The sequence below is a fragment of the Dromaius novaehollandiae genome, unplaced genomic scaffold (assembly GCF_036370855.1).
Source record: "Dromaius novaehollandiae isolate bDroNov1 unplaced genomic scaffold, bDroNov1.hap1 HAP1_SCAFFOLD_111, whole genome shotgun sequence".
NCBI lineage: Eukaryota > Metazoa > Chordata > Aves > Casuariiformes > Dromaiidae > Dromaius > Dromaius novaehollandiae.
Window position 1 is genome coordinate 22,914 of NW_026991466.1, and position 129,696 is coordinate 152,609.

General features: G+C 71.7%; 16 protein-coding genes and 1 long non-coding RNA gene across 29 annotated transcripts in view; 9 read left to right on the forward strand and 8 right to left on the reverse strand.

Annotated features, from left to right (window-relative positions):
- The window catches only part of CADM4 (cell adhesion molecule 4), an 11,694-nt gene extending 11,239 nt beyond the window's left edge, over window positions 1-455 (forward strand). Inside the window, exon 10 of the mRNA XM_064504495.1 lies at window positions 316-455. Within this exon, the coding sequence (XP_064360565.1) occupies window positions 316-425 (110 nt within the window). The 3' untranslated portion in view covers window positions 426-455. The remainder of the gene's footprint in view (window positions 1-315) is intronic.
- Window positions 456-2,313: 1,858 nt separating this feature from the next.
- Window positions 2,314-5,827, forward strand: LOC135326683 (zinc finger protein 576-like). The gene is made up of 3 exons (XM_064504502.1): window positions 2,314-2,437; window positions 3,079-3,219; window positions 4,186-5,827. Exons 2-3 carry the CDS (start codon window positions 3,087-3,089, stop codon window positions 4,575-4,577), a joined length of 525 nt encoding a protein of 174 aa, XP_064360572.1. The 5' UTR covers window positions 2,314-2,437; window positions 3,079-3,086; the 3' UTR covers window positions 4,578-5,827.
- A 440-nt stretch (window positions 5,828-6,267) lies between these two features.
- Window positions 6,268-9,289, reverse strand: LOC135326682 (zinc finger protein 48-like). The gene is made up of 4 exons (XM_064504501.1): window positions 9,146-9,289; window positions 8,236-8,318; window positions 7,661-7,759; window positions 6,268-6,974 (listed from the first exon to the last, which is right to left on the reverse strand). Exons 1-4 carry the CDS (start codon window positions 9,205-9,207, stop codon window positions 6,424-6,426), a joined length of 795 nt encoding a protein of 264 aa, XP_064360571.1. The 5' UTR covers window positions 9,208-9,289; the 3' UTR covers window positions 6,268-6,423.
- LOC135326681 (collagen alpha-1(I) chain-like) lies at window positions 9,234-12,712 on the forward strand. 2 transcript variants are annotated; one of them, XM_064504499.1, is made up of 2 exons: window positions 9,234-9,945; window positions 10,823-12,712. In XM_064504499.1, exons 1-2 carry the CDS (start codon window positions 9,423-9,425, stop codon window positions 12,517-12,519), a joined length of 2,220 nt encoding a protein of 739 aa, XP_064360569.1. In that variant the 5' UTR covers window positions 9,234-9,422; the 3' UTR covers window positions 12,520-12,712. The 2 variants fall into 2 exon arrangements, with proteins under 2 accessions (XP_064360569.1, XP_064360570.1); XM_064504500.1 differs by having other exon boundaries at window positions 9,858-10,300.
- Window positions 12,713-13,254: 542 nt separating this feature from the next.
- PLAUR (plasminogen activator, urokinase receptor) lies at window positions 13,255-18,654 on the forward strand. Its single transcript, XM_064504503.1, has 7 exons — window positions 13,255-13,374; window positions 14,365-14,469; window positions 14,587-14,763; window positions 15,422-15,583; window positions 16,406-16,600; window positions 17,433-17,561; window positions 18,284-18,654. Exons 1-7 carry the CDS (start codon window positions 13,326-13,328, stop codon window positions 18,508-18,510), a joined length of 1,044 nt encoding a protein of 347 aa, XP_064360573.1. The 5' UTR covers window positions 13,255-13,325; the 3' UTR covers window positions 18,511-18,654.
- A 664-nt stretch (window positions 18,655-19,318) lies between these two features.
- Window positions 19,319-25,297, forward strand: LOC135326673 (ly6/PLAUR domain-containing protein 3-like). Its single transcript, XM_064504487.1, has 5 exons — window positions 19,319-19,433; window positions 20,847-20,978; window positions 21,962-22,138; window positions 23,058-23,201; window positions 24,464-25,297. The coding sequence occupies exons 1-5, from the start codon at window positions 19,364-19,366 to the stop codon at window positions 25,006-25,008; spliced, it is 1,068 nt and encodes a 355-aa protein (XP_064360557.1). The 5' UTR covers window positions 19,319-19,363; the 3' UTR covers window positions 25,009-25,297.
- A 1,331-nt stretch (window positions 25,298-26,628) lies between these two features.
- Window positions 26,629-36,669, reverse strand: PHLDB3 (pleckstrin homology like domain family B member 3). 7 transcript variants are annotated; one of them, XR_010386951.1, is made up of 12 exons: window positions 36,429-36,669; window positions 36,258-36,323; window positions 35,779-35,850; window positions 34,601-34,819; window positions 34,304-34,389; window positions 33,577-33,672; window positions 32,621-32,726; window positions 31,978-32,032; window positions 30,905-30,983; window positions 30,135-30,206; window positions 28,961-29,144; window positions 27,993-28,078 (listed from the first exon to the last, which is right to left on the reverse strand). XR_010386951.1 is itself a non-coding variant. In XM_064504489.1 (11 exons), the coding sequence occupies exons 1-11, from the start codon at window positions 36,477-36,479 to the stop codon at window positions 26,769-26,771; spliced, it is 969 nt and encodes a 322-aa protein (XP_064360559.1). In that variant the 5' UTR covers window positions 36,480-36,669; the 3' UTR covers window positions 26,629-26,768. The 7 variants fall into 7 exon arrangements, 3 of the variants coding, with proteins under 3 accessions (XP_064360559.1, XP_064360558.1, XP_064360560.1); XM_064504489.1 differs by lacking the exons at window positions 34,304-34,389; window positions 34,601-34,819 and adding an exon at window positions 26,629-26,870; XM_064504488.1 differs by lacking the exons at window positions 34,304-34,389; window positions 34,601-34,819 and adding an exon at window positions 26,629-26,903.
- A 489-nt stretch (window positions 36,670-37,158) lies between these two features.
- Window positions 37,159-42,682, reverse strand: ETHE1 (ETHE1 persulfide dioxygenase). The gene is made up of 7 exons (XM_064504492.1): window positions 42,475-42,682; window positions 41,599-41,743; window positions 40,751-40,899; window positions 39,926-40,055; window positions 38,813-38,902; window positions 38,105-38,221; window positions 37,159-37,354 (listed from the first exon to the last, which is right to left on the reverse strand). The coding sequence occupies exons 1-7, from the start codon at window positions 42,559-42,561 to the stop codon at window positions 37,302-37,304; spliced, it is 771 nt and encodes a 256-aa protein (XP_064360562.1). The 5' UTR covers window positions 42,562-42,682; the 3' UTR covers window positions 37,159-37,301.
- Window positions 42,683-43,225: 543 nt separating this feature from the next.
- Window positions 43,226-51,814, reverse strand: XRCC1 (X-ray repair cross complementing 1). 2 transcript variants are annotated; one of them, XM_064504484.1, is made up of 16 exons: window positions 51,658-51,814; window positions 51,037-51,129; window positions 49,941-50,048; window positions 49,704-49,862; window positions 48,803-48,874; window positions 47,891-47,990; window positions 47,176-47,270; window positions 46,839-47,068; window positions 45,552-45,668; window positions 44,854-44,950; window positions 44,681-44,741; window positions 44,533-44,578; window positions 44,357-44,448; window positions 43,975-44,065; window positions 43,786-43,861; window positions 43,226-43,467 (listed from the first exon to the last, which is right to left on the reverse strand). In XM_064504484.1, exons 1-16 carry the CDS (start codon window positions 51,706-51,708, stop codon window positions 43,354-43,356), a joined length of 1,602 nt encoding a protein of 533 aa, XP_064360554.1. In that variant the 5' UTR covers window positions 51,709-51,814; the 3' UTR covers window positions 43,226-43,353. The 2 variants fall into 2 exon arrangements, with proteins under 2 accessions (XP_064360554.1, XP_064360553.1); XM_064504483.1 differs by lacking the exon at window positions 44,357-44,448.
- A 900-nt stretch (window positions 51,815-52,714) lies between these two features.
- SMG9 (SMG9 nonsense mediated mRNA decay factor) lies at window positions 52,715-65,892 on the reverse strand. The gene is made up of 14 exons (XM_064504485.1): window positions 65,765-65,892; window positions 64,404-64,621; window positions 63,840-63,914; window positions 63,254-63,467; window positions 62,479-62,576; window positions 61,627-61,739; window positions 60,345-60,456; window positions 60,171-60,266; window positions 57,633-57,718; window positions 56,145-56,251; window positions 55,104-55,211; window positions 54,381-54,506; window positions 53,668-53,812; window positions 52,715-52,941 (listed from the first exon to the last, which is right to left on the reverse strand). The coding sequence occupies exons 2-14, from the start codon at window positions 64,605-64,607 to the stop codon at window positions 52,863-52,865; spliced, it is 1,563 nt and encodes a 520-aa protein (XP_064360555.1). The 5' UTR covers window positions 64,608-64,621; window positions 65,765-65,892; the 3' UTR covers window positions 52,715-52,862.
- On the forward strand, window positions 56,678-58,003 carry LOC135326676 (uncharacterized). The gene is made up of 2 exons (XR_010386956.1): window positions 56,678-56,902; window positions 57,674-58,003. It is a non-coding gene; the product is annotated as an uncharacterized LOC135326676 (long non-coding RNA).
- Window positions 65,893-65,933: 41 nt separating the features above from the next.
- On the forward strand, window positions 65,934-68,175 carry LOC135326675 (transcription initiation factor TFIID subunit 4-like). Its single transcript, XM_064504493.1, has 3 exons — window positions 65,934-66,021; window positions 66,380-66,466; window positions 67,057-68,175. The coding sequence occupies exons 1-3, from the start codon at window positions 65,934-65,936 to the stop codon at window positions 68,157-68,159; spliced, it is 1,278 nt and encodes a 425-aa protein (XP_064360563.1). The 3' UTR covers window positions 68,160-68,175.
- Window positions 68,176-68,394: 219 nt separating this feature from the next.
- LOC135326672 (intermediate conductance calcium-activated potassium channel protein 4-like) lies at window positions 68,395-74,171 on the reverse strand. The gene is made up of 6 exons (XM_064504486.1): window positions 73,859-74,171; window positions 71,717-71,852; window positions 70,443-70,553; window positions 69,800-69,912; window positions 69,221-69,290; window positions 68,395-69,125 (listed from the first exon to the last, which is right to left on the reverse strand). Exons 1-6 carry the CDS (start codon window positions 74,104-74,106, stop codon window positions 68,718-68,720), a joined length of 1,086 nt encoding a protein of 361 aa, XP_064360556.1. The 5' UTR covers window positions 74,107-74,171; the 3' UTR covers window positions 68,395-68,717.
- Window positions 74,172-74,452: 281 nt separating this feature from the next.
- Window positions 74,453-75,043, forward strand: LOC135326685 (collagen alpha-1(I) chain-like; the record flags this gene model as incomplete). Its single annotated transcript, XM_064504504.1, has 1 exon — window positions 74,453-75,043. A coding segment is annotated over one exon (591 nt), but the record flags the coding sequence as incomplete, so codon positions are not given.
- A 2,679-nt stretch (window positions 75,044-77,722) lies between these two features.
- Window positions 77,723-98,876, reverse strand: PPP2R1A (protein phosphatase 2 scaffold subunit Aalpha). Of its 4 annotated transcripts, XM_064504479.1 has the most exons (15): window positions 98,724-98,875; window positions 97,198-97,288; window positions 96,163-96,263; window positions 94,249-94,481; window positions 93,342-93,489; window positions 92,140-92,295; window positions 90,399-90,513; window positions 89,733-89,803; window positions 88,226-88,360; window positions 86,487-86,660; window positions 83,234-83,294; window positions 81,973-82,127; window positions 80,676-80,818; window positions 79,513-79,604; window positions 77,723-78,199 (listed from the first exon to the last, which is right to left on the reverse strand). In XM_064504479.1, the coding sequence occupies exons 1-15, from the start codon at window positions 98,799-98,801 to the stop codon at window positions 78,183-78,185; spliced, it is 1,770 nt and encodes a 589-aa protein (XP_064360549.1). In that variant the 5' UTR covers window positions 98,802-98,875; the 3' UTR covers window positions 77,723-78,182. The 4 variants fall into 4 exon arrangements, with proteins under 4 accessions (XP_064360549.1, XP_064360552.1, XP_064360550.1 ...); XM_064504482.1 differs by lacking the exons at window positions 97,198-97,288; window positions 98,724-98,875 and adding an exon at window positions 97,098-97,151; XM_064504480.1 differs by lacking the exons at window positions 77,723-78,199; window positions 79,513-79,604; window positions 80,676-80,818; window positions 81,973-82,127 and adding an exon at window positions 82,135-82,284 and having other exon boundaries at window positions 98,724-98,876.
- Window positions 98,877-99,771: 895 nt separating this feature from the next.
- Window positions 99,772-113,250, forward strand: IGLON5 (IgLON family member 5). The gene is made up of 8 exons (XM_064504494.1): window positions 99,772-99,919; window positions 102,288-102,360; window positions 104,022-104,254; window positions 105,660-105,779; window positions 108,085-108,216; window positions 110,070-110,190; window positions 111,167-111,318; window positions 112,440-113,250. The coding sequence occupies exons 1-8, from the start codon at window positions 99,859-99,861 to the stop codon at window positions 112,535-112,537; spliced, it is 990 nt and encodes a 329-aa protein (XP_064360564.1). The 5' UTR covers window positions 99,772-99,858; the 3' UTR covers window positions 112,538-113,250.
- Window positions 113,251-114,121: 871 nt separating this feature from the next.
- Window positions 114,122-121,609, reverse strand: ETFB (electron transfer flavoprotein subunit beta). 2 transcript variants are annotated; one of them, XR_010386950.1, is made up of 7 exons: window positions 121,479-121,609; window positions 120,733-120,891; window positions 119,833-119,991; window positions 116,771-116,833; window positions 115,081-115,239; window positions 114,207-114,533; window positions 114,122-114,168 (listed from the first exon to the last, which is right to left on the reverse strand). XR_010386950.1 is itself a non-coding variant. In XM_064504477.1 (6 exons), the coding sequence occupies exons 1-6, from the start codon at window positions 121,533-121,535 to the stop codon at window positions 114,363-114,365; spliced, it is 768 nt and encodes a 255-aa protein (XP_064360547.1). In that variant the 5' UTR covers window positions 121,536-121,609; the 3' UTR covers window positions 114,122-114,362. The 2 variants fall into 2 exon arrangements, 1 of the variants encoding a protein (XP_064360547.1); XM_064504477.1 differs by having other exon boundaries at window positions 114,122-114,533.
- Between the last annotated feature and the right edge of the window lie 8,087 nt (window positions 121,610-129,696).

The following is a 129,696-nucleotide window of genomic DNA, read 5'->3' on the forward strand; positions in this document are numbered from 1 at the left end:
GTGGAGGGGGCGTGTCCCTGGCTGTGCCAGGAGGGAGGGGATAGAACAGGGTTCAGCCAGGGACATGGGGGTGGGGGGGTTCCCAGAGGGGGCGTGGCCACCGGGTGGGGGCGCGTCCTCGGGCGATCAGGGGGCGTGGCCACATGGAGGGGCATCCCCGGCTGCGCCAGGGAGCAGAGGGCAGCAGCAGGCCCCGGTGGGGGGGGGGGATGCTGAAGGGGGGGGCGTGTCCTCGCTGGGGGGCGTGTCCTGGGGGGCGTGTCCTCGCAGGGGGCGTGTCCGGGGGCGTGGCGGTGACGGGGGGGGGGTCGGCAGGCTCGTACCTGACGCACGAGGCGAGCGGGCTGGACGAGCACGGGGAGGCGCGCGAGGCCTTCCTCAACGGCGCCGACGGCCACAAGCGCAAGGAGGAGTTCTTCATCTAGGGGGGCGCGGGGGGGGCGCCGGGACAGCGGGGGGGGCGCCGGGACGGGGGGGGCACCGGGACGGGGGGAAATGCGGGGAAATGGGGGGAAAATGGGGGGAGGACATGGGGAAATGGGGGGGGCATGAGGATATGGGGGGGCTCAGGGAGATGGGGGGGCTCAGGGATGTGGGAGGGGGAACGTGGGGGGGCCCAGGGACAAGGGGGGGGACATGAGGACTTGGGGGGGGGACATGGGGGGGCTCAGGGACATGGGGGTCACATAGGGGGGACATGGTGATTTGGGGGGGGGGGACATGACCCAGGCCAGGGCTTGGGGGGGGCAGGGGGAGGGAAACAAGCCCCGCCCCCACCCCAAGCCCCGGCTCTGCAGAGGCCACGCCCCCCACCATAAGCCCCTCCCACTGCACCTCCCATGGGAGGGGGGGAGTTGGGGGGCAGCACCGGGTGCCTGGGTCCCTCCCCCCCCAGCATGGGGGAGGGGGCAGTGTGGGGGGAAGGGGGCCCGGACGCCTGGGCCCCCCTGCAGTGGGGGGAGGGTTTGGAGGGGGGGCCCGGATGCCTGGGCCCCACAGTGGGGGGGTTGGGGGGGGGCCTGGACGCCTGGGACCCCTCTGCAGGGGGTTTGGGGGGGCCCGGACGCCTGGGCCCCGTGGGGGGGGTTGGGGGGGCCCCAATGCCTGGGCCCCGTGAGGGGGTTTTGGGGGGGCCTGGACGCCTGGGCCCCACAGTGGGGGGGTTGGGGGGGGCCTGGACGCCTGGGCCCCACGGGAGGGGGGGGTCGGGGAGGGGGGGCCTGGCCCCGCAGCCGGAAGCCATGAGGGGCCGCGCCGGCCCGCGTCCGTCCGTCCGTCCGTGTCCGCGTCGCCGCCCGCGGGGGGGGGGCCGGGGGGGCAATTAAATGATTAATATATAAGGGGGGGCGGGGCCGGGGCAGCCCCCCCCGCCGTGTCTGTAAATACGTCGCCTTTTAACCACCTTTGATACTCAATAAACCCCCAGATTCGTACGCCCGCGCCGCCCCCGGGGGGGGCAACGGGGGGGCAGGTGGGGGGCTCCGGGGGGGGCAGTTATGGGGCTCTGGGGCAGGTTGGGGCACATGGGGGGCCCGGGGGGGCAGTTAGCGGGCTCTGGGGCAGCTGGGGGGGTGTCAAGGACACTCAGGGGGCAGCTGGGGGGCGTCGGGGGCAGTTGGGGGGTGCCGGGGGGGCACTTGGGGGGCAGTGGGGGGAGGTTGGGGAGTAGTTGGGGGATCCCAGGGGGCTCTGGGGCACTTGGGGGGCACTTGGGGGGGTCCTGGGGGGGTCCCAGGGGCAGTTGGGGGTCCCGAGGGGTCTCTGGGGCACTTGGGGGGCACTTGAGGGGGATCCTGGGGGCAGTTGGGGGTCCCGGGGGGGTCTCTAGGGCAGTTGGGGGGGTCCCGGGGGCACTTGGGGGGATCCTGGGGGGGTCCCGGGGACAGTTGGGGGTCCCGGGGGGTCCCGGGGGCAGTTGGGGGGGTCCTGGGGGTTGCGGGGGGCACTTGGGGGTCCCGGGGGCACTTGGGGGTCCCGGGGGGCAGCACCGGGGCGGGGCGGTGCCGGTGGGGGGCGCCATGGCGCTCTCCTCCCTCCTGCCGCCATCACCGCCCTCGGGCCACGCCCCCGTCAGCTGACACGCTCCTCGCCCGCTGATTGGCGGAGTGCATCCCCGCCCCCTCCCGGGTCGCCGCGGGGGGGCGACGCTGTCGTCCCCTGCCGGCGGCGGCTTCGGAGCGCGGCACTGCGCATGTGCGGGGGAGCCAGGCCCTCCCACCTCGCGCGCATGCGCCCTGCGGCGCTGGGGTCCTCGCGGCGGCGCCGGGACGGTGAGGCTGCCCGCGCACGCGCCTGACCGCGAGGGAGGGAGCGGAGGGGGCTGCGCAGGCGCGCGCTCGGGCAGCCCCGGGCGGAAGCGCGCCGGGGTCCTGCGGGGGCCGCGCCGGAAGCCGGAAGGAGGCAACGGGGGGGGCGCGGAGAGCGGGAGCGAGAGCGAGTGAGTGCGGCGGGGGCCGCGGGGGCTTGTGGGAACGGGCTGGGGGCCTACGGGCACCGGGGGGGGTCCTGGGGGGGGGCCTACGGGGTCTCTATGGGGACTGTGAGGGGGCTATAGAGGCTCGAGGTGGAGTTATGGGGGGTCCTGGGGGCTATTGGGGGTCTGGGAGGGGTTGGGGGGGTTATTGGGGGCTTTGGGGGGTTATTGGGGGATTATCAGGGGTTTTGGGGGGGTTATTGGGGGGCTGGGAGGGGCTATTGGGAGCCTGGGGGGGTTATGAGGTCCCCTGGGGGGATATAGGGGCTCTGGGGGGGTCGTGGGGGCTGCTGGGAGGCGATTGTGGGTCTGGGGAGGATTAATGGCAGTCTGGGGAGGGCATTAAGGGCTCCCTATGGGGCCTGGGGGGTTACTGGGGGCTCGTGAGGCCTTAATGGGGGGTTGGGGGGGGCGAGGGGTCCCGGGGGGGGCTAATGGGGGTCTGAGGGGTTTTACTGGGGGTCTCTGGGGCCTGGGGGGGGCTGTTGGGGGGGTCCATGGGGGTGCTGGGGGGGTTATGGGGGTCCGGGGGGGTTATGGGGGGCTGGCGGGGGGGTTCTTGGGGGGCCTCGGGGGGCCCCAGCCCTGGCTGACGGCGGCCCCAGGCCCCGCCATGTCGCAGCCGCCGCCCTCGGAGCCGCCCGCGCCCCCCCCGGCCCCCCGGGCCCCCCCGGGGCCCCCAGCGCCCCCCTGTGGCCCCGCCCGGCCTGAGGCCCCCCCCGCACCCCGCTCCAAGGGCCCCGTCTGTGAGTGGGGCTGGGGGCGGGAGGGCTGGGGGTCGCGCCGGGGGTCAGGGGACTCTCTATGGGGAGCCTCGGGGGGGGGGGATGGCTGGGGGGCCCCGTGGGGTGGCGCTGAGGGGGGCGGGGGGCCTCGGGGGGGCCCTGGGGAGGGTGCTGGGTCCCCGTGGGGCGGCCGTGGGGCGATCTGTGGGTCCCTGCACGTTCCCAGGGGTCGATGGGGGGCTGGTGGGTCCCCGGGGGTGTCTGGGGGGCGTCGGTAGGTGGCTGTGGGTCCCTGTGGGTGGTCCTGGGGGGGTTGGTGGGTCCCTGTGGGTGGCCGTGGGTCCCCATTGGGGGTCCTGGGATGGTCAGTGGGTCCCTGGGGTGGCCGTGGGGTGGTCAGTGGGTCCCTGAGGTGGCCGTGGGTCCCCGTTGGGGGTCCTAGGGTGGCTATGGGTCCCCGTGGTGGCCATGGGGTGCTTCGTGGGTCCCCATTGGGGTCCTGGGGGGGTCGGTGGGTCCCCGAGGTGGCTGTGGGGTGGTCAGTGGGTCCCTGTGGTGGCCATGGGTGGTTGGTGGGTCCCTGACGTGGCCGTGGGTCCCCATTTGGGGGTCCCGGGGTGGTCAGTGGGTCCCCGAGGTGGCCGTGGGGTGGTCAGTGGGTCCCTGAAGTGGCCGTGGGTCCCCATGGGGGTCCTGGGGGGGTTGGAAGGTCCCTGAGATGGTGGGTGGGTCCCCGAGGTGGCTGTGGGTCCCCATTGCGGGTCCCGGGGTGGTCAGTGGGTCCCTGAAGTGGCCGTGGGTCCCCATGGGGGTCCTGGGGGGGTCGGAGGGTCCCCATGGGGGGTCCCGCGGTGGCCGTGGGGCGGTGGGCGGGTGGCTGCGGGCGCGCGGGGTCCCCCGGGGGGGCGGGGGCGGGGTGACGCTGCCGGTGCTGCCGCGGTGACGACGGTGCTGCCGCGGTGACGACGGTGCCGGTGTTGCCGGCAGACCGGGTGGGCTCGCGGCGGTGCCGGCGCTGCCTCATCACCTTCGCGGACGCGGGCTTCGCGGCGCGGCACGCCAAGCGCCAGCACCCGCGCGACTTCGCGGCGGCCGCCCTGCGCGGGGCCCTCTTCGTCTGCTTCGTCTGCGCCCGCCCCTTCGCCTCCTCCCCCGCCCTGCTGCGCCACCAGCGTGGCCACGCCCCCCGCCCCGCCCCGCCCCGCCGCCCCCCGGCCCCGCCCCGGCCCCGCCCCCCGCCCGCCCCGCCCCGCCGCCGCCCCGCCGCCGCCCCCGCCGGCCCCGCCCCCGCCTACGCCTGCACCGAGTGCGGCCGGGCCTTCGCCCGCGAGGGCGCCCTGCACCGCCACTACATCCGCCACGCCCGCGGCGAGCTCTGACGTCACCGCCGCCGCCTCTGACGTCAGCCCGGCGAGCTCTGGCGTCGCCGGGGCGAGGCCCGACGTCACCGTGACACCCGCGGCGAGCTCCCATTTCACCCCGGCGAGCTCTGGTGTCACCGCGGGGAGCTCTGGCGTCACCCCAGTGAGCTCCGATGTCACCGTGACACCCGCGGCGAGCTCCCATTTCACCCCGGCGAGCTCTGGTGTCACCGCGGGGAGCTCTGGCGTCACCCCAGTGAGCTCCGATGTCACCGTGACACCCGCGGCGAGCTCCGACTTCACCCCGGCGAGCTCTGGTGTCACCGCGGGGAGCTCTGATGTCACCCCAGTGAGCTCCGATGTCACCGTGACACCCGCGGCGAGCTCCCATTTCACCCCGGAGAGCTCTGGTGTCACCGCGGGGAGCTCTGGCGTCACCCCAGTGAGCTCCGATGTCACCGTGACACCCGCGGCGAGCTCCGACTTCACCCCGGCGAGCTCTGGTGTCACCGCGGGGAGCTCTGATGTCACCGCGATGCCCATGGTGAGCTCTGGCATCGTTATGGCAAGCCCTGATGTCACCCCAGCGAGCTCTGACATCACCGTGACACCCACGCTGAGCTCTGACATCACCGCGGCAAGCTCTGATGTCATCATGACACCTGCGACAAGCTCTGACATCTCTGCAGTGACCTTTGATATCATTGTGGCGAGCTCTGACATCACCATGGCAAGCTCTGATGTCGTCCTGGTGAACTCTGACATCACCATGACACCCATGGCAAGCTCTGATGTCACCACCATGAGCTCTGACACTGTCATGACATCGACCACGCTCGCAGCAAGCTCTGGCGTCGTGGTGACATCAGCACAACATCCACGATGAACCATGATGTCACGGTGACATCGTTGACACATCCACTACACCCACGGCGAGCTCAGCTGTGACGTGGCGACTGCTGTGACATCACAGTGACATCATGGCAACCACCATGATGTCACAACTGCTATGACGTCATGGTGACGGACACTACATTTGTGGGAGCTCCAACAGGTGACGGTGACCACCGTGGCGACCACTGCAACGTCACGGCAACGTCACGGCAACCGCCGCAACATCCGCCTGGCCCCGCCCCCCTCCATGGCTGGGGCCACTCAGGGGCGGGGCTAAGGGGGCGGGGCCAAGGGGCTCGGGGGCGGGGCCAAGGGAGGGGGCGGGGCCAAGGGGCTCCCTTGTGGGTCTGGAATAAACAAGCTGGAGCCTCTGAGCAGCTGTGATTGGTTCTTGGGGGGGGGGCGGGAGCTGACATGTCACTTCCTGTCCCAGCTCCTGCCCCGGGGCATTCTGGGAGCTGTAGTCCCTGCTCATGGGCAGGGCTGGGCTTGACATCACAGCTGCTAGCTCTGACGTCATCAGTCAAGGACACACACCCCACCCCCCCAGTTACAGCAAGCCTGGAGAATGTGACATCACCACTGATGTACAAGTGACGTCAGAGCTGTGAGCAATGATGTCACGATGACATCATGGCTGCAGGGAAGAGCCCCGTCCCGTCCCGTCCCACCCTCCCCAGCCCTGGGCAGTGACATCACAGTGACATCACACCCGCTTGGGGCGGGGGGAGAGGGGAGCAGCCCCTCCCGCCCCCTCCGTGACGTCACGGCCGGCCCCGATGACATCAGCGCGGCGCAAGCAGAGCCGGGACCCGGCGGGGCCGAAGGGCGTTTATTGGGCGGCCCCGGCGCCGCCTCTCGCGACACGGCCCAGCGTCACGGCGCCTCGTCACGTGTCGCCGCGCGTCCCGGCGTGTCGCGGCGTGTCGCGGCGTGTCGCGACGCGTCGTCGCGCGGGGCGGGGGCGGGGTCAGAGCTCGCCGCGGGCGTGCAGCATGTAGTGCTCGTGGAGGTCTGCGACGAGGCCGAAGGCGCCGGGGCACTCGGTGCACTGGTAGGGGGGCCGGGGGGGCGCGGGGGGGCGGCGGGGGCGCCCGGGGGGGCTGCGGCGGCGGCCGTGCTCGCAGCGGTGGGCGCCCAGGGCCGCCGGCGCCCCGAAGCCCAGCCCGCACTCGGCGCAGATGTAGTGGAAGGGCCCCCGCGGCGCGGGGGGGGCGGCGGGGGGGGCCGGGGGGGGCGCGCGGGGGGGCCCCGGGGGGCGCCCGGGCCCCGGCGGCCGCTTGCGGCCCACGTGGTAGCTGCGATGCACCTTGAGCGCCCGCGAGGTGCCGAAGCCCCGGCCGCACTCGGGGCACTCGTGCCACTCCGCCGCCCCCCCCCGCGCCCCCCCGCCGCCGCCCCCGCCCCCCCCGCCGCCCCCCCCCTCGGCGCCGCCCCCCGGCCCCCGGCCCGGCCCCGGCGACGACGACGACGACGACGCTGCTGCCGCCGCTGCCGCTCGCTCCCGGCTCCGCGGGGTCCCTGCCGGCACCGCAGCGCGTCACCGCGGCACCCAGGGGCCCAGGCGTCCGGGGGTGGCTACACCCCCCCCCCCCCCAACCGCCGAGGGGCCCAGGCGTCCGGGAATGGCACCCACCAGGGGCCCAGGCGTCCGGGGGTGGCTACACCCCTCCCCAATGAGGGGCCCAGGCGTCCGGGAATGGCACCCACCAGGGGCCCAGGCGTCCGGGAATGGCACCCACCAGGGGCCCAGGCGTCCGGGGGTGGCTACACCCCCCCCCCCCAACCGCCGAGGGGCCCAGGCGTCCGGGAATGGCACCCGCCAGGGGCCCAGGCGTCCGGCAGCAGCACCTCCCCCCCAACCACCGAGGGGCCCAGGCGTCCGGGAGCCAATCCCCCACCCCCCGGGGGCCCAGGCGTCCGGGAATGGCACCCTCCCCCCCCCCCCCCCCAAAAAAGGGACCCAGGCGTCCAGGAGCGTCACTGCCCCCCTCCCCCAAGGGGCCCAAGCGTCCGGGTGCAGCACCCACAGAGGGGCCCAGGCGTCCGGACCTGGCACCCGCCAAGGGGCCCTGGTGTCCCCCCCCCCGCCCCACGGAGGGGCCCTGGCGTCCGGGCTCCCCCTCCCCCACCCTGAGGGGCCCCGGTGTCCCCCCCCGCCTCACAGAGGGCCCCCCCCCCTGAGGGGCCCCGGCGTCCGGGCGCACCTGCGTAGCCGTTGGCGGAGGGCGTGGGGGGGCCGCTGTCCCCCGACGACACCGACGTCGCCTCCGACTCGTCCTCGTCCTCCGGCAGCTCCGGCAGCCCTGGGGGGGGGGGGGGGGTTAGTGTGGGGGGGCCCTGGAACGCCCCGGAACACCCCGGAATGCCCCAAAAAGCCGCAAAATGCCCCCAAACCACCCAAAATGCCCTGAATCACCCCAAAACACCCCAAAATGCCCCAAAACGCCCCAAACCTTCCCCATAATGTCCCAAACTGCCCCAAAGCCACCTCAAAGAACCCCAAATCTGCCCCAAAATGCCGCCAAAACACCCTGAAACCATCCCAAAACACCCTGAACTGCCCCAAAACGTCCCCAAAACGGCCTGAAACTGCCCCGAAACGCCCTGAGCTGCCCCGAAATGCCCTCAAATGCCCCAAAACACCCTGCACCAGCCCGAACTGCCCCGAAAGGCCCCGAACGGCCCCCAAGTGCCCCAGATCCACCCGAAATCACCCCGAATCACCCCAAATGCCCCGAACGGCCCCGAACGGCCCCAACCGCCGCCGCCCCCCGCTCACCGGCGCCGCCTCCCTCGTCGTCCTCGAAGGCGCCGTCGCCCCCGGCCTCCCCCGGCTGCGGCCCCTCCGCCATCGTCGCTGCTCTGCGGCACCGGGGGGGGGGGGGGTTACCCACAATGCACCGGGGCCAGGGACACCCACAATGCACTGGGGCGACCCATGATGCACCAGTGCCGGGGGGGGGCGCCAGGGACCCAGGATGCACCAGGGTGGCGGGGGGGGGGGTGTTACCCACCATGCACCGGGGTGACCCACAATGCACCGGGGCTGTGGGGCACCGGGCTGGGGCACTACCCATGATGCACCGGGGCAGGAGTTGCCCATGATGCACTAGGGCAGTGCGACCCACAATGCACCGGGGTGGCGGTTACCCAGGATGCACTGGGGCGGGGGGGGCCCCACAGCGCACAGGGGTGGCCCACAATGCACTGGGGTGGGGGGGCAGGCTGGGGGGGGTGACCCACAATGCACTGGGATGGGGTGGGGGGGCTGGGGGGTGACCCACAATGCACTGGGGCAGGGGTTACCCATGGTGCACCGGGGCAGGGTCATGGGGGGCCCCACAATGCACCGCGGGGGGGGGGGGTAAAGCAGCTGGGGGGGTGGCAGGGGGTTACCCAGGATGCACCGCGGTGGGGGCCCCACAATGCACCGGGGTGACTGGGGGGGGCCCACAATGCACCGCGGTGGGGCCGTAGGGCCCGGGGGGGGGGGTCGGTCGGGCGCGGCCCCACAATGCAGCGGGGCCGTAGGGCCCGGGGGGGCGGGGCCTGCCCAGCATGCACCGGGGCCGGGGCAATATGGGCCGGGCGGGGGGGGGGTTGCGGGGGGGGGGGGAGGGAGGAGGGGGCCCGGCCCCACAATGCCCCGCGCGCCCCCACAATGCCCCGCGCGCCGCCGCCCCACTCACCGCCGCGGCGGGGCCTGTCGGGGGTGCCGGTCCCGTCCCGCCGCCGCCGCCGCGCTGCGCATGCGCGCACGGGGGGGCGGGGCCCGGCGCCGCCCCGCCCCTCCCCGCCCCCTGCGCCTGCGCGGCGCCGCGACGCGCTGCGCCTGCGCGGGAGGCACCAACCCCCCCCCCCCCCCCCCCCGCGCCGTGGGGCCGCCCCGCCCGGCAGGGGGCGCCGGACGCCTGGGCCCCTGGTGGGGGGGGGGATCGGGGGGGTCCCGGACGCCTGGGCCCCTGAATGGGGGGTGAAATGGGGGTCCCGGACGCCTGGGCCCCCCCCGGGGGTGGGTCCCGGACGCCTGGGCCCCCTGGCAAGGGGGTAAATGGGGGTCCCGGACACCTGGGCCCCTCGGACGCCTGGGCCCCCCAATGGGGGGGTAAATGGGGGTCCCGGACGCCTGGGCCCCTCGGACGCCTGGGCCCCCTGCGGCTCGGCGCTCCGGCTCCCCATGGCGGCAGGGTCAGGCAGCGGCCGGCGGGACCCAGGCGTCCGAGGGGCCCAGGTGTCCGAGCCCACGCAGGCAGCGGTTTCGGCGGAGGCGGCGGCAGCTCCCGGACACCTGGGCCCCCGGCACGTGGCCGCCCTCGGGCCTCAGGTGCGGCCGTCGCCGCCCGGAGCCGAGACAAACAACCGCCCACGGGGCTGAAAGTGGGGCAGCCCCGGACGCCGGGGCCCCCCGGACGCCTGGGCCCCCCCCCCGGACGCCTGGGCCCCCCCAGTCCCCTGACCCCCCCCCCCCGGACGCCTGGGCCCCTCTCAGGTGAGGAGGCACCGAGAGCGATGGGGGTCAGGTGGGAGGAAGCAGCGGGGGCGGCAGCTCCCGGACGCCTGGGCCCCGTGGCCGGGGCGCCCCGGATGCCTGGGCCCGTCGGGGCGGAGGTGACGGGGGCCCAGGCGTCCGGGGGCGGCGGCCCGGCCGCATTCCTGGGCCCCGCCAGCCGCCGCCCCCCCCCCCCCGCTAATTGCCGCTAATGAGGGGCCGGGAGCCCATAAAGGGGGCCCGGACGCCTGGGCCCCCCCGGCGGCGGCGGCGACGACGATGCAGCGAGTCCTGGGGCTGCTGGTGCTGGGCGCCCTCCTGACGGGCGGCGCGCCCGGACGCCTGGGCCCGCGGGGTGAGGGGGCTCGGACGCCTGGGCCCCTTGGGGTGGGGGAGGGAGGGGGGCCTGGACGCCTGGGCCCCTTGGGGAGGGGGAGGGAGGGGGCTCGGACGCCTGGGCCCCTCAGGGTGGGGGTAGCCCGGACGCCTGGGCCCCTTGGGGAGAGGGAGGGGGGCCCGGACGGCTGGGCCCGTGGGGTGAGGGGGCTCGGACGCCTGGGCCCCTTGGGGGGAAGGGAGGGGGGGCCCGGACGCCTGGGCCCCTTGGGGAGGGGGAGGGAGGGGGCTCGGACGCCTGGGCCCCTCAGGGTGGGGGTAGCCTGGACGCCTGGGCCCCTCGGGATGAGGGGGGGGCCCGGACACCTGGGCCCCTTTTGGGGGGGGGGGGCAGAACCTGGGCCCCCTGAGTGGGGGGAGTGGGGCAGGACGCCTGGGCCCCTGGGTGGGGGGGTAGTGGGGGCACCCGGACGCCTGGGCCCCTGATGGGGGGGTGTCCGGGGGGGGGGGCGGTGGCAGCCGGTGACCCTCCTCTCCGCAGGTTCCCGCGGGGCCGGCGCCCCCCCGGCCCCCCCCCGGCCCCCCCCCGGCTGCCCCACGCAGGGGACGCGGGGACCCGGCGCCACCGCGGCGCTTGGGGACACCGGGACCGTCACCGCGGCCCATGGAGGTGACAAGACGGTGGCCGGACACGGGGACGTCTTCATGGAGGGGACACCGGGACCCGGTGCCGCCGCGGTGGCCGGGGACACGGGGACCGTCACCGCGGCCTACGGAGGGGACGTGACCGCGGCAGGACACGTCACCGCGTCCCAGGTTGGGGACAGCGGCGCGGTGGCCTGTGACAACGGTGTCCTCATGGAGGGACCCGGTGTCACCACGGCCCGGGGAGGGGACACGGAGGCGGCGGCCGGAGGCGGCGGCGTCCCCACGCAGGGACCCGGTGCCACCGCCGCGGTGACAGGGGACGCGGGGACCCCCGTCACCACGGTCTGCGGCCGGGACGTGGCGGTGGGACGTGTCACCGCGGCCCGGGGAGGGGACACGGACGCGGTGGCCAACGATGGTGACGTCGTCATGGAGGGGACAGAGGAACCTGGTGCCACCACGGTGGTTGGGGACACGGTGGGACACGTCACCGCATCCCAGGGAGGGGACACGGATGCGGTGGCCAACGATGGTGACGTCTTTGTGGAGGGGACACAGGGACCCGGTGCCACCACGGCGGTTGGGGACACGGTGGGACACGTCACCGCGTCCCAGGGAGGGGACACGGATGCGGTGGCCAACGATGGTGATGTCGTCATGGAGGGGACAGAGGAACCTGGTGCCACCACGGCGGTTGGGGACACGGTGGGACACGTCACCGCGGCCCAGGGAGGGGACACGGAGGCGGTGGCCAACGATGGTGACGTCTTTGTGGAGGGGACGCAGGGACCCGGTGCCACCACGGTGCCAGGGGACATTGGGACCGCTGTCACCGCGGTCCAGGCCATGGACATGGTGGCACACGTCACCACGTCCCAGGGAGGGGACAGGGTCGCAGCGGCCACCAACGGTGACGTCCCCATGGAGGGGACGCAGGGACCCGGTGCCACCGCGGCGGTTGGGGACACCGTGACCCCCGTCACCCAGATCCACCCCCTGGACACGGTGGGACGTGTCACCGCGGCCCAGGGAGGGGACACGGACGCGGGGGCCAACGACGGTGGCATCTTTGCGGAGGGACCCGGTGCCACCACGGTGCCAGGGGACACCGCGACCCCCGTCACCACGTCCCAGGGAGGGGACACGAACACGGCGGCCACCAACGGTGACGTCCCCGCGGAGGGGACGCAGCGACCGGGTGCCACCGCGGCGGTTGGGGACACCGGGACCCCCGTCACCGCGTGCCAAGGGGGGGACACGGAGGCGGTGGCCGATGCCACCTTCGCGGAGGGGACGCGGGGACCCGGTGCCGCCACCGCGGCCCCCCCCGTCCCCGCGACCCCCCCCGTCCCCACGTCCCCCAGGGGCCTCAGGGAGGCGGCGGGGCCCGGGGACGCCTGGGCCCCCCTGGTCACCCTCCCGCCCCCCCCCGGGGCCCCCCCCGGCCGCTTCCCCGTGACGCTGCCCCGGCGCCCCCCCGCCTCGCCCCCCCCCGCCGCCACCGCCGGCGCCTTCGGCCTCGGGGCCCCCCTCTCCCCCCCCCTCCTCCTCCTCCTCCTCGGGCCCCTCCTGGCCGCCCTCCTCCACTGACCCCCCCCCCAGGGGCCCAGGCGTCCGGGAAGGGCCCAGGCGTCCGGGAGGGGCCCAGGCGTCCGGGCCCCCCCCCCCAATATTTATTGCCGCCCCGCCGCTCCCCGCGTGCTTCGCGTGTTCTTCACGTGTCCTTAGCGTGTTCCTGGCGTGTCCGAGCCGTGTCGCGGCCCAATAAAGCCCTGCGAAGGGACCGGCTGCCTCCGCCTCCTTTATTTGGGGGGGGGGAGAGGGGTGCCCGGACGCCTGGGTCCCTCAGCCCCACCCCCCCCCCCCAGGGGCCCAGGCGTCCGGCTCCCCCCCCCCCCAGCCCCATTTTGTAACTTCTTTCTGCAGAAACAGGATCTGCCGGGAAGAGAAAGGGGAACCGGGGGCCCAGGCGTCCGGGGGCTCCCCCCCCCCCCGGGGGGCCCAGGCGTCTGGGATCACCACACACCAGAGGGGCCCAGGCGTCCGGGGGCTCCTGCTCATGAGGGGCCCAGGTGTCCGGGGACTCCCCCTCCCCCCCCAAGGGGCCCAGGCGTCTGGGTGCCCTCGCCCCCCCCCCCGCCACCTGCAAGGGGCCCAGGCGTCCGGGGGCTCCCCACACCAGCGGGCCCAGGCGTCCGGCTGCCCCTCTCCCCCCCCATGGCGGGAACGCAGGCGTCCAGAGCGGGGGGGGGCCCGGTGCCAGGACGCCTGGGCCCGTCCACCCCGTCGGGGGGGGGGGGGGGGGGAGCGGGGGGGCTGGGCGGTCTCCCGGACGCCTGGGCCCGTTTCCGGCCAGCGGCTATAAGGCGGCAGCGGGGGCGGGGGCGGCTGCGGCCATGGGGCCGGCGCGGGGCTGGGCGCTGCTGGCGGTGCTGCTGCTGCCAGGTACCGGACGCCGGGGCCCCTCGGACGCCGGGGCCCCCCGGGGCGGGGGGGGGGGGGGGGGAGCTGGGCAGGGGCCACTCGGACGCCTGGGTCCCCCGGGGGGGGAGTGGGAGCTGGGCTGGGGGGGCACCGGGACGCCTGGGCCCCTCGGACACCTGGGCCCCTCGGACGCCTGGGCCCCTTGGGGCAGGACAGGGCTGCCCGGACGCCTGGGCCCCTTGGACGCCTGGGCCCCTTGGACGCCTGGGCCCCTTGGGGCAGGACAGGGCTGCCCGGACGCCTGGGCCCCTCGGACACCTGGGCCCCCTGGGGCAGGACAGGGCTGCCCGGATGCCTGGGCCCCCCCGGACACCTGGGCCCCCCCCGGACTCCTGGGCCCCTCAGGACGCCTGGGCCCTTCCCGGGGGGGGGGGGGCAAGTGCTGCCCAGCAGGAGGCGCTCGGACGCCTGGGCCCCCCCAAGGGGAAGTGTGCTGGCCGGGGGGGGGGGGGGGGAGACACGTCCCGGACGCCTGGGCCCCTTGCGGTGGGGGGGGGGGGCTGAGTCAGGCAGGATGTGGCCGGGGGGGGGGGGGGTGAATCACGTCCCGCAGGTGGGGGGGGGCGGGGGGGGCGCTTCCTCCCCGTGAGTCACCCCGGACGCCTGGGCCCCTCTGCGGCTGCGGGGGGGGGGGGGAAGAGCAGGAGTCCCCGGACGCCTGGGCCCTCCTTGTGGGGGGGGAATCCCCGGACGCCTGGGCCCCTCGGGGAGGTGTGAAGAGACTCACCCGGGTCCCCCGGGACGCCTGGGCCCCCCCTGTTTCCCCGGGACGCCTGGGCACCCCCCCCGGACGCCTGGGCCCCTCGGGACGCCTGGGCCCCTCCCCGGACGCCTGGGCCCCCCCTGCTTCCCCGGGACGCCTGGGCACCTCGGGACGCCTGGGCCCCCCCCCTTTCTCCCCGGGCCCCCCCCCGGACGCCTGGGCCCCCCCGGACGCCTGGGCCCCCGCAGGGAGCTGCCTGCGCTGCCTGCAGTGCGCGGACGAGGCCTGCGCGCCGGTGACGTGCGCGGCGCACGAGAGCCGCTGCCGCGCGACGCTGCTGACGACGGTGGACGGTGAGGTCACGTGCGCGGGGGGGTCACGTGCGCGGGGGGGGTCACGTGCGGGGGGCGGGTCACGCGCGCGGGGTCAGGGGTCAGGCCCCGCCCCCTGACGCCGCCGCCATGTCGCAGAGCCGCCGCGGGCGCCGCGGGAGCTGCGGCGGGAGGAGCGTGGCTGTGCGCCCGCCCCCGCCGGCGACGTCAGCGGCAACGTCAGCGCCTCCGTCACGTTCCGCTCGCGCGGGCAGCTGGTGACGCTGCAGGAGCTGCTCTGCGCCGGCGACCTGTGCAACGGCGGCCCCGCCCCCCGTGAGCGCCCCCCCTCCCCCCCCGGACGCCTGGGCCCCTTGGGGGACGCCTGGGCCCCTGGGGGGGAGGGGGGACGCCTGGGCCCCTGGGGGGGGGATGCCCGGACGCCTGGGCCCCTTGGGGGATGCCCGGACACCTGGGCCCCTTGGGGGGTGAGGGGACACCTGGGCCCCTGGGGGGGAGATGCCCGGACGCCTGGGCCCCTTGGGGGGGGATGCCCGGACGCCTGGGCCCCTGGGGGGTGGTTTTGGGGGACGCCTGGGCCCCTGGGGGGGGGGATCCCCGGACGCCTGGGCCCCTGGGGGGACGCCTGGGCCCCTGGGGGGGAGGGGGGACGCCTGGGCCCCTGAGGGATGCCTGGACACCTGGGCCCCTTGGGGGGACGCCTGGGCCCCTGGGGGGGGGATGCCCGGACGCCTGGGCCCCTGGGGGGGAGGGGGGACGCCTGGGCCCCTGGGGGATGCCTGGGCCCCTTGGGGGGTGAGGGGACACCTGGGCCCCTGAGGGGGAGATGCCTGGACGCCTGGGCCCCTTGGGGGATGCCTGGGCCCCTGGGGGGGTTGCTCGGACACCTGGGCCCCCTGGGGGGGGTGCAGAGGGCCGGGTGCCGTGGCTGAGCCGGACGCCTGGGCCCCCCCCGGACGCCTGGGCCCCGCAGGGCCCCGCGCCCACCCCAGCGCCGCCCTCGAGTGCTTCACCTGCGACGACGGTGACGACGGTGACGACGGCGACGGCTCCTGCTCGGGCCCCGCCCTGGGGCGGCTGCGCTGCCCCGACCCCCGCGACCGCTGCCTGGCGCTGACGCTGCGCCTGGGCCCCGGTGAGCCGGACGCCTGGGCCCCTGGGGGCGGGGGGGGCTGGGGGGGACACCTGGGCCCCGGGGAGCCGGACGCCTGGGCCCCTGGGGGCGGGGGGGGCTGGGGGGGACACCTGGGCTCCGGGGAGCCGGACGCCTGGGCCCCTGGGGGCGGGGGGGGGCTGGGGGGGACGCCTGGGCCCTGGGGAGCCGGACGCCTGGGCCCCTGGGGGCGGGGGGGGGCTGGGGGGGACGCCTGGGCCCCGGGGAGCCGGACGCCTGGGCCCCTGGGGGCGGGGGGGGGCTGGGGGGGACGCCTGGGCCCCTTTCCCGGACTCCTGGGTCCCTTCTCAGACACCAAGGCCCCACCGGTCACCCGGACACCTGGGCCCATGGGGGGGGGGCGCCTGGCGCAAGCCCTTGAGGGGGGGAGCAGGGGGGTTTCCCCGGACGCCTGGGCCCTCACCCGGACGCCTGGGCCCGCAGGGGGGCTCCCCGGGACGCCTGGGCCCGCAGGGGGGCTCACCCGGACACCTGGGCCCGCAGGGGGGCTCACCCGGACGCCTGGGCCCACGGGGGGGCTCCCCGGGACGCCGGGGCCCGCGGGGGGGCTCACCCGGACGCCGGGGCCCGCAGGGGGGCTCACCCGGACGCCTGGGCCCGCAGGGGGGCTCACCCGGACGCCGGGGCCCGCAGGGGGGCTCACCCGGACGCCGGGGCCCGCAGGGGGGCTCACCCGGACGCCGGGGCCCGCAGGGGGGCTCACCCGGACGCCGGGGCCCTCAGGGGGGCTCACCCGGACGCCGGGGCCCGCAGGGGGGCTCACCCGGACGCCGGGGCCCGCAGGGGGGCTCACCCGGACGCCTGGGCCCGCAGGGGGGCTCACCCGGACGCCGGGGCCCGCGGGGGGGGGCCGCCTGGCGCAGGCGCTGCGGGGCTGCGGACGCCTGGGCCCCTGCCGGGGGCTGCTGGGGCTGGACACGGGGCAGAGCCTGCGGCTGGCGCGGTGCTGCGAGGGCTCCGGCTGCAACGGGCAGCCCGGTACGGGGGCACTGGGGGCACTGGGAGGGACTGGGAGGGACTGGGAGTGTGGGGGGGGCTGGGGGGGACTGGGACGGGGGGGATTGGGGGCACTGGGATGGACTGCGGAGGACTGGGAGCACTGGGAGGGGGGAATGGGGAGCACTGGGGGAGATTGGGATGGGCTGGGATGGACTGGGAGTGCGGGGGGGACTGGAGGGCACTGGGGGGTGGGGATTGGGGGCACTGGGATGGACCGCAGAGGACTGGGAGCACTGGGATGGGAGGATCGGGGGCACTGGGACAGACTGGGGGGGACTGGGGGACCGGGGCAGGGGAGACTGGGGGCACTGGGACGGAGTGCGGAGGACTGGGAGCACTGGGAGCGGAGGATTGGGGGCACTGGGGGGGACTGGGAGGGACTGGGACGAGGGGGATTGGGAGCACTGGAATGGACTGGGGAGGCCTGGGGGAACTGGGGAGGGCTAGGATGGGGGCACTGGGGACACTGGGGTGGGGGGATTAGGGGTACTGGGAGCACTGGGGTGGGGGGCTGGGCACACTGGGGGGACTGGGGACACTGGGATGGGAGGTTTGGGGACGCTGGAGATGACTGGAGAAGACTGGGATGAACTGGGATGGACTGGAGAACTGAGACAGGAGGTACTGGGAGAACTGGGAAGGAGAACTGAGAGGCTGGGGAGGCCCATTTGGGGGGCACTGGGAGGACTGGGAGGGCCTGGGGCTCACTGGGGGGGCGCCGGGCTGTGCTGGGGCGGCCGTGGCCCCGTACTGGTGCGCACTGGTTTGTACTGGTGTGCACTGGTTTATACTGGTGTCACCCCCCCCCCAGAGGAGCCCGGGGCCCCCAACGGCGCCTGGTGCCTGGGCTGCGAGGGCCCCGCGCCCCACGGCTGCGCCCCACGGCCGCTGGCCTGCCGGGGGGCCCTGACCCACTGCGCCCTGGTCTGGGGCACCCACGGTACGGGGGGGCTATGGGGGGAGTTCTATGGGGCTGGGGGGTCTATGGGGCTGGGGGGTCTATGGGGCTGGGGGCAGCTGTGGGGCAGCCATGGGTCTCAGCACCCCCCCGTCCCCCCCCAGATGCCTCCGGGGACGCCTGGGCCCTTCGGGGCTGCTATGGGGTTGGGGGGGGATCTATGGGGCTGGGGGGCTCCTATGGGGCTGGGGGCGGCTGTGGGGCAGCCGTGGGTCTCACCGCCCCCCCGTCCCCCCCCCAGACGCCTCCGGGGACGCCTGGGCCCTTCGGGGCTGTTATGGGGCTGGGGGGATCTATGGGGCTGGGGGGGGATCTATGGGTCTGGGGGCAGCTGTGGGTCTCACCACCCCCCTGTCCCCCCCCCAGACGCCTCCAGGGACGCCTGGGTCCTTTGGGGCTCTTCTAGGGCTGGGGGGATCTGTGGGGCTGGGGGCAGCCGTGGGTCTCACTGTCCCCCCGTCCCCCCCCAGACGCCTCCGGGGATGCCTGGGCCCTTCGGGGCTGCTATGGGTCTGGGGGGGATCTGTGGGTCTGGGGGGGATCTGTGGGGCTGGGGGGGATCTATGGGGCTGGGGGGGAATCTATGGGGCTGGGGTGATCTATGGGGCTGGGGGCAGCTGTGAGGCAGCCATGGGGGATCTATGGGGCTGGGGGCAGCCGTGGGGCAGCCGTGGGTCTCACCGCCCCCCCGTCCCCCCCCCCAGACGCCTCCGGGGACGCCTGGGCCCTTCGGGGCTGCGCCACGCAGGCCTGGTGCGAGGCCGGGGCCCCCCTGGGGCTGGGGGGACTCCTGGGCCCCCCCCGCTGCTGCCAGGGGCCCCTCTGCAACCGCCTCCCCGGGGACCCCCCGGACGCCGGGGCCCCCCGGGCCGCCCCCCCCCCGGCCCTCGGCCTCCTCCTCCTCCTCGGAGCCGCCGTCGCCGCCGCCTAGGACGCCTGGGCCCCCCCGGACGCCTGGGCCCCCCCCGGACGCCTGGGCCCCTTCACCAGCACCCCCTCAGCGATGGGGCCGGCCCCCTCCCCCCCCCCCAATTTTTGCCTTATTTATGGTTAATTAAAACATGTTAATTTATTATTCTGCTGCCTGGTGCTTGGGGGGGGGGGCGGGGAGCACCCGGACACCTGGGCCCCTTTGGGGGGGGGTCCCGGATGCCTGGGCCCTTTGGGGGGGGAGGGAGGGGGTTCTCGGACGCCTGGGCCCCTCCCCAGCCATGCTGCCCCCCCCCCCCCCCCCCCGCCGCCGCCATGGCAGGGGCCCAGGCGTCCGGGCTGCCCCCGCGCCTAGCCCTGCCCCGGGGGCCCAGGCGTCCGGGCGCTGCCGTGGGGTGACTCACGGGGGGGGGGGGGTGAGTCAGCCGCTCCCCACTTCCGGGGGGGCCGTGGGGCAGGATGGGGGGCTGCTGTGGGGCAGGGCTGGGCCTGGGAGGGGGGGGTCCTTGGGGGGTGCTATGGGGCTGGGGGGGGTGGCTGTGGGGCAGCCATGGGGCAGCCGTGGACATCATGGTGGCCGTGGGGCGGGGGGGGCACTGGGGGGTGCTATGGGGCTGGGGGCAGCCGTGGGGCAGCCGTGGGGCAGCCATGTTGCCGTGGGGCAGGAAGGCCGGGGCGGGGAGGGGCAGACGTCCTGGTGCCGTGGGGCAGCCGTGGGGTGGGGAAACCCCGTGGGGCAGGGAGGCCTCGGCGCCGTGGGGCGGGGACGCCGTGGGGCAGCCGTGGGGCGGGCCGGGCCCCTCCCTGCCCCGCTCCCATATAGGGCGGCGGCGGCGGCGGCGGCAGCTCCGGCCATGGGCACCCGCTGCCATGTGTGGGGCCCGGCCCCACGGCTGCTGCTCGCCGCCGCCCTGCTGCTGCCCGGTACCGACCCACGGCGCGAGGGGGGGGGCTGCCGGGGGGCGGGAGCTATGGGGCAGGCGGGGGGGGTGTCAGGGCTGCCGTGGGGCTGGAGCTGGGGGGCAGGGGGCTGCTGGGGGGCAGGACACATACGGGGGGGTAGTGAGCCATGGGGCTGCCGTGGGGCAGGAGCTGGGGGGCAGGGGGCTGCCGTGGGGCTGCTGTGGGGCAGGTGGGGGGGGTTAAGGCTGCCATGGGGCAGGACACATATGGGGGGACAGGGAGCCGTGGGGCTGCTGTGGGGCAGGAGCTATGGGGCAGGCGGGGGGGTGTCAGGGCTGCCGTGGGGCAGGAGCTGGGGGGGCAGGGAGCTGCTGGGGGGCAGGACACTTACGGGGGGGTAGGGAGCCATGGGGCTGCTGTGGGGCAGAAGCTATGGGGCAGGCGGGGGGGGTGTCAGGGCTGCCGTGGGGCTGGAGTTGGGGGGCAGGGGGCTGCTGTGGGGCTGCTGTGGGGCAGGTTGGGGGGGGCTTGAGGCTGCCATGGGGCTGGGAGCCACCGTGGGGCAGCAGACATATGGGGCAGGTTGGGGGGGGGTGTCAGGGCTGCCGTGGGGCAGGTTGGAGGGGGCTCATGGCCGCTGTGGAGCTGGAGCTGGGGGGCAGGGGGCAGCTGGGGGGCTGCTGTGGGGCAGGGGACATATGGGGGGCAGGGAGCCGTGGGGCTGCCGTGGGGCAGGAGCTATGGGGCAGGCGGGGGGGGGTGTCAGGGTCCCCGTGGGGCAGGAGCTGGGGGGGAGGGGGCTGCCGTGGGGCTGCTGTGGGGCAGGTTGGGGGGGGCTTGGGGTTGCCTTGGGGCTGCCGTGGGGCTGGGAGCCACCATAGGGCAGGAGCTATGGGGCAGGTGTGGGGGGTGTCAGGGCTGCTGTGGGGCTGCCGTGGGGCAGGTGGGGGGGAGACTGATGGCTGCCATGGGGCTGCCGTGGGGCAGGACACGTATGGGGGGGGAGTTGTGGGGCTGGGAGCCACCATGGGGCAGGAGACATATGGGGCCGGGGGGTGTCATGGCCGCCGTGGGGCTGGGGGTTCCCACGCGGGGGGGGGTGGTGACGTCATGGCCGCCGTGGGGCCGGGCCGCCGTGGGGCAGGGCCGCCGTGGGGCAGGCCGGGACAGGCCCGAGCACGCCGCCCCGGGGGCAGGGTGCGCCCGCGCGCCGGGGCCGCCCCACACGTGTGGGGCCGGGCTGACACCGCCACACACCCCACGGGGGGGGGGTCCCACCCCTGCCCCACACATGTGGGGCAGAGGGTGTCAGCCGCCCCCCACACACGTGGGGATGGCGTGTCCCCCCCCCGCCGGCGTGTGTGGTCCCCCGCCGGCGTCCCGCCCCCCACGCGTGTGGGTCCAGCCCCACACGTCCCCCCCGCCGCCCCCCAGGCGCCGTGGGGCTGAGCTGCCGGAGCTGCGTGGAGGGGGGCGATGGCGGCTGCCGCCCCCAGGCCTCCGCCAACGTCACCTGCGGCGCCGGCAGCAGCGTCTGCGCCGAGGCCCTGGCCGCCGTCACCTGGAGTGAGCGCGCCCGGACGCCTGGGCCCCTCCCGGACGCCGGGGCCCCGGGGGGGTGGGGGGCAGGTGGGAGGGAGGGGATTCCCCCCCCCCCAGGGTGGTCCCGGACACCTGGGTCCTTTGGAGGGTTGGAGGTGGGGGGGGGTCCCCGGACGCCTGGGCCCCTGTGGGAGGGTCCCCCGGACGCCTGGGCCCTTCCCCGGACACCTGGGCCCCCCCTGGACGCCTGGGCCCTTCCCGGACGCCTGGGCCCCTCCTGGACACCTGGGCCCCTGTGGGAGGGTCCCCCGGACGCCTGGGCCCTTCCCGGACACCTGGGCCCCTTGGATAGCTGGGGGTGGGGGAAATCCCTGGACGCCTGGGCCCCTGGGATGGTTTTGCGGGGGCGGCAGTGGTGGGTCCGCCCGGATGCCTGGGCCCCTGGGGAGGTGGTGGCGGGTCTCCCCGGACGCCTGGGCCCTTCCCGGACACCTGGGCCCCTTGGATAGCTGGGGGTGGCGGGTCTCCCCGGACGCCTGGGCCCCTCCCGGACGCTTGGGCCCCCCCCGGACGCCTGGGCCCCTCCTGGACACCTGGGTCCTTCCCGCACACCTGGGCCCCTTGGATAACTGGGGTTGGCGGAAATCCCCGGACGCCTGGGCCCCCGGGATGGTGTCGGGGGGGGCGGCAGTGGCGGGTCCGCCCGGACGCCTGGGCCCCCCCGGACGCCTGGGCCCTTCCCCGGACGCCTGGGCCCTTCCCGGACGCCTGGGCCCCTCCTGGACACCTGGGCCCCTGTGGGAGGGTCCCCCGGACGCCTGGGCCCCTCCTGGACGCCTGGGCCCCTCCCGGACACCTGGGCCCCTTGGATAACTGGGGGTGGGTGGAATCCCCGGACGCCTGGGCCCCCGGGATGGTTTTGGGGGGGGGGGGGGGCGGCAGTGGCGGGTCCGCCCGGACGCCTGGGCCCCCCCGGACGCCTGGGCCCCCGCTGCCCCCCCCCCCAGGCCACGGGCGGTTCGCGGTGGGGGCGCGGGGCTGCGCCCGGGGGGCGGCGGGGGCCAACGACCGGGCCCTGGAGCTCTTCGGCCTCGTGGTCTTCGCCCAGCGCCGCCACTGCGACGCCGACGGCTGCAACGGGCGCCTGGCGCTGGGCCGCGGAGCCCTGGCCCTGCCCCTGCCCGGTACCGGGGGGGTCCGGGGGGTCCGGGGGGGGGGGTTTGGGGGGATTTCGGGACATTTTGGGGCATTTTGGGGAGATCGGGGTGGGGGGAACTCGAGGCTATTTTGGGGAAAATTGGGGGCATTTTGGGGGGGGGGATTTGGGGGGGGATTGAGGGGGGAATTGGGGGGGGGGATTGAGGGGGGAATTGGGGGAATTGGGTGGGGATTCGGGGGGGGGAATTGGGGGGATTTGGGGGAATTTGGGGGGGATTCGGGGGGGCCATTGGGGGCATTTTGAGGGGATTTGGGGCCATTTGTGGGATTTGGGAGGATTTGGGGGCATTTAGGGGGAATTGGGGGGATTCGGGGGGGGTTGGGGGGCAATCGGGGGGATGTGGGAGGATTTGGGGGCATTTTGGGGAGATTTGGGGGGGATGGGGGGATTCAGGGCAATTTGGGGGGATTTGGGGGGGAATTGGTGGGGATTCGGGGGGATTTGGGGCCATTTGGGGCCATTTGGGGGGATTCGGGGGGATTTGGGGGCATTTCAGGGAGATTTGAGGCCGTTTGGGGGTATTTGGGGGGGTCGGGGGAGGATTGGGGGCAATTGGGGGGATTCAGGGCAATTTGGGGGGATTAGTGGGGATTTTGGGGCGATTCGGGGGGGATTTTGGGGCGATTCGGGGGGGATTAGTGGGATTTGGGGGGAGTCAGGGGGATTTGGGGGGGATTGGTGGGATTCCGGGGGCATTTCAGGGGGATTTGGGGGCATTTCAGGGGGATTTGGGGCAATTTGGGGCGATTTTGGGAGAATTGGTAGGACTTGCAGGGATTTGGGGGCGATTCGGGGGGATTTGGGGGCCGTTGGGGGCCGCGCGCGGGGGGGGGTGGAGAGGGGGCGGGGCCCCGCGGCGGCGCTGACCCCGCCCCCGTCGCCAGGTAACGAGAGCGCCCGGGTGCCCAATGGCGTCTCGTGCTACGGTTGCCCCGACGACGGGCCCTGCCCCGCCAGCAACGCCACCGTGGTGCAGTGCTACGACGACCTCACCGGCTGTTTCCACGGCAACGTCACCGTGACGCTGGGTGAGCCAATGGGGAGGGCGGGGCGGGGCCTTGGCGGTCGCCATGGGGACTGGGGCCTGCCCCTGGGACCCTGGAGGGGAGGGGGAGTGGTTGCTATGGCAACACGGGAGGCCGCAGGGGGAGGGCCCTGAGGGAGCCCGTGGCAGGGGAGGGCTAGCGGTTGCCATGGTGACCGCATGAGTGGCAGCGGGGGGGGTGGGCCAAGGGGTTGCCATGGTGACCGCATGAGTGGCAGCAGGGGGGGGTGGGCCTAGGGGTTGCCATGGTGACCACATGAGTGGCAGGGGGCGGGCCTAGGGGTTGCCATAGTGACTCCATGAGTGGCCTAGCAGTGGCCCTATGAGGCCTAGCGGTTGCCACAGAGATGCCACAAGTGGCTATTGGGGGGGGCGGGGCTAGTGGTTGCCATGGCGACCTGCTGAGGCCTAGCAGTCACACTGAGGCCTATTGAGGCCTAGCGGTTGCCACGGCGACCCAATGAGGCATAGTGGCCGCTGTGGTGACCCCATGAGGCCTGGCGGTTGCCATGGCAACCTGCTGAGGTCTCGTGGTCACTGCAGTGGTCTAGGGGTTGTCACGGCAACCTGCCGAGGCCTAATGGTCACTCAGAGGCCTATTGAGGCCTAGCGGTTGCCACGGCGACTTGCTGCGGCCTAGCGGTCATGCTGAGGCCTAGTGGTCGCTGTGGCAACCCGCTGAGGCCTAATGGTCATGCAGTGGCCTAGTGGTTGCCACAGCAACCTGTTGAGGCCTAGCGGTCACACTGAGGCCTAGCGGTCACCACGGCAACCTGCTGCGGCCTAGCAGTCATGCCGAGGCCTAATGGTCGCTGTGGCAACCCACTGAGGCCTAGCGGTCGCGCCGAGGCCTAGCAGTCACCACGGCAACCTGCTGCGGCCTAGCGGTCATGCTGAGGCCTAATGGTCGCTGTGGCAACCCACTGAGGCCTAGCGGTCATGCCGAGGCCTAATGGTCACCACGGCAACCTGCTGCGGCCTAGCGGTCATGCTGAGGCCTAGTGGTCGCTGTGGCAATTTGCTGAGGCCTAGCAGTCACCACAGCAACCTGCTGAGGCCTAGTGGTCACGCTGAGGCCTAGTGGTCACCATGGCAACCTGCTGAGGCCTAGTGGTCACCACGGCAACCTGCTGCGGCCTAGCGGTCACGCCAAGGCCTGGCAGTCACACGGAGGCCTGGTGGTCGCCACGGTGACCCGGGGAGGCCCGTTGGTGGCCGCTGCGCCTGACGCCCTCCCCGGCACAGGGTCGGTGTCGCTGTGGCGCGAGGTGCGGGGCTGCGTGAGGGACAGCACCTGCACCCGGGCGGCCAAGGGCGGCGGCGCCGTGGGGCTGCAGGGCTCCTGCTGCGCCGGCAGCCTCTGCAACCGCGACCTCACCAACAAGACCTTCTTCGCCCCCGACCTGCCCCGCCTCGAGCTGCTGCCCCACGGCCCCGGCCCCACGGCGCCCCACAATGCCACCACGGCCGCCACCCTGGCCACCACCGCCAATGTGGCCGCCGCCACCACCAACATGGCCGCCGCCACCACCGACATGGCCGCCGCCACCACCGATATGGCTGCCGCCACCACCAACATGGCGGCCCCCACCGGGGCCCCCAGCACTGCCATGGCGGCGCCCACGGAGGAGGAGGAAGAGGAGGAGGCCACAGAGGGCGGGCGGCCCCCCGGCCCCATGGGGCGGAAGCAGGGGGCCAAGGGGCCGGAGCTGGGGGGCCATGGGGCCGCCGTGGGGCTGGGGGCCTCCGCCTGGCTCCTGCCCCCGCTCCTGGCCCTGGCGCTGCTCTAACCCCTCCCTCCGCCATGGGGGGGGACCCCCAAAACCGTGTGTGCAATAACCCCCTCCCCCCCCCCCCCAGGGTGGGGGGCACCCCATGGCCCCTCCCCCCGCAATGGGGCACCCCACAGGACCCCTGCCATGGGGGTGCCCCCCCCGATCCCCCGCAAATGGGCTCCCCATGGGCCCCCTCCCGTCATGGGGGCACCCCTTGACCCCTAAAATGGGGGGCACCACCCCCCATTGACCCCCCCAACTTGGGGGCAGCAGGGACAATAAATGGCTGCGGTGGAAGGAACAACGGCTCCGGGTCTCTTTTTTTGGGGGGGGGGGGGTGGGAGACACCCGGACGCCTGGGCCCTCCGAGATGGGGGAGGGAGTATGGGGGGGGCCCATGGGGTGGAGGATTGGGGGAGACCCCCCCCCCGGACGCCTGGGTCCCCAATGAAACAGCAGACGGTTGTTTTGTTTCCAATACCTGTAATAAATACAGCCGGCTCCGAGGGTTTCCGGGTGGGTTTGGGGGTCCCCGGTGGGGTTTTGGGGTCCCGGATGGAGTTTGGGGCCCCCCACGGAATTTTTGGGGTCCCCGCTCGTGTCTTTTGGGGTCCCCTCCCGTTTTGGGGGTGTCTTGATGGGGTTTTGGGGTCCCTGGTGGTGGTTCTGGGCTCTCCGAGGGTATTTTCGGGGTCCCCGATGGTGTCTGGGGGGTCCTTGATGGCATCTGGGGGGTCCCCAGGGGGGTTTTGGGGTCCCTGTTGCCATTTCTGGGGTCCCCCAGGTGTTTTCGAGGACCTGACGGTGTTTTGGGGTCCTTGGCGGTATCTCCGTGGTCTCCAATGATGTTTTGGGGTCCTCAATGATGTTTTGGGGGTCCCTGATGGGTTTTTGGGGTCCCCGATGGGGTTTTTGGGGTCCCCAATGGTGTTTTGGGGTCCTTGGCGGTATCTCCGTGGTCTCCAGTGATGTTTTGGGGGTCCTCAATGATGCTTTTGGGGTCCCCAATAGGGTTTTGGGGGTCCCCGATAGGGTTTTTGGGGTCCCCAATGGTGTTTCTGGGGGGTTTTTGGGTCTCCGATGGGGTTTTTGGGGTCCCAACGGGGTTTTGGGGTCCCCGATGCCATTTCTGGGGTCCCCGATGGTGTTTTGGGGTCCTTGGCGGTATCTCCGTGGTTCCCAATGGTGTTTTTGGGGTCCCCGATGGGGTTTTTGGGGTCCCCGATGCCATTTTTGGTTTTTTTTGGGGTCCCCGACGGGGTTTCCGGAGGTTTTTGGGGTCCCCGATGGGGTTTTTGGGGTCCCCAATGACATTTTTGGTTTTTTGGGGGGTCCCCGATGGTGTTTCCGGGGGTTTTGGGGGTCCCGGATGTTTTTTTGGGGGTCCCCAATGGGGTTTTGGGGTCCCCGATGCCGTTTCTGGGTTCCCCGATGGGTTTTGGGGGTCCCCGATGCCATTTCTGGGGGTTTTTGGGGTCCCCGATGCCGCTTCCGGGTTCCCCGATGGGTTTTGGGGGTCCCTGATGCCATTTTTGGGGGTTTTTGGGGTCCCCGATGGTGTTTCCGGGGGGTTTTTGGGGTCCCCAATGGGGTTTTTGGGGTGCCCAATGGGGTTTTGGGGTCCCTGATGCCATTTCTGGGGGGGTTTGTGGTCCCCGATGCCGTTTCCGGGGTCCCCGATGGGTTTTGGGGGTCCCCGATGCCGTTTCTGGGGGTTTTTGGGGTCCCCGATGCCGTTTCCGGGGTCCCCGCCGCCGCCCAGGGCCCCCCCGGGCTCAGGGGGGGCCGTCGCCCCGGGCGGCGGCGAGGACGGCGTCCATCCAGATGCGCAGGGCCTCGGCGCTGGGGGCCACCAGGCAGAAGAGGCGGTCGTAGGTCTTCACGCAGAAGGTCAGGCGCGGGTTGGGGCTCTGCGGGACGCGGGGGTCGGCCCCACGGCGGGACCCACGGCGGCGACAACCCCCCCCAGATCCCCATTGGGACCCCCAGACCCATAGGGACCCCCTGACCCCATAGGGACCTCCCAGAGCCCATAGAGACCCCCTGACCCCATAGGGACCTCCCTGACCCCATAGGGACCTCCCAGAGCCCATAGGGACCTCCCAGACCCATAGGGACCCCCTGACCCCATAGGGACCTCCCAGAGCCCATAGAGACCCCCTGACCCCATAGGGACCCCCTGACCCATAGGGACCCCCTGGCCTCATAGATACCCCCTCGGACCCACAGAGACCCATAGGAACACCCCTGACCCCATAGGAACCCCCCGGACCCATAGAGACCTCCCAGACCCATAGAGACCTCCCAGACCCCATAGAGACCTCCCAGACCCATAGGGACCTCCCTGACCCCATAGGGACCTCCCAGAGCCCATAGGGACCTCCCGAACCCCATAGAGACCCCACCAGACCCATAGAGGCCTCCCAGACCCTGTAGAGACCCCACCAGACCCATAGAGACCTCCCAGACCCATAGGGACCTCCCAGACCCCATAGAGACCTCCCAGACCCATAGAGACCTCCCAGACCCATAGGGACCTCCCGAACCCCATAGAGACCCCACCAGACCCATAGAGACCTCCCAGACCCCATAGAGACCTCCCAGACCCCATAGGGACCTCCCAGACCCCATAGAGTCCCCCCAACCAATACAGACCCCCCACCAGACCCATAGAGACCTCCCAGACCCCATAGAGACCCCACCAGACCCATAGAGACCTCCCAGACCCCATAGGGACCTCCCAGACCCCATAGAGTCCCCCCAACCAATACAGACCCCCCACCAGACCCATAGAGACCTCCCAGACCCATAGAGACCTCCCAGACCTATAGAGACCTCCCAGACCCCTGTAGCTCCCCCAACCCAACAGAGACCCCCCTCCCCAGCCCCACGGCCCCTTCCCAGCCCCACAGGAACCCCCCCTGCCCCACAGGACCCCCCCTGCCCCACAGGACCCCCCCCCGCCCCACAGGGACCCCCCCCGCCCCATAGCCCCCCACCTTGCAGGCCGCCCGCCCGTGGTCGTAGTAGACCTCCTCGATGGCCTGGAAGTAGATGACGCCCTTGAGCTTCGTCTCCTCCTTGTCTATGGGGCAGGACACGGCGGGGGGGGGGGGGTCAGCGCCCCACGGCGAGCCCCGACGCTCGGCATCCCCCCCCCGCCCCATAGAGGCCAAGGGAGCCCCCAGACCCCCCCCCAAAACCCCCCAAGTTTGGGTCAACCCCAACCTCCCACGTTGGGACCCTCCATGTTGGGGTCCCCCATGTCCCCCCCATAGCAGCCAGGGCCCCCCCAGACCCCCATGTTGCCCCCCATAGAGGACAGAGCCCCCCCCCAGACCCCCAAGTTGGGGTGTCCCCCCCCCAGCCCCCCATAGAGGACGTGGGACCCTCCAGAGCCCCCCAAAACCCCCCAAATTGGGGTTCCCCCCCCGTGTCAGGGCCCCCCATAGCAGCCAGGGGACCCCCCCAGACCCCCAAGTTGCCCCCCCAGCCCCCCATAGAGGACGTGGGACCCTCCAGAGCCCCCCAAAACCCCCCAAATTGGGGTCCCCCCCCATGTCAGGGCTCCCCATAGCAGCCAGGGGACCCCCCAGCCCCCCAATTTGCCCCCCTATAGCAGCCAGACCCCCCCCAGCCCCCCAAGTTGCCCCCCCAGCCCCCCATAGAGGACGTGGGACCCTCCAGAGCCCCCCAAACCCCCCCAAATTGGGGTCCCCCCCATGTCAGGGCCCCCCATAGCAGCCAGGGGACCCCCCAGCCCCCCAAGTTGCCCCCCTATAGCAGCCAGGGGACCCCCCAGACCCCCAAGTTGCCCCCCCAGCCCCCCATAGAGGATGTGGGACCCTCCAGAGCCCCCCAAAACCCCCCAAATTGGGGTCCCCCCCGTGTCAGGGCCCCCCTATAGCAGCCAGACCCCCCCCCAGCCCCCCAAGTTGCCCCCCCCCACTTGGGGGTCGCCCCGCACCGCCGTAGTAGGCCAACAGTCGGCGGGGGCGGTCGAGCAGGAACCACCGTCGGCGCCAGGTCTTGATGCGACCCCCCATCTTGGTGAGGGGCCCCCGGCAGGCGCCCGCCGTCACCCGCACGTCCCCGCACGTCTCGGGGCTGTGCCCCCGCGCCCGCAACAGCCGCCGCAGGTCCAGCGCCGCCTGTGCGCAACACCCGCGGCCGCCTGTCAGCACCGCCGCGCCGCGACACCCCACCGCGTGTCCCGGGGCCGCGGCGTTGTGTCTCCCCCCCGCACACACACCGCCTGCAACAGTCGCTGCAGGTCTGGTGCTGCCTGTGCGCAACAGCCGGAGACACCCGGCAACACCCGTCACCCCAACAGCCCCCGGTGAGGCAACACCCGCATGCCGCCATGTGTCTTGGGGTTGTGACACCCCCCCCCCATATGGAGGTCTGGCGCCGCTTGTGCGCAATAGCCGGAGACACCCGGCAACACCCGTCTCCCCAACAGCCCCCGGTGAGGCAACACCCGCATGCCCCCATGTGTCTCGGGGTTGTGACACCCCCCCCCAATCTGGAGGTCTGGCACCGCCTGTGTGCAACACCCGGAGACACCCGGCAACACCGTGACGTGTCACCCGCACACCCGGCAATGGGGAGCCCCCAAGAATGGGGGGGAGGCTGGAGTAGGGGGTGATTGGGAGCACTGGGGTAACTGGGGAGGGCTGGGGAGTAACTGGGAGGGGTAGCTGCAGGGGTAACTGGGAGCACGGGGGTAACTGGGGGGGGGGATTGGGGGGGACTGGGAGCACTGGGGGGGGACTGGGGGTAAATGGGAACACTGGGGGTAACTGGAGGGTAACGGGAGGGGGAATTGGGAGCACTGGGATAACTGGGGGGGGTAACTGGGAGCACTGGGGGGTGGCTGGGGGTAACTGGGGGGGTAACTGGGAGCACTAGGGTGACTGGGGGGTTAACTGGGAGCACTGGGGGGTGGCTGGGGGTAACTGGGGGGGTAACTGGGAGCACTGGAGTGACTGGGGGGTTAACTGGGAGCACTGGGGGGGTGACTGGGGGGGTGACTGGAGGGTAACTGGGAGCACTGGGGGGTGACTGGGGGGTAACTGGGAGCACTGGGGGGGACTGGGGGGGTGACTGGGAGCACTGGGGGGGACTGGGGGGGGTCTCACCTCGGGGGCGGGGGGCGCCGGCGGCTCCGGGGGGGGCGGGGGGGGCTGCGCTTTGGCCGCTCGTCGGGCCTCCTGGGGGGGGGAGGGGCGAGGTGAGGCCCCACCCCCAGCCCAGGCCCCGCCCTCACCGCCCTCCCAGGCCCCGCCCACAGCATGCTGGCTCCACCCCCTTTAGCCCCTCCCCTCTGGGGAATTGGGGTGGGCAGGGGGCACCCCCCGGACGCCTGGGCCCCTCCCGGATGCCTGGGCCCCTCCCAAACACCTGGGCCCCCCCCCGGACGCCTGGGCCCCCCCGGACACCTGGGCCCCTCCCAAACACCTGGGCCCCTCCCGGACGCCTGGGCCCCCCCGGGATGCCTGGGCCCCCCCCGACCCCTGGGCCCCCCCCGGACACCTGGGCCCCTCCCGGACACCTGGGCCCCTCCCCGGACACCTGGGCCCCTCCCGGACGCCTGGGTCCCTCCCGGACGCCTGGGCCCCCCCCGGACGCCTGGGCCCCTCCCGGACGCCTGGGCCCCCCCAGACGCCTGGGCCCCCCCCGCACGCCTGGGCCCCTCCCAAACACCTGGGCCCCCCCCCGGACGCCTGGGCCCCTCCCAAACACCTGGGCCCCCTCCCGGACGCCTGGGACCCTCCCGGACGCCTGGGCCCCTCCCCGGACACCTGGGTCCCTCCCGGACACCTGGGCCCCCCCCGGACACCTGGGCCCCTCCCGGACGCCTGGGCCCCCCCAGGACACCTGGGCCCCTCCCCGGACGCCTGGGCCCTACCCGGGCCTGCAGCAGCCGCTCCCGCTCCGCCAGGGCCTCCCGCACCCGTCGCTCCATCTCGGCCAGGTGGAGGCAGGCGCTGCGGGGGGGGGGCACTTAGGGGGCTGGGGGGGCACTTAGGGGGCTGGGGGGGCACTTAGGGGTCCCAGAGGAGTACTTATGGATCCCGGGGGGGGCAATCAGGGGTCCGGGGGGGTCAGTTAGGGGTTCGGGGGGGGCAGTTAGGGGTCTGGGGGGGGAAATTAGGGGTCTGGGGGGCACTCAGGGGTCTGGGGGGGCACTTAGGGGTCCCGGGGGGCAGTTGGGGGGCAGTTAGGGGGCAACTATGGGGCAGTTATAGGTCTGGGGGGGGCAGTTATGGGTTGGGGCAGCAGTTAGGGGTCCAAGGAGGGCAATTGGGGGTCCGGGGGGGCAGTTAGGGGGCAGTTATGGGGCAGAGAATGCAGTTATAGGGCTGGAGAAGCAGTTATGGGTCTGGGGGGCAGTTAGGGGTCTGGGGGGGCAGTTAGGGGTCCCAGGGAGGCAGTTAGGGGTTCTGGAGCAGCAGATATGGGTCTGGGGGGGCAGTTACGGGTTTGGGGGGGCAGTTAGGGGTCTCAGGGTGGCAGTTAGGGGTCCGGGGGGGCAGTTAGGGGTCCCAGGGGGGCAGTTGGGGGGCAGTTATGGGTCTGGGGGGGCAGTTAGAGGTCTGGGGGGGCAGTTAGGGGTCCTGGAGCAGCAGTTATGGGTCTGGGGGGGCAGTTAGGGGTCCGGGGGGGCAGTTAGGGGTCCCAGGGGGGCAGTTGGGGGGCAGTTATGGGTCTGGGGGGGCAGTTAGAGGTCTGGGGGGCAGTTAGGGGTCCTGGAGCAGCAGTTATGGGTCTGGGGGGCAGTTAGGGGTCCGGGGGGGCAGTTAGGGGTCCCAGGGAGGCAGTTGGGGGGCAGTTATGGGTCTGGGGGGGCAGTTAGGGGTTGGGGGGCAGTCAGGGGTCCCGGGGGGGCAGTTACGGGTCTGGGGGGGCAGTCAGGGGTTGGGGGGCAGTTAGGGGTCCCGGGGGGCAGCCATGGGGCAGCCGTGGGGCAGCGGGACTCACCTGTAGGCGTCGGGGGGCAGCGCCGTGGGGGGGGGCAGCGGCAGGGCCAGGAGGCCTGGGGGGGGGGCGACACCCCATGGAGCCCCCCAGACCCCCCCGGACCCCCAAATCCCCCATAGATCCCCCCAGATGCCCCACAGACCCCCCCAGAACCCCCCCCAACCCCCCCAGACCCCCAAATACCCCATGGACCCCCCATAGGGCCCCCAAATCCCCCCCCCGGGACCCCCAGGACCCCCAAATCCCCCCCAGGGCCCCTCTAGACCCCCCCAGGCCCCCCATATCCCACCCAGCGCCCCCCAAGTCCTCCCTGGGCCCCCCAGGACCCCCCCAGCTGCCCCCAGAACCCCAAATGCCCCCAAATGCCCCCCCAATTATCCCCCCAGACCCCCCCAGGACCCCAAATCCCCCCCCAGGAACCCCCAAATCCCCCCAGCTGCCCCCCAGGACCCCAAATCCCCCCAAATGCTCCCCAATTACCCCCCCAGACCCCCCCAGGACCCCCTGGAAACCCCCCAAGACCCCCCAGATACCCCCAAATCCCCCCAATTACCCCCCCAGACCCCCCCAGGACCCCAAATCCCCCCCCAGGACCCCCCAAATACCCCCAAATCCCCCCCAGGACCCCCCCAGCCCCCCATACCGGTGCCGTGGTGGGAGCGGGGCCGGGGGGCCGGGCGGGGGGGGGGGGCTCCCCGCTCCCCCCGGCGCCGCGGGAGGCTCCCGGCCCGCTGCAGCCCGAAGGCGCCCTGGGGGGGGGGGGGACGGGGGGGTCAGGGGGGTCTGGGGGGGGAACAGGGGGGTCCAGGGGGGTCAGGGGGTCGGGGGGGGGTCCCAGGGGTCCCGGGGGGAGTCCCTGAAGGGTCCCGGGGGGGGAACGGGGGGGGTCAGGGGGTCTGGGGGGGGTCCCACGGGTCCCAGGGGGTCCCTGAGGGGGGTCTGAGGGGCTCAGGGAGGGTCCTGGGGGGTCTGGGGGGGGTAGGGGTCGCTGGGGGGTCGCTGGGGGTCCTGGGGAGGATCTGGGGGGGTCCCAGGGGGTAACTGGGGGTCCTGGGGGGGTCCTGGAGGGGGTCAGGGGGTTCCTGGGGGGTCTGGGGGGTCCCATGGGGGATTTGGGGGTCTGGGGGGGTGTTAGGGGGTAATCGGGGGTCCTGGGGGGGGCCTGGGAAGGATTTAAGGGGTTGGGGGGGTCCCGGGGGGGCATTTGGGGGTCCTGGGTGAGTCCTCGGGGGTCTTGGGGGGATTTGGGGGGCCTGGGGGGGTCCTGGGGGTCCCATGGGGGGGATCTGGGGTCCTGGGGGGGTCCCCGGGGGGGTGTTTGTGGGTGCTGGGGGAGGAGGGGGGGCATTCGGGGGCTCCCGGGGGTATTTGAGGGGTGTCGGGGGGTATTTGGGGGTGTCGGGGGGGTGTCGGGGGGGTTATTTGGGGGGGGGCCGGGGGGTATTTGGGGGGTGTCGGGGGGTATTTGGGGGTGTCGGGGGGTTATTTGGGGGGGGGCCGGGGGGTATTTGGGGGTGTCGGGGGGGTTATTTGGGGGGGTGTCGGGGGGTATTTGGGGGTGTCGGGGGGGGTTATTTGGGGGGGGGGCCGGGGGGGCACCTGGACGGAGCTGCGCAGGGCGAAGACGCAGGCCGGGTCGCGCTGGTCGGGGCCCAGGACGATGAGCTCCCGCGCCGAGCGGTGCCTGAACAGCAGCTGCGGGGGCCCAGGCGTCCGGGGGGGCCCAGGTGTCCGGGGGGGGGGGAGCCCCTACCCCCCCCCCCCACCGCCCCCAGGGGCCCAGGCATCCGGGAGGGGCCCAGGCGTCCGGGGGGGGGCCCAGGCATCCGGGGGGGGCCCAGGTGTCCGGGGAGGGGCCCAGGCGTCTGGGGGGGGCCCAGGCGTCCGGGAGGGGCTCAGGTGTCCGGGAAGGGGCCCAGGTGTCCGGGAGGGGGCCCAGGCATCTGGGGGGGGGCCCAGGCGTCCGGGAGGGGCTCAGGTATCCGGGAGGGGGCCCAGGTGTCCAGGAGGGGGCCCAGGCATCCGGGGGGGGGCCCAGGCGTCCGGGGGGGGGCCCAGGCATCCGGGGGGGGCCCAGGTGTCCGGGGAGGGGCCCAGGCGTCTGGGGGGGGCCCAGGCGTCCGGGAGGGGCCCAGGTGTCCGGGAGGGGCCCAGGCGTCCGGGAGGGGGCCCAGGCATCCGGGGGGGGGCCCAGGTGTCCGGGGAAGGGCCCAGACGTCCAGGAGGGGCCCAGGTGTCCGGGAGGGGCCCAGGCGTCCGGGGGGCCCAGGCATCCGGGGGGGGCCCAGGCGTCCGGGAAGGGGCCCAGGCGTCCGGGGCTCCTCACCTTGGTGAGCTCCTGGCTGCTGTTGGGGGGGGGCTCCCCACTGCCCCCCCGGGGGGGCGGCTCGTCTGGGCCAGGAGGGTCTCGTCCTGGGGCGGGGGGAGGAGAAAGCGGTTGGGGGGGGCCCGGACGCCTGGGCCCCCCCGGACGCCTGGGTCCCTTTTGGGGGGGGGGGGGAACGACACCCCCAGGGAAAACCCGGCCCGGATCGACCCCCCCCCCCGGATCGGGGCCCCTCGGGGGTTCGGCACAAAACCCGGCCCGGATCCGGTGCCCCCCCCCGGATCGGGCTGGTGCTACCTGGTGCTGGGAGCGGCCACCCAGGCCCGGGGCCACCGCTGACGTCACCGATGTCCCCGATGTCCCCGACGTCACCGACGTCACCGATGTCCCCAACGTCACCGACGTCCCCGAGGTCCCCGAGGTCTCCGATGGCTCCGGCCGGCGGCTCTCGCGCTCCAGCCGCAGGAACTCGAGGTCCTCGAGGCAGCGCAGGGTCCCCTCCAGCTGCCCCACGGCCTGCGGGCGCCCGGACGCCTGGGTCCCTCCCGGACGCCTGGGCCCTTTCCCGGACGCCTGGGTCCATCCCCGGACGCCTGGGCCCCCCCGGGATGCCTAGGCCCCTTCCCGGACGCCTGGGTCCATCCCGGACGCCTAGGCCCCTCCCGGACGCCTGGGCCCTTTCCCGGACGCCTGGGTCCCTCCCGGACGCCTGGGCCCTTTCCCGGACGCCTGGGTCCATCCCCGGACGCCTGGGCCCCCCCGGGATGCCTAGGCCCCTTCCCGGACGCCTGGGTCCATCCCGGACGCCTGGGCCCCTCCCGGACGCCTGGGCCCTTTCCCGGACGCCTGGGTCCATCCCCGGACGCCTGGGTCCCCCCGGACGCCTGGGCCCCCCCGGGATGCCTAGGCCCCTTCCCGGACGCCTGGGTCCATCCCGGACGCCTGGGCCCCTCCCGGACGCCTGGGTCCCTCCCGGACGCCTGGGCTCCTTCCGGACGCCTGGGCCCCTTCATGGACGCCTGGGCCCCTCCCGGACGCCTGGGCCCCTCCCGGACGCCTGGGCCCTTCCAGAATGCCTGGGTCCCTCCTGGACGCCTGGGTCCCTCCCGGACGCCTGGGCCCCCCCGGACGCCTGGGCCCCCCCGGGATGCCTAGGCCCCTTCCCGGACGCCTGGGTCCATCCCAGACGCCTGGGCCCCTCCCCGGACGCCTGGGCCCTTTCCTGGACGCCTGGGTCCTTTCCCGGACGCCTGGGTCCCTCCCGGACGCCTGGGCCCTTCCCGGACGCCTGGGCCCCTTCCCGGATGCCTGGGTCCCTCCCCGATGCCTGGGCCCTTCCCGGACGCCTGGGCCCCTTCCCAGACGCCTGGGTCCCTCCCGGACGCCTGGGCCCTTCCGGATGCCTGGGCCCCCCCCCGGACACCTGGGCCCCTCCCCGGACGCCTGGGTCCCCCCCCGGACGCCTGGGCCCTCACCTCCTGCCTCCGGCTCTCGCTCGGGGCCTCGGGGCGGCGACGCTGCAGCTGCTCCTCGCGCGGGGCCTCGTCCTGCGGCAAGAGCCGGACGCCGGGGTCCCTCGGACGCCTGGGCCCCTCCAAGAGCAACCCCCCCCCCCCGCTGCCCCCCCCCCCACAAGGGATCGGGGCGGGGGGGAAATGGGCGCAAAGCATGCTGGGAGCGATGCCAAGGGTGCCGCGGGGCATGCTGGGAGCGTGGGCACCTGGGGAAGGGACCCAGGCGTCCGGGCCGCTCCCGCCCCCGCGGCGCCGCCCTGGCAGGACCAGTCGGCCGGGTTGGGCCCTGGAGGGGGCCCAGGCGTCCGGGGCCGGGGGGGGGGGGGCCATTCCCACCCCCCGAGCCTGGACCCAGGAAGGGGCCCAGGCGTCCGGGTGACCCTTGACAACGGGCCCAGGCGTCCGGGTGTCCCCGGGGAGGGGCCCAGGCGTCCGGGTACCTGCAGGCTCAGGCCCTGCAGCTGCAGCGCGGCCGCGTCGGTGTCGCTCCGGGGCGGCGGCTCGGCCTTTGGGGGGGGGGGGAAACCAGTGACTCCCAGTGCTCCCAGTTCACCCCCCCAGTGCTCCCGGTTCCCTCCCAGTGCTCCCAGTCCCCCCCTCCCCCCCCTCACCTCTTCCTCCCCCGAGGGGGGGTCGGGGGTCGCGGCGTCCTGGGGCACCATGGCGGCGCCGGGGTCAAAGGTCAGAGGGCAGCGCCGGGGGGGGGGGCAGACGTGGCAGGAGGGGCCCAGGCGTCCGGGAAGGTCCCAAGTGTCCAGGAAGGGCCCAGGCGTCCGGCAGGGGCCCAGGTGTCCGGGAGGGGCCCAGGCATCCGGGAGGGGCCCAGGCGTCCGGCCCCCGCTCACCGGCTCAGCTGGGGCCAGCGTGGATGGGGGGGGCGGGGCCTCGGCCCGGTGACGTCACCACCCCGGGGGCAGCTCGGGCCCGCCCAGGGGCCCAGGCGTCCGGGAGTGGCAACCCCCCCTTCCCCCCCCTCCCCCCGCCCCGTGGGACCCAGGAGTCCGGGTGGGAGCTGCCAGTCCCGGACGCCTGGGCCCCTCCCGGATGCCTGGGCCCCTCCCGGATGCCTGGGCCCTCCCCGGACGCCTGGGCCCCCCCGGACGCCTGGGCCCTGCCCGGACTCGCCGGGTCTCGCCCGCCCGTGGCGCCGGGGCGGGATTTTCCCGTGGGAACCGGCCCCTCCCGGGACACCTGGGCCCTTTCCAGGGGTTGGCGGGGGGGGCGGGGACGCCTGGGCCCCACCCGGGCCCCGCCCGGACGCCTGGGTCCCCGGGGAGGAGGAGGGGGGGGAGGGCGGAGCGGGCCCAGGCGTCCGGGCCCCAAACAGCGCCCGGAGCCGCCTTGTTCCGACACGTTTTTATTTGCGAAGCCAAAAAACCCCCCCGACTCGGGGGGGGGGCCCAGGAGTCCCGGCGCGGGGGGCGGGGCCGAGCCCGGGGGGCGGGGCCGAGCCCAGGGGGCGGGGCCTAGCGCGGGGGGCGGGGCTAGGCGCTGACGTCCTGCAGCCCGCAGCGGCGATTGGCCGGGACGGCGACATCTGTGGAGAGAGAGGGGGCGGGTCAGACCCGGGGGGGGGGGGCCCAGGCGTCCGGGACACCCCCCCTCCCCCCCCCCCCCCGACAAGGGACCCAGGTGTCCGGGGTCCCTCCATGCCGCCCCCCGCCATGGGCCCAGGCATCCGAGGGGCCCAGGTGTCCGAGGGGCCCAGGAGTCTGGGAAGGGGCCCAGGTGTCCAGGAGGAGCCCAGGCGTCCGGGGGGGCCCAGGCGTCCGGGGGGGGGCCCAGGTGTCCGGGAAGGGACCCAGGTGTCCGGGAAGGGACCCAGGTGTCCGGGGGGGGCCCAGGTGTCCGGGGGGGGGCCCAGGTGTCTGGGGAGGGCCCCGGCATCCAGGAAGGGGCCCAGGTGTCCGGGAAGGGACCCAGGTGTCTGGGGGGGGCCCAGGCGTCCGGGAAGGGGCCCAGGTGTCTGGGGGGGGCCCAGGCGTCCGGGGGGGGGCCCAGGTGTCCGGGAAGGGACCCAGGTGTCTGGGGAGGGACCCAGGTGTCCGGGGGGGGCCCAGGTGTCCGGGAAGGGACCCAGGTGTCCGGGGGGGGGCCCAGGCGTCCGGGAAGGGGCCCAGGTGTCTGGGGGGGGCCCAGGCGTCCGGGGGGGGGCCCAGGTGTCCGGGAAGGGACCCAGGTGTCTGGGGAGGGACCCAGGTGTCCGGGGGGGGCCCAGGTGTCCGGGAAGGGACCCAGGTGTCCGGGGGGGGGCCCAGGCGTCCGGGGGGGGCCCCGGCGTCCCCACCGATGAGCCGGGGCGGGGGCAGCTGCAGCCCCTCCATCAGCGCCACGAAGGCGTCGGCGCTCAGGCGCAGCCGGGGGTTCAGGCGCCGCTCCTCCCCCACCGTCGACACCGTCTGCCCTGGGGGGGGGCAAGAAAACGCTGCCGGGGGGGTGGAACTGCCCCGGGGGGGGCAAAAACGCTGCTGGGGGGCGAAAACTGCCCCGGGGGGGGGCGAAAACCTGCCCCTGCCGCCCCGTTATTTGCCCCCAGCCGCCATTTCCCCCCATCCAAGTGCCCTTATTTGCCCCCCCAGGCCCATTATTTGCCCCCCCAGCCCCGTATCTGCCCCCCCAGCCCCTTATTTGCCCCCCCAGCCCCATTATCTGCCCCCCAACCCCGTTATTTCCCCCAATAATGGGGCAAATACCCCCGACCCCCATTATTTACCCCCCCAGGTCCCTTATCTGCCCCCCAGCCCCGTTATTTCCCCCCCCGCCCCATTATTTACCCCCCCAGCCCCGTTATTTGCCCCCCCCACCCCCAGCACGTGCCCCCGGGGCCATTATCTGCCCCCAGCCCTGTTATTTACCCCCTCCAGCCCCATTATCTGCCCCCAAATCCCATTATTTCACCCCAAAATGAGGCAGAGACCCCCCCCAGCCCTGTTATTCCCCCCCCCCGCCCTGTTATTCCCCCCCCAGCCCTGTTACCCCCCCGGCCCCCCCGCACCGGTGTAGTCGTGCCCCGGGTAGACCAGGCAGCTCCCGGGCAGCGTGAAGAGCCGCTCGTGCACCGAGCGGTACAGCGTGCGCGCGCACCCTGCGGGGGGGGGGGGGGGCGGGTTACCATGGCGACCGTGCCCGTGGCCGTGGCAACGCGCGCCGCCGCCGCCCCGTGGCCATGGCGACCGCGCGGCCCCGCCCCCCCGTGGCCATGGCGACCGCGCGGCGCGGCGACGCGTGGCCATGGCAACCGGCGGCCTTAGCAACGCGCGGCCTTGGCAACGCGCGCGCCGCGCCCGGCGGCGGCCGTGAGGGGAGAGGCCACGCCCTGTGGGGGAGGGGCGCTGTCGCCATGGTAACGGGTGGGGCGGGGCGCTCCCAGTGCCCCCCTGGGTCCTCCCAGTGTCCCCAGTGCCTCCCAGTAACCCCTGGGTCCTCCCAGTGCCTCCCAGTGCCCCCCTGGGTCCTCCCAGTGCCCTGCTGGATCCTCCCAGTAACGCCCCGGGTCCTCCCAGTGCCCTCATGGTTCCTCCCAGTGTCCCCAGTCCCTCCCAGTAACCTCCTGGGTCCTCCCAGTCCCCCCAGTGCCCCCTCCCACAGCTCCCAGTGCCTCCCGGTGCCCCCAGTGCCTCCCAATTCCCCCCACTGCCTTCCAGTCCCTCCCAGTGCCCCCCCACGGCTCCCAGTGCCCCCCAGTGCCCCCTCCCCACAGCTCCCACCCCCTCCCAGTGCCCCCCAGTGCCCCCTCCCCACAGATCCCACTCCCTCCCAGTGCCCCCCAGTGCCTCCCAGTGCCCCCTCCCCACAGCTCCCAGTGCCTCCCAGTCCCCCCCAGTGCCTCCCAGTGCCCCCTCCCCACAGCTCCCACTCCCTCCCAGTGCCCCCCAGTGTCTCCCACTCCCTCCCAGTGCCTCCCAGTGTCCCCAGTCTCCCCCAGTGCCCCCTCCCCACAGCTCCCACCCCCTCCCAGTGCTCCCCAGTGCCTCCCAGTGCCCCCTCCCCACAGCTCCCAGTGCCCCCCACTCCCTCCCAGTGCCTCCCAGTGTCCCCAGTCTCCCCCAGTGCCCCCTCCCCACAGCTCCCAGTGCCTCCCAGTGCCCCCCAGTGCCCCCGGCGCTGCCCTGCTGGAAGTCGGTGCGGCCGCAGCCGCGGATGAGCAGGGCGTCGCCCGTGAACGCCATCGTCTCGTCGTCCAGCACCAGGGCGACGCAGCCCGGCGTGTGCCCGGGGCAGGCCCGCGCCTCCAGCTCCTGCCGGGGGGCCCAGGCGTCCGGGGGGGCCCAGGCGTCCGGGGAGGGGGTCGGCACCCCCCCGGCACCCCCACACCGCACCCGGGGCCCAGGCGTCCGGGTGGCCCTCTCTAAAGGGGCCCAGGCGTCCCCCATCCCCGAGGGGCCCAGGCGTCCCCCCCCCACCAAGGGGCCCAAGCATCCGGGTGCCCCCCCCAGGGGCCCAGGCGTCCTCCTGGAGGGGCCCAGGTGTCCCAGTGCCTCCCCCGAGGGGCCCAGGTGTCCGGGTGTCGCCCCTGAGGGGCCCAGGCATCCCCCTCCCCAGGGGCCCAGGCGTCCAGGTCCCCCCCCTCCAGGGGCCCAGGCGTCCCAGTTCCCCCCCCGGGAGCCCAGGTGTCCGGATGTCCCCCCCAGGGGCCCAGGAGTCCCAGTTCCCCCCCAGGGGCCCAGGCGTCCGGCTCACGAAGGCGCCGAAGCGCAGGCGTTCCCCCCCCCCCCCCAGGGGCCCAGGCGTCCGGGTGTCACCCCCGAGGGGCCCAGGCGTCCCCCCCCCCAGGGGCCCAGGCATCCGGGTGTCGCCCCTGAGGGGCCCAGGCGTCCGGGTGTCCCCCCCAGGGGCCCAGGCGTCCCCCCCCCAGGGGCCCAGGCATGCCCCCCCCCACCAAGGGCCCAGTCGTCCAGGTCCCCCCCCCCAGGGGCCCAGGCGTCCGGCTCACGAAGGCGCCGAAGCGCAGGCGGTCGCCGTCGTCCAGCAGCCGGTCGGCCCGGGCGCCGCTGGCCCGCGAGATGGCGGAGAGGCAGCCGGGCAGCGCCGCCCGCAGCGCCCCCGAGCCCGTCACGTGGTCCGCGTGGCAGTGCGTGTTCACTGCGGGCACACGCGTGTGAGCGCGTGTTCAGTGCATGACGTCACGCGGGGCAGTGCGTGTTCACTGCGGGCACACGCGTGTTCAGTGCATGAGGTCACGCGGGGCAGTGCGTGTTCACTGCGGGCACACGCGTGTTCAGGGCCCGGGGTCACGCGGGGCAGTGCGTGTTCACAGTGGGGGGACATGGGGGGGGTCACGTGCGGCAGTGCGGGGTCACTCTGGGGCACACGTGAGGTCACACGTGTTCACTGCGTGTTCATCGCGTGGCAGTGTGGGCCCAGGTGTCCGGGGGGGGACCCAGGCGTCCAGGAAGGACCCAGGCATCCGGGAGGGACCCAGGTGTCCCAGAGGGGCCCAGGCGTCCGGGAGGGACCCAGGCATCCGGGAGGGACCCAGGTGTCCCAGAGGGGCCCAGGCGTCCGGGAGGGACCCAGGCGTCCCGGGGGGGCCCAGGCGTCCGGGAGGGGGCCCAGGCGTCCGGGAGGGGCCCAGGCGTCCTGGGGGGACCCAGGCGTCCGGGAGGGGCCCAGGCGTCCGGGAGGGGGCCCAGGCGTCCGGGAGGGGCCCAGGCGTCCGGGGGGGACCCAGGCGTCCCGGGAGGGGCCCAGGCGTCCGGGAGGGGGCCCAGGCGTCCGGGAGGGGCCCAGGCGTCCGGGGAGGGACCCAGGCGTCCGGGGGGGCCCAGGCGTCCGGCTCACCGGCGTAGCGCAGGCACAGCCCCAGCTCACGCAGCAGCTGGGTGTCGCGGGCCGCCGTCTCCAGCACCGGGTCGATGACGACGGCGTCGCCCGAGTCCGCGTCCGCCAACAGGTAGGTGTAGGTGCAGGAGCGCACCTCGAACAGCTGCCCCCCGCCCCCGTCTCAGCTGGGCCCAGGCGTCCGGGGGGCCCAGGCGTCCGGGGGGGGCCCAGGTGTCCGGGGGGGGGGGGCCAGGCATCCAGGAGGGGCCCAGATGTCTGAAAGGGGCCCAGGAGTCTGGGAGACAGGGGGGACCCGGGAGGATGGAAGGGGCCCAGGCATCCGGGGGGCCCAGGAGTCCAGGCAAGGGGAGCCCAGGTGTCCGGGATGGACCCAGGAGGATGGGGAGGGGGCCCAGGCGTCCGGGAGGGGCCCAGGAGTCCGGGAGGGGACAGGGGTGTTCACAGAAGGGCCCAGGCGTCCAGAGAGGGGCCCAGGCGTCCGGCCACCTCTATTCACTCAGGGACCCAGGCGTCCGGGAGGGGCCCAGGCGTCCGGGAGGGGCCCAGGCATCCGGCCATCGCTGTCCCCGAAGGGACCCAGGCGTCCGAGTGACGCTCCCCTCCCCCCCGCAACCCCCAGCAGGGGCCCAGGCGTCCGGGTGACCCCTGCTCCCGGGGGCCCAGGCGTCCAAGGGGCCCAGGCGTCCGGGACACCCCCCTCCCCCCGCACCCTGCTGCCCTCTAGCGGGCCCAGGCGTCCGAGGGGCCCAGGCGTCCGGCTACTTCCTCCTTCCGGGGGCCCAGGCGTCCGAGTGCCCCCCCTCCCCCCACGAGGGGCCCAGGCGTCCCGTCCCCCCCCGACCCCGGGGGGCCCAGGCGTCCGGCCGCCCCCACCTGCCGCAGCAGCAGGCGCCGCCCCGTCCCGTAGCCCCGCGCCGGCCCCAGCGCCCGCAGCGCCGCCGCGACGCGTCGCCCCCACATGGCGCCTCTGCCGCCGCCCGCCGCCGCCGCGGCCCCTTTAAGGACCCCCCGCGGAAGCGGCGCTTAAAGCGGCGACGCCGCCCGCCGTGGGCCCCACCGCGCCGCTCCCTCCGCGCGAGCCGGCGCCGCGCCGCGCGCCCGCTTTAAGGCCAGGAAGGAGGCGCCGCCGCTTAAAGGGGCGACGCCACAGGGCCGTGGGGCCCACTTCGCCGCTTCCATCGGCTGCCCCCGCGCGGCCCCTTTAAGGATTCAAACCGCCGCCGCGGCCGCGGGGGATCCCGGCTCCTGATTGGCTGCGTGCGGCAGGAAGCGCCGCTTCCGGGTTCCGTTAACCCTCGCGGTGCCAAAGGCCTTAAAGGGGCCTCATGGGGGGGGGGACTCGGACGCCTGGGCCCTTTTGGGGGGGAGGGGCCTCCCGTGGGGCGCTGCCCAGGCTCTGCCCCGGGTGTGGGCCCAGGCGTCCGGGCGGCCCCGCCCCGAGGGCAAAGTCCAGCTAGGAAGGGGGCGGGGCCACAGTTCACCCAGGGCCCAGGTGTCCGGGAGGGGCCCAGGCGTCCGGGAGGGGCCCAGGTGTCCGGGAAGGGCCCAGGCGTCCGGGAGGGGCCCAGGTGGAGGCAGCCCCGGACGCCTGGGCCCCACTGCCCCCGCCCAAACACCACGCTGCTTTACCAAAACTGTTTTAATTCCTGTGAAAACGCCCCAAAACGGGGTGAGACGCGATGACACGTGACGACACGCGGCGACACGCGATGACACGCGGCGATGACACGCCTCGACACGCCTGGACACGCCTCAGGCGCGGGGGACGACGGCGAAGGGCTGCGGTGGCACCAGCCGGAGCCGCTCGCCGCAGGCCAGGACCCAGCGGGGCCGCACGAAGGAGAGCGACGGGTTCACGTCCAGCGCCTGCGAGGGGCCCAGGCGTCCGGGGGGGGCCCAGGCATCCGGGGGGGGCCCAGGAGACCGTGGAGGGGCCCAGGAGTCCAGGGAGGGGCCCAGGTGTCCGGGGGGGGACCCAGGTGTCTGGGAGGGGCCCAGGTGTCCGGGAAGGGCCCAGGCGTCCGGGGGGGGCCCAGGCGTCCGGGGGGGGGCCCAGGCGTCCGGGGGGGGGCCCAGGTGCCCGGGGGGGGCCCAGGAGACTGTGGAGGGGCCCAGGAGTCCAGGGAGGGGCCCAGGCGTCCGGGAGGGGCCCAGGTGTCCGGGCAGGGGCCCCGGCGTCCTCACCTCCTCGAAGGTCTCGTCCCAGTCCTGCGCCGTCACCACGTGCGTCACCTCCTCGCTCATGTAGGGAGCCAGCGCTCTGCGGGGGGGGGGGGGGGGGGACACAAATGGGGGGGGCAGTGGGCGGAGCCCGCGCCCGCGCCCCGCCCCCCCGGACGCCGGGGCCCCCCGGACGCCGGGGCCCCTCCGTACCCGCCGAAGGCCGTGACGTAGCGCTGCAGCAGGCGCCGCTCGGGGGCCGCGAAGTCGCCGTAGAGGAAGAAGGTTTTGTCCTCGAAGAAATCTGGGGGGGGGAAGGACAGTTAGAAAGGGCCCAGGCGTCCGGGAGGGACCCAGATGCCCAGGGGTCCGGGGGAGGGGCCCAGGCGTCCGGGAGGGGCCCCGGTGTCCAGGGGGGGCCCAGGCGTCCGGGGAGGGACCCAGGTGTCTGGGGGGGGGCCCAGGCGTCCTGGGGATGGGCACAGGCATCCGGGAGGGGCCCAGGCGTCCCACAGGGGCCCAGGCGTCTGGGAGGGACCCAGGTGTCCAGGGAAGGACCCAGGCGTCCCAGAGGGGCCCCGGCGTCCGGGCGTACCCGGCAGGGGGGGGATGGGCTCGTCGCTGTCCGTGTTCTCGTCCGTGGAGCCGCCGTAGGGGTCGTCCTCGGGGGGGGGGGCCGGCGCCAGCCTGCGGGGGGGGGGAGGGGGGAGGGAACGGCGAGGCTGGGCCCAGGCGTCCGGGGCGGGGCCCAGGCGTCCGGGCGGCGCTCACCTCCGCAGCTCGTCCTCGGTGTCGCCCGACTCCTCGGCGTCCGCCTCTGCGGGGGAAGGGACGGGCCGTGGCTCCCGGACGCCTGGGCCCCTCGCTGAGGGGGGGGGACGGGCGGGGGCGGGGCCCGGACGCCGGGGCCCTCTCCTACCTGGGGGGTCGTCGGCGCGGGGGGGGGTCGCCGAGGGGCCGGGCTCCGCCGGGGGGGGGCTCTGCAAGAGGGAGGGGGGTGTCGGCAGGGGCCCAGGCGTCCGGGAGGGGCCCAGGCGTCCGGGACCCGCCCCATCCCCTCCCCCCCGGGGGCTCCGGGAGCCCCTCCCCCACCTTGCGGGGGCGGCGGGGGCGGGGCGGGGGCGGGGCCTCCGCAGGCTCCTCCCCTTCGCTGCCGGAGGAGGCGGAGCCGGATCCTTCCAGCAGGTACCTGGGGGGGGGGGGGGGGAGAGAAGCAGTTACCCACAATGCATTGCAACCCCTGGGGGTGTGGCTTCCCCAAGCCCCTCCCACCAGGGGGTGTGGCCACCCCGTGAGCAAGTTCCCCTTAAGCCACGCCCCCCACGGACACACACAAGCCCCTCCCATTGTGGGCGTTGCCTCCCCACAAGCCCCTCCCACTGGTGGGTGTGGCCTCCCAAGCTCCTCCCCATGTGAACCCCTCCACTAGCCCCTCCCACATGGGGGTGTGGCCTCCCCAAGCCCCACCCCCTCAAGCAGGTTCCTCCAGGCTCCGCCCCCCAGGGTAGATCCCAGAAGCCCCACCCCCTGGGGGGGTGTCCAGCCCCCAGGCCCAACCCCCCAGGGGGCGTGTCCTCCCCAAGCCCCGCCCCAGGGGGCGTGTCCAGCCCCCAGCCCCCGCCCCCAGCCTCCCCCCACACCCCAGGGGTGTCTCCCCCCCCCGACCCCATCCCGGGGGGGGGCGTGTCCACCCCAAGCCCCGCCCCCAGGGGCATGTCCCCCTCCCAGGCCCAACCCCCCATGGGGGCGTGTCCCCCTCCCAGGCCCCGCCCCCGGCCCCGCCCACTCACGGGGCGCAGGGCAGGCGGCGCCGCTGGCGTTGGCAGTCCCAGATCCAGGCGGGGCCGACGACGCGGCCGCCCTGCACCCGGGCCCGGGCGGCCTTGGGGGTGCGGGGGAAGGCGCTCCTGCGGGCGGGCGGGGTCCACCCAGGGCCGGGGACGCCTGGGCCCCTCCTGCACAGCTCAGACCCGCCCGGACGCCTGGGACCCACCTGGACGCCTGGGCCCCTCCCGGACGCCTGGGCCCCCCCCGGACACCTGGGACCTGCCTGGACGCCTGGGTCCCTCCCGGACGCCTGGGCCCCTCCCGGATGCCTGGGCCCCTCCTGGACACCTCAGACCCGCCCGGACGCCTGGGACCCGCCCCGGACTCCTGGGTCCCTTCCCGGACGCCTGGGTCCCTCCCGGACGCCTGGGCCCCTCCCGGACGCCTGGGTCCCTCCCCAGACGCCTGGGCCCCTCTGGGACACCTGGGCCCCTCCCGGACGCCTGGGACCTGCCTGGACGCCTGGGCCCCCCCCGGACGCCTGGGCCCCATCCCAGACCCCAGGACCCTCCCCGGACGCTTGGGCCCCTCCCAGACGCCTGGGCCCCTCCCAGACCCCAGGACCCTCCCCAGACGCCTGGGCCCCTCCCACATGCCTGGGACCCTCCCCGGACGCCTGGGCCCCTCCCGGACACCTCGGAACCGCCCAGACGCCTGGGCCCCATCCCAGACCGCAGGACCCTCCCCGGATGCCTGGGCCCCTCCCGGACGCCCGGGCCCCTCCCAGACCCCAGGACCCTCCCCGGATGCCTGGGCCCCTCCCGGACGCCTGGGCCCCATCCCAGACCCCAGGGCCCCTCCCAGACTCCAGGACCCCTCCCCGGACTCCTGGGCCCCCCCGGACGCCTGGGCCCCATCCCAGACCCCAGGACCCCTCCCCGGATGCCTGGGTCCCTCCCGGACGCCTGGGCCCCTCCCAGACTCCAGGACCCCTCCCCGGACTCCTGGGCCCCCCCCGGATGCCTGGGCCCCTCCCGGACTCCTGGGTCCCTCCCGGACGCCTGGGCCCCTCCCAGACCCCAGGACCCCTCCCCTGACTCCTGGGCCCCCCCCGGACGCCTGGGCCCCTCCCAGACCCCAGGACCCCTCCCCGGACGCCTGGGCCCCTCCCCGACCCCAGGACCCCTCCCCTGACTCCTGGGCCCCCCCCGGACGCCTGGGCCCCTCCCAGACCCCAGGACCCTCCCCAGACACCGGGGCCCCTCCCAGACCCCAGGACCCTCCCCGGACGCCTGGGCCCCTTCGCCTACACGAGGTGGGTGCTGTCGGGGGTCCAGTCGGGGCGGTAGCCGGCGCCCAGGGCCAGGGCGGCGTCGCGCAGGCGCCCGCGCAGCGGGTTCTCGAAGCCGCTCAGCACCACCACGACGCCCGCCAACGGCAGCCCCGGCGGGCCCAGGCGTCCGGCTTTGGGCCCCGCCCCCTTCTCGGCCCCGCCATTGGCCTCCGCCGCCTCCAGCTTCCTCTTGGCGGCCGCCGGGCTCTGCGGGAGGGCGGTGATGAGGCCGCCCGGACGCCTGGGCCCCTCCTGCCGCCGCCCGGACGCCCGGGCCCCCTCCCGCCGCCGCCGCCCGGACGCCTGGGCCCTACCTTGGGGGGCCGGGGGGGGCCCGGGGGGGCCTCGCTGGCGCTGGCCTGCAGCGTGGCCACGGCGTAGCTGGGGCCGGCGGCTTCCTGGGGGGCGGCTGTTGGGGGGGGGGGGGGGGAGAGAGGTGAGAGGGGCCCAGGCGTCCGGGCGGGGCCCAGGCGTCCCGGCCCCTGTGTGTTTTCCGCCCCCCCCCCCCCGCCCTGGGATCTTGGGTGACCCAGTTCCTCCCCCCCTCGAGGGGCCCAGGCGTCCGGGAAGCATCCGGATGGGCCCAGGCGTCCGGGCATCATTCCCCCCCCGCCCAGGGATCCGAGGGGCCCAGGCATCCCCCTCCCCGAGGGGCCCAGGTGTCCGAGGGGCCCCGGTGTCCGGGCGTCCCCTCCTCCCAGCGATGGGCCCAGGTGTCTGGGCGCCCCCCCCCAACCCACCAAAGGGCCCAAGTGTCCGAGGGGCCCAGGCGTCCGGGCATTCCCCCCCCCCCCACGAGGGGCCCAGGTGTCCGAGGGGCCCCGGCGTCTGGGAATTCCCCCCCCCCAGGAGGGGCCCCGGCATCCGGGCATTCCCCCCTCCCACCCCGAGGGGCCCCGGCATCCGGGCGTCCCCTGCCCCCCCCCCCCGTGTCCAAGGGGCCCCAGAGTCCCCCCCCACATCCGAGGGGCCCCGGCGTCCGGGCATCCCCTGGCCCCCCCCCACGAGGGGCCCCGGCGTCCGGCGCACCTGGGGGGGGGGCCGGCCCCCCCCGGCGGTAGAAGAGGGCCCCGGGGCGCCGCTCGCCGCCGTCCTCCTCCCGCACCGTGAAGGGGCCCAGGCGCCTCACCTGGGGGGGGGGGACGGTTATGGGGGGCGGTTATGGGGCTGGGGGTGTCACGGGGGCAGTTGTGGGGCTGGGGGTGGTTATGGGGGGGCAGTTATGGGGCTGGGGGTGTCACGGGAGCGTCACGGGAGCAGTTATGGGGCTGGGGGTGGTTATGGGGGGGCAGTTATGGGGCTGGGGGTGTCACGGGGGCAGTTGTGGGGCTGGGGGTGTCATGGGGGCAGTTATGGGGGGCTGGGGGGGCAGTTATGGGGCTGGGGGTGGTTATGGGGGGCAGTTATGGGGCTGGGGGTGTCATGGGCGGCTGTTATGGGGGGCTGGGGGGGCAGTTATGGGGCTGGGGGTGGTTATGGGGGGCAGTTATGGGGCCATGGGGCAGTTGGGGGTCTGCGCGAGCTATGGGGCAGCTCACTGGGGCCGGGGGCAGTTGGGGGGCAGCTCACCAGGGCCGGGGGCAGCTATGGGGCGCGGGGGGGGCAGTTGGGGGGCACGGGGGGGCCGCTATGGGGCGGGGGGGCAGCTATGGGGCAGCTCACCAGGGCCGGGGGCAGCTATGGGGCGCGGGGGGGGCCGCTATGGGGCGGGGGGGCAGTTGGGGGGCAGCTATGGGGCAGCTCACTGGGGCCGGGGGCAGCTATGGGGTGGGGGGGGCAGTTGGGGGGCAGCTATGGGGCAGCTATGGGGCAGCTCACTGGGGCCGGGGGCAGCTATGGGGCGCGGGGGGCAGTTAGGGGGCAGCTATGGGGTGGGGGGGCAGTTGGGGGGCAGCTATGGGGTGGGGGGGGCAGCTATGGGGCAGCTATGGGGCAGCTCACCGGGGCCGGGGGCGGCTCCTCGCTCTCGGCGGGGGAGTGGAAGCGCAGGAAGGAGAGGCCGAATGGCCGGGTCTGCGGGGGGGCGGCAGGGGCCCAGGCGTCCGGGCGGGGCCCAGGCGTCCGGGATCCCCCCCCACCTCCCCCCGCCGCCCCATGAGGGGCCCAGGCGTCCGGGCAGCCCCCTCCCCCCACACCCCGGGCCCAGGCGTCCGGGGCCCCATCACCCTCCCGGGCACCCGGGTGTCTGTGGGGGGCCCAGGCGTCCGGGACGAGAGGGGCCCAGGTGTCCCGGAGCGGCCCAGGCGTCCGGGGAACGGGCCCAACCACCCAGAAGGGGCCCAGGCGTCTGGGAAGGGCCCAGGTGTCCCAGGAAGGGCCCAGGTGTCCGGGAGGGGCCCAGGCGTCCGGGGGGGTCCCAGGGGGTGTCCGGGAGGGGCCCAGGCGTCCGGGGAAGGGCCCAGGCGTCCGGGAAAGGGACCCAGGCATCTGGGGAAGGGCCCAGGCGTCCGGGGGGTGGGGCCCAGGCGTCCGGAAATGGGGCCCAGGTGTCCGGGGGAAGGGCCCAGGCGTCCGGGGGGCGGGGCCCAGGCGTCCGGGGAAGGGCCCAGGCGTCCGGGGAAGGGCCCAGGCGTCCAGGGAAGGGGCCCAGGCGTCCGGGGTCGGGGCCCAGGCGTCCGGGGGGCGGGGCACAGGCGTCCGGGGAAGGGCCCAGGCGTCCGGGGAGCGGGGCCCAGGTGTCCGGGGAAGGGGCCCAGGCATCCGGGGGGCGGGGCCCAGGCGTCCGGGAAAGGGCCCAGGCGTCCGGGAAAGGGGCCCAGGCGTCCGGGAAAGGGCCCAGGCGTCCAGGGGAAGGGCCCAGGCGTCCGGGGGGCGGGGCCCAGGCGTCCGGGGGGGGCCCCACCTGGCAGTAGGGCTGGCTGCAGACCACCTTGACGCGGTCCCAGGGGCGGCGGGCGGCGGCGGGCGCCAAGGCCCCGGGGCCGAAGACCCGCACCCGCCGCAGCCCCGTCCCCGCCCGGCTCTCCGCAGGCGTCAGCAGCGCCGCCGCCGGCAGCAGCACCTGGGGGGGGGGGGGGCAGAGGGGGGGTCAGGGGGGGCGCGACCCCCCCCCCCCCCGGGACCCCCCCCCGGGACCCACCTCGAAGGCGTCGCCCGGTGCCGCCGCCGCCGCCCCCGCCAGCACCTCCACGAAGGCCGAGCCGTCGTTGCCCACCTCCACGCGCTGCACCCGGGCCTCGCGCGCGAACTGCGGGGCCCCGGCGTCCGGGCGGGGGGGGGGGCAGGGGTCAGCGATGGGCTCGTGCTGACCCCCCCCCCGCCCCCGGCTTGGTTTGGGGTAGGGGGGAGGAAACGTCCCCCCCACCGGGGGGCCCAGGCATCCGGGGAGCCACCCCAAGGGGCCCAGGCGTCTGGGGAGCCCTACGAGAGGCCCAGGCATCCGGGGAACAGGGGGCCCAGGAGTCCGGGGAGACCCCTTAAAAGGGGCCCAGGCGTCCGGGGAGCCCACCCCAGGGGGCCCAGGCGTCTGGGGAACCCACCCCTGGGGGCCCAGGCGTCCGGGAACCCACCCCAAGGGGCCCAGGAGTCCGGGGAACCTGTTCCAGGGGGCCCAGGCGTCCGGGGAACCCACCCCCGGGGGCCCAGGCGTCTGGGGAGCCACCCCAAGGGGCCCAGGTGTCTGGGGAACCCACCCCCGGGGGCCCAGGCGTCCGGGGAGCCACCTGAAGGGGCCCAGGCGTCCGGGGAACGGGGGGGCCCAGGAGTCCAGGGACACCCCTTAAAAGGGACCCGGGTGTCTGGGAAACTCCCACGAGGGGCCCAGGCGTCCGGGGACCTGCCCTGGGGGGCCCAGGAGTCCGGGGAGACACCTCAAGGGGCCCAGGCGTCCGGGAACCCACCGTGAGGGGCCCAGGCGTCCGGGGAAGGTTGCCCACCCCCACCCCCGGGGGCCCAGGCGTCCGGGGACGCCCCTCGAAAGGGACTCGGGTGTCCGGGGAGCCTCTATGAGGGGCCCAGGAGTCCGGGGACCTGCCCCAAGGGGCCCAGGTGTCCGAGGACCCCCCCCCCGCTCCCCCCAGGGGCCCCGGTGTCCCCCTCCCCCCACCCCCACGGGCCCTGGGGTCCGGGGACGCCCCTCAGAAGGGGCCCAGGCGTCCGGGAACCCGCCATGGGGGGCCCAGGCGTCCGGGGGAGCCCCCCCGCCCCCCCCCAGAGGGCCCAGGCGTCCGGGGCACCTGCAGGACGACGCAGATCTGCCGCTCGCCCGCCCGGGCCCCCCGCCAGGGCCGGTAGCTCTCGGGTCGCAGCAGGTTCTCGGCGCAGTGGGTCTGGGGGCGGGGCCTCAGAGCCACGCCCCCTCTGTCTGGCCACGCCCCCCGGCCCGGCCACGCCCCCTCCTCGGCCTCCTCCCCCAAACAAGATGGCCGCCAGCTTCCCCCACAGCGTCCCAGGTAGGAACGGCCATGCCCACAGGGGTGGCCACGCCCCCTCGGCACAACCCCGCCCCTTCTCGGGAGGCCACGCCCCCTCGGGATGGCCACGCCCCCATTGTCTCCCCCCCCATCCCTTGGATGGTCCCACGCAGCTGGGCTGGCCCCGCCCCCGCGTAGCCCCGCCCCCAGGTCTGTCCCCGCCCCCTTTTCTATGGCCCCACCCCCTCACGATGGAGCCAACCGCCCCGCCCACTCCCAAGGAAGAAGGCGGGCTCCGCCCTCGGCCACGCCCCCCGTGACGGCCACGCCCCCCGTGAGCGGCCTTCCCGCCCCCCCCCCGCAGCCCGGGACAGTGGAGCCGCCCCCCGCCGCCGCCCCCCGGAGCCGTGGAGCCGCCCGGCGCCGGCGCCCGCGCCCGCTCACCGGGTCGGAGCTGCTGACCGACACCACATGCTGCAGCTCGATCTCCGGCATCGCCGCCCGCTCCCGCTCCCGCTCCCGCCGCCCGGAAACGCAGTGCCGCCGCCGCGCCGCCGCCGGAAGCCGCTCTGTGCTGCCCGGTCCTCCCGGCCGCACCGCGCAGGCGCCAGGCAGGGCGGGCCGCTCCCCCAGTCCCGCGAGCGGAAGCCGCTCTGCGCTGCAGGTCCGCCAGCTCTATGGCGCGCCGGTCCTCCCAGCCGCACTGCGCAGGCGCATGGCTTCCCCAGGAGGCGCCGCGCGACTCTCCCCAACCTCGCGAGCGGAAGCCGCTCTACGCTGCCGGTCCTCCCAGCTCTATGGCGCGCCGGTCCGCCCACCGCACCGCGCAGGCGCGCTGACCTCCCCCGGGGGCGGGGCGCGATTCGCAGGCGCTTTCCCGCCCTCAGCGCCGCGCATGCGCACTCCCCTCCCTGCCCCTCCGCAGCCTCTGACGTCACGGCAGCGGGACATGACGTCACCAGCCGCGTGCTCTTTCCCTCAGCAACAAGCCACGCGCGCAGCGAACAGCTCGTGACGTCACCAGGTCGTCAGCGAGCCCCCAAATCCCCCCCCCGGGTTGCGGCGGGGGCAGTTGGGGCCGGGGGGGGATTTACCCCCCGGGGGGGGGCAGTGATGACGTCAGAGGGCGGGTTCCTCTTTTCGGCTTTATTTCGTGTGGTTCGGGGGGCCCCGGACGCCTGGGCCCCCCTCGGCGGGCTTTCGGGGCTGTTTCGGGGCGGTTTGGGGCAGTTCCGGAACTTTCTGGGCCGTTCTGGAGCGTTCCCGGGCCGTTTTGGGGCAGTTTGGGGCGGTTTTGGGGCAGTTTGGGGACTGCAGGCTCCTCTGGGGCCATTTTGGGTCATTTGGGGCCATTTCACCCCCCCCGGCGCCTTTTTGGGGGGTTCTGGGGGGTTCCAGGCCCCTCCAGGCCGTTCCGGGGCCGTTTTGGGGTGGTTTGGGCCGTTTTGGGGTGGTTTGGGCCATTCCAGGGCTGTTTTGGGGCAGTTTGGGCCATTCCAGGCTGTTCTGGGTCTGTTTTTGGGCTGTTTGGGCCATTCCAGGGCCATTTTGGGGCAGTTTGGGGCGATTTGGGCTGTTCCAGGGCTGGTTTGGGGCAGTTGGGGCCGTTCCGGGGCCGTTTTGGGGCGTTTTGGGGCCGTTCCGGGCGCTCAGGCCAGCAGCCGGCTGTACTCGGCCAGCGCCGACGACTTCTTCACCCCGTCCCAGATGCGGGCGGCGTAGTGGAACCTGCCCAGTACAGACCAGTATGGCCCAGTGCCCCCCAGTGTGGCCCAGGGTCCCCCCCAGTGCCCCCCAGTCTCCCCCAGTGCCTCCCAGTCCCCTCTAATGCCCCCCAGTCCCTCTCCCAGTGCTTCCCAGTACCTCCACGCCCCTCCCAGTTGCCTTCCCAATGCCTCCCACTCCCTCCCAGTGCCTCCCCATCCCTCCCAGTGCCCCCCAGTCCATCCCAACGCCCCCAGTTCCCCTCCCAGTCCCTCCCAGTTCCCTCCCAGTGCCCCCCAGTAGCCTTCCAATCCATCCCAGTGGCCCCAGCCCCCCCCAGTGCTTTCCAGTACCTCCCAGTTCCCTCCCAGTGCCCCCAGCTCCCCTCCCAGTGCCTCCCAGTGCCCCCAGTCCCCCTCTCAGTGCCTCCCAGTGCCCCCCCAATCCATCCCAATGTCCCCAGTCCCCTCCCAGTCCCCTCCCAGTGCCTCCCCATCCCTCCCAGTCCCCTTTCAATGCCCCCAGCCCCCCTCCCAGTGCTTCCCAGTACCTCCCAGTTGCTTCCCAGTGCCCCCAGCCCCCCTCTCAGTGCCTCCAAGTGCCTCCCAGTGCCCCCACTCCCCTTCCCAGTGCCTCCCAGTGCCCCCATTGCCCCCCCAATCCATCCCAATGCCCCAAGCCCCCCCTCCCAGTGCCCCCAGCCCCCTCCCAGTGCCTCCCAGTGCCCCCAGTGCGGCGGGGCGCCCTCACCAGTTCCTCTCGGTGAGGAGGGTGTGGGAGAGCTGGGCCCGGGCGGCCGCCAGCACCCGCCCGCGCAGCCGGGCCAGGAGGGTCCCGAAGGCGCCGTGGCCCCGGTACGGGGGGAGCAGCGGGAAGAGCGGCCCCCCCCCGGGCGCTGCCCCCCCCCCCACGTCAGCCGCGCCGGACGCCTGGGCCCCCCCGGACGCCTGGGCCCCTCCTGGACACCTGGATCCCCCCCGGACGCCTGGGCCCCCCCGGACGCCTGGGCCCCTCCTGGACACCTGGGCCCCTCCCCGGACGCCTGGGCCCCTCCCCGGACACCTGGCCCCCCCCCGGACGCCTGGGCCCCTCCCCGGATGCCTGGGCCCCCCCCGGACACCTGGGCCCCTCCCCGGACGCCTGGGCCCCCCCGGACGCCTGGGCCCCTCCCCGGATGCCTGGGCCCCTCCCCGGACGCCTGGGCCCCTCCCAGATGCCTGGGCCCCTCCTGGATGCCTGCCCCCCCCCCGAACACCTGGGCCCCCCCGGACGCCTGGGCCCCCCGGACGCCTGGGCCCCTCCCGGATGCCTGGGCCCCTCCCCAGACACCTGGGCCCCTCCCCAGACACCTGGGCCCCTCCCCTGCCCATCTGTGACTCCCCGGACGCCTGGGCCCCCCCTCCCCACTCCCATCCCCCTGCCTCCCCCCCCCGCCCGGCCCGCCCGGACGCCGGGGCCCTCACCAGCGCGGGGGGGGGCGTCCTCGCCCTCGGCCTCCAGCAGCGGCAGCAGGAAGAGATTCACCTCCGTCTCCACAAAGTCCTCGGGGAGCCCCGGGAAGAGCCCGCAGTCCAGCATGGAGAGCGCCCCTGCGGGCCCAGGCGTCCGGGGGTGGGCCCAGGCGTCCGGGGAGGGGGTTCAGGCGTCCGGGGGGGGCCCAGGCGTCCGGGGAGGGGGTTCAGGCGTCCGGGGGGGGCCCAGGCGTCCGGGGAGGGGGTTCAGGCGTCCGGGGGGGGGCCCAGGCGTCCGGGGAGGGGCCCAGGCGTCCGGGGGGGGCCCAGGTGTCCGGGGAGGGGCCCAGGCGTCCGGGGAGGGGGCCCAGGCGTCCGGGGGGGCTCAGGTGTCCCGGGGAAACCCAGGGGACCAGGGAAGGGACCCCCCCACCCAGGGGCTCAGGTGTCCGGGGGGCGGGACCAGGGATCTGGGAGGGGCCCAGGCGTCCGGGAGGGGCCCAGGCGTCCGCAGCAGGACCCACCCCCCCCTCCGTGGGCCCAGGTGTCCAGAGCAGGAACCCCCCCCCCCCCCACTGGGGCCCAGGCGTCCGGGAGGGGCCCAGGTGTCCGGGGCAGGGACCCCCCCCCCCCAGGGGCCCAGGCGTCCGGGGAGGGGCCCAGGTGTCCGGGGCAGGGACCCCCCCCCCCCAGGGGCCCAGGCGTCCGGGAGGGGCCCCGGCGTCCGGGCCGCACCCTTGTACTTGAGGTGCGAATGCGCCATGAGCCGGTCGAGCACCAGGTGCATCTGCCGCAGGCGCCGGGGGCAGAAGGCCTCGGCCCGGGCCTTGTTCTGCAGGAACACTGGGGGGGGGGACACGGGGGGGCCGTGGGGCAGGTGTGGGGCAGCCATGGGGCAGGGGGGGGCCTTGTTCTGCAGGAACACTGGGGGGGGACACGGGGGTCCGTGGGGCAGCTGTGAGGCACCGTGGGTTGCTATGGGTTGGTATGGGGTGTCTGTGGGTCACTATGGGTCGCTATGGGGCAGGCTCACCGAGGTGGGGGGTAGTACTGCTATGGGTCGCTATGGGTCGCTATGGGTCGCTATGGGGCAGGCTCACCCAGGTGGGGGTAGTACTATTATGGGTCGCTATGGGTCGCTATGGGGCAGGCTCACCCAGGTGGGGGTAGTACTGCTATGGGTCGCTGGGGGTCGCTGTGGGTCGCTATGGGGCAGGCTCACCCAGGTGGGGGTAGTACTGCTATGGGTCGCTATGGGTCGCTATGGGTCACTATGGGTCGCTATGGGGCAGGCTCACCCACGTGGGGGTAGTACTGCTATGGGTCGCTATGGGTCACTATGGGTCGCTATGGGGCAGGCTCACCCAGGTGGGGGTAGTACTGCTATGGGTTGCTATGGGTCGCTATGGGGCAGGCTCACCCACGTGGGGGTAGTACTGCTATGGGTCGCTATGGGTCGCTATGGGTCGCTATGGGGCAGGCTCACCCAGGTGGGGGTAGTACTGCTATGGGTCGCTATGGGTCGCTATGGGTCGCTATGGGGCAGGCTCACCCAGGTGGGGGTAGTACTGCTATGGGTCGCTATGGGTCGCTATGGGGCAGGCTCACCCAGGTGGGGGTAGTACTGCTATGGGTCGCTGTGGGTCGCTATGGGGCAGGCTCACCCAGGTGGGGGTAGTACTGCTATGGGTCGCTATGGGTCGCTATGGGGCAGGCTCACCCAGGTGGGGGTAGTACTGCTATGGGTCGCTATGGGTCGCTATGGGGCAGGCTCACCCAGGTGGGGGTAGTACTCGGCGGCCTCGTCGGGGCCGGCGGCGCCGCTGGGCTCGTGGCTGGGGGACGGTGTCGACGGCTTCACCATCTCGGCCGTCTGCAGGAACCTGCGCGGGGAACACCCGGAAACAACACCGTCACGGGGGGACAACACCCGGAAACAACACCGTCACGGGGGCACAACACCCGGAAACAACACCGTCACGGGGTGGGGGAAGGACACCCGGAAACAACACCGTCACCAGGGACGACACCCGGAAACAACACCCAGATGACACCCGGGGACAACTCTGGGACAACACCGTCACCAGCGGTGGGGACGACACCCAGACAACACCGTCACGGGGGGGACGACACCCAGAAACAACAACGTCACAGGGGGGATGACACCCGGACAACACTGTCATGGGGGAACGACACCCAGACAACACTGTCACCAGCGGTGCAGATGACACCCGGAAACAACACCGTCACAGGGGGGACGACACCCGGACAACACTGTCAGGGGGGGGGGGGGGATGACACCGGGATGACACTGTTACGGGGAGGGGGGGAGACAACAACCGGAAACAACACCCGGATGACAGCTGGGGACCACACCAGGACGACACCGTCACCCACAGAGGGGACGACACCCAGACAACGCTGTCACGGGGGGGACAACACCAGGACAACAGCATCAGCACTGAGACAACCACATCAGCAACAGGCAGACAACAGCTGGGACAACACCATCAGCACCGGAGACAACCGCAAAGGCAACCGCGTTAGCACCGGGGACAACCGGGGACCATGGGGGCCGTGGGGCAGCAGTGGGGCTGGGCTGGGGCCATGGGACAGGGCTGGGTGCCGTGGGGCAGCTATGGAGGGGCTGTGGGGCAGCTGTGGGGGGCTGGACTGGGGCCGTGGGGCAGCCGTGGGGCCGGGCTGGGGGCCGTGGGGCAGCTGTGGGGCTGGGTTGGGGCTGTGGGGGGGCTGTGGGGCAGCCGTAGGGAGCCAGGGGAAGCCATGGGGGGCTGTGGGGGGCTATGGGGCAGCCATGGGGGGCCGTGGAGGCAGCCGTGGGGCCGGGCTGGGGCCGTGGGGCAGCCATAGGGAGCCAGGGGAGGCTGTGGGGCGGCCGTGGGGCGGCCGTGGGGGTCACAGGGAGGCCGTGGGGCAGCTGTGGGGCCGGGCAGGGGGCCATGGGGCAGCTGTGGGGAGCCGTGGGGTGGCCGTGGGGGTCATGGGGAGGCCGTGGGGCAGCCGTGGGGCAGCTGTAAGGAGCCGTGGGGGGCTGTGGGACGCCGTGGGGGGCTGTGGGACGCTGTGGGGCAGCCGTGGGGCAGCCGTGGGGCTGGACTGGGGCCGTGGGGCAGCCATAGGGAGCCAGGGGAGGCCGTGGGGAGGCCGTGGGGCAGCTGTAAGGAGCCATGGGGGGCTGTGGGATGCCGTGGGGCAGCCGTGGGGTGGCCGTGGGGCAGCCGTGGGGCGGCCGTGGGGCGGCACCTGTAGAGGCTGAGGTCGGTGAACCAGTCCTGCACCACCAGCACCACGTGGCAGACGGTGAAGAGGAAGGCGGCCATCTGCAGCGACTGCGTGTGGGGCAGCCGGGGGGTCAGCGCGACCCACGGCGACCCACGGCGACCCACCGCCCCCCCCCCATCCCCCCGGAGCTGTGGGGCAGGCCGGGACCCCACCCCCCCGGTACCCTGCTATTAACGTGCTATTAATGGGCTATTAACGTGTTATTAGCATGTTATTAGCGTGTTATTAGCGTGCAATTGGCACGTTATTGCTGCGTTATTAGAGCGTCATTAGCGGGTTATTAGCACGTTATTATTAGCGCGTGATTAAGTCATTATTAGCGTGTTGCATTATTAGTGCGTCATTAGTGCATCATTAGCACGTCATTAGTGCGTCATTAGCACATCATTAGTGTGTCATTAGCCCATTATTAGGGCGTCATTAGTGGGTTATTAGCACGTCATTAGGGCGTCATTAGCGTGTCATTAGCAGATTATTAGGGGGTCGTTAGCGTGTCGTTAGTGGGTCATTAGCGGGTTATTAGGCCGTAATTAGCACGTCATAACTTTATCATTAGTGTGTAATTGGTGTGTCATTAGCCCATTATTAGAGCGTCATTAGCGGATCGTTAGCGGGTTATTAGTGGGTCGTTAGCACGTCATTAGCACATCATTAGCACATCATTAGCACGTCATCAGCGCATCATTAGCGGGTCGTTAGCGCGTCCTTAGGGTGTCATTAGCGCGTCATGAGTGCGTTATTAGCACATTGTTAGGTCGTCATTAGCGTGTTGTTAGTGGGTCATTAGTGGGTTATTAGGCGATTACTAGCGCATCATTAGCGGGTCATTAGCGGGTTATTAGGTGATTATTAGCAGGTTATTAGCCAATCATTAGCGGGTTATTAGGTGATTATTAGTGGGTTATTAGTGCGTCACTAGCAGGTTATTAGCAGGTCATTAGGGGGTCATTAGCACGTGATTAGCGGGTTATTAGCGGGTCGCTGGTGGGTTATTAGTGGGTCGTTAGCGAGTTATTAGCGGGTCATTAGCGGGTTATTAGCAGGTTATTAGCGAGTCATTAGCGCGTCATTAGGAGGTCATTACCGGGTTATTAGCGGGTCATTTAGCTGGTCATTAGGTGATTATTAGTGCATCATTAGTGGGTTATTAGCGGGTCGTCAGCACATCATTGGCAGGTCGTTAGTGGGTCGTTAGCGCGTCATTAGCGGGTCATTAGCACGTCATTAGCACGTCATTAGGGGGTCATTAGCACGTCATTAGCGTGTCGTTAGGGGGTCGTTAGCACTTCATTAGAACGTCATTAGGGGGTCATTAGCACGTCATCAGCGGGTCATTAGCGGGTCATTAGGGGGTCATTAGCACGTCATTAGGGGGTCATTAGGGGGTCGTTAGGGAGTCATTAGCAGGTCATTAGCGGGTCATTAGCACGTCATTAACACATCGTTAGGGGGTCATTAGCAGGTCATTAGCAGGTCATTAGCGGGTCATTAGGGGGTCGTTAGGGGGTCACTAGCGCGTCATTAGGGGGTCGTTAGCGGGTCATTAGCGCGTCATTAGCGGGTTATTAGCGGGTCATCAGCACATCATTGGCAGGTCGTTAGCGGGCCGTTAGCGGGTCATTAGCGGGTTATTAGCGGGTCATTAGCACGTCATTAGCGGTTTTTTAGCGGGTCATTAGGGAGTCATTAGCGCGTCATTAGCGGGTCCTTAGGGGCTCATTAGCACGTCATTAACACATTATTAGGGGGTCATTAGCGGGTCACTAGCAAGTTATTAGCGGGTCATTAGCAGGTCATTAGCGGGTCATTAACACATCATTAGGGGGTCGTTAGGGGGTCATTAGCACGTCATTAGCAGGTCATTAGTGGGCCATTAGCGCGTCGCTAGTGTGTCATTATTGGGTCATTAGCACGTCATTAGCACATCATTAACACATCATTAGCGGGTCGTTAGCGGGTCATTAGCACGTCATTAGGGGGTCGTTAGGGGTCATTAGCAGGTCATTAGGGGGTCATTAGCACGTCATTAGCGGGTCATTAGCGGGTCATTAACACATCCTTAGGGGGTCATTAGCGGGTCATTAGCGGGTCATTAGCGGGTCATTAACACATCATTAGGGGGTCATTGGGGGTCATTAGCACGTCATTAGCGTGTGGTTAGGGGGTCATTAGGGGGTCATTAGCTGGTCATTAGCGGGTCATTAACACATCATTAGGGGGTCGTTAGGGGATCATTAGCAGGTCATTAGCAGGTCATTAACACGTCGTTAGCAGGTCACTAGGGGGTCGTTAGGGGGTCCCTAGCGGGTCACTAGGGGGTCATTAGGGGGTCGTTAGGGGGTCCCTAGCGGGTCACTAGGGGGTCATTAGGGGGTCGTTAGGGGGTCCCTAGCGGGTCATTAGCGCGTCATTAGCAGGTCATTAGCGGGTCATTAACACATCATTAGCGGGTTGTTAGGGGGTCCCTAGCGGGGCCGTCCCTAGCGGGTGGCGGCGCACCTGCATCTCGACGTAGGTGTGGGGCAGGCCGTACTCGGGCGGCAGCTTGCGGTCGTTGTTGATGAGGTGGTCGAGCACCGAGGGGCTGAGGATGGGCTGGGGGGGGGGCGAGGGGCGGGGTCAGCACGGGGGCGTGGCCACACGGGGGGCGTGGCCACACGGGGGGGGCGGGACCTGGGTGTCGAGGAAGACCACGCGCTCCTGGGTGATGAAGAAGTCGATGCCACAGGTCTGGTTGCCGCCGCGCTCCTTCATCTCGGGGCTCTGCGGCCGGAACACGAAGGCCCTGGGGGGGGGGCGGGGTTGGGGGGCTGCCCCACGGCCCCCGCTGCCCCATAGGGACCCCCACCTGCCCCATAGGGACCCCCAGCTGCCCCATAGAGACACCAACTGCCCCGTAGAGACCTCCCCGGACCCCAAACTGCCCCATAGGGACCCCCACCTGCCCCGTAGGGACCACCTGGACCCCAAACTGCCCCATAGGGACCCCAGCTGCCCCATAGGGACCCCAGCTGCCCCACAGGGACCCCCAACTGCCCCATAGATACCCCCAACTGCCCCATAGAGACCCCCACCTGCCCCGTAGGGACCACCTAGACACCCAGCTGCCCCATAGGGACCCCCAGCTGCTCCATAGGGACCACCTAGACCCCAAACTGCCCCATAGGGACCACCTGGACCCCCAGCTGCCCCATAGGGACCCCAACTGCCCCATAGGGACCACCTGGACCCCCAGCTGCCCCATAGGGACCACCTGGACCCCAAACTGCCCCATAGGGACCCCCTGGACCCCCAGCTGCCCCATAGAGACCCCCAGCTGCCCCATAGGGACCACCTAGACCCCAAACTGCCCCATAGGGACCCCCTAGACCCCCAGCTGCCCCATAGGGACCCCCAACTGCCCCATAGGGACCACCTGGACCCCCAGCTGCCCCATAGGGACCCCAACTGCCCCATAGGGACCCCCAACTGCCCCATAGGGATCCGCAACTGCCCCATAGGGACCACCTGGACCCCAAACTGCCCCATAAGGACCCCCCCAGACCCGCAGCTGCCCCATAGATACCCCCTAAATGCCCCATAGAGACACCAACTGCCCCATAGCAGCACCCCCCACAGCCCCGGCTGCCCCAGAGACCCCCAACTGCCCCATAGAGACCCCCAACTGCCCCATAGGGACCACCTGGACCCCCAACTGCCCCACAGGGACCTCCCCAAACCCCCATCAGCCCCCCAAGTGCCCCGGCAGCCCCCCCAGGGCCCCCCAAGCGCCCCCACAGCCCCCCAAGTGCCCCTGCACCCCCAGCCCCCCATGGCCCCCCGCACAGCCCCCCCCAGCCCCCCCCACACCCCCCCAGCCCCCCAAGTGCCCCCCCGGGCCCCCCCAGCCCCCCAAGTGCCCCAGCAGCCCCCCCAGCACCCCCCCAGCCCCCCAAGTGCCCCCCGGCCCCCGCACCGCGGATCCTCCTCGGGCTGGTTGGCCGCCAGCAGCGACATCAGCGTCGACTTCCCGGTGCCCTGGAGCCCCAGGACCCCCACGACCAGCACGTCCGTCTGGTCCAGCAGGAACTGCGGGGGGGCCCAGGCGTCCGGGGGGGCCCAGGCGTCCGGGAGGGGCCCGGGGGATGGGGGGGCCCAGGTGTCCGGGGGACCCAGGCGGATGGGGGGCCCAGGCGTCCGGGGGGGCCCAGGCGTCCGGGGAGGGGCCCAGGTGTCCGGGGAGGGGCCCAGGTGTCCGGGAGGGGCCCAGGCATCCGGGGAGGGGCCCAGGCGTCCGGGGGGGCCCAGGCGTCCGGGGAGGGGCCTGGGGGATGGGGGGGCCCAGGCATCTGGGGGGGCCCACGCGTCCAGGGAGGGGCCCAGGTGTCCGGGAGGGGCCCAGGTGTCCAGGGGGCCCAGGGGGAAGGGGGGGACCCAGGAGTCCACAGAGGGGCCCAGGCATCCGGGGAGGGGCCCAGGCGTCCGGGGTGGGGGGACCCACGCACCCGCGAGATGGGGCCCAGGTGTCTGGGGGGGCCAGGGGGATGGGGGGAGCCCAGGTGTCCGGGGAGGGGCCCAGGCGTCCGGGAGGGGCCCAGGTGTCCGGGGGGGGACCCAGGTGTCCGGGGAAGGGCCCAGGTGTCCGGGAGGGGCCCAGGTGTCCGGGGAGGGGCCCAGGTGTCCGGGGAGGGGCCCAGGCGTCCGGGAGGGGCCCAGGTGTCCGGGAGGGGCCCAGGTGTCTGGGGAAGGGCCCAGGTGTCCGGGGAGGGGCCCAGGTGTCCGGGGAGGGGCCCAGGTGTCCGGGAGGGGCCCAGGCGTCCGGGCGCACCTCGATGGCGCTGTCGCACCAGTTCATCTGCTCGTCCACCAGTTTGATGCTGCTCTTCATCTTCTCGGGCGCCGCCAGTCGCGCCTGGCCGGCCACCGCTGCCGCGGGCGTGAGCGGGCCCCGGCGTCCGGGGGGCCCAGGCGTCCGGGGCCTCCGACACCCCCACCCAAGGGGCCCAGGCGTCCGGGGGGCCCAGGCGTCCGGGGCCTCCGACACCCCCACCCAAGGGGCCCAGGCGTCCGGGGGGGCCCAGGCGTCCGGGCACAAGCAGCACCTCCAGCCCTGCCCTGTGGCTCCGCCCCCAGCCCCATAGCCCTGCCCTCAAGCCCCTCCCCCAGCCCCATGGCTCCTCCCCCATGCTGTAGCCCCGCCCCCAGGCCTATAACCCCGCCCCTTACTCCCAGCTCCTCCCCCAGCCCTATGGCCCCACCCCCAGCCCCACCCCCATAGCCCCTCCCCTTACTCCCAGCCCCTCCTCCACCCTATAGCTCCACCCCCAGCCTCGTGGCCCCGCCTCCAACCCAAAAGCCCCTCCCCCAGCCCCAAAGCCCCTCCCCCAGCCCCCTGGCCCCGCCCCCCATCCCCTGGCCCCGCCCCCAGCCTCATGGCCCTGCCCCCATGTCTATAGCTCCGCCCACAACCCCCCACAGCCCCGCCCTCCCACACACTGTGGCCCCGCCCCTCATGACCAGCCCCATTCCCAGGCAGCCCCGCCCCCTCCCGGGCTCCGCCCACCTCCCGAGGCCCCGCCCCCCGGGTGGCCCCGCCCACTCACGGTCCAGGGTGCCGGGGGGGGCCGGCAGCCCCCGGTTGTGCAGCTGGTAGACGGGCTGGGTGGGGCGGGGCTCCGCCCGGGGCGGGGCCAGCGCAGGCCCCTCCCCCCCGGCCCCGCCCCGCCCCTCCTCCCGCGCCTTCATCAGCACGATGGGCGGGGCCGGCCCCGCCGCGGGGGGGGGCGGCCCCGCCCCCGGCCCCGCCCCGGCCTTGGCCTGCGGAAGCCGTCAGGGGCCCAGGCGTCCGGGCGCTGCCCCGACCCCCCCCCCCGACCCCACCCCGACGGGCCCAGGCGTCCGGGGACCCCCACAAGGGGCCCAGGCGTCCGGGCTCCCCTCCCCCCCGAGGGGCCCAGGCATCTGGCCCCCCCCCCCCACCATGAGGGGCCCAGGCGTCCGGGCCCCCCCCTCCCCCCCCCGGGGCCCAGGCGTCCGGGCTCACCCTCCCCCCCCAGGGGCCCAGGCCTCCGGGCTCCCCCCTCCCCCCCCCAGGGGCCCAGGCGTCCGGGCCCCCCCCTCCCCCCCCCAGGGGCCCAGGCGTCCGGGCCCCCCCCTCCCCCCCCCAGGGGCCCAGGCGTCCGGGCTCACCCGCTCCCCCGGCGGCTTGGCCAGGATGATTGGCGTCTTCTGCATGACTCCGCCCCCCGGCTCCTCCCCCGCCTCCTGGCCCGGGGGGGCGGGGTCAGCGCCAGGCCACGCCCCCCCTCTCCCACCCAGCCCCACCCCCTCCCCAGCCCACCCCCCCTCTCCCCTCCATGGCTCATGGCTCCGCCCCTCTAGCCCCGCCCCCTGTGGCCACACCCCTTCCTCTAGCCACACCCCTTTCCCACCCCATAGCCCCGCCCCTCCCTCTAGCCCCGCCCCCTGCACCTGACCCCCACATCCCATCACCCCCCACCCCAAAGCCCTGCCCCCTGCTCTAGCCCCACCCCTAGCCACCCTGCTCCTCTTAGCCCCGCCCACCCTGCCCAAGCCACACCCCTACACCCAGCCCTGGCTTTAGCCCCGCCCCGACCAAGCCACGCCCCCATACCCGGCCCTGGCGTTAGCACCGCCCCCTGACATAGCCCCGCCCCCACCTGGCCCCGCCCCCTCCCACCGCGCGGCCCCGCCCCCTCACGTAGCCCCGCCCCCTCACGTAGCCCCGCCCACCCTGCGCTCCCAGGGGGCGGCGGCAGCGGCAGCGTCGCGGGGCGGGGCCGGCGGCGGGGGCGGGGCCACGGCGGCGGCGGCGGGAGGGGGCGGGGCGGCGGCGGCGGCGGGGGGCGGGGCCGGGGGCGGGGCCGGGGGCGGGTCCTTGTCGCGGGGCCACCGGCGCCGCCCGGGGCCCGACTGGCTCTGCCCCGACTCCGACATCGGCCTGGGGGGGCCTGCGGGATGCACAGGCACCTAGAGCGACCTATAGGCGCCCTGCAGCGACCTACGGGGTCCCGCGGGACGTACAGCAACCTATAGGGGACCTGCAGGATGTATAGCAAGCCATAGGGCCCCTATATGACACACAACAACCTATAGGAAACTGAGAGGAGGTATAGTGATCTATAGGGCACTTGCATGGGATGTATAGTGACCTATAGGGGCCCTATAGGACGTACAGTGACCTATAAGGGGCCTGTGGGATGTATAGCAGCCTATAGCAGGCCTGCATGGACAGACAGTGACCTATAGGGCACTTGCACGGGGTGTACTGCAACCTATAGGGGCCCTGTGGGATGTATAGAGGCCTGTAGGGGAGCTGCAGGACATATAGAGACCTATAGGGCACTTGTATGGGGCATATAGTGACCTATAGGAGCCCTGCGGGACATATAGTGGCCTATAGAGTTCCTACATGGACAGACAGTGACCTACAGGGCCTTTGCACGGGGCATATAACGACCTATAGGGGACCTGCGGGATGTATTGTGGCGTATAGGGGACCTGCATGGACATATAGCGATCTGTAGGAGCCCTACACGACACACAGTGGTGTATAGGGGTTATAGGGGCCAGGAGAAGGACTATAGGGGCCGGGGGGGGGGGCTATAGGGGTCAGGGAGGGACCATGGAGGCTGCAGGGTGCCTATAGGGACCACGAGGGGGGGGCTGAAGGGCCCAGAGGAAAGTCTATAGGAACCATAAAGAGAGCTATAGGGGACGGGGGGGAGCTATAGAGCTATAGGGCCCAGAGGGACTATAGGAGCCTGGGAGGCCTATAGGGGTCACAGGGGGGCTATAGGGGCTGCGGGGTGTCTGTAGGGACCATGGGGGGGGGCTACAGGGGCCAGAGAAGGATCTATAGGGGCCACAAAGAGGGCTATAGGCGCCGGGGGGGGCTATAGGAGCCTGGGAGGCTCCATAGGGGCCACGGGGGGGGCTATAGGGGCCAGAGAAGGGTCTATAGGGACCAGGGAGAGCGCTACGGGGGCCGGGAGGGTCCATAGGGGCCACGAGGGGGGCTATATGGGCCGGGGGGGGGGCCATAGGACTACGGGGGCCGCGGAGGGACACGCGGCGGCGCGGGCGGGCGGCACCTGCGGCGGGAGGCGGCGTCGCCCCGGTAACAGCGGAGGGATCCGGGCGGCGGCGGCGGCGGCTGCGCGGCGCGGGCTGGACCTCGGCGGCCGCCGTCGGGAGGAGCGCGCATGCGCGGAGGGGCGGGGCCCCGCGGGGCAGGGGGTGGGCGGGGCCTCGCGGCGGCGCATGCGCGGAGGGGCGGGGCGGCGCGGCCGTGGGGGGGGCCTTAAAGGGGCAACGCCCCCTGCCCGGGAGGGCCAGCGGCGCCGAGCGGGTAGCGCGGGCTGGGAGGGGGCCGGACGCCTGGGCCCCTTTTGGGGGTGGGGAGGGAGGGTCGTTCCCCCCCCCCCGGACGCCTGGGCCCCCTCGGTCCGGCGTCTCCGCCCCCAAAGAGCGGCCACGCGGGGCGGGGCGGCTGCGGGCCTGGGCCCGGGAGCGGTGAGCGGCGGCGCCCGGACGCCTGGGCCCATTGTGGGGGGGGTGGGAGGGGTTCCCGGACGCCTGGGCCCCTCTTGAGGGGGTTCCCGGACGCCTGGGCCCCTCGTGGGGGTGTCCCGGACGCCTGGGTCCCTTCTGGGGGGGGGGGGGCCCGGACGCCTGGGCCCCGCTGACCCCCCCCACCCCCCCCGCAGGCCGCCATGGAGCTGGGCGCCGCCATGGAGCTGGGGGCCGAGATCGAGGTGCTGGAAGGGGCCCCCGAGGGGCTGCCCGTCACCCTGGTAGGGCCGGGGGGGGCCGGGGGGGTCCTGGGGGGCTGGAATAGCCCTTGTGGGGTCCTGGGGGGGTCCCCAGGGGTCCTGGGGGGGTTCAGAGGGGTCTGGGGGGCTGGAATAACCCTTGGGGGGGGTCCTGGGGGCTGGGGGGGTCCCCAGGGGTCCTGAGGGGGTTCAGAGGGGTCTGGGGGGCTGGAATAACCCTTGGGGGGGTCCTGGGGGGTTCCTGAGGGCCTTGGGGGGGTCCTGGGGGACTTGGGGGGGTCCCCAGGGGTCCTAGGAGGTCCCTGAGGGTCTGGGGGGGTCCTGGGGGGTCCCTGAGTGTCTTGGGGGGGTCTTGAGGGACTGGGGTGGGTCCTGGGGGGGCTCAGAGGGGTCCTGGAGGGCTGGAATAGCCCTTGGGGGGGTCCTGGGGGGTCCCCAGGGGTTGGGGGGGGCCCTGGGGGGGGCTCAGGGGCACTTGGGGGGCTCCCAGAGGGGCTGGGGGGGCTCAGTGGGGCCTTGGGGGGGGTCCCAGGGCAATGGGGGGGCTCTGGGGGGTCCGGGGGGGTCCCAGTCCGTGTCCCCCCCCCCCAAAAACGCCTCCCCCCCCCCAGGAGAACGCCCGGAACTGCCTCTGCCTCGAGGGGCTGCCGGAGTCGAGCAGCGACGACGAGGGGGAGCCGCGGCCCCGCCCCCGCCCCCGCCCGGTGCCCCCCCCGCCGCCGCCGCCGCCCCCCCCCGGCCGCCCCCCCGGCCCCGCTGCCCCCTCTGCGGCAAGCGCTTCGCCCGCGCCGCCCGCCTGGCCCGCCACGCTGCCTGGCACGCCCGCCGCCCCCCCGCCCCCCCGGGAGAGGGAGAAACCCCCGGCAACGCCGCCGAAGCAGCCAGCCACCCCCCCGCGGTCGCCACGGAAACGCCCGGAAACCTGTCACCTGCGGCCACGGAAACATCCGGAAACCTGTCGCCCGCCACCACAGAAACACCTGGAAACGTGTCACCTGTCACCGCGGAAACATCCGGAAACCTGTTGCCAACCGCCGCGGAAACATCCGGAGACCTGTTGCCTGTTGTCACGGAAATATCCGGAAACCTGTCGGCTGTTGACGCGGAAGTTTCCGGCTACCCACACTGCACCGCGGCGGAAGTTTCCGGCTACCCGCAGCTGACGGTGGCGGAAGTTTCCGGCTACCCACAATGCACCGTGGCGGAAATTTCCGGCTACCCACAATGCACCGTGGCGGAAGTTTCCGGTTACCCCTGCGACGCCGTGGTGGAAGTTTCCGGCTACCCACAATGCACCGTGGCGGAAGTTTCCGGTTACCCCTGTGACACCGTAGTGGAGGTGTCGAGCTACCCACAATCCACCGCGGCGGAAGTTTCCGGCTACCCGCACGCCGCAATGGCGGAAGTTTCCGGCTACCGTCAACCAACCGCGGCGGACGTTTCCGGCTACCCACGATGCAGCGGGGCGGACGTTTCCGGGGGCGGCTCGGGGCCCGGCCCCCCCCCGGTGCTGCTGCGGCTGGTGGCGCTGGCGGAGCTGGAGCTGGCGCCCGCCGGCCCCCCCGGCCCCCCCGGCCCCGTCCTGCTGCTGGAGCTGGCGCCCGAGGGGGCCCCCCGGCCCCCCCCCGGCCCCCCCCGGCCCATTAAAGCGCTGAGCCCCCCCCCCGGCCTCTTTCGGCGCCGCTTCGGGGGGAAACGCTGCGGTTTTGGGTAAAAAGAGACGCTGGGAACGGAAATGTCGTTTAATGCGCTGGGGGGGGGAAATGAGACCTAAAATGCCTCAAACTGGCCCCAAAAACCTGCCGAAGTGCCCCAAATCCCCCCAAACTGGCTCCCAAAATACCCCGAACTGCCCCAAAACACCCCGAACTGCCCCAAAACACCCCGAACTGATCCTAAATCCCTCTGAACTGCCCCAAAACACCCCAAGCTGCCCCAAATCCCCCTGAACTGCCACCAAACCCCCTCAACTGGCCCCAAAACACCCTGAATTGCCCCAAATCCCCCTGAACTGCCCCCAAACACCCCAAACTGCCCCAAAACATCTTGAACTGCTTCCAAATCCCCCTAAATTGCCCTAGAAACCCCTAAATTGCCCCCAGTTCCCCCCAAGCTTCCCCCAAACTGACCCAAAATCCCCTGAACTGACCCTAAATCCCCCCAAACTGGCACTAAATCCCCCCCAAGGCCCCCAAATTCCCCGCGAATCACCCCAAATCCCTCAGGCGACCCCCCCAAACCTGAGCATCTATTAGCAGCATTACGGCAGCCCCTAAAGCACCTCCGGGGGGGCCCCGGGCGGCTGAGACGGGGCATTACGGTAACAGGGGGCCGCGGCCCCTCCCTCCCCAGGGGCCCAGGCGTCCGGGGGGGGCCCAGGCGTCCGGGGGGCCCCGCCATCCCTGGGGGACGCGGACAGGAGGGGGTCGTCCTCAAGGGGCCCAGGCGTCCGGGGCTCATCCCAAAGGGGCCCAGGCGTCCGGGGAGCGTCCTCAAGGGGCCCAGGCGTCCTGGGGGTGTCCCCAAGGGGCCCAGGCGTCCGGGGAGCATCCCCAAGGGGCCCAGGCGTCCGGGCGGCCTCCAGCAGCTCCCGCAGCCGCTCCAGGCTCCGCTCCAGGCGCTCGAGGCGGCTCCGCGCGTCCCGCTGCCCCTCGGCCACCTCGGCCACCGCCGCCGCCACCTGCGCGGGGAGGGGCCCAGGCGTCCGGGAAAGGGCCCAGGCGTCCGGGAGACCCCCCCCCCCTGCCCCCCAGGGGCCCAGGCGTCCGGGCCCACCTTGCAGGGCCTCAGAGCGGCTTCCGCTTCCTCCTGGATCTTCCGGTGCCGGATCCGGGCGTCCCGAAAGCTGCGGGGGGGGGGGGGGGTTATGGGGGGGGCTGCGATGGGCCCAGGCGTCCGGGCATCCCCCCCACCCCCAACCATGGACCCAAGTGTCCGGCTTCCTCCCCAAAGGGCCCAGGCGTCCCCCCAACCCCCCCCCAGGGGCCCAGGCGTCCCCCCACCCTGCTGCAAGGGCCCAGGCGTCCCCCAGGGGCCCAGGCGTCCCCCTGCCCCCCCCCAGGGGCCTAGATGCCCCCCCCCTCCAGGGGCCCAGGTGTCCCCCCAAACCCTCCCCATGGGCCCAGGCATCCCCCAGGGGCCCAGGCGTCCCCCTGCCCCCCCCCCACAGGGGCCCAGGCGTCCCCTCGCCCCCCCCCGGGCCCAGGCGTCCCCCCAACCCCCACATTGGGGCCCAGGCATCCCCTGCCCCCCCCCCCCAGCCTGGGGCCCAGGCATCCCCCAGGGGCCCAGGAACCCCCCAGACCCCCTGCCAGGGGCCCAGGCGTCCGAGGGGCCCAGGCGTCCGGCACTCACGCCTCCAGCGCCAGCAGCAGCCGTCGCTCCCGTCGCCATCGACCCGGTTGGGCCGGCGCCGCCCGCCGCAGCCTCCAGGCGCCTTGGAGCAGCGTCGCCGCCCGCGCCCGCACCTGGGGGCCCAGGCGTCCGGGGGGGCCCAGGCGTCCGGCACCGCCCCCCCCCCCGACCCCCAGCGACCCCCCCAGTGCCTGGGCCCCCCCCGGACGCCTGGGCCCCTCCCGGACACCTGGGCCACTCCTCGGACTCCTGGGCCCCCTCCCGGACGCCTGGGCCCCCTCCCGGACGCCTGGGCCCCCCCCGGACGCCTGGGCCCCTCCCGGACGCCTGGGCCCCCCCGGACGCCTGGGCCCCTCCCGGACGCCTGGGCCCCTCCCCGGACGCCTGGGCCCCCCCCGGACGCCTGGGCCCCTCCCGGACGCCTGGGCCCCCCCGGACGCCTGGGCCCCTCCCGGACGCCTGGGCCCCTCCCCGGACGCCTGGGCCCCCCCCGGACGCCTGGGCCCCTCCCGGACGCCTGGGCCCCTCCCTGGACGCCTGGGCCCCTCCCCGGACGCCTGGGCCCCCTCTGGACGCCTGGGCCCCCCCGGACGCCTGGGCCCCTCCCGGACGCCTGGGCCCCTCCCGGACGCCTGGGCCCCACCTCGCGGGCGCTGCGGTCGCTCTGCAGGACGTCGTAGAGGAGCCGCTCGGCCCGGCTGAACTGCAGCTTCTCGGCCACCACCGCCACCAGCAGCGCCGTGCAGCACACGCCCTGCGCACGCGGCACACGCTAGCGACACGCGCGCACACGCCAGCGGCACGCGGGCCGAGGACACACAGGGACGCGTGGGGACACGGCAGGACACACGGGGACACGCGAGGACACACGGGGACAGCCGAGGACGCGTGGGGACACGGTGGGACACGCTGGGACGTGCAGCACACGCAGGGACACGTCAGGACACGCCAGGACACACAGGGACATGTGAGGACACGCAGGGACATCCAAGGACACGTGTGACACGGTGGGACACGCTGTGACACATCAGGACACACGAGGACATGGGAAGGACACATGAGGACACGTCAGGACACATGACACAGGGGACACACAGGGACACGTCAGGACACACGGGGTCACATGAGGACGGACGAGGACACAGGGGACACGCGGGGACATGGGGACACACGGGGACAGACAAGGACACACGAGGACACAGGGGACACACGGGACACATGAGGACACGCGGACATACGGGGTGACACGGGGGACACAGACACACAAGGACACGCCAGGACACGTGAGGACACACGAGGACACACAGTGACATGCAGGGCACACGTGAGGACACGTGGGGACACATGGGGACACGCAGACACACGGGGTCACATGAGGACAGACGAGGACACAGGAGGACATGGGGTCACACGAGGACACGGACACGCGATGACACGTGAGGACACACAGACATACGGGGTCACACGGGGGACACGGACACACAAGGACACGCCAGGACACACAAGGACACACGAGGACACGGGGGACACACGGGACACGTGAGGACACGCAGACATACGGGGTCACAGACACACAAGGACACGCCAGGACACGCCAGGACACGCGAGGACACACGAGGACACACGAGGACACAGGGGACACACGGGACACGTGAGGACATGCAGACATATGGGGTCACAGACACACAAGGACACGCCAGGACACGCCAAGACACATGAGGACCCGCGAGGACACACGAGGACACGGGGGACACGTGAGGACACGCAGACATACGGGGTCACAGACACACGAGGACACGCCAGGACACGCCAGGACACGCGAGGACACGCAGACATACGGGGTCACAGACACACAAGGACACACAAGGACACGCGAGGACACGCGAGGACACGGGACCACACGCGTGTGCGACGCACGGCGGCGCCGGCAGCCAGGCAGAGCAGGCGGCCGCCGGCGGTGACGGGGACGAGGTCGCCGTAGCCCACGGTCAGGAACGTCACCGGCAGCAGCCACAGCGCCCCGGGCAGGGTCCCCGCCGCCGACCCCCACGGCCTGCGCGCGCACGCAGCACGCGTGTCACCGCACACGCAACACGCGTGTCACTGCGCACGCGGCGCCCCCCCCCCCCCCGGCCCGGCGGCCTGCAGCGCACACGCGTGTCGCGGGGCCCCGGGGCCCGGCCGGGGTCTGCACACGCAATGGACACGCGTGTTACTGCACACGCAATGGGCGTGTTACTGCACACGCAATGGACACGTGTGTTACTGCACACGCAATGCACACGTGTGTCACTGCACACACAATGGACACGTGTGTTAGCGTGCACAGCACACGCCTGCAGCCCCCCGGGGCTCCCAGTGCTCCCCCAGTCCTCCCAGTGCCCCCCCAGTGCTCCCAGTCCCCCTCCCAGGCCTTCCCAGTGCTCCCCGTCCCTCCCAGTGCCCTGCAGTCCCCCTCCCAGTCCCTCCCAGTCCCCCCAGTCCCCTCTCAGTCCCTCCCAGTGCTCCCAGTCCCCCCAGTCCCTCTCCCAGTGCTCCCAGTTCCCTCACCTCTCGCACACCAGCAGCACCCAGTCCCCCCCAGTCCCTCCCAGTACAACCAGTCCCCCTCACCTCTCGCACACCAGCCCCCTCCCAGTCCCCCCCAGTATAACCAGTCCCCCCCCAGCCCCTCCCAGTCCCTCCCAGTACAACCAGTCCCCCTCACCTCTCGCACACCAGCCCCCTCCCAGTCCCCCCCAGTATAACCAGTCCCCCCCCAGCCCCTCCCAGTCCCTCCCAGTACAACCAGTCCCCCTCACCTCTCGCACACCAGCCCCCTCCCAGCCCCCCCCAGTATAACCAGTCCCCCCCCCAGTCCCCCCCAGTCCCTCCCAGTACAACCAGTCCCCCTCACCTCTCGCACACCAGCAGCACCCAGGCCCCCCAGTCCCCCTCCCAGTCCCCCCCAGCCCCCCCCAGTCCCTCCCAGTACAACCAGTCCCCCTCACCTCTCGCACACCAGCCCCCTCCCAGCCCCCCCCAGTATAACCAGTCCCCCCCAGCCCCCCCCCAGTCCCCCCCAGTATAACCAGTCCCCCTCACCTCTCGCACACCAGTCCCCCCCAGTCCCCCCAGTCCCCCCCAGTCCCTCCCAGTACAACCAGTGCCCTCACCTCTCGCACACCAGCAGTACCCAGTCCCTCCCAGTACAACCAGTCCCCCCCAGTCCCTCCCAGTCCCCCCAGTACAACCAGTCCCCCTCACCTCTCGCACACCAGTCCCCCCCAGTCCCCCCAGTCCCCCCCAGTCCCTCCCAGTACAACCAGTGCCCTCACCTCTCGCACACCAGCAGTACCCAGTCCCTCCCAGTACAACCAGTCCCCCCCAGTCCCCCCCAGTCCCTCCCAGTACAACCAGTCCCCTCACCTCTCGCACACCAGCAGCACCCAGTCCCCCCCAGTCCCCCCCAGTCCCTCCCAGTACAACCAGTCCCCTCACCTCTCGCACACCAGCAGCACCCAGTCCCTCCCAGTACAACCAGTCCCCCCCAGTCCCTCCCAGTCCCTCCCAGTACAACCAGTTCCCCTCACCTCTCGCACACCAGCAGCACCCAGTCCCCCCCAGTCCCTCCCAGTACAACCAGTCCCCTCACCTCTCGCACACCAGCAGCACCCAGTCCCCCCCAGTCCCCCCCAGTCCCTCCCAGTACAACCAGTGCCCTCACCTCTCGCACACCAGCAGCACCCAGGCCCCCTCCCAGTCCCCCCCAGTCCCTCCCAGTACAACCAGTCCCCCTCACCTCTCGCACACCAGCAGCACCCAGTCCCCCCCAGCCCCTCCCAGTCCCTCCCAGTACAACCAGTCCCCCTCACCTCTCGCACACCAGCAGCACCCAGTCCCCCCAGCCCCTCCCAGTCCCCCCCAGTCCCCCCCAGTACAACCAGTCCCCTCACCTCTCGCACACCAGTCCCCCCCAGTCCCCCCCAGTCCCTCCCAGTACAACCAGTGCCCTCACCTCTCGCACACCAGCCCCTCCCAGTCCCTCCCAGTCCCTCCCAGTACAACCAGTCCCCTCACCTCTCGCACACCAGCAGCACCCAGGCCCCCAGCGCCCCCCCGGCCGCCGCCGCCGCCAGCAGCAAGGAGGCCGGACGCTGCCTCAGCCGCGCCCGTAGCGCGAAGCCGGCGCCCAGCGGCACCCGGCCGAGGGCCCCCAGGCTGCGGGCGGCCCCGGCCCCGGCCCCGGCCCCGGCCCCGGCCCCGGCCCCGGCCCCGGCCCCGGCCCCGAGCAGCGCCCGCGGCGCCAGCACCAGCCGCGCCAACATGGCGAGCGCCAGCGCCCGGCGCCAGGACCCAGCGGGCGCCTCGGGGGCGGGGCAAGGCGCGCCCGGGGGGCGGGGCCAGCGCGGCGGCGGGTGCAGCGCGCACAGCGCCAGCTCCAGCGCCGCCGCCGCCGCCCGCCGCGGCCCTAGCGCCGCCCGCCAGTCGCGCGCCCCCGCGTCCAGCGCCGCCACCTGCGGGGCGAGGGCGGCGGGGTCAGGCCGGGCGCGCGGAGGCGAGCGGAGGGCGCGGGGACCCGGGGGGAGCCCGGGGAGGGGAGGGGGGAGCCGGGGGAGCCCGGGGAGAGGAGGGGGGAGCCGGGGGGGGGGCGCAGGGGGCACAGGGACCCGGGGGGAGCCCGGCGAAGGGAGGGGGGAGTCGGGGGGCGCAGGGACCCGGGGGGAGCCCGGCGAAGGGAGGGGGGACCCGGGGGGAGCTGGGGGAGCCGGGGGGGCGCTGGGACCCGGGGGGAGCCCGGGGAGGGCGCAGGGACCCGGGGGGAGCTGGGGGAGCCGGGGGGGCGCTGGGACCCGGGGGGAGCCCGGCGAAGGGAGGGGGGAGTCGGGGGAGCCCGGGGAGAGGAGGGGGGAGTCGGGGGGGGCGCAGGGGGCACAGGGACCCGGGGGGAGCCCGGCGAAGGGAGGGGGGAGTCGGGGGGCGCAGGGACCCGGGGGGAGCCCGGGGAGAGGAGGGGGGAGTCGGGGGGCGCAGGGACCCGGGGGGAGCTGGGGGAGCCGGGGGGGCGCTGGGACCCGGGGGGAGCCCGGCGAAGGGAGGGGGGAGCCGGGGGAGCCCGGGGAGAGGAGGGGGGACCCGGGGGGCGCTGGGACCCGGGGGGCGCTGGGACCCGGGGGGAGCCCGGGGAGGGCGCAGGGACCCAGGGGGAGCCCGGGGAGGGGAGGGGGGAGCCGGGGGGAGCCCGGGGAGGGCGCAGGGACCCGGGGGGAGCTCAGGCAGGGGAGGCGGGGGGCGCTGGGACCCAGGGGGAGCCCGGGGAGGGGAGGGGGGAGCCGGGGGGCGCAGGGGGAGCTCGGGGAGAGGAGGGGGGAGCCGGGGGGCGCAGGGACCCAGAGGGAGCCCGGGGGGGTCCGGGGGGCTCAGGGACCCAGGGGGAGCCCGGGGAGGGCGGGGGGACCCAGAGGGGACCCGGGGGGCGCTGGGACCCAGGGGGAGCCGGGGGAGCCCGGGGAGGGGAGGGGGGACCCGGGGGGGTCCGGGGGGCGCAGGGACCCGGGGGGAACCGAGGGAGGGGAGGGGAGGGGGACCCAGGGGGAGCCGGGGGGCACAGGGATGGGGGGGGGGGGGGGGGGACGGGGCACATGGGGGGACCCAGGTGTCCAGAGGGGCCCAGGCATCCGAGGAGGGGCCCAGGTGTCCAGGAGGGGCCCAGGCGTCCGGGGGGGACCCAGGCGTCTGGGGGGGGGACCCCAGCCCACACGCTCCCCCGACCAGGAGGGGCCCAGGCGTCCCCCCCCCCGCGGTGTGTGTGCATGGGGGGGGGGGGGTCTCCCGGACGCCGGGGCCCACCCGGATCACCAGGCTGTGGTAGAGCAGCAGGAAGAAGAGGAGGGCGGCGGTGGAGGCCGACATGAGCAGCTCCAGCGCGAAGATGCAGCCGCGCCACTGCGGGACGGACGGCGGCCCCGACGCCTGGGTCCCCGCTGCCAGCCGGGCTGCTGGGGGGCCCAGGCGTCCGGGGGGCCCAGGCGTCCGGGGCGGGGTGGGAAGGAACCCAAGGGACCCAGGCGTCCGGGGAACACAGCCCCGGTGGGACCCAGGCAGCCTCCCACCCAGGGGCCCAGGTGTCCGGGAAGGGACCCAGGTGTCTGGGAGGGGCCCAGGTGTCCGGGAGGGGCCCAGGTGTCCGAGAAGGGCCCAGGTGTCTGGGGGACCCAGGTGTCCAGGAGGGGCCCAGGCGTCCGGGTGGCCCCAGCACCCCTCCCCTGGCCAGGAAGGGGCCCAGGCGTCCGGGCCTCCTGGGTCAATATTTACCCTGTCACTGAGCTGGGGCTTTTCCTGCCCCTCCCATCCCCACGGGGGGGGGTGTCCGGGGCCCAGGCGTCCGGGTGTTCCCCCCACACACACACCCAGGGGCCCAGGTGTCCGGGTACCCTCACCCAGGGGGGCCCAGGCGTCCGGGAGCTCCCCCCACCCAGGGGCCCAGGCGTCCGGCTGCCACCCCCACCCAGGAGGGCCCAGGCGTCCGGGGACTCCCCCCACCCAGGGGGCCCAGGTGTCCGGGTACCCTCACCCAGGGGCCCAGGCGTCCGGGAGCTCCCCCCACCCAGGAGAGCCCAGGTGTCTGGGTACTCCCACCCAGGGGCCCAGGCGTCCGGGTGTTCCCCCAACCCAGGGGCCCAGGCGTCCGGGAGCTCCCCCCACCCAGGGGGGCCCAGGCGTCCGGGGGTTCCCCCAACCCAGGGGCCCAGGCGTCCGGGGACTCCCCCCACCCAGGGGCCCAGGCGTCCGGGTACCCCCCCCCCCGCCACGGGCCCAGGTGTCCGGGTACCCCCACCCAGGCGGGCCCAGGCGTCCGGGTGCGCCCCCCCTCCTCCCCCCCCCCGGGGCCCCGGCGTCCGGGCGGTACCTGGCAGGGCGCCAGGGCCCCCAGCTCGGTGTGGGTCACCACGGCCCCCAGCCCCACGGCGGCGGCTGCCAGCGCCCGGCGCGACGCCCGCGACGCCGCCGCCACCAGCCCCTGCCGCCGGCCCAGGGCCCCCAGGGCTTCGCGGGGGCCCCGCCGTGGGGACACACGCCCGGGACACGCACACGCCTGCGTCACGGGACCCGCACACGCCTGCGCCATGGGGCCTGCGCACGGGACACGCGTGGGTCACGCGCACGGGACACGCACACGCCTGCGCCATGGGGCCTGCGCACGGGACACGCGTGGGTCACGCGCCCGGGACACGCACACGCCTGCGCCATGGGGCCTGCGCATGGGACACGCGTGGGTCACGCGCACGGGACACGCACACGCCTGCGCCATGGGGCCTGCGCACGGGACACGTGTGGGTCACGCGCACGGGACCCGCACACGGGACCTGCACACGTGTCCCACACACGCCTGCGCCACCATGCCTGCACACGGGATCGTGCACACGGGTCACACACACAGGACACGCACACAGGACCTGCACACGGGAACGGCACACGGGCCACGCACACGCCTGCGCCACCCCGCCTGCACATGGGGGACACGCGTGGGTCACGCACACGGGTCACGCACACGAGACACGCACACGGGTCCCGGACACGGGTCCCACACATGGATCTTGCACACGTGTCCCGCACACACCTTGGACACGGCTCCGACACGGGTCCTGCACACGCCTGGACACGGCTCCCGCACACGCCTGGACACGGCTCCGACACGGCTCCCGCACACGGCTCCCGCACACGCCTGGACACGGCTCCGACACGGCTCCGGGGCCCCACGGCCGGTGCCGGGAGCCGCCCAGTGAGTCACTGGGACGGGCCAAACTGGGGACACTGGGACCGGCCCCCCCCCCCCGGGCACCCAGCGGGGAACCGTGACTCACCCGGACGCCTGGGCCCCTTCACCCCGGCCCAGACGCCTGGGCCCCTCCCCTCCCCCCCCCCCAGGAACGAGGCAGCCGAAACGGTCGAGAGTTTTTATTAACCGCGAAAGTCGCCGGGTTTGGTAACGCCGGGGGGACGCGGGGACACGGCGGGGACACGGGGACACGGGGGACACGGGGACACGGGGGGACACGGGGACGTCACCCCGCGGCGGGTGTCACCGGCGTTGGGGACGTCGTGGTGGGTGTCACCGGCACCGGAGCCATCGTGACGGGTGTCACCGGCGTTGGGGACGTCACCGGCGTTGGGGACATTGCGGCGGGTGTCACCGGCACCGGAGCCATTGTGACGGGTGTTACCGGCGTTGGGGACATTGCGGTGGGTGTCACCGGCACCGGAGCCATTGTGACGAGTGTCACCAGTGCTGGGGACATCGTGACGGGTGTCACCGGCGTTGGGGACGTCGCGGCGGGCGTCACCGGTCGCATGCGGGGGGGGCGGGGCGGGGCCCTCGGGGGCCGTCAGTGGCTCCTCGGTGTCAGGCCAGTGCCAGCACTGCGGGGACGGGGGACACGTGTGAGTGGGGGACGTCCCTGTCACATGTGTCATGTCCCCATGTCCCCCCATGTCCCCCATGTCCCTCATGTCCCCCCATGTCCCCCATGTCCCTCCATGTCCCTCATGTCCCTCCATGTCCCCCATGTCCCTCATGTCCCCCATGTCCCTCCATGTCCCTCCATGTCCCCCCATGTCCCCCATGTCCCTCCATGTCCCCCCATGTCCCCCATGTCCCCCCATGTCCCCCCATGTCCCTCCATGTCCCCCATGTCCCTCCATGTCCCTCCATGTCCCCCCATGTCCCCCCATGTCCCCCATGTCCCTCCATGTCCCCCATGTCCCTCCATGTCCCCCCATGTCCCCCATGTCCCTCCATGTCCCCCCATGTCCCCCCATGTCCCTCCATGTCCCCCATATCCCTCCATGTCCCTCCATGTCCCTCCATGTCCCCCCATGTCCCCCATGTCCCTCCATGTCCCCCATATCCCTCCATGTCCCTCCATGTCCCTCCATGTCCCCCCATGTCCCTCCATGTCCCTCCATGTCCCCCCATGTCCCCCATGTCCCCCCATGTCCCCCATGTCCCCCATGTCCCTCCATGTCCCCCATATCCCTCCATGTCCCTCCATGTCCCCCATGTCCCTCCATGTTCCTCCATGTCCCCCCATATCCCCCATATCCCTCCATGTCCCTCCATGTCCCTCATGTCCCTCCATGTCCCCCATGTCCCTCCATGTCCCCCCATGTCCCCCATGTCCCTCCATGTCCCCCATGTCCCCCCATGTCCCCCATGTCCCTCCATGTCCCCCCATGTCCCCCATGTCCCTCCATGTCCCCCATGTCCCCCCATGTCCCCCATGTCCCTCCATGTCCCCCCATGTCCCTCCATGTCCCTCCATGTCCCCCCATATCCCCCATATCCCTCCATGTCCCTCCATGTCCCTCATGTCCCTCCATGTCCCCCATGTCCCCCATGTCCCCCATATCCCCCATATCCCTCCATGTCCCCCCATGTCCCCCCATGTCCCCCCATGTCCCTCCATGTCCCCCCATGTCCCTCCATGTCCCCCATGTGCCCCCATGTCCCCCCCGTGTCCCCCCCCGTGTCCCCCATGTCCCCCATGTCCCCCCCGTGTCCCCTGTGTCCCCCCATGTCCCCCATGTCCCTCCATGTCCCTCCATGTCCCTCCATGTCCCCCCCGTGTCCCCCATGTCCCTCCATGTCCCCCATGTCCCTCCATGTCCCCCCTGTCCCCCCCATGTCCCCCCTGTCCCCCCCGTGTCCCCGTGTCCCCCCCGTGTCCCCTCACCGCTCAGGGCCTCCTGGGCAAAGTACTTGACGTCGACGTCTTGGTCCTGGGTGAGTTTCTCCAGCACCGGCTTCACCTCGGCCTGCAGCGTGCTGCGACACGCGTGTGACACAGGTGACACGTGTGCGGGGACACGCGTGTGACAGAGGTGACACACGTGTGCAGGGACGTCACGCGTGTGACGGAGGTGACATGCGTGGGGGGACGTGTGTGCGCTGGGGACACGCATGCATGGGGACGTCATGCGTGTGCGGGGAGGTGACACGTGTGGGGGGGATGTGCGTGTGCGGGGGGACACGTCTGTGCTGGGGACACGCATGCGCAGGGATGTCATACATGTGACGGGGGATGCATGTGTGCTGGGGACACGTGACAGGGAGGAGGCGACATGTCTGGCCAGGGACATGTGTGGGGGACATGTGTGATGGGGGACATGAGACGTGTCAGGCAACATGCATGATGGGGACACACGTGACGGGGATGCGACGTGCGACAGGGACACGTGTGATGGAGGACACGTGGGGGGACATGCCTGAAAGAGGGACACACTTGCACAGGGGACACGTGATGTATGATGGGGGACACACTTGCACAGGGGACACATGTGACGTGATGGGGGACACACGCAGGGGACGTGTGACACGTGATGGGGGACACACGCAGGGGACGTGTGTGACACGCATGACAGGGGACACACTTGCGCAGGGGACACGTGTGGCATGCATGACGGGGGACACACTTGCACAGGGGACACATGTGACACATGACGGGGGACACACTTGCGCAGGGGACACGTGTGACACGCGTGATGGGGACACGCATGTGCAGGGGACACGTGTGACACGCGTGATGGGGGACACACTTGTGCAGGGGACACGTGTGACACGTGTGATGGGGGAGACGCGCAGGGGATACATGTGACATGCATGACAGGGGACACACTCGCGCAGGGAACACATGTGATGCGTGACAGGGGACACACACGTGCCGGGGACACGCGTGCCGGCGACGCGACCTGTGATGGGGACCCGCGTGACGGAGGACACGACGCGCGCGGCAGGGGAGACGCCTACGTGCGGGGAGACGCGCGGCGGGGCGGCACACGCGTGTCGGGGGGCGGCACACGCGTGTCGGGGGGGGCACACGCGTGTCGGGGGCGGCACCTGCCGTCGAGGATGGGCCCGATGCGCTGCAGCGACTTGGCCACGTTGAAGCGCACGTTGGCCACGGCGTCGGCCGCCATGCGCAGCACCGTCGGCAGCATCTGCTTCGTGGTGATCTCCTGCCCGCACACCTCCGACAGCACCTGCCGCGGCGGGCCCAGGCGTCCGGGGGGGGCCCAGGCGTCCGGGGGAGGGGCTCAGGCGTCCGGGGGGGCCCAGGCGTCCGGGGGGGGACCCAGGCGTCCGGGAAGGGGCCCAGGCGTCCGGGGGGACCCAGGGGGATGGGGGGGCCCAGGCGTCCGGGGGGGGCCCAGGTGTCCGGGGGGACCCAGGGGGATGGGGGGGCCCAGGCGTCCGGGGGGACCCAGGCGTCCGGGGGGACCCAGGCGTCCGGGAGGGGCTCAGGCATCCGGGGGAGGGGCCCAGGCGTCCGGGGGGGGCCCAGGCGTCCGGGAAGGGGCCCAGGCGTCCGGGGGGGCCTGCACAACCCCCACCCCCAAGGGGCCCAGGCGTCCGGGAGGGGCCCAGGCGTCCGGGGGAGGGGCCCAGGCGTCTGGGGGGGGCCCAGGCGTCCGGGAAGGGGCCCAGGCGTCCGGGAAGGGACCCAGGTGTCCGGGGGGGGCCCAGGAGTCCAGGAAGGGCCCAGGCGTCCGGGAGGGGGACCCAGGCGTCCCCGGAAGGACCCAGGTGTCCGGGAGGGGCCCAGGCGTCCGGGAGGGGCCCAGGCGTCCCCAGAAGGGCCCAGGCATCCCCAGAAGGGCCCAGGCGTCCCCGGAAGGGCCCCGGCATCCCCGGAAGGGCCCAGGTGTCCAGGAGGGACCCAGGCATCCCCGGAAGGGCCCAGGCGTCCCCAGAAGGGCCCAGGCGTCCCTGGAAGGGCCCAGGCGTCCCCGGAAGGGCTCAGGCGTCCCCCGGAAGGGCCCCAGCGTCCAGGAGGGGCCCAGGCGTCCGGGAGGGGGCCCAGGCGTCCCCAGAAGGGCCCAGGCGTCCGGGAGGGGCCCCGGCGTCTGGGGGAGGGGCTCAGGTGTTTGGGGGGTGCCCAGGCGTCCCCATGGGTCCCCAGTGTCCCCAAGGGGCCCAGGCGTCCCCAGAAGGGCCCCGGCATCCCCGGAAGGGCCCAGGCGTGCGGGGGGGGCCCAGGCGTCCGGGGGAGGCCCAGGCGTCCGGGAGGGACCCAGGCGTCCGGGAGGGACCCAGGTGTCCCCAGAAGGGCCCCGGCATCCCCGGAAGGGCCCAGGCGTGCGGGAGGGGCCCAGGCGTCCCCGGAAGGGCCCCGGCGTCCGGGGGGGCGGCTCACGTTGATGCAGAAGAGCGTGGTCATGCGGTGCAGGTAGTTGGGGTCGGCCGCCATCGCCAGCACCTTGGGGACGATGGCGCCCTGCGCCCAGTCGCGCCCAAACTTCTCCACCAGCTTCCGCAGGTTGCTGGTCGCCGCCTCCCGGATGGCGTACACTGCCCCAGTATCACCAGTATCACCAGTTACCGCCTCCCAGTAACCCCCCCGGGACCCCCCCGGGGCCTCCCAGTGCCCCCCCAGGGCTCCCCAGTGCTCCCAGTGCCCCCAGCGACTTCCGCAGGTTGCTGGTCGCCGCCTCCCGGATGGCGTACACTGCCCAGTATCACCAGTATCACCAGTAACGCCCTCCCAGTAACCCCCCCGGGACCCCCCCGGGGCCTCCCAGTGCCCCCCCAGGGCTCCCCAGTGCTCCCAGTGCCCCCAGTAGCTTCCGTAGGTTGCTGGTCGCCACCTCCCGGATGGCGTACACTGCCCAGTATCACCAGTATCAACAGTAACGCCCTCCCAGTAACCCCCCTGGGACCCCCCCGGGGCCTCCCAGTGCCCCCCCAGGGCTCCCCAGTGCTCCCAGTGCTCCCAGTGCCCCCAGCGGCTTCCACAGGTTGCTGGTTGCCACCTCCCGGATGGCGTACACTGCCCCAGTATCACCAGTATCACCAGTATCACCAGTTACCACCTCCCAGTAACACCAGGGACCCCCCTGGGATCCCCCTGGGGCCTCCCAGTGCCCCCAGCGGCTTCCACAGGTTGCTGGTCGCCACCTCCCGGATGGCGTACACTGCCCCAGTATCACCAGTATCACCAGTTACCGCCTCCCAGTAACCCCCCCGGGACCCCCCCGGGGCCTCCCAGGGCTCCCCACTGCTCCCAGTCACCCCCCAGTGCTCCCAGTGCCCCCAGCGGCTTCCGCAGTTGCTGGTTGCTGCCTCCCGGATGGCGTACACTGCCCAGTAACACCAGTAACACACCAGTTACACCAATAACACCACTAACACCATCCCAGGGACCCCCCCGGGCCCCCCCAGACCCCCCCAGTGCTCCCAGTCACCCCAGGGACCTCCCAGTATGACCAGTAACCACCCAGAACCCCCCCAAGGGAGCTCCCAGTGCAACCAGTAACCACCCCGGGGACCTCCCAGTGGGACCAGTAACCCCCCCGGGGAGCTCCCAGTGGGACCAGCCCGGCCCCGGGGAGCTCCCAGTGCTCCCAGTACATCCCAGTCCGTCCCAGTGCGCCCCGGGGCCCCGGCGCCCGGCTCACCGTGGTCGACCAGCCAGGCCATGCAGAGCGAGTTGAGCTTCTCGTCGAAGAACTCGACGCCCTGCAAAGACCCCGACCAGTATCAACCAGTATGGACCAGTACAGAGCACTAAGAACCAGTACAGACCAGTATGAAGCAGTATAGACTAGTATGGGCCAGTACGGAACAGTATGGACCAGTACGGACCAGCAGACCCCAGCGCTGCCTCCTGGACCCTCCCCAGTGCTCCCAGTCCATCCCAGTTTGTCCCAGTTGGTCCCAGTACTCACCAGCTACCCAGCGAGCAAAGTCAGGGACTCAGCGTTGCCCCCCAGTCTGTCCCAGTTCATCCCAGTTCATCCCAGTACTCACCAGCAGCCCCATGAGCAGAGGCAGGCACTTAGCACTGCCTCCCAGTCCAACCCAGCACCTCCCAGTCCGTCCCAGTGACCCCTGGGCAGTTCCCAGTGCCTCCCAGTGCCTCCCAGTGCCCCCTGGGCGGTTCCCAGTGCCTCCCAGTGGCTCCCAGTCTGTCCCAGTGCTCACCAGCTGCCCGGCGAGCAGCGGCATGTACTCGATGATGGCCAGGCGCACCCGCCCCTTGGCCTCCCCCAGTGCTCCCAGTGCCTCCCAGTGCCTCCCAGTGCCTCCCAGTGCCCCCTGGGCGGTTCCCAGTGGCTCCCAGTGGCTCCCAGTCTGTCCCAGTGCTCACCAGCTGCCCGGCGAGCAGCGGCATGTACTCGATGATGGCCAGGCGCACCCGCCCCTTGGCCTCCCCCACTGCTCCCAGTGCCTCCCAGTGCCTCCCAGTGCCTCCCAGTGCCCCCTGGGTGGTTCCCAGTGCCTCCCAGTGCCTCCCAGTTGCTCCCAGTTGCTCCCAGTGCTCACCAGCTGCCCGGCGAGCAGCGGCATGTACTCGATGATGGCCAGGCGCACCCGCCCCTTGGCCTCCCCCACTGCTCCCAGTGCCTCCCAGTCCATCCCAGTGCCTCCCAGTGTCTCCCAGGCGGTTCCCAGTGGTTCCCAGTGCCTCCCAGTGGCTCCCAGTGTGTCCCAGTGCTCACCAGCTGCCCGGCGAGCAGCGGCATGTACTCGATGATGGCCAGGCGCACCCGCCCCTTGGCCTCCCCCACTGCTCCCAGTGCCTCCCAGTCCATCCCAGTGCACCCTGGGCGGTTCCCAGTGCCTCCCAGTGCCTCCCAGTGCCTCCCAGTTGCTCCCAGTCTGTCCCAGTGCTCACCAGCTGCCCGGCGAGCAGCGGCATGTACTCGATGATGGCCAGGCGCACCCGCCCCTTGGCCTCCCCCACTGCTCCCAGTGCCTCCCAGTCCATCCCAGTGCACCCTGGGCGGTTCCCAGTGCCTCCCAGTGCCTCCCAGTGCCTCCCAGTGCCTCCCAGTGTGTCCCAGTGCTCACCAGCTGCCCGGCGAGCAGCGGCATGTACTCGATGATGGCCAGGCGCACCCGCCCCTTGGCCTCCCCCACTGCTCCCAGTGCCTCCCAGTCCATCCCAGTGCACCCTGGGCGGTTCCCAGTGCCTCCCAGTGCCTCCCAGTTGCTCCCAGTCTGTCCCAGTGCTCACCAGCTGCCCGGCGAGCAGCGGCATGTACTCGATGATGGCCAGGCGCACCCGCCCCTTGGCCTCCCCCAGTGCTCCCAGTGCCTCCCAGTCCATCCCAGTGCACCCTGGGCGGTTCCCAGTGCCTCCCAGTCTGTCCCAGTGCCTCCCAGTGCTCACCAGCTGCCCGGCGAGCAGCGGCATGTACTCGATGATGGCCAGGCGCACCCGCCCCTTGGCCTCCCCCAGTGCTCCCAGTGCCTCCCAGTCCATCCCAGTGCCTCCCAGTGCCCCCTGGGTGGTTCCCAGTGCCTCCCAGTGCCTCCCAGTTGCTCCCAGTTGCTCCCAGTGCTCACCAGCTGCCCGGCGAGCAGCGGCATGTACTCGATGATGGCCAGGCGCACCCGCCCCTTGGCCTCCCCCAGTGCTCCCAGTGCCTCCCAGTCCATCCCAGTCCCTCCCAGTGTCTCCCAGGCGGTTCCCAGTGGTTCCCAGTGCCTCCCAGTTGCTCCCAGTGCCTCCCAGTGCTCACCAGCTGCCCGGCGAGCAGCGGCATGTACTCGATGATGGCCAGGCGCACCCGCCCCTTGGCCTCCCCCAGTGCTCCCAGTGCCTCCCAGTCCATCCCAGTCCCTCCCAGTGCCCCCTGGGCGGTTCCCAGTGGTTCCCAGTGCCTCCCAGTGCCTCCCAGTGTGTCCCAGTGCTCACCAGCTGCCCGGCGAGCAGCGGCATGTACTCGATGATGGCCAGGCGCACCCGCCCCTTGGCCTCCCCCACTGCTCCCAGTGCCTCCCAGTCCATCCCAGTGCCTCCCAGTGTCTCCCAGGCGGTTCCCAGTGGTTCCCAGTGCCTCCCAGTTGCTCCCAGTCTGTCCCAGTGCTCACCAGCTGCCCGGCGAGCAGCGGCATGTACTCGATGATGGCCAGGCGCACCCGCCCCTTGGCCTCCCCCACTGCTCCCAGTGCCCCCTGGGCGGTTCCCAGTGCCTCCCAGTGCCTCCCAGTTGCTCCCAGTGTGTCCCAGTGCTCACCAGCTGCCCGGCGAGCAGCGGCATGTACTCGATGATGGCCAGGCGCACCCGCCCCTTGGCCTCCCCCAGTGCTCCCAGTGCCTCCCAGTCCATCCCAGTGCCTCCCAGTGCCTCCCAGGCGGTTCCCAGTGCCTCCCAGTCTGTCCCAGTGTGTCCCAGTGCTCACCAGCTGCCCGGCGAGCAGCGGCATGTACTCGATGATGGCCAGGCGCACCCGCCCCTTGGCCTCCCCCAGTGCTCCCAGTGCCTCCCAGTCCATCCCAGTGCCTCCCAGTGCCTCCCAGGCGGTTCCCAGTGCCTCCCAGTCTGTCCCAGTGTGTCCCAGTGCTCACCAGCTGCCCGGCGAGCAGCGGCATGTACTCGATGATGGCCAGGCGCACCCGCCCCTTGGCCTCCCCCAGTGCTCCCAGTGCCTCCCAGTCCATCCCAGTGCCTCCCAGTGCCTCCCAGGCGGTTCCCAGTGCCTCCCAGTCTGTCCCAGTGTGTCCCAGTGCTCACCAGCTGCCCGGCGAGCAGCGGCATGTACTCGATGATGGCCAGGCGCACCCGCCCCTTGGCCTCCCCCAGTGCTCCCAGTGCCTCCCAGTGCATCCCAGTGCCTCCCAGTGCCCCCTGGGCGGTTCCCAGTGCCTCCCAGGCGGTTCCCAGTGCCTCCCAGTTGCTCCCAGTGCCTCCCAGTGCTCACCAGCTGCCCGGCGAGCAGCGGCATGTACTCGATGATGGCCAGGCGCACCCGCCACTTCGCGTCCTCCGCCAGCTCCACGATGGCCGGCAGCAGCGACTGCGAGAGCTGCCGGATGCCGATGACCTCGTTGACGCAGTCCAGGTTGGAGATGATGTTCAGCCGCACCTCCGGGCACTGCGGGCACAGCACACGCGTGTGAACACGCCTGGAACACGCGTGTCACGGCTGCTCCGGGCGCGGCGGGCCGCGGGACACGCGTGGGAGGGGACACGGGACACACGGGGCGGTGCAGCTTGGAGGTGATGTTCAGCCGCACCTCCGGGCACTGCGCGACACGGAGAGAACACGCGTGTTAACATGCGTGAAACACGCGTGTCACGGCACCTCCGGCCACTGCGGGGGGAGGACACGGGTTAACATGCTTGAAACACGCGTGTCACAGCACCTCCGGGCACTGTGGGGACATGGGACACGGGTTAACATACGTGAAACATGTGTCACAGCACCTCCGGGCACTGCACGACACAGAACACGGGTTAACATACGTGAAACACGCGTGTCACGGCAGCTCCAGGCACTGCATGTCACGGAACACGGGTTAACATGCGTGTGTGTCACGGGACACGTGTGTCAGAGCACCTCCGGGCACTGCGTGGGGATGGGGGGGACACGTGTGTGAGGGGACACGGGACACACAGGACACACGTACACACGTCACAGCACCTCCAGGCACTGCAGGGACACGGAACACGGGACACGGGTTAACACACGTGAAACACGCGTGTCACAGCACCTCCGGGCACTGCGCGGGGGACAACACGCGTGTCAGGGGACATGGGACACATGGGAGATGTGTCACAGCACCTTTGGGCACTGCATGACAGGGGACATGTGTTAACATACATGAAACACGTGTGTCACAGCACCTCCGGGCACTGCGCGGGGGACAACACGCGTGTCAGGGGACACGGGACACATGGGAAATGTGTCACAGCACCTTTGGGCACTGCGTGGCAGGGGACATGCGTTAACATACATGAAACACGTGTGTCACAGCACCTCCGGGCACTGCAAGGGGACAACATACGTGTGAGGGGACACAAGACAACAAACGTGCAAGGGGACACGCGTGTCACAGCACCTCCGGGCACTGCAGGCCACAAACGTGTCACCACACACGTATGTGACCTGTGACGGCACGTGAGGCCCCGTGACACCCTGTGACGACGTGTGACGTCCCGTGACGAGGCGTGACGCCCCGTGACACGCGTGTGACCCACCTCGTCCTTGCGCTGGGCGAGGAAGAGGGGCAGCAGGTGCCCCATGACGCCCCGTACTGACCCGTGAGGCCCCGCGACGCCCCGTGACGAGGCGTGACGAGGCGTGACGAGGCGTGACGAGGCGTGGTGACACGTGACCCGCGTGTGACGCACCTCGTCCTTGAGCTGGGCGAGGAAGAGGGGCAGCAGGTGCCCCGCGACGCCCCGTACTGACCCGCGAGGCCCCGCGAGGCCCCGTGACGAGGCATGACAAGGCGTGACGAGGCGTGACGAGGCGTGGTGACACATGACATGCGTGTGACGCACCTCGTCCTTGAGCTGGGCGAGGAAGAGGGGCAGCAGGTGCCCCGCGACGCCCCGTACTGACCCGTGAGGCCCTGCGACGCCCCGTGACGAGGCATGACAAGGCGTGACGAGGCGTGACGAGGCGTGGTGACACGTGACCCGCGCGTGACGCACCTCGTCCTTGAGCTGGGCGAGGAAGAGGGGCAGCAGGTGCTCCACGGTGTTGTCCTTGCCCAGGATGGGCGACAGCCCCATGATGACGGAGGCCAGCGCCGACTTCACGTGCTGGTTGGCGTCCGACACCAGCTCCTGCGTCGTGTCACCCCGTGTCACCCCGTGTCACCCCGCGCCGGGGGGGACGTGTGTCCTCGGGGTGTCCCCCTGCCCCAGGGTGTCCCCAGGGTGTCCCCAAGGTGTCCCCGGGGTGTCCCCCCACCCCAGGGTGTCCCCAGGGTGTCCCCAGTGTCCCCACGGTGTCCCCAGGGTGTCCCCGGGGTGTCCCCTGGGTGTCCCTACAGTGTCCCCAGGGTGTCCCCCCACCGCAGGGTGTCCCTACAGTGTCCCCAGGGTGTTCCCAGAGTGTCACCCCGCCCCAGGGTGTCCCTACAGTGTCCCCAGGGTGTTCCCAGGGTGTCCCCCCGCCCCAGGTGTCCCTAGTGTGTCCGTACAGTGTCCCCAGGGTGTCCCCAGGGTGTCCCCCCACCCCAGGGTGTCCCTACAGTGTCCCCGGGGTGTCCCCCTGTCCCAGGGTGTCCCCTGGGTGTCCTTAGGGTGTCCCCAGGGTGTCACCCCCACCCCAAGGTGTCCCTACAGTGTCCCCAGGGTGTCCCCAGGGTGTCCCCCCACCCCAGGTTGTCCCTACAGTGTCCCCAGGGTGTCCCCCCATCCCAAGGTGTCCCTACAGTGTCCCCGGGGTGTCCCCCTGTCCCAGGGTGTCCCCTGGGTGTCCCCAGGGTGTCCTTAGGGTGTCCCCAGGGTGTCACCCCCACCCCAAGGTGTCCCTACAGTGTCCCCAGGGTGTCCCCAGGGTGTCCCCCTGTCCCGGGGTGTCCCCTGGGTGTCCCTACAGTGTCCCCAGGGTGTCCCCCCACCCCAGGGTGTTCCCACAGTGTCCCCAGGGTGTCCCCGGGGTGTCCCCCTGTCCCGGGGTGTCCCCTGGGTGTCCCCAGGGTGTCCTTAGGGTGTCCCCAGGGTGTCACCCCCACCCCAGGGTGTCACCCCCACCCCAGGGTGTCTCCACAGTGTCCCCAGGGTGTCCCCCTGTCCCAGGGTGTCCCCTGGGTGTCCTTAGGGTGTCCCCAGGGTGTCACCCCCACCCCAGGGTGTCTCCACAGTGTCCCCAGGGTGTCCCCGGGGTGTCCCCCCACCCCAGGTGTCCCCAGGGTGTCCCCCCACCCCAGGGTGTCCCTACAGTGTCCCCGGGGTGTCCCCCTGTCCCAGGGTGTCCCCTGGGTGTCCCCAGGGTGTCCTTAGGGTGTCCCCAGGGTGTCACCCCCACCCCAGGGTGTCCCCAGATGTCCCCACGTCCCCCCCCCCTGCACCCCCACCTTGATGCAGGGCAGGATCTGGCCCATGATGACGCCCCGGGGGGTCCCCAGGGTGTCCCCCCCACCCCACGGTGTCCCCACGGTGTCCCTGCACCCCCCCCCCGAGTGTCCCCATGTCCCCACGGTGTCCCCACCTTGATGCAGGGCAGGATCTGGCCCATGATGACGCCCTCGCGGCAGTCGGGCGACAGGTTCTCGCAGAACTCTGGGGGCGACAGGACGCGTCACGACGGGGGGGGGGGACAGCGGGGACACGGGGGGGGGGGACACCGGGGCCCCCTCTGACCCGTCCCCCCGGCCCTGGGGGCCCAGGCGTCCGGGCGGTGGCCCCAGGGAGGGGCCCAGGTGTCCAGGTGCCCCCTAAAAGGGGCCCAGGCATCCGGGAGACCCCTGGGAACAGGACCCAGGCGTCCGGGTGCCCCCCAAAAGGGGCCCAGGCATCCGGGTGACCCCCAAAAGGGGCCCAGGCGTCCGGGTGGCCCCCAGGGAGGGGCCCAGGCGTCCAGGGGTGCCCCAGGGAGGGGCCCAGGCGTCCGAGTGCCCCCCAAAAGGGGCCCAGGCGTCTGGGTGCCACCCAAAAGGGGCCCAGGCGTCCAGGTGCCCTCTATAAGGGGCCCAGGCGTCCGGGTGCCCCCCAAAAGGGGCCCAGACATCCGGGCGGCCCCCGGGACAGAGCCCAGGAGTCCGGGCGGCCCCTACGAGGGGCCCAGGCGCCCGGGGGGGGCACCGCGGCGGGGGCCGGGGCGTGCGGGGGCGTGCGGGGGGGGCGCCCAGGCGAGGGGCCCAGGCGTCCGGCTCACCTTTGACCTTGTGGGAGGCGGCGGCGCGCACCTCGGCCTCGCAGTCCTTCATGAGGTTCTGGAAGGCCGGGACCAGGTCCGTCTTGGTGATCTCGGGGCCCACGGCCCGCTGCAGCTGCGGGGGGGGCACGCGGGGGTCACCCGGGGGGTCAGGGGTCGCGCAGGGGGTCAGGGGTCGCGTGGGGGGGAGCGCGGGGGGTCAGGGGTCGCGTGGGGGGTCAGGGGTCATGTGGGGGGTCCCCCGGGGGGGTCGGGGGTCGCACGAGGGGTCACTCGGGGGTCACACGTGGGGACAGGGAGTCAGGCAGGGGGCATGTGGGGTCACACGGGGGTCAGGGGTCGCATGGGGGTCACTCAGGGGTCACTCAGGGGGTCAGGGGTCACACAGAGGTCACAGGGAGTCACTTGCGGGTCACATGTGGGCACAGGGGGTCATGCAGGGCTCACATGGGGTCATGCGGGGGTCACACAGGGATCAGGGGTCACAGGGGGTCACTCAGGGGGTCAGGGGTCACACATGGGTCACAGGGAGTCACTCAGGGGTCACTCAGGGGTCCAGGGGTCACACAGGGGTCGCAGGAGGTCACACAAGGGTCATACAGGGGGTCAGGGGTCCCAGGGGGTCACACAGGGGATCAGGGGTCACACAGGGGTCCCAGGGGGGTCACTTGGGGGTCACATGGGGGGTCAGGAGTCACTCGGGGGTCACAGGAGGGTCAGGAGTCACTCAGGGGTCACACGGGGTCACACAGGGGGCACTCAGGGGTCACACAGGGGTCGCTCAGGGGTCACACGGGAGGTCAGGGGTCACATGGGGGTCACAGAGATCACAGAGGGGGTCAGGGGTCACTCAGGGGCCACAGGGAGTCACTCAGGGGTCACCAGGTGGCAGGTGGGGGTCACACGGGGGTCACACAGGGGGTCAGGGGTCACGCAGGGGCCACAGGGGGTCACTCAGGGGCCACACAGGGGGTCAGGGGTCACACAGGGGCCACAGGGGGTCACACAGGGGTCACCAGGGGCCACAGGGGGTCACATGGGGGGCACTCAGGGGTCACACAGGGGTCAGGGGTCACACAGGGGCCACAGGGGGTCACACAGGGGTCACCAGGGGACACATGGGGTCACTCAGGGGCCACACAGGGGGTCAGGGGTCACACAGGGGTCACATGGGGGCACTCAGGGGACACAGGGGGTCACTTGGGGACACCAGGGGACACAGGGGACACACAGGGGCCACACAGGGGGTCAGGGGTCACACAGGGGCCACAGGGGGGTCACAGAGGGCTCAGGAGCCACGCTGGGGCGGGGGGGTCGGCCACGCGTGTGCAGCCACGTCCCGCGTGTCCCGCGTCCCCCACGTGTCCCGCGTCCCCCGCGTGTCCCGCGTCCCCCCCGCGTGTCCCATGTCCCCCCTGCGTGTCCCGCATCCCCCATGTGTCCCGCGTCCCCCAAGTGTCCCGCGTCCCCCCCGCGTGTCCCATGTCCCCCCCGCGTGTCCCGCGTCCCCCCCGCGTGTCCCATGTCCCCCCCACGTGTCCCGCATCCCCCCCGCGTGTCCCATGTCCCCCCTGCATGTCCCGCGTCCCCCACGTGTCCCGCGTCCCCCCCGCGTGTCCCGCGTCCCCCACGTGTCCCGCGTCCCCCCCGCGTGTCCCGCGTCCCCCATGTGTCCCGCGTCCCCCCCGCGTGTCCCATGTCCCCCCCGCGTGCCCCCCGCGTGCCCCCCGGGGGCCCCCACCTCGGTGAACTTGTCGGCCACCATGTAGCGCACGCGCCACGACTTGTCCTCGGCGGCCTGCCGCAGCGTGGGCATCACCAGCGCCTCCAGCTCCTCCGGCGGCAGCAGCTGCGCGATGTTCACGCACGCCTCCACCGCCAGCAGCCGCACCGAGTCCTGCGCCCGCCCCCGTCAGGGCCCCGGCGTCCGGGGGCAGCGCCCCCGGGGGCCCAGGCGTCCGGAGAGCCACCCCCGAGGGGCCCAGGCGTCCGGGGAGCCACCCCGAGGGGCCCAAGGGGTCCAAGAACCCACCCCCGAGGGGCCCAGGCGTCCAGGGAGCCGCTCCCACAGGCCTCCGGCATCCGGGATCCCACCCCCGAGGGGCCCAGGCGTCCGGGAACCCACCCCCAGGGGCCCAGGCAGCTGGGGAGCCGCTCCTGAGGGGCCCAGGCGTCCGGGGAGCTGCCCCCAAGGGGCCCAAGGGGTCCAAGAACCCACCCCCGAGGGGCCCAGGCGTCCGGGAACCCACCCCCGAGGGGCCCAGGGGTCCAGGGAGCCACCCCCGAGGGGCCCAGGCGTCCGGAAACCCACCCCCGAGGGGCCCAGGCAGCTGGGGAGCCAGTCCTGAGGGGCCCAGGCATCCGGGAGCAGCGCCCCCAGGGGCCCAGGCGTCCGGGAACCCACCCCCGAGGGGCCCAGGTGTCCGGGGAGCCGCCCCCAAGGGGTCCCAGGCATCCGGGAACCCACCCCTGAGGGGCCCAGGCGTCCGGGGAGCCACCTCCAGGGGCCCAGGCGTCCGGGAGGGGCCCAGGTGTCCAGGGAAGGGACCCAGGTGTCTGGGGGGGACCCAGGCATCTGTGGGGGGGTTGACGCAAGGGGTCCCGGTGTCTGGGAGGGACCCAGGGGTCCGGGAGGGGCCCAGGTGTCCGAGAGGGGCCCAGGTGCCCAGGGAGGGGCCCAGGTGTCCGGGAGGAGCCCTGGCATCCGGGGAGGGACCCAGGCGTCCGGGAGGGACCCAGGCATCCGGGGGGGGGGTTGGCGCAAGGGGTCCCGGTGTCTGGGAGGGACCCAGGCGTCCAGGAGGGACTCAGGCATCCGGGAAGACCCCCGGCACGCAGGGGGTTGGCGTGAGGGGCCCTGGCATCCGGGAGGGACCCCGGCGTCCGGGAGGGACCCAGGCGCCCGGGCGGGTTGGCGCGAGGGGCCCCGGCGTCCGGGCGCACCTGCTCGTCGGAGGCCAGGTTGGAGAACATGGGGATGATCTCGCTCTTGACGTGCTCCAGCTCCAGCACCTTGGCGAACTCGCCCAGCTTGGAGGCGGCCGCGCGGCGCACCATGGGCGTGTCGTCCGAGCAGAGGTTCCGGAAGTACCTGCCGTCACGTGACACGCGTGGGGACGTGGGACACGCGTGGGGACGTGGGACACGCGTGGGGACAGGGATGGGGACAGGGACACGGAGGTGGCATCACCAGAGGGACCTTGGGGCCACCAGGGAGGGACCTTGGGGCCACCAGGGAGGCCCTTGGGGCCACCATGACTCACTCGGAGCCACCAAGACTGGCTCAGTGACATTTGGGGACAGTTGGGGACAGTTGGGGACACCAGGGGACACTCCTTGGTCTCAGCGGTGCCAGATCCATGGGGAACAAGGGCCTTGGGGCCACCTTGGTGTCACCAGGAGGGACCTTGGGGCCACCACGGCTCACTCAGAGCCACCAAGCCTGTCTTGGGGACACGTGGGGACACCAGGGGACACCAGGGGACACTCCTCGGTCTCAGTGGTACCAGATCCACAGGGAACAAGGGCCTCGGGGCCACCTTGGCGTCACCAGGAGGGACCTTGGGGCCACCACGACTCACTTGGAGCCACCAAGACTGGCTTGGGGACACGTGGGGACACTTGGGGACAGTTGGGGACAGTTGGGGACACCAGGGGCCACCGGGGAACACTTGGGGACACTCCTTGGTCCCAGTGGTGCCAGATCCATGGGGAACAAGGGCCTCGGGGCCACCTTGGCGTCACCAGGAGGGACCTTGGGGCCACCGGGGAGGACTTTGGGGCCACCACGGCTCACTCAGGCCCCCCTGGGGACACTCGGGGACGCGTGGGGACACTGGGGGACACTCACTGGCGCAGCTCGGCCTTGACGGGGCTGGAGACGCGGGGGTAGCAGACGCTGAAGAGGCCGCAGGCGGAGGTGCGCGACGTGAACCAGTCGCCGCCCGCCAGGCGCTTCACCAGCGGCACGAAGTGGCCCTCGAGGTCGGCGGGCGAGTGCTCGTGCGAGACGGCCCGCAGCGACTCCACCGCCTTGTCCCGCACCACCGTCTCCTCCACCGTCGCCAGGCTCTCCAGCGGCGGCTGACACAGGCGCAACACGTCACCCGGGAACAGGCGGAGCGGCCCCGGACCGCCCCCGGACCCCCAGGCCTCCCGGAGGGCCCCAAAACGCCGCTAAAGGGCCCCAAAACCCGCCCTGGGCACCCCGTGCCATCGCCAGGTTCTACAGTGGGGGCTGTAACAGGCGGAAAACGTCACCCGGGAACAGGCGGAGCGGCCCCGGAACCGCCCCCGTATCCACACGCCTCCCAGAGGGACCCAAAACGTCGACAAAGGGCCCCAAAACCCGCCCTGGGCGCCCTGCGCCGTCGCCAGGCTCTGCAGTGCGGGCTGCAACAGGCGGACGGCGTCACCCGGGAACAGGCGGAGCGGCCCGGAACCGCTCCTGTACCCCCAGGCCTCCCAGAGGGACCCAAAATGTCACTAAAGGGCCCCAAAACCCACCCTGGGCACCCCGTGCCATCGCCAGGTTCTGCAGCGGGGGCTGTAACAGGCGGACGACGTCACCCGGAAACACCCGGAGCGGCCTGAAACTGCCCCCGTACTCCCACAGCTCCCAGAGGGACCCAAAACGTCGACAAAGGGCCCCAAAACCCGCCCTGGGCGCCCTGCGCTGTCGCCAGGCTCTGCAGTGGGGGCTGCAACAGGCGGACGGCGTCACCCGGGAACAGGCGGAGCGGCCCCGGACCGCCCCCGTACCCACAGGCCTCCCGGAGGGACCCAAAACGTCGCTAAAGGGCCCCAAAACCCGCCCTGGGCACCCTGCACCGTCGCCAGGCTCTGCAGTGGGGGCTGCAACAGGCGGACGGCGTCACCCGGGAACAGGCGGAGCGGCCTGGAACCGCTCCTGTACCCCCAGGCCTCCCGGAGGGACCCAAAATGTCACTAAAGGGCCCCAAAACCCGCCCTGGGTGCCCTGCACCGTCGCCAGGCTCTGCAGTGGGGGCTGCAACAGGCGGACGGCGTCACCCGGAAACACCCGGAGCGGCCCCGGACCGCCCCCGTATCCACACGCCTCCCGGAGGGACCCAAAACGCCGCTAAAGGGCCCCAAAACCCGCCCTGGGCGCCCTGCGCCGTCGCCAGGCTCTGCAGTGCGGGCTGCAACAGGCGGACGGCGTCACCCGGAAACACCCGGAACAGCCTGAAACTGCCCCCGTACTCCCACAGCTCCCAGAGGGACCCAAAACGTCGACAAAGGGCCCCAAAACCCGCCCTGGGCGCCCTGCGCTGCCGCCAGGCTCTGCAGTGGGGGCTGCAACAGGCGGACGGCGTCACCCGGAAACACCCGCAACACCCCAAAACTGTACCCAGGGCACCCTGATATCCTGATGCCTCCCTGAGGACCCCAAAATGCCGCTAAAGTGCCCCAAAATCAGCCCCAGGCACCCCGTGCCAGTGTCCGGCTCTGCAGCGGTGGCTGCAACAGGCGGAAAATGTCACCTGGAAACACCCGGAACACCCCAAAACCACCCCCAGGCACTCCAATACCCCCCAGGCACCCAAACGACTCCTAAAGGGACCCAAAACGCCGCTAAAGTGCCCCAAAATCCACCCCAGGCACCCCGTGCCGGCGTCAAGCTCTGCAGCGGGGACCGCAACAGGCGGAAAACGTCACCCGGAAACCCCCGCAGTGCCCGCAAGCCCCCAGCCGCCCCCGCGACACCCCAGCCGGGCAGGAGGGGCCCCGGCGTCCGGCTCACCAGGAGGCAGTGGACGAACTCGGGGCCGCCCACGAGGGCGGTGAAGGTGCCCAGCTGCTCCGCCAGCGCCAGCAGCACCTCGTCCTCATCGTAGATGGTGTCTGCGGGAGACAGGCGGCGCCGTCAGTCGCGCGCAACACCCGGCAACGCCCCCCCGACAGCCAGCAACACCCCCGACACCCGGCAATTGTCCCCGCTGCTGTCAATCATCCTGATGCTTGTCAGTCACCCCGACACCCTGCAACCGTCCCTGACACCCGCCCAACACCCGCCAATGACCTCCAACACCCGCCAATCACCCCATAGCTGTCAATCACCCCATGCCTGTCAATCATCCCAATGCCTGCCTGTCAATCGTCCTCACACCTGCCGATTGTCCCCACGGCTGTCAATCATCCTGATGCTTGTCAATCACCCTGACACCTGCCAATCACCCCTGCAGCTGTCAATCGTCCCTGACACCCGCCCAACACCCGCCAATCATCTCCAACACCTGCCAATCACCCCATAGCTGTCAATCACCCCAAAGCCTGTCAATCATCCCCAACGCTTGCCTGTCAATCACCCACACAGCTGTCAATCACCCTCACACCCATCAATCGCCCTCACACCTGCCAATTGTCCCCATGGCTGTCAATCATCCTGATGCTTGTCAATCATCCTGACACCTGTCAATCACCCCCGCAGCTGTCAATCGTCCCTGACACCCGCCCAGCAGCCGCCAATCACGTTCACTCCTGTCAATCATCCCTCAGCTGTCAATAATTCTCACACCTGTCAATCACTTGTCAGCTGTCAATCACCTGTCAGCTGTCAATCACCCTGACACCTGCCAATCATCCCTGCACCTGCCCGTTGCCACCCCCATCATGTCCCCTGTCCCCCCCCTGTGTCCCCTGTCCCCCCCCCGTGTCCCCCCTGTGTCCCCCCCGTACCGGTGAGGAAGGGCAGGAGCTCGCTGCGGGTGTGCGTCCCCCGTCCCCCCCCCGTGTCCCCTGTCCCCCCCCCCGTGTCCCCCCCGTGTCCCCCCCGTACCGGTGAGGAAGGGCAGGAGCTCGCTGCGGGTCCGCTCCACGCCCAGCGCCAGCGCGATGGTCGACAGCTTCTTGATGCTGTTGAGACGCAGCTGCGACATGGGGGGGGGGGTGAAACACGGGCCGGGGGGGGCAGATCATCCCCCCCCCGGGGCAAATCACCCCCCCCGGGGCAAATAACCTCCCCTCTGGTGTCAATCACACCCCTCTGAGGGGAATCACACACCCCCCCGGGGCAAATCGCACCCCCCTGAGGGGAACTGCACCCCCCTGAGGGGCAAATCACACCCCTCTGAGGCAAATCACCCCCCCGCGGGGGAATCAACCCCCCCCAGGGCAAATAGCCCCTCCCTGGGGCAAATCACACCCCTCTGAGGTGAATCACACCCGCACACACACACCTGGGGGGCAAATCACACTGTTGTGAGGTGAATCACACCCCCCCGGGGCAGATCACACCCCTCTGAGGTGAATCCCCCCCCCCGGGGCAAATCACACCCCTCTGAGGTGAATCACACCCGCACACACACACCTGGGGGGCAAATCACACTGTTGTGAGGTGAATCACACCCCCCCGGGGCAGATCACACCCCTCTGAGGTAAATCCCCCCCCCCGGGGCAAATCACACCCCTCTGAGGTGAATCACACCCGCACACACACACCTGGGGGGCAAATCACACTGTTGTGAGGTGAATCACACCCCCCCGGGGCAGATCACACCCCTCTGAGGTAAATCCCCCCCCCCGGGGCAGATCACACCCCTCTGAGGGGAATCACACCCGCACACACACACCCGGGGGGCAAATCACACTGTTGTGAGGTGAATCACACCCCCCCGGGGCAGATCACACCCCTCTGAGGGGAATCACACCCCTCGCCCGGCTGCCCTTGGCCCCGCCCCTCGCGCACGGAGAGCCGCGATTGGCTGTCCCGGGCCCTGCCCCCACGTGGTCTACCCCGGGGCGGGAGCGGGGCGCCCCCCATGGCAGGGGAGCCGGCTGGAAGGCGCCGCCCGATTGGTCGCGCCCTCCTCCCCCCAGGAATCGCCTGTCACCGGCTCTCTGATTGGCTGCCGGCGTGAGGAAGCGGCCAATCAGGCGGCGCTCCCCACCCCATCCGCAGGGGGAGCCCCGGGAACAGGGGCGCTCCTTAGCCCCGCCCCCCCAAGGGTGGGCCAATCAGGGAGCAGCGGGGGCAGGGCTCCGCGGGAATGAATGGGAGCCCCCCGCCAGCCAATCAGAGCCCTCCTCTTATCACCGCCGCAGCGGGGTGTGGGGGGGAAGATTCCACGCTAAAACGCCCCCCCCCATTGGGCCCCCCCTTCCCGCCAGACGGCGGCAGCGGCCAATCAGGGGCCCCCTCTCAGCCCGCGGCGCTTCCACACGGCCGCCGCCGCCGCCGCCGCCGCCGCCGCCGCCGCGCGGGAGGGGGGGCAGCGCGGCGGCCAATGGCGGGGGGCGGCTCAGGGCGGCGGCGCCGAGCGGCGGCTGAGAGCGCGGCGCCGATTGGCCGCGGCCCGCCGGTACCTGCACGTCCTCGTTGCGCAGCTCGTCGATGAGGACGGCGATGGGGTAGAGCGAGTCATCGCCGTCCGCCGCCGCCATCTTGGCTGCCGCTCCGACACTGAGGAGGCGCACGGGGCCGCCCCCGCCGCTCGCGCAGGGACGCCGCCGCGCTCATTGGCCGCCGCCCGGCCTCGGCCCGCCCCCTCCGCCCGCGGCGGACTCTCATTGGGCGGCGCCGCGGCGCAGTGCGCGCTCATTGGCTGCGGCGCCCCGGCCGCTCCCTCCCTCCCTCCCTCCCTCCCTCGCGGCGCCGGCCCCGCCCGCTCGCTGCTGCTCCCGCCCACCCCGCCTCGCTATTGGCGGAGGCGCCGCCGCTGGGCCCGCCCTCCGCTCGCCTCATTGGCGGCCCGCCCGCCCATCTCCCCGCCGCCTCGCCGGCTGATTGGCTCTCGTGCTTGATTGACGGGCGGGCGACGGGAGCCCCGCAGGGACCCGGCCGGCGGGGGCGGGACGCGGCGCTGCCGGGCGACCGCGGGGCCGCCATCTTGGGGCCCGTCGCCATGGCGACAGCGGGGCCGCCGCTCCTGGGCCTTGCGGGGGGGGGGGGAGGTGACGTGAGCTGACGCGAGGTGATGTCACCGCCGCGGCGTCTCGATGATGTCACCGTGGCAGCCTGCGGCGCCCTGTCGGCCCCTCCCCGCAGCAGCAGCTGTGCTGACGTCACGCTGGGAGGTGATGTCACGCGCTGCCTGATGATGTCACGCACCGGGCGGGGGGGGGAGGGCAGCCGCAGTGCCTCCTGGGAGCGGCACCACCCCGGCCGGTGCCGCAGTGACGTCACGGGAGGGGGCGGGGCCCGGACGCCTGGATTCGCCCCCCTCAGAGGGGGGTGGGCACTGCGCATCCCCCGTGACGTCAGAGCTGCGGGGAGGGGAGGGGGGCCATCCCGCGGCGCCAGGCGGGGGCGGGGCCGCCCCGCCGGCCGCCCTTCCCTTATTGGCCGCCTCGCGGCGGCGATTTGCATGCGGCGCCGCGATTGGCGGCGGCGGCGGCGGGCCCCCATTGGCGGCGCGGCGGCGGCGCCGGGCGCGGGGCGGCGGGATTGGCGGGGGCGCGCGCGGCGGCGCCGCGGCGCGGGCGGGCGGCGCGCAGCAGCATGGCGGGCGCGCGGCTGCGGCGGGCGCTCGCGGCGCTCGCGGCGCTGCTGGCGGCGCCAGGTACCGCGCGCCGGGGGGGGGGGTATAGGGGGCTATAGGGGGGTTCTATAGGGGGTGCATGGGGGGCTATAGGGGATGCATGGGGGGGCTATAGGGGGGTATGGGGGGCTCTATAGGGGTGCATGGGGGGGCTATAGAGGGGGTTCTATAGGGGGTGCATGGGGGGGCTATAGGGGGCTATAGGGGGGTTCTATAGGGGGTGCATGGGGGGCTATAGGGGGCTATGGGGGGTTCTATAGGGGGTGCATGGGGGGCTATAGGGGGTGCATGGGGGGGTTCTATAGGGGTGCATGGGGGGCTATAGGGGATGCATGGGGGGGTTCTATAGGGGTGCATGGGGGGCTATAGGGGATGCATGGGGGGGTTCTATAGGGGGTGCATGGGGGGCTATAGGGGATGCATGGGGGGGCTATAGGGGGCTATAGGGGGGTTCTATAGGGGATGCATGGGGGCTGCAATGGGGGTGCTATAGGAGGCTATAGGAGGCTATAGGGGATGCATGGGGGCTGCAATGGGGGTGCTATAGGAGGCTATAGGAGGCTATAGGGGATGCATGGGGGCTGCAATGGGGTTGCTATAGGGATGCTATAGGGCTGCAATGAGGCTGCCATGGGGGTGCTATAGGGAGCTATAGGGGGTGCAACTGGGGTGCTATAGGGCTGCAATGGGACCGCAATGGAGATGCTATGGGGGTGCGATGCAGGTGCTATAGGAGACTATAGGGGGTGCAATGGGTGTGCTATAGGGGGTTCCATGGGGTGCTATAGGGGGTGCAATGGGACTGCAATGGGGCTGCAACGGGGGTTCTATAGGAGGCTATAGGGGGTGCCATGGGGTGCTATAGGGGCTGCAATGGGGCTGCAATGGAGATGCTATAGGGGTGCGATGGGGGCACTATGGGAGCGCGATAGGGCTGCAATGGGGGGCTATGGGGGCTATAGGGGGTGCAATAGAGGTGCAATGGGGGGCTATAGGGGGCTATAGGGGGCTATAGGGGGTGCAATGAGACTGCAATGGGGTTGTAAGGGGGTGCTGTAGGGGTGCAACAGGGCTGCAGTGGGACTGCAGTGGGGGACGTATAGGCTGCTATAGGGGACACAGCGAGGCTGCAATGCTGTGCCGTGGGGGCTGCAGCGGGGGTGCTATAGTGTTCTATAGGGGCTGCTATGGGGGCTGCAGTGGGGCTGCAGAAAGGTGCTCTAGGCGTGCAATGGGGCCGCAGTAGGGGTGCTATAAGGGGCTATAGGGGCTGCAGTGGGGGGGCAGCAGGAGGCTATAGGGGCTGCACTGGGGCTGCTATAGGGGCTGTGATAGGGGTGCACTGGGGCTGCAATGGCATGCTATAGGGGATGCCGTGGGGGTGCTATGGAGACTGCAGGGGGGATCCTATAGGGGATGCCATGCGGGTGCTATAGGGGGTGTGATGGGCTTCCTATGGGGGTGCTATAGGGGTGCAATAGGGTGCCATGGGGGGGCTATAGGGCTGCAGTGGGGGGCTATAGGGTTCTATAGGGGTGCTATGGGGTGCTATAGGGTGCTATGGGGGTGCCATAGGGTGTAGTGGGGGGGCAATGGGGTGCTATAGGGGTGCAGTGGGGGGCTATGGGGGCTATAGGGTGCCGTGGGGGTCGACAGGGTGCTCTGGGGGTGCTATAGGGGTGCAGCGGGGGGCTATAGGGGGCCATGGGGGGGCTATAGGGGTGCTATAGGGTGCTGTGGGGTGCTATAGGGTGCAGCGGGGGGGCATTGGGGGGCTACAGGGGTGCTATAGGGGTGCAGTGGGGGGCTACAGGGTGCTATAGGGTGCCATGGGGGTCTATAGGGGGCCATGGGGGTCTATAGGGGGCCGGGGGGGGGGCCACTGCGTGCGTGACCCCGCGGCCGGCACACGCGTGTGCTCACATGTCAGGGCCCCCCCCCCGCCCCCCCTTCTCCTTCAAACCTCCTTCACCCCCCCGCCCCGGGGGGCCCAGGCGTCCGGGCGCTCCCCTCCCCCCTCTCTGCAGACCCCCCTCCCCCCCCCCCCGGGGGGAAGCGAACCGCGAAATTGCGCCAGGGCGGCTCTGCGCAGGCTCCGGCCCCCGGACGCCTGGGCCCCCCGGACGCCTGGGCCCCTCCCGGACGCCTGGGCCCCCCCCCGGACGCCTGGGCCCCCCCGGACGCCTGGGCCCCCCCCACGGATGCCTGGGGCCCCCTGGACGCCTGGGCCCCCCCGGACACCTGGGTCCCCCCCCGGACGCCTGGGCCCTTCCCGGATGCCTGGGCCCCTCCCAGACTCCTGGGCCCCCCTGAACACCTGGGTTCCCCGGACACCTGGGCCCCCCCGGACGCCTGGGCCCCTCCCGGACGCCTGGGCCCCTCCCCGCAGGGCTCCTGGCGCTGGAGTACCCCCCGACCGCTGACAACTACACCGTGTGCCAGGGTGACAACGCCACGCTGAGGTGAGCGGAGGTCGCCGGACGCCTGGGCCCCCCCTCGGCCCCGGGGCGGCTGGGTGGGGGGGGTGGGGGGATCGGAGCCCCCCCCAGCGGGACCCTGCCCCCGAATGGGACCTGTGGGGCGGGAGCCGTGGTGGGACCCACCAGCCGCCGCCGCGACGAGACCCCCATGGTGGCACCTGCCGTGGGACCCCCGTGGTGGGACCCGTGTTGGGATCTCCATGGTGGATCCTATGGTGGGATCTCCATGATGGATCCTGTCATGGGATCTCCATGGTGGATCCTATGGTGGGATCTCCATGATGGATCCTGTCATGGGATCTCCATGGTGGGACCTGTGATGGGATCTCTATGATGGGACCCGTGGTGGGATCTCCATGGTGGGACCTGCAATGGGACCCGTGGTGGGATCTCCATGATGGATCCCGTCATGGGATCTCCATGGTGGGACCTGTGACGGGAGCCGTGTTGGGATCTCCATGGGGGGACCTGCGATGGGACCCATGGTGGGATCTCCATGGTGGATCCTATGGTGGGATCTCCATGGTGGGACCTGTGATGGGATCTCCATGATGGGACCCGTGGTGGGATCTCCATGGTGGATCCTATGGTGGGATCTCCATGGTGGATCCTGTCATGGGATCTCCATGGTGGGACCTGCGATGGGACCCGTGGTGGGATCTCCATGATGGACCCTATGGTGGGGTCTCCATGGTGGGACCTGTGATGGGATCTCTATGATGGGACCCGTGGTGGGATCTCCATGGTGGATCCCGTCATGGGATCTCCATGGTGGGACCTGTGATGGGAGCCGTGTTGGGATCTCCATGGGGGGACCTGTGATGGGAGCCGTGGTGGGATCTCCATGATGGATCCCGTCATGGGATCTCCATGGTGGGACCTGCAATGGGATTGCCATGGTGGGACCCGAGATGGATCCCGTCATAGGATTGCCATGATGGGACCGTGATGGGACCCGTGGTGGGATCTCCATGACGCCTCCTGTCATGGGATCTCCACGGTGGGACCAGTGATGGACCCCATGGGGAGATCTCCATGATGGATCCCGTCATGGGATCTCCATGATGGGACCTGTGACGGGACCCACAGTGAGATCTCCATGGTGGGCCCCATGGTGGGATCTCCATGGTGGGACCTTCAATGGGACCCATGGTGGGATCTCCATGATGGATCCTGTCATGGGATCTCCATGATGAGACCGCGTTGGGATCTCCATGATGGATCCCATCGTGGGATCTCCATGGTGGGACCATTGATGGACCCCATGGTGGGAGCTCCATGACGGGCCCCGTGGTGGGATCTCTCTCCATGGTGGGCTCTCTGTGATGGATCCCGTCATGGGATCTCCATGGTGGGGCCTGCGACGGGACCCGTGGTGGGATCTCCATGATGGATCCCGTCATGGGATCTCCATGATGGGCCAAATGGTGGGATCTCTCTCCGTGGTGGGATCTCCATGATGGATCCCGTCATGGGATCCCCATGGTGGGGGCCTGTGACGGGCCCCATGGTAGGATCTCTGTGATGGATCCCATCGTGGGCCCTCCACGTCGGCCCCCCCCCCCCCCGTGCCGCGGTGGCCCCCCCGGGCGCCGTGTGGAGCTGGCGCGGTCCCCCCCCCCCCATCCCCCCCCCCCCCGCAGCTGCGCCATCGACGCCGAGGTGACGCGGGTGGCCTGGCTCAACGGCTCGCACATCCTCTACGCGGGGGGGGACAAGTGGTCGCTGGACCCCCGCGTGCGGCTCCTGGCCCACAGCGACGCCGAGTTCGCCGTGGCCATCGCCGCCGTGGGCCCCCACGACGAGGGCCTCTACACCTGCTCCTTCCAGACCCCCGCCCGGCCCCACACCGCCCACGTCTTCCTCATCGTCCACGGTCCGCCCCCCCCCCGCCGGGGACGCCGGGGACGCCGGGGACATTGCGGTCATCAGGGCCATTGGGGACCATCAAAGACACTGGGGTCATCAGGGCCATCGGGGCCATTGGGGTCATCGGGGCCATTGGGGACCATCAAAGACATTGAGGCCATCAGGGCCATTGGGGACTTTGGGGTCATCGAAGACATTGGGGCCATTGGGGACATTGGGGACCATCAAAGATATTGGGGTCATGGAAGACATTGGGGCCAATCAGGCCATTGGGGACATTGGGGTCATGGAGGACATTGGGGCCATCGGGGACATTGGGGTCATCAGCGACATTGGGACCATCAGGGCCATTGGGGACATTGGGGTCATCAGGGACATTGGGGTCATCAGGGCCATTGGGGACCATCAAAGACATTGAGGCCATCAGGGACTTTGGGGTCATCAGGGACATTGGGGTCATCAGGGCCATCGGGGCCATTGGGGTCATCGGGGCCATTGGGGACCATCAAAGACATTGAGGCCAATCAGGACATTGGGGACATTGGGGTCATGGGGGACATTGAGGCCATCAGGGACATTGGGGCCATCGGGGCCATCAAAGACATTGGGACCATCAGGGACATTGGGGACATTGGGGCCATCAAAGACATTGGGACCATCAGGGACATTGGGGACTTTGGGCTCATCAGGCACATTGGGGTCATGGGGGACATTGGGGTCATCGGAGACATTGGGGTCATGGGGGACATTGGGGACTTTGAGGCCATTGAAGACTTTGGGGTCATTGGAGACATTGGGAACATTGGGGTCACTGATGACATTGGGGTCATGAGGGCCATAGGGGCCATTGGGGTCATCGGAGACATTGGGGACATTGGGGTCATCGAAGATATTGGGGACATTGGGGTCATCAAAGACATTGGGGTCATCAGGGACATTGGGGACACTGGAGATGTTGGGGCACCTGGGGCCTCTGGGGCTACTGGAGGTCATTGGGGGCAACTGGGGCCATCAGGGACATTGGGGACATTGGGGCAACTGGCGCTATTGGGGACATCGGGGTCGTTGGGGCACCTGGGGCTACTGGAGGTCACTGGGGGCAACTGGGGCCATCAGGGCCATTGGGGACATTGGGGTCACTGGGGCTATTGGGGGGGTCATTGGGGGCAACTGGGGTCTTTGGAGGTCATCAGGGGGCAACTGGGGCCATTGGGGGGGGCAACTGGGTCTACTGGGGGGCAACTGGGGCCACCAGGGCCATTGGGACCGTTGGGGACACTGGGGGACGTCGGGGGGGCACCTGGGGGGCCAGTTAGGAGCAGGGGGGCAGGGAGGGGGCCCAGGCGTCCGGGGGGGGGGTTGTGGGCGGAGGGGCCCAGGCGTCCGGGCCAGCGGGACCCCCCCCCCCCCAGTGCCGGCGCGCATCACCAACATCTCGGCGGCGGTGACGGTGGACGAGGGCAGCGACGTGACACTGCTCTGCCTGGCGGCCGGGCGGCCCCCCCCCGCTGTCACCTGGCGCCAGCCCTGGGGTACGGGGACATGGGGGACATGGGGGACACGGGGACGTGGGGGGACATGGAGGGACATGAGGGGACATGGGGGACATGGAGGGACATGGGGGGACATGGGGGGACATGGAGGGACATGGAGGGACATGGGGGGACATGGAGGGACATGGGGGGACATGGGGGACATGGGGGACATGGAGGGACATGGAGGGACATGGAGGGACATGGGGGGACATGGGGGGACATGGAGGGACATGGGGGACATGGGGGGACATGGAGGGACATGGGGGACATGGGGGACATGGGGGACATGGAGGGACATGGGGGGACATGGAGGGACATGGAGGGACATGGGGGACATGGGGGACATGGGGGACATGGAGGGACATGGGGGGACATGGGGGACATGGAGGGACATGGGGGGACATGGAGGGACATGGGGGGACATGGGGGGACATGGGGACATGGAGGGACATGGGGGGACATGGGGGACATGGAGGGACATGGAGGGACATGGGGGGACATGGGGGACATGGAGGGACATGGAGGGACATGGGGGGACATGGGGGACATGGGGGACATGGAGGGACATGGGGGGACATGGGGGACATGGAGGGACATGGGGGGACATGGAGGGACATGGGGGACATGGGGGGAGATGGAGGGACATGGGGGACATGGGGGGACATGGGGGGACATGGAGGGACATGGGGGGACATGGAGGGACATGGGGGACATGGAGGGACATGGGGGGACATGGGGGGACATGGAGGGACATGGGGGACATGGAGGGACATGGGGGACATGGGGGACATGGGGGGACATGGGGGGAGATGGAGGGACATGGGGGACATGGGGGACATGGAGGGACATGGAGGGACATGGGGGACATGGGGGGAGATGGAGGGACATGGGGGACATGGGGGGACATGGGGGGACATGGGGGACATGGGGGGAGATGGAGGGACATGGGGGACATGGGGGACATGGGGGGACATGGGGGGACATGGAGGGACATGGGGGACATGGAGGGACATGGGGGGACATGGAGGGACATGGGGGACATGGGGGGAGATGGAGGGACATGGGGGACATGGGGGGACATGGGGGGACATGGAGGGACATGGGGGACATGGAGGGACATGGGGGGACATGGGGGACATGGGGGACATGGGGGACATGGGGGACATGGAGGGACATGGGGGGAGATGGAGGGACATGGGGGACATGGGGGACATGGAGGGACATGGGGGACATGGGGGGAGATGGAGGGACATGGGGGACATGGAGGGACATGGAGGGACATGGGGGACATGGGGGGAGATGGAGGGACATGGGGGACATGGGGGACATGGGGGGACATGGGGGGACATGGAGGGACATGGGGGACATGGAGGGACATGGGGGGACATGGAGGGACATGGGGGACATGGGGGGAGATGGAGGGACATGGGGGACATGGGGGGACATGGGGGGACATGGAGGGACATGGGGGACATGGAGGGACATGGGGGGACATGGGGGACATGGGGGACATGGGGGACATGGGGGACATGGAGGGACATGGGGGGAGATGGAGGGACATGGGGGACATGGGGGACATGGAGGGACATGGGGGGACATGGAGGGACATGGGGGGACATGGGGGGACATGGGGACATGGAGGGACATGGGGGACATGGGGGGAGATGGAGGGACATGGGGGACATGGAGGGACATGGGGGGACATGGGGGACATGGGGGGACATGGAGGGACATGGGGGACATGGGGGACATGGGGGACATGGGGGGACATGAGGGACATGGAGGGACATGGGGGGACATGGGGGACATGGGGGACATGGGGGGACATGGGGACATGGGGGACATGGGGGGACATGAGGGACATGGAGGGACATGGAGGGACATAGGGGACATGGGGGAACATGGAGGGACATGGGGGGACATGGAGGGACATTGGGGGACATGGGGGGACATGGAGGGACATGGGGGGACATGGGGACATGGGGGACATGGGGACATGGGGGACATGGAGGGACATGGGGGGACATGGAGGGACATGGGGGACATGGAGGGACATGGGGGGACATGGGGGGACATGGGGGACATGGAGGGACATAGGGGACATGGAGGGACATGGGGGACATGGGGGGACATGAGGGACATGGAGGGACATAGGGGACATGGGGGGACATGGAGGGACATAGGGGACATGGGGGACATGGAGGGACATGGGGGACATGGGGGACATGGGGGGACATGGGGGATATGGAGGGACATGGGGGACATGGAGGGACCCCGGTGACCCCCTGTCCCCCCCCGGCAGCGGGGCCCCCCCGCGAGGGCGAGGTGCTGGAGGTGGCCGCCATCCGCCGGGGCCAGGCCGGCCGCTACCAGTGCCAGGCGGCCAACGGGGTGGCCCAGCCCGACACCCGCTGGGTCCCCGTCACCGTCAACTGTGAGCGTCCTGGGGGGGGGGGGACGGGCCCATCACCCTGGCATCAGGGCTGGGCCCATCGCCAGGGCGTCAGGGCTGCCCCGGGGATGGGGACGGGGTCGAGCCCATCACCCTGGCGTCAGGGCTGCATCAGGGACGGGCCCCTCACCCTGGTGTCAGGGCTGCACCGGGGTCAGGGACGGGCTGCGCCAGGGCTGGGCCCATCGCCCCGGTGTCAGGGCTGCTCTAGGGACAGGGACGGGCCCATCACCGCAGCGTCAGGGCTGCGTTGGGGGGGGGGGGGAAACGAGCCCATCGCTCTGGTGTTGGGGCTGTGTCAGGGAGGGGCCCATCACCCCGGCGTCAGGGCTGCACCAGGGATGGGGCTGGGCCCATCACCCCAGCGTCAGGGCTGCGTCAGGGCTGGGCCCATCGCCAGGGTGTCAGGGCTGCCCCGGGGATGGGGATGGGGTTGAGCCCATCACCCCGGCGTCACGGCTGCTCTAGGGACACGGAGGGGCCCATCGCCCTGGCGTCAGGGCTGAGCCCATCACCCTGGCGTCAGGGCTGCTCTAGGGACAGGGATGGGCCCATCACCGCGGCGTCAGGGCTGTGGTGGGGACAGGGCTGGGCCCATCACCCTGGTGTCGGGGCTGCTCCAGGGTTGAGCCCATCACCCCGGCATCGGGGCTGAGCCCATCACCCCGGCGTCAGGGCTGCATCAGGGATGGGCCCATCACCATGGTGTCAGGGCTGCGTCAGGGCTGAGCCCATCACCGTGGCGTCAGGGCTGCTCTAGGGACAGGGCTGAGCCCATCACCGTGGCGTCAGGGCTGCGTTGGGGACGGGGTCGAGCCCATCACCCCGGTGTCACGGCTGCTCTAGGGACACAGAGGGGCGCCTCACCCTGGCGTCAGGGCTGAGCCCATCGTCCTGGCGTCAGGGCTGCTCTAGGGACAGGGACGGGCCCATCACCCCGGTGTCAGGGTTGAGCCCATCACCCCGGCATCGGGGCTGAGCCCATCACCCCGGCGTCAGGGCTGCATCAGGGACGGGCCCATCACCATGGCGTCAGGGCTGCACCGGGGTCAGGGACGGGCCCATCACCCCGGCATCGGGGCTGCGCCAGGGACAGAGACGGGCCCATCACCCCGGTGTCAGGGCTGAGCCCATCGCCCCGGTGTCGGGGCTGCTCTAGGGACAGGGCTGGGCCCATCACCCCGGCGTCAGGGCTGCACCGGGGATGGGGACGGGGTCGAGCCCATCGCCAGGGCGTCACGGCTGCTCCAGGGACACGGAGGGGCCCCTCACCCTGGCCTCAGGGCTGGGCCCATCACCGCGGTGTCTGGGCGGCCCCGGGTCTCCCCCCCCTCCCCCCCCCCCGGCTCCCAGCGCAGCCCTGACGCCCGGGTGAGGGGCTCCCAGCACAGCCCGGGGCCGGGGGGGGGGGGGCGGCTCATTCAGGGCAGTTTTGGGGGTCCCGGGGGGGGTTGGGGGGGGTGTACAGGGGGGTGGGGGGGGCCGGGGTGACCCCCCCGTGCGGCCTGGGGGGGGCGGGGGGGGGTTTGGGGGGGTGTACAGGGGGGTGGGGGGGTCTGGAGGGCCGGGGGGGCGGCGCGTTGGGGGCGGTTTTGGGGGTCCCGGGGGGGGTTTGGGGGGGTTGTACAGGGGGGTTGGGACATTGGGGGTGACCCCCCCGCGCCCCCCCCAGACCCCCCCAGCATCAAGGAGGCGCAGGGGGCCCGGCCCCCCCCGGGGCAGCGGCGGCGGGGGGGGGTGGTGCTTTCAGGGCAGTTTTGGGGGTCCCGGGGGGGTTTGGGGGGGTTGTACAGGGGGGTTAGAGGATTGGGGGTGACCCCCCCGCGCCCCCCCAGACCCCCCCAGCATCACGGAGGCGCAGGGGGCCCGGCCGGCCCCGGGGCAGCGGGGGCTGCTGCGCTGCGGCGCCCTGGCCGAGCCCCCCCCGGCCTTCGAGTGGTTCAAGGACGAGCGGCCGTGAGTGGGGGCTGGGGGGGGGCGGGGGGGGGGCTATGGGGGGGGCTGGGGGTGCTATGGGGGGCTGGGGGGGTGCAATGCAGTGCTATGGGGTGCTATGGGGTGCAACGAGGCGTTTTGGGGTGCGAGGGGGCATTTTGGGGTGCAACGAGGCGTTTTGGGGCATTTTGGGGTGCGAGGGGGCGTTTTGGGGTGTTTTGGGGTGCAACGAGGCGTTTTGGGGTGCGATGGGGCATTTTGGGGTGCAACGAGGCGTTTTGGGGTGCGAGGGGGCGTTTTGGAGTGCGTGGGGGTGTTTTGGGGTGTTCTGGGGTGCGATGGGGTATTTTGGGGTGCGACCGGGCATTTTGGGCTGCGAGGGGGTGTTTCGGAGTGCAGTGGGGTGTTTTGGGGTATGAGGGGGCGTTTTGGGGTGCGATGGGGCGTTCTGGGGCGTTTTGGGCCATTTTGGGGCGTTCTGGGCCGTTTTGGGCCGTTCCAGGGTGTCCCAGGGTGCGACGGGGTGTTTGGGGGCATTTCGGGGCGTTTTGGGGCGTTCTGGGGTGTTTTGGGACATTTTGGGGCGTTTCAGGGCGTCCCGGGCCGTTTCGGGGCGTCCCGGGGTGCGACAGGGGGGCGACGGGGTGTTTGGGGGCATTCTGGGGCGTTCCGGGCCGTTTTGGGGTGTTTCGGGCCATTTGGGGGCGTCCCGGGGCGTTTTGGGGCGTTTCGGGCCGTTCTGGGGCATTTCGGGCCATTTCGGGGCGTCCCGGTCCGTTCTGGGGCGTCCCGGGGTGCGACGGGGGGGCGCCGGGGTGTTTTGGGGCGTCCCGGGCCGTTTCGGGCCGTTCTGGGGCGTTTCGGGCCATTTTGGGGCGTTTTGGGGCGTTTCGGGCCGTTTCGGGCCATTGTGGGGCGTTCCGGGCCGTTTTGGGGCGTCCCGGGGCGTTTTGGGGCGTCCCGGGGTGCGACGGGGGGGCGCCGGGGGCTCCCGCAGGCTGCTGGGGGGCCGCGAGGGGCTGCAGATCCGCACGGAGCGAACGCGGTCGCTGCTGCTGGTCGCCAACGTCACCCGCCGCCACTACGGCAACTACACGTGCCGGGCGTCCAACGGGCTGGGCAGCGCCGCCGCCGCCCTCCGCCTGCTCCGTGAGTGCGGGCCCAGGCGTCCGGGTGCCCCCCGCGGGGCCCAGGCATCCGGGAACCCACCCCCGAGGGGCCCAGGCGTCCGGGAACCCCCCTCCACAAACTGCCCCGGGGCCCAGGCGTCCGGGAACCCCCTCGCGGGGCCCAGGCGTCCGGGAACCCCCCCACATACCACCCCGGGGCCCAGGCGTCCGGGAACCCCCCTCCAGAAACCGCCCCAGGGCCCAGGCGTCCGGGTGCCCCCCCGCGGGGCCCAGGCGTCCGGGAACCCACCCCCGAGGGGCCCAGGCGTCCGGGAACCCCCCCACATACCACCCCGGGGCCCAGGCATCCGGGTGCCCCCCACGGGGCCCAGGCGTCCGGGACACCCCCCCAGGGCCCAGGCATCCGGGAACCCCCCTCCAGAAACCGCCCCGGGGCCCAGGTGTCCGGGTGCCCCCCACGGGGCCCAGGCGTCCAGGAACCCCCCCCGGGGCCCAGGCGTCCGGGAACCCCCACATACCACCCCAGGGCCCAGGTGTCCGGGTGCCCCCCGAGGGGCCCAGGCGTCCGGGAACCCACCCACCCCGGGGCCCAGGTGTCCGGGAACCCCCTCACGGGGCCCAGGCGTCCGGGCACACCCCCGCGGGGCCCAGGCATCCGGGAGCCCCCACACACCACCCCAGGGCCCAGGCGTCCAGGTCCCCCCCCGGGGCCCAGGCGTCCGGGACACCCCCGTGGGGCCCAGGCGTCCGGGAACCCCCCCACACACACCGTCCCAGGGCCCAGGCGTCCGGGACCCCTCTGCAGGGCCCAGGCGTCCGGGAACCCCCCCCCCACACAAACCGCCCCAGGGCCCAGGCATCCAGGCACCCCCCCCCCGGGGCCCAGGCGTCTGGGTGCCCCCCCCACAAACCGCCCCCCCGCGGGGCCCAGGCGTCCGGGAACCCCCCCACACACACCATCCCAGGGCCCAGGCGTCCGGGAACCCCCCCCCCCCACAAACCGCCCCGGGGGCCCAGGTGTCCGGGTCCCCCACCCCCACGGGGCCCAGGCGTCCGGGCTGCCCCAAGTCACACCCCCACACACACCCCTCTGCCCCCCCGAGGGGCCCAGGCGTCCGGGTGATCCCTCCCCCCCCGCAGATCCCGGCTCCTTGGACAGCGCGGCCCCCCTGGGCCCAGCCCCGACCTTCGGCCTCGCCGCCGCCTTCATCATCGTCACCTTGACGACGACGCCGTGACGGGGCCGGGCCCCCCCCCGGACACCTGGGCCCCTCCAGGACGCCTGGGCCCCTTCCAGGACACCGGGGCCCCCCCCGGACGCCTGGGCCCCTCCCGGACGCCTGGGCCCCTTCCAGGACACCGGGGCCCCCCCAGATGCCTGAGAGCGCCCGGACACCTGGGCCCTTCCCGGACGCCTGGGCCCTTCCTGGATACCTGGAACTGCCCCAGACACCTGGGCCCCTCCCGGACGCCTGGGCCCCTCCCGGACGCCTGGGCCCCCCCGACCCCCACACTGTGAGCGACCGGAGCCCCGGCGGGACCCCGACGTTGGCGTGACGTTGGCGTGTGCGAGCCAGCCGCATCGCCCCCCCCCCGCATCCGTGAACTGTGCCCCCCCCACACGCCCCGGGAGGCTCCGCCCCCCACACGCGTGTGCTTAGCATGTGCCGTCCGTGTCTGCCCCCCGTCCCGCGTCTGCGTGTTCCCCCCCCCCCGGGGCCGTGACACGCCAAGCGCACGCGTGTCCCCCCCGGGGTCCCTGCCCCCCCCGCGACACGGGTCGTCACGCGTGTGCGGGGGGGGCCCTGCACGCCGCCGTCTTCCAGGGCCATTTCGGGCCCGTTTCTAGCGGTTTTGGGTCTTTTCCAAAATCCATGAGGGCCCCGGGGGCCCCTCCCCCCCCCCAGGCCCCGTTTTCCAATAAAATCATGGAAAAGCAGGAAACGAGCGTGGGAAAGTGGGAGAAACGGGGGGAAACGGGGCAAAACGGGGCGGAAATGGGGGAATGGGTCAAAACAAGGGGAAACAGGGCAAAAGGGGGCAAAACGGGGGGAAATGGGGCAAAACGGCAAAACAGGGAAACAGGGCAAAATGGGGCAGAAATGGGGTGGAAATGGGGGAAATAGGGCAAAATGGGGGAAATGGGACAAAATGGGGAGAGATGAGGGAAAATGGGGACTAAACGGAGGGAAACGGGGCAAAATGGGGGGAAACAGGGCAGAAACAGGGGGAAACGGGGCCAAACAAGGAAAAAAGAGAGACGGAAATAGGGGGAAAAGAGGGAAAACAGCGAAAATAGTCTGAAACTGGGAAAAGGGGGAAAAGGAGGAAGGAAAATTGGGGAAAACTGGGAAAAAGAGACAAAATGGGGAAAAATGGGGAAACAGAGAAATATTAACGGGAGGAAAATGGGGGAAAACTGGGGAAAATGGGGGAAAACTGGGGAAAATGGGGGAAAACTGGGGAAAATGGGGGAAAACTGGGGAAAATGGGGGAAAACTGGGGAAAATGGGGGAAAACTGGGGAAAATGAGGGAAAACTGGGGAAAATGGGGGAAAACTGGGGAAAATGGAGGGAAACTGGGGAAAATGGAGGGAAACGGAGAAAACAGGAAAAAAGAGAAGGAAAAATGGGGGGAAACGGGGTAAAAATGGGGAAAACGGCACGTCGGGAATGGGGGAAAACGGGCAAAATGGGCCGAAAGGGAGGAAAACGGGAGGTGGAGGAAGGTGGGGTGGCCCCGCCCACCAGGCCCCGCCCCCAGCCGCTGGCCCCGCCCACCCCAAGGCCCCGCCCACCCCAGACAGAGCAGGGACAACTGGTCAACCCCAATGGTTTTATTGGGGGGGCCTGGACCCGTCCCGGACGCCTGGGCCCCTCCTGGACATCGGGGCCCGTCCCGGACGCCTGGGCCCATCCCGGACGCCTGGGCCCCCAGGCAGGAAGGCACTGGGATGCTCACGTGTGCAGAGCCGGGCTGCAAGGCACTTGGTCGCCTGGGCCCCTCCCGGACGCCTGGGCCCCTCCCGGACGCCGGGGCCCCTCCCGGACGCCGGGGCCCGCTCAGAGGCGGCCGCTCTGGCGCAGCTGGGCCAGCAGCTCGGCGGTGGTCTCCAGGCGGCGGCCGGGCTGCCGGGCCGGGGGCTCAGCCAGCGCCAGCACCCGCAGCCCCGAGCCCAGCGTCACCCCCAGCTCCGCCGCCGTCGTCTCCTCCAGCCGCTTCTTCTTCGCCTTCTGCGGGGACACGCGGCGCCGCGGGCCCAGGAGTCCGGGGGGGCCCAGGCGTCCGGGCTTCCCCCCCCCCCCCCCCAATGCCAGGAAGACCAGGGGATCCCTCCCCGTCCCACCCAGGGAACCAGGGGGCCCAGGCATCCGGGGGGGCCCAGGTGTCCGGGAGGGGCCCAGGCATCCGGCAGGGACCCAGGCATCTGGGGAGGGGCCCAGGCGTCCGGGAGGGGCCCAGGCGTCTGGGGGGGGGGGCCCAGGCGTCTGGGGGGGGCCCAGGTGTCCGGGAGGGGCCCAGGTGTCCCGGGGAGGGGCCCAGGTGTCCAGGAGGGGCCCAGGTGTCCGGGAGGGGCCCCAGTGTCCAGGAGGGGCCCAGGCATCCGGCAGGGACCCAGGCATCTGGGGAGGGGCCCAGGCGTCCGGGAGAGACCCAGGTGTCCTGGGGAGGGGCCCAGGTGTCCTGGGGGGGCCCCGGTGTCCGGGTGGGACCCAGGAGTCTGGGGAGGGGCCCAGGCGTCCGAGGGGCCCCGGTGTCCGGGGGGGGGGGGTCGCTCACCATGATGGCGGGCAGCGTGGCGTAGCGCGGCTCGTTGAGGCGCAGGTCGGCCGTCACCACGGCCGGCAGCCGCAGCCGCAGCGTCTCCAGGCCGCCGTCCACCTCGCGCTCCACCCGCACCGCCCCGGCCTCCACCGCCACCCGCGAGGCGAACGTCCCCTGCGCCCCCCCCCCCCCCCCGGCAGCGTCACCGCCGGCCCACGATGCACCGGGGCGCCCGGCCCACGATGCACTGGGGCGGCCCCATCCCATGATGCACTGGGGCGCCTGGCCCACAATGCACTGGGGCGGCCCCATCCCACCATGCCCTGGGGCACCAGACCCATGATGCACTGGGGCATCCCCATCCCACCATGCGCTGGGGTGTCATGGCCCACAATGCACCAAGACGTCCCCATCCCATAATGCACCGGGGCATCCCCATCCCACCATGCACCGGGGCGTCATGGCCCACAATGCACCGGGGCACCCAGCCCATGATGCACCCGGGCAGCCCCATCCCACAATGCACCAGGGCATCATGGCCCACAATGCACCTAGACATCCCCATCCCATAATGCACCAGGGCATCCCCATCCCACCATGCACCGGGGCGTCATGGCCCACAATGCACCAAGACATCCCCATCCCATAATGCACCAGGGCGTCCCCATCCCATGGTGCACTGGGGCGTCATGGCCCACAATGCACCGGGGCCATCCCATCCCATGGTGCACCAGGGCAGCCCCATCCCACAATGCACCAGGGCACCACGGCCCATCATGCCCCAGGTCCCCCAGTGTCCCATGATGCCCCAGGTCTCCCTGGGTCCCCCCCCATGTCCCATGATGCCCCTGGGCACCTGGGCCCTGCCCCAGTTTCCCAGGATGCCCCAGGCCCCCCCCGTATCCCACAATGCCCCGGGCTCCCCCAAGCCCCCCTCCAGCATCCCATGATGCCCTGCCCCCCCATGTCCCCCCCGTATCCCATGTTACCCCGTGTCCCCCCCCCCGTATCCCATGATGCCCCATGTCCCCCCCGTATCCCATGATGCCCCGTGTCCCCCCTGTATCCCATGATGCCCCGTGTCCCCCCCGTATCCCACAATGCCCCGGGCTCCCCCAAGCCCCCCTCCAGCATCCCATGATGCCCCGTGTCCCCCCCCCCGTATCCCATGATGCCCCGTGTCCCCCCCCATATCCCATGATGCCCCGTGTCCCCCCCGGTATCCCATGATGCCCGGGGCCCCCCCCCGTATCCCATGATGCCCTGGCCCCCCCCCGTATCCCATGATGCCCCATGTCCCCCCCCATTTCCCATGATGCCCCATGTCCCCCCCCGTATCCCATGATGCTCTGGGCCCCCCCCGTATCCCATGATGCCCTGGGCCCCCCCGGTTTCCCATGATGCCCCGTGTCCCCCCCCCATATCCCATGATGCCCTGGGCCCCCCCCGGTATCCCATGATGCCCTGGGCCCCCCCCCCCGTATCCCATGATGCCCCGTGTCCCCCCCATATCCCATGATGCTCTGGACCCCCCCGGTATCCCATGATGCCCTGGGCCCCCCCGTATCCCATGATGCCCCGTGTCCCTCCCCCCGTATTCCATGATGCCCCATGTCCCCCCCCATTTCCCATGATGCCCCGTGTCCCCCCCCCGTATCCCATGATGCCCTGGGCCCCCCCGTATCCCATGATGCCCCGCTCCCACCTGGGGCCAGTCCAGCAGCGCCGCCAGCATCTGCCCCGTCTGGTTGCAGTCGTCGTCGATGGCCTGGGGGGGGCGGGGGGGACACGGGACACGTGGGGACACGCGGGGACACGCAGGGGACACGGGACACGCCAAGGACACGCAAGGACATACGAGCACATGGGACACGCCAGGGACACGCGTGATGGGGACACGGGACACGGGACACGCAGGGGACACGCAGGGGACACGGGACACGTGGGGACACGCAAGGACATACAAGCACACGGGACACGCCCGGGACACGTGTGATGGGGACACGGGACACGTGGGGACACGCAGGGGACACGGGACACACCAAGGACACGCAAGGACATACGAGCACACGGGACACGCCCGGGACACGCGTGATGGGGACACGGGACACGTGGGGACATGCAGGGGACACGCAGGGGACACGGGACACGCCAAGGACACGCAGGGGACACGGGACACGCCAAGGACACACAAGCACATACGAGCACACGGGACACGCCCGGGACACGCGTGATGGGGACACGGGACACGTGGGGACATGCAGGGGACACGCGGGGACACGGGACACGCCAAGGACACGCAAGGACATACGAGCACACGGGACACGCCCGGGACACGCGTGATGGGGACACGGGACACGTGGGGACACGTGGGGACACGCAGGGGACACGGGACACGCCAAGGACACGCAAGGACATACGAGCACACGGGACACGCCCGGGACACGCGTGATGGGGACACGGGACACGTGGGGACACGGAGCCCTTACCCCCCCCCGGGCTCTCTAGGGGCTGGGGCACCTCTGTGGGGTCTGAGGGGGGTCTATAGGGGCTGGGGGGCCTGGGGGGGGGACCATGGGGTCTATAGGGCCCGGAGGAGCTGGGCGGGGTCCATAGGGGCTGGGGGAATCCATGGGACCTATAGGGCCAGGGGAGTCTTTAAGGCCTGGGCAGCGCTATAGGGCGGGGGGGGGTCTCTATAGGGCTGGGGGGGGCTCTATAAGGGCCAGGGGAGTCTATAGAGCCCAGGTGGGGGTCTTTATAGGGCCAAGGGGTCTCTATAGGACTGGGGGGGTCTGTATGGGAGGAGGCAATAGGAGCTGGTGGGGTGTCTATAGGGCCAGGGAGGTCTCTATAGGGCCCGGGGGGACCTATAGGGCCTGGGGAGAGGGTGTTTAGGGCCCGGAGGGATCTATAGGGGCTCAGGGATGGTCTCTATAGGGCCGGGGGGGTCCATAAGGCCCAGGGGGGTCTCTATAGGGCCCAAGGGGGGGGTTCTATAGGGCCAGGGGTGTCTCTATAGGGCTGGGGGGGTCTATAGGGGGTCCACAGGGGCAGGGGGGGTCTATAGGGACCCAGAGGGGTCTATAGGAGCCACAAGGAGATTCTATAGGGGCCTGGGGGGCCTCTATAGGGCTGGGGGGGGCCCATAAGGTCCAGGGGGGTCTCTATAGGGCCCAAGAGGGGGGTTCTATAGGGCCAGGGGTGTCTCTATAGGGCTGGGGGGGGTCTATAGGGGGTCCACAGGGGCAGGGGGGGTCTATAGGGACCCAGAAGGGTCTATAGGAGCCACAAGGAGTTTCTATAGGGGCCTGGGGGGCCTCTATAGGGCTGGGGGGGGCCCCATAAGGCCCAGGGGGGGGGTCTAGAGGGCCTGGGGAGAGGGTCTATGAGGCCGGGGGGGGTCTATAGGGGGTCCACAGGGCTGGGGGAGGTCTATAGGGGGTCCACAGGGGCGGGGGGGGTCTATAGGGGGTCCACAGGGCCGGGGGGGGTCTATAGGGGGTCCATAGGGGCGGGGGGGGGTCTATAGGGGGTCCACAGGGCTGGGGGGGGTCTATAGGGGGTCCATAGGGGCGGGGGGGGTCTATAGGGGGTCCACAGGGCCGGGGGGGGGTCTATAGGGGGTCCACAGGGCTGGGGGAGGTCTATAGGGGGTCCACAGGGCCGGGGGGGGTCTATAGGGGGTCCACAGGGGCGGGGGGGGTCTATAGGGGGTCCATAGGGGCGGGGGGGGTCTATAGGGGGTCCACAGGGGCGGGGGGGGGTCTATAGGGGGTCCACAGGGCTGGGGGAGGTCTATAGGGGGTCCACAGGGCCGGGGGGGGGTCTATAGGGGGTCCACAGGGGCGGGGGGGGGTCTATAGGGGGTCCACAGGGCTGGGGGAGGTCTATAGGGGGTCCACAGGGCCGGGGGGGGTCTATAGGGGGTCCATAGGGGCGGGGGGGGGTCTATAGGGGGTCCACAGGGCTGGGGGAGGTCTATAGGGGGTCCATAGGGGCAGGGGGGGGTCTATAGGGGGTCCATAGGGGCGGGGGGGGTCTATAGGGGGTCCATAGGGGCAGGGGGGGGTCTATAGGGGGTCCACAGGGCCGGGGGGGTTCTATAGGGGGTCCACAGGGGCAGGGGGGGGTCTATATGGGGTCCATAGAGGCAGGGGGGGTCTATAGGGGGTCCACAGGGCCAGGGGGGGTCTATAGGGGGTCCACAGGGCCGGGGGGGTCTATAGGGGGTCCACAGGGCCGGGGGGGTCTATAGGGGGTCCACAGGGCTGGGGGAGGTCTATAGGGGGTCCATAGGGGCAGGGGGGGGTCTATAGGGGGTCCATAGGGGCGGGGGGGGTCTATAGGGGGTCCATAGGGGCAGGGGGGGGTCTATAGGGGGTCCACAGGGCCGGGGGGGTTCTATAGGGGGTCCACAGGGGCGGGGGGGGTCTATAGGGGGTCCATAGGGGCGGGGGGGGTCTATATGGGGTCCATAGAGGCAGGGGGGGTCTATAGGGGGTCCACAGGGCCGGGGGGGTCTATAGGGGGTCCACAGGGCCGGGGGGGGTCTATAGGGGGTCCATAGGGGCAGGGGGGGGTCTATAGGGGGTCCACAGGGCCGGGGGGGGTCTATAGGGGGTCCATAGGGGCGGGGGGGGTCTATAGGGGGTCCACAGGGCCGGGGGGGGTCTATAGGGGGTCCATAGGGGCAGGGGGGGGTCTATAGGGGGTCCACAGGGCCGGGGGGGGTCTATAGGGGGTCCATAGGGGCGGGGGGGGCACCTGCTTGCCGAGCAGCACCAGGTCGGGGCTCTCGCGCCGCGCCAGGGCCGCCAGCAGCCGGGCGACGTCCCAGGGGGTCAAGATGGCCGCCGCGGGGGGGGGCAGGGCCACCAGCAGCGCCCGGTCGGCCCCCAGCGCCAGCGCCGCCCGCAGCGTCTCCTGGGGGGGCCCCGGCGTCCGGGTGAGCCGCGGGGCCCAGGCGTCCGGGGGGGCCCAGGCGTCCGGGTGAGGGACACCCCCCCCCCCCCACTCAGGGGGACCCAGGGGTCCAGGTATCTGAGGAGGGGCCCAGGCGTCCGGGGAGACCCACCCCCACCCATGGGGACCCAGGTGTCTGGGAAGGGGCCCAGGCGTCCGGGAGGAGCCCAGGCATCCAGGAGGGGCCCAGGCGTCCGGGTGAGGGACCCAGGTGTCCGGGAGGGGCCCAGGCGTCCGGGAGGGGCCCAGGCGTCCGGGAAGGGGCCCAGGCGTCCAGGAGGGACCCAGGCGTCCGGGGGGGGCCAAGGTGTCTGGGGGGGGCCCAGGCGTCCAGGAGGGGACCCAGGTGTCCAGCAAGGGGCCCAGGTGTCCGGGAAGGGACCCAGGCGTCCGGGAGGGGCCCAGTTGTCCGGGAGGGGGCCCAGGAGTCCGGGAAGGGACCCAGGCGTCCGGGAAGGACCCAGGCGTCCGGGAGGGACCCAGGCGTCCGGGGGGGGCCAAGGTGTCTGGGGGGGGCCCAGGCGTCCAGGAGGGGACCCAGGTGTCTGGGAGGGACCCAGGTGTCTGGGAGGGGCCCAGGCGTCCGGGAGGGGCCCAGGTATCTGGGGAGGGGCCCAGTTGTCCAGGAAGGCGCCCAGGCATCCGGGAAGGGGCCCAGGCGTCCGGGGGGGGGCCCCGGCGTCCGGGGGGGGGGGGGCGCACCTGGCAGGCGGGGGGCCCCACGCTGACGGCCAGCACCTCGCGGGCGGCCCCGCGCTCCCGCAGCCGCACGGCCTCCTCCAGCGCGATCTCGCAGAAGGGGTTCAGCGAGTGCTTGACGCCCTCGCTCTGCACCCCGGCCCCGTCCGGCCGCACCCGCACCTGCGGGGGCCCAGGCGTCCGGGGGGGGCCCAGGCGTCCGGGGGGCCCAGGTGTCCGGGAGGGGCCCAGGCGTCCGGGAGCTGTGGGCGACCCCCCCACCCAGGGGCCCAGGCGTCCAAGCAGCCCAGGTGTCCGGGAGCTATTGGAGACCCCCACCCAGGGGCCCAGGCATCCGGGGGGGCCCAGGCATCCGGGGGGGCCCAGGTGCCCGAGGGGCCCAGGTGTCCGAGGGGCCCAGGCATCCCGGAGCTATGGGCCACTCCCCCACCCAGGGACCCAGGCGTCCGAGGAGCCCAGGCGTCCGGGGGGCCCAGGCGTCCGGGGCACGGCGTTAGCGTCAGGGGCCCAGGCGTCCGGGAGCTACAAGCAACCCCTCCACCCAGGGGCCCAGGCATCCGAGACCCCCCACCCCGGGGGCCCAGGCGTCCGAGGGGCCCAGGCGTCCGAGCTCCACGGCCTCCCCCCTCCCCCGCCGCCCAGGGGGGCCCAGGCGTCCGACCACCCCCCCCCCCGGGGCCCAGGCGTCCGGGGGGCCCAGGCGTCCGGGGGGGCCCAGGCGTCCGAGGGGCCCAGGCGTCCGGGCGCACCTTCACCGCGTAGTCGATGACCCGCTTCACCCCCACCAGCACCCGCAGCGCCGCCATGGCTCCCCTCCGGCCCCGCCCCCCCCCCGCCGCGCCCGCAGCCAATCGCCGCGCCGCTCCTCCCGGACACGTGACCGGGCGGGGCGGGGCCAAGCGGCAGAGGGGGAGGAGCGCGGTCTGCCCCGGGGGTCACCGGGGTCACGGCCAAGGGGAGGGGCCCAGGCGTCCGGGGGGGGCCCAGGTGTCCGGGGGGGCCCAGGCGTCCGGGAGGGGCCCAGGTGTCTGAGAGGGGCCCAGGTGTCCGGGGGGGGGCCCAGGCGTCCGGGAGGGGCCCAGGTGTCTGAGAGGGGCCCAGGTGTCCGGGGGGGGGCCCAGGCGTCCGGGAGGGGCCCAGGCGTCCGAGCTCGGTCCCGACTTTATTGGTATCTGGCGACACGGGAAGGACACGTGGGGACACGGCAGCGACGCGGTGACATGTGTCGCCGTTGCGTGTCCTGGCGTGTCGAGGCATGTCATGGCGTGTCGAGGCGTGTCGTCACGTGTCCTGGCGTGTCCTGGCGTGCGGTCAGGGCGCCGGGGGCCCGGCCTGGGGGGCCACCGCCCTCTGGGGCCACCGGGGCCACCCGGACCAGTGGGGCCAGCGCCACTGGGCCAGCGTCACCAGCCCTGCACCGTGGGCACACGCGTGACACGTGTGACATGTGTGACACATGTGTGACCTGTGACACACGTGATGCACAGAGGGCGTGGGGACTGTCTGCTGCCCCCCGTCCCGTGTCCCCGTCCCGTGTCCCCTGTGTCCCATGTCCCCCCATGTCCCCCCATGTCCCCCATGTCCCCCCATGTCCCCCATGTCCCTCCATGTCCCCCATGTCCCCCATGTCCCCCATGTCCCTCCATGTCCCTCCATGTCCCCCCATGTCCCCCCATGTCCCCCATGTCCCCCCATGTCCCCCCATGTCCCCCCTGTCCCTCCATGTCCCCCCATGTCCCCCATGTCCCCCCATGTCCCTCCATGTCCCCCATGTCCCCCCATGTCCCCCCATGTCCCCCCTGTCCCTCCATGTCCCCCATGTCCCCCATGTCCCCCATGTCCCTCCATGTCCCCCCATGTCCCCCCATGTCCCCCATGTCCCTCCATGTCCCTCCATTTCCCCCCATGTCCCCCATGTCCCTCCATGTCCCTCCATGTCCCCCATGTCCCCCATGTCCCCCATGTCCCCCCATGTCCCCCATGTCCCCCATGTCCCTCCATGTCCCTCCATGTCCCCCATGTCCCCCATGTCCCCCATGTCCCTCCATGTCCCCCATGTCCCCCCATGTCCCCCCATGTCCCTCCATGTCCCTCCATGTCCCTCCATGTCCCCCATGTCCCCCATGTCCCCCATGTCCCCCCATGTCCCTCCATGTCCCTCCATGTCCCCCCATGTCCCCCATGTCCCTCCATGTCCCCCATGTCCCCCCATGTCCCTCCATGTCCCTCCATTTCCCCCCATGTCCCCCCATGTCCCTCCATGTCCCCCATGTCCCTCCATGTCCCCCATGTCCCCCCATGTCCCTCCATGTCCCTCCATTTCCCCCCATGTCCCCCATGTCCCTCCATGTCCCTCCATTTCCCCCCATGTCCCCCCATGTCCCTCCATGTCCCCCATGTCCCTCCATGTCCCCCATGTCCCCCCATGTCCCTCCATGTCCCTCCATGTCCCCCATGTCCCCCCATGTCCCCCCATGTCCCTCCATGTCCCTCCATTTCCCCCCATGTCCCTCCATGTCCCTCCATGTCCCTCCATTTCCCCCCATGTCCCCCCATGTCCCCCCATGTCCCTCCATGTCCCTCCATGTCCCTCCATGTCCCTCCATGTCCCTCCATGTCCCCCATGTCCCCCCATGTCCCCCATGTCCCCCATGTCCCCCCATGTCCCTCCATGTCCCTCCATGTCCCTCCATGTCCCCCATGTCCCCCATGTCCCCCATGTCCCTCCATGTCCCCCATGTCCCCCCATGTCCCCCCATGTCCCCCCATGTCCCTCCATGTCCCTCCATGTCCCCCCATGTCCCCCATGTCCCTCCATGTCCCCCATGTCCCCCCATGTCCCTCCATGTCCCTCCATTTCCCCCCATGTCCCCCATGTCCCTCCATGTCCCCCATGTCCCTCCATGTCCCTCCATGTCCCCCATGTCCCCCCATGTCCCTCCATGTCCCTCCATTTCCCCCCATGTCCCCCCATGTCCCTCCATGTCCCTCCATGTCCCTCCATGTCCCCCCATGTCCCTCCATGTCCCTCCATGTCCCCCATGTCCCTCCATGTCCCCCCATGTCCCTCCATGTCCCTCCATGTCCCCCATGTCCCTCCATGTCCCTCCATGTCCCTCCATGTCCCCCCATGTCCCTCCATGTCCCTCCATGTCCCCCCATGTCCCTCCATGTCCCCCATGTCCCTCCATGTCCCTCCATGTCCCCCATGTCCCCCCATGTCCCTCCATGTCCCCCCATGACCCCCCATGTCCCTCCATGTCCCCCATGTCCCTCCATGTCCCCCCATGTCCCTCCATGTCCCCCCATGACCCCCCATGTCCCTCCATGTCCCCCATGTCCCTCCATGTCCCCCCATGTCCCTCCATGTCCCCCATGTCCCCCCATGTCCCTCCATGTCCCCCCATGTCCCTCCATGTCCCCCCATGTCCCTCCATGTCCCTCCATGTCCCCCATGTCCCTCCATGTCCCTCCATGTCCCTCCATGTCCCCCCATGACCCCCCATGTCCCTCCATGTCCCCCATGTCCCTCCATGTCCCCCCATGTCCCTCCATGTCCCCCCATGACCCCCCATGTCCCTCCATGTCCCCCATGTCCCTCCATGTCCCCCCATGTCCCTCCATGTCCCTCCATGTCCCCCATGTCCCCCCATGTCCCTCCATGTCCCCCCATGTCCCCCATGTCCCTCCATGTCCCCCATGTCCCCCCATGTCCCTCCATGTCCCCCCATGTCCCCCATGTCCCTCCATGTCCCCCATGTCCCCCCATGTCCCTCCATGTCCCCCATGTCCCTCCATGTCCCCCATGTCCCTCCATGTCCCCCATGTCCCCCCATGTCCCTCCATGTCCCCCCATGTCCCCCATGTCCCTCCATGTCCCCCATGTCCCTCCATGTCCCCCATGTCCCCCCATGTCCCTCCATGTCCCCCCATGTCCCCCATGTCCCTCCATGTCCCCCATGTCCCTCCATGTCCCTCCATGTCCCCCCATGTCCCCGTGTCCCCCATGTCCCCCCATGTCCCTCCATGTCCCCCATGTCCCCCATGTCCCCGTGTCCCCCATGTCCCCGTGTCCCCATGTCCCCATGTCCCCATGTCCCCATGTCCCCCCATGTCCCCATGTCCCCGTGTCCCCCATGTCCCCCCATGTCCCTCCATGTCCCCCATGTCCCCGTGTCCCCCATGTCCCCGTGTCCCCATGTCCCCGTGTCCCCGTGTCCCCCATGTCCCCCCATGTCCCCATGTCCCCCCATGTCCCCATGTCCCCATGTCCCCATGTCCCCCATGTCCCCGTGTCCCCCATGTCCCCCCATGTCCCCCCATGTCCCCCATGTCCCCCATGTCCCTCCATGTCCCTCCATGTCCCTCCATGTCCCTCCATGTCCCCCATGTCCCCCATGTCCCCCATGTCCCTCCATGTCCCTCCATGTCCCCCATGTCCCTCCATGTCCCCCCATGTCCCCCCATGTCCCTCCATGTCCCTCCATGTCCCCCATGTCCCTCCATGTCCCCCCATGTCCCCCATGTCCCTCCATGTCCCTCCATGTCCCCCATGTCCCCCATGTCCCCCATGTCCCCCATGTCCCTCCATGTCCCCCATGTCCCCCATGTCCCTCCATGTCCCTCCATGTCCCCCATGTCCCTCCATGTCCCCCATGTCCCCCATGTCCCCCATGTCCCTCCATGTCCCTCCATGTCCCCCATGTCCCCCATGTCCCCCATGTCCCTCCATGTCCCCCCATGTCCCCCCATGTCCCCCATGTCCCTCCATGTCCCTCCATTTCCCCCCATGTCCCCCCATGTCCCTCCATGTCCCCCATGTCCCCCATGTCCCCCATGTCCCTCCATGTCCCCCCATGTCCCCCCATGTCCCCCATGTCCCTCCATGTCCCTCCATTTCCCCCCATGTCCCCCATGTCCCTCCATGTCCCTCCATGTCCCCCATGTCCCCCATGTCCCCCATGTCCCCCCATGTCCCCCATGTCCCCCATGTCCCTCCATGTCCCTCCATGTCCCCCATGTCCCCCCATGTCCCCCCATGTCCCTCCATGTCCCTCCATGTCCCCCATGTCCCCCATGTCCCCCATGTCCCCCATGTCCCTCCATGTCCCCCATGTCCCCCCATGTCCCCCCATGTCCCCCCATGTCCCTCCATGTCCCTCCATGTCCCCCCATGTCCCCCATGTCCCTCCATGTCCCCCATGTCCCCCCATGTCCCTCCATGTCCCTCCATTTCCCCCCATGTCCCCCCATGTCCCTCCATGTCCCCCATGTCCCTCCATGTCCCCCATGTCCCCCCATGTCCCTCCATGTCCCTCCATTTCCCCCCATGTCCCTCCATGTCCCCCCATGTCCCTCCATGTCCCTCCATGTCCCTCCATTTCCCCCCATGTCCCTCCATGTCCCCCATGTCCCCCCATGTCCCTCCATGTCCCTCCATTTCCCCCCATGTCCCCCCATGTCCCCCCATGTCCCTCCATGTCCCTCCATGTCCCTCCATGTCCCTCCATGTCCCCCATGTCCCCCCATGTCCCCCATGTCCCCCATGTCCCCCATGTCCCTCCATGTCCCTCCATGTCCCCCCATGTCCCTCCATGTCCCCCCATGTCCCTCCATGTCCCCCCATGTCCCCCCATGTCCCCCCATGTCCCCCCATGTCCCTCCATGTCCCCCATGTCCCCCATGTCCCCCATGTCCCTCCATGTCCCTCCATGTCCCTCCATGTCCCTCCATGTCCCCCCATGTCCCCCCATGTCCCTCCATGTCCCCCATGTCCCCCATGTCCCTCCATGTCCCTCCATGTCCCCCCATGTCCCTCCATGTCCCCCCATGTCCCTCCATGTCCCCCATGTCCCTCCATGTCCCCCCATGTCCCTCCATGTCCCCCCATGACCCCCCATGTCCCTCCATGTCCCCCCATGTCCCTCCATGTCCCCCATGTCCCTCCATGTCCCCCCATGTCCCTCCATGTCCCTCCATGTCCCTCCATGTCCCCCCATGACCCCCCATGTCCCTCCATGTCCCCCATGTCCCCCCATGTCCCCCCATGTCCCCCCATGTCCCTCCATGTCCCTCCATGTCCCCCCATGTCCCCCATGTCCCTCCATGTCCCCCATGTCCCCCCATGTCCCTCCATGTCCCCCCATGTCCCCCATGTCCCTCCATGTCCCCCATGTCCCCCCATGTCCCTCCATGTCCCCCATGTCCCTCCATGTCCCTCCATGTCCCCCCATGTCCCCGTGTCCCCCATGTCCCCCCATGTCCCTCCATGTCCCCCATGTCCCCCATGTCCCCGTGTCCCCCATGTCCCCGTGTCCCCATGTCCCCATGTCCCCATGTCCCCATGTCCCCCCATGTCCCCATGTCCCCGTGTCCCCCATGTCCCCCCATGTCCCTCCATGTCCCCCATGTCCCCGTGTCCCCCATGTCCCCGTGTCCCCATGTCCCCGTGTCCCCGTGTCCCCCATGTCCCCCCATGTCCCCATGTCCCCCCATGTCCCCATGTCCCCATGTCCCCATGTCCCCCATGTCCCCGTGTCCCCCATGTCCCCCCATGTCCCCCCATGTCCCCCATGTCCCCCATGTCCCCCATGTCCCTCCATGTCCCTCCATGTCCCCCATGTCCCCCATGTCCCCCATGTCCCTCCATGTCCCTCCATGTCCCCCATGTCCCTCCATGTCCCCCCATGTCCCCCCATGTCCCTCCATGTCCCTCCATGTCCCCCATGTCCCTCCATGTCCCCCCATGTCCCCCATGTCCCTCCATGTCCCTCCATGTCCCCCATGTCCCCCATGTCCCCCATGTCCCCCATGTCCCTCCATGTCCCCCATGTCCCCCATGTCCCTCCATGTCCCTCCATGTCCCCCATGTCCCTCCATGTCCCCCATGTCCCCCATGTCCCCCATGTCCCTCCATGTCCCTCCATGTCCCCCATGTCCCCCATGTCCCCCATGTCCCTCCATGTCCCCCCATGTCCCCCCATGTCCCCCATGTCCCTCCATGTCCCTCCATTTCCCCCCATGTCCCCCCATGTCCCTCCATGTCCCCCATGTCCCCCATGTCCCCCATGTCCCTCCATGTCCCCCCATGTCCCCCCATGTCCCCCATGTCCCTCCATGTCCCTCCATTTCCCCCCATGTCCCCCATGTCCCTCCATGTCCCTCCATGTCCCCCATGTCCCCCATGTCCCCCATGTCCCCCCATGTCCCCCATGTCCCCCCATGTCCCTCCATGTCCCTCCATGTCCCCCATGTCCCCCATGTCCCCCATGTCCCTCCATGTCCCCCATGTCCCCCATGTCCCCCCATGTCCCTCCATGTCCCTCCATGTCCCCCATGTCCCCCATGTCCCCCATGTCCCCCATGTCCCTCCATGTCCCCCATGTCCCCCCATGTCCCCCCATGTCCCCCCATGTCCCTCCATGTCCCTCCATGTCCCCCCATGTCCCCCATGTCCCTCCATGTCCCCCATGTCCCCCATGTCCCTCCATGTCCCTCCATTTCCCCCCATGTCCCCCCATGTCCCTCCATGTCCCCCATGTCCCTCCATGTCCCCCATGTCCCCCCATGTCCCTCCATGTCCCTCCATTTCCCCCCATGTCCCTCCATGTCCCTCCATGTCCCTCCATTTCCCCCCATGTCCCTCCATGTCCCCCATGTCCCCCATGTCCCTCCATGTCCCCCCATGTCCCTCCATGTCCCTCCATGTCCCTCCATTTCCCCCCATGTCCCTCCATGTCCCCCATGTCCCCCATGTCCCCCATGTCCCCCCATGTCCCTCCATGTCCCTCCATGTCCCTCCATGTCCCTCCATGTCCCCCATGTCCCCCATGTCCCCCCATGTCCCCCATGTCCCCCATGTCCCTCCATGTCCCTCCATGTCCCCCATGTCCCCCATGTCCCTCCATGTCCCTCCATGTCCCCCCATGTCCCCCATGTCCCCCCATGTCCCCCATGTCCCCCATGTCCCCCCATGTCCCTCCATGTCCCCCCATGTCCCTCCATGTCCCCCATGTCCCCCCATGTCCCCCCATGTCCCCCCATGTCCCTCCATGTCCCTCCATGTCCCTCCATGTCCCCCATGTCCCCCATGTCCCCCATGTCCCTCCATGTCCCCCATGTCCCCCCATGTCCCCCCATGTCCCCCCATGTCCCTCCATGTCCCTCCATGTCCCCCCATGTCCCCCCATGTCCCTCCATGTCCCCCATGTCCCCCCATGTCCCTCCATGTCCCTCCATTTCCCCCCATGTCCCCCATGTCCCTCCATGTCCCTCCATGTCCCTCCATGTCCCTCCATTTCCCCCCATGTCCCCCCATGTCCCTCCATGTCCCTCCATGTCCCTCCATGTCCCCCCATGTCCCCCCATGTCCCTCCATGTCCCCCATGTCCCTCCATGTCCCTCCATGTCCCCCATGTCCCCCCATGTCCCTCCATGTCCCTCCATTTCCCCCCATGTCCCCCCATGTCCCTCCATGTCCCTCCATGTCCCTCCATGTCCCCCCATGTCCCTCCATGTCCCTCCATGTCCCCCATGTCCCTCCATGTCCCTCCATGTCCCCCCATGTCCCTCCATGTCCCTCCATGTCCCCCCATGTCCCTCCATGTCCCCCATGTCCCTCCATGTCCCTCCATGTCCCCCATGCCTCCCCCATGTCCCTCCATGTCCCCCCATGACCCCCCATGTCCCTCCATGTCCCCCATGTCCCTCCATGTCCCCCCATGTCCCTCCATGTCCCCCCATGTCCCTCCATGTCCCCCCATGACCCCCCATGTCCCTCCATGTCCCCCATGTCCCTCCATGTCCCCCCATGTCCCTCCATGTCCCCCATGTCCCCCCATGTCCCTCCATGTCCCCCCATGTCCCTCCATGTCCCTCCATGTCCCCCATGTCCCTCCATGTCCCTCCATGTCCCTCCATGTCCCCCCATGACCCCCCATGTCCCTCCATGTCCCCCATGTCCCTCCA

Bases quoted from the DNA above. Each gene is read 5' to 3' on its own strand.
- PPP2R1A (XM_064504479.1), bottom strand. From the start codon at position 98,801: ATGGCGGCGGCGGACGGCGATGACTCGCTCTACCCCATCGCCGTCCTC. The intron at 88,361-89,732 runs GTGGGGACACCG...GACACGACGCAG, and splicing joins AGATCCTGCCCTGCATCAAG to GAGCTGGTGTCGGACGCCAA. The intron at 82,128-83,233 runs GTGAGCCGGGCG...ATACTGGGGCAG, and splicing joins GGCCTGGCTGGTCGACCACG to TGTACGCCATCCGGGAGGCG.
- SMG9 (XM_064504485.1), bottom strand. From the start codon at position 64,607: ATGTCGGAGTCGGGGCAGAGCCAGTCGGGCCCCGGGCGGCGCCGGTGG. The intron at 60,267-60,344 runs GTCCCGCCCCCC...CCCCCCCCCCAG, and splicing joins TGGTCTTCCTCGACACCCAG to CCCATCCTCAGCCCCTCGGT. The intron at 54,507-55,103 runs GTGCGGCCCGGA...CTGGGCCCGCAG, and splicing joins TTCGCACCTCAAGTACAAGG to GGGCGCTCTCCATGCTGGAC.
- LOC135326683 (XM_064504502.1), top strand. From the start codon at position 3,087: ATGTCGCAGCCGCCGCCCTCGGAGCCGCCCGCGCCCCCCCCGGCCCCC. The intron at 3,220-4,185 runs GTGAGTGGGGCT...TGTTGCCGGCAG, and splicing joins CCGCTCCAAGGGCCCCGTCT to ACCGGGTGGGCTCGCGGCGG.
- PLAUR (XM_064504503.1), top strand. From the start codon at position 13,326: ATGGGGCCGGCGCGGGGCTGGGCGCTGCTGGCGGTGCTGCTGCTGCCA. The intron at 13,375-14,364 runs GTACCGGACGCC...GGGCCCCCGCAG, and splicing joins GGCGGTGCTGCTGCTGCCAG to GGAGCTGCCTGCGCTGCCTG. The intron at 14,470-14,586 runs GTGAGGTCACGT...GCCATGTCGCAG, and splicing joins GCTGCTGACGACGGTGGACG to AGCCGCCGCGGGCGCCGCGG.
- LOC135326675 (XM_064504493.1), top strand. From the start codon at position 65,934: ATGCGCGGAGGGGCGGGGCGGCGCGGCCGTGGGGGGGGCCTTAAAGGG. The intron at 66,022-66,379 runs GTAGCGCGGGCT...CCCCCCCCGCAG, and splicing joins GGGCCAGCGGCGCCGAGCGG to GCCGCCATGGAGCTGGGCGC. The intron at 66,467-67,056 runs GTAGGGCCGGGG...CCCCCCCCCCAG, and splicing joins AGGGGCTGCCCGTCACCCTG to GAGAACGCCCGGAACTGCCT.
- LOC135326682 (XM_064504501.1), bottom strand. From the start codon at position 9,207: ATGCGCAGCGCGGCGGCGGCGGCGGGACGGGACCGGCACCCCCGACAG. The intron at 7,760-8,235 runs GTGAGCGGGGGG...CCCCCCCCCCAG, and splicing joins CGACGAGGGAGGCGGCGCCG to GGCTGCCGGAGCTGCCGGAG. The intron at 6,975-7,660 runs GTGCGCCCGGAC...CGGTGCCGGCAG, and splicing joins CTCCGCCAACGGCTACGCAG to GGACCCCGCGGAGCCGGGAG.
- LOC135326672 (XM_064504486.1), bottom strand. From the start codon at position 74,106: ATGTTGGCGCGGCTGGTGCTGGCGCCGCGGGCGCTGCTCGGGGCCGGG. The intron at 69,291-69,799 runs GTGAGTGCCGGA...CCCCCCCCGCAG, and splicing joins CTGCTGCTGGCGCTGGAGGC to CTTTCGGGACGCCCGGATCC. The intron at 69,126-69,220 runs GTGGGCCCGGAC...CTCCCCGCGCAG, and splicing joins CCGCTCTGAGGCCCTGCAAG to GTGGCGGCGGCGGTGGCCGA.
- PHLDB3 (XM_064504488.1), bottom strand. From the start codon at position 36,479: ATGGTGCCCCAGGACGCCGCGACCCCCGACCCCCCCTCGGGGGAGGAA. The intron at 33,673-35,778 runs GTGAGGGCCCAG...GGGCCCCCGCAG, and splicing joins GCGAGAGCCGGAGGCAGGAG to CTGCTGTTCAGGCACCGCTC. The intron at 29,145-30,134 runs GTGAGACCCCCC...TGTTGCGCACAG, and splicing joins CGGCGCCCCCCGCCCCCGAG to GCGGCGCTGGACCTGCGGCG.
- XRCC1 (XM_064504483.1), bottom strand. From the start codon at position 51,708: ATGCCGGAGATCGAGCTGCAGCATGTGGTGTCGGTCAGCAGCTCCGAC. The intron at 50,049-51,036 runs GTGCCCCGGACG...GGGGCCCCGCAG, and splicing joins AGATCTGCGTCGTCCTGCAG to TTCGCGCGCGAGGCCCGGGT. The intron at 48,875-49,703 runs GTGGGGCCCCCC...GCCCCCCCGCAG, and splicing joins GCAGCCAGCCCTACTGCCAG to ACCCGGCCATTCGGCCTCTC.
- LOC135326673 (XM_064504487.1), top strand. From the start codon at position 19,364: ATGGGCACCCGCTGCCATGTGTGGGGCCCGGCCCCACGGCTGCTGCTC. The intron at 19,434-20,846 runs GTACCGACCCAC...GCCGCCCCCCAG, and splicing joins CGCCGCCCTGCTGCTGCCCG to GCGCCGTGGGGCTGAGCTGC. The intron at 22,139-23,057 runs GTACCGGGGGGG...CCCCGTCGCCAG, and splicing joins CCTGGCCCTGCCCCTGCCCG to GTAACGAGAGCGCCCGGGTG.
- IGLON5 (XM_064504494.1), top strand. From the start codon at position 99,859: ATGGCGGGCGCGCGGCTGCGGCGGGCGCTCGCGGCGCTCGCGGCGCTG. The intron at 102,361-104,021 runs GTGAGCGGAGGT...CCCCCCCCGCAG, and splicing joins GGTGACAACGCCACGCTGAG to CTGCGCCATCGACGCCGAGG. The intron at 108,217-110,069 runs GTGAGCGTCCTG...GCGCCCCCCCAG, and splicing joins GGTCCCCGTCACCGTCAACT to ACCCCCCCAGCATCACGGAG.
- ETHE1 (XM_064504492.1), bottom strand. From the start codon at position 42,561: ATGTGGGGGCGACGCGTCGCGGCGGCGCTGCGGGCGCTGGGGCCGGCG. The intron at 41,744-42,474 runs GTGGGGGCGGCC...GGCGGGGGGCAG, and splicing joins GGCGCCTGCTGCTGCGGCAG to CTGTTCGAGGTGCGCTCCTG. The intron at 38,222-38,812 runs GTGCGGGGGGGC...GCCCCCCCCCAG, and splicing joins CCCGGGGCACGACTACACCG to GGCAGACGGTGTCGACGGTG.
- ETFB (XM_064504477.1), bottom strand. From the start codon at position 121,535: ATGGCGGCGCTGCGGGTGCTGGTGGGGGTGAAGCGGGTCATCGACTAC. The intron at 120,892-121,478 runs GTGCGCCCGGAC...GGGCCCCCGCAG, and splicing joins TCATCGACTACGCGGTGAAG to GTGCGGGTGCGGCCGGACGG. The intron at 119,992-120,732 runs GTGCGCCCCCCC...GGGCCCCCCCAG, and splicing joins TGGGGCCCCCCGCCTGCCAG to GAGACGCTGCGGGCGGCGCT.
- LOC135326681 (XM_064504499.1), top strand. From the start codon at position 9,423: ATGGGGGGTGAAATGGGGGTCCCGGACGCCTGGGCCCCCCCCGGGGGT. The intron at 9,946-10,822 runs GTGAGGAGGCAC...TCCTCTCCGCAG, and splicing joins GACGCCTGGGCCCCTCTCAG to GTTCCCGCGGGGCCGGCGCC.